The sequence below is a fragment of the Polypterus senegalus genome, chromosome 10 (assembly GCF_016835505.1).
Source record: "Polypterus senegalus isolate Bchr_013 chromosome 10, ASM1683550v1, whole genome shotgun sequence".
In the NCBI taxonomy this organism is placed as follows: domain Eukaryota; kingdom Metazoa; phylum Chordata; class Cladistia; order Polypteriformes; family Polypteridae; genus Polypterus; species Polypterus senegalus.
Window position 1 is genome coordinate 7,480,166 of NC_053163.1, and position 144,179 is coordinate 7,624,344.

Consider the following 144,179-nt stretch of genomic DNA (forward strand, 5'->3'; position numbering starts at 1 on the left):
GACTAACGTTTATAAAACATTTTTTTTTAATGCAACGCGATCTACCTGCATTACCTTTGCGATCTACCGGTCGATCGCGATCGACGCATTGGGCACCCCTGGTCTAGGGACTTTCCTAGCCATGGACCTCAAATTTTGATGTTTTGTTCCACTAGCCACATAGTTCTCACTTTTACCTTATGGCCCGGTGCTCCATCATACTGGAAAAGGCATTGTTGGTTACCAAACGGTTCTTGGATGGTTAGGAGAAGTTGCCCTCAGAGGAGGTTTTGGTTCCATTCTTTATTCAGGGCTGTGTTGTTAGGCAAAATTGTGAGTGAGCCAACTGCCTTGGCTGAGAAGCAACCCTACGTGAATGGTCTCAAGATGCTTTACTGCTGGCATGACACAGGACTGATGGTAGCGCTCACCTTTTCTTCTTTTTTTCCGGATGCCCCAAACAATTGGAAAGAGGATTCATCAGAGAAAATGATTTTCTCCCAGCAGGCCAATCCCTGTACCTTTGGCAGAATATCAGTCTGTCCCTGATGTTTTTCTTGGCTACTCTGCTGCCCTCTTGACACCAGGCCATCCTCTAAAAGTCTTTGCCTCACTCACACCTTCCTGCTGCCATTCATGAGCAAGCTCTGCCCTGGTGATGCCTGCAGCTGAATCCACTTTAGGAGACGGTCCTGGCGCTTGCTGGACATTCTTGGGTGCCCCGAAGCCTTCTTCATAGCAATTGAACCTCTCCATTCTTACTCAATCAGCATGACAGAGTGATCTTCATGCAGCCTTGTTCACATTGACACTGTCACCCGTGTGAACAAGAAGAAAACTGAAATGATGTCAGCAGGTTGTGGTATAACGGGTCCACAGCTCCTGTCAAAAAGGCCACTTTTAATAAATAATCGCCGTTCTCATGGCTTAGCGAGGGGGCGTGGTGGTTGTGTGGCCGAAGCAGTTCCAGAGGAGTTCGTGATGTGGGCGTTTCTCGCCTAAGTGCACAGGTGAGAAACGGTCCACATCCGTAATTGCATCCAGGAGCTGCTGATTGCTATGACTGCTGCGCCCTCTCTTGATAAATAGAAGCATGAGTCGGCTAAGAAGGGGAGAAGAAAGGAAAGAGGAACGAATGAAGGTTGCAGGAAGAAAGCAGGAAGCAGTGGAGAGAGAGAGAAAGCCGGTACAGGGAGTCTGGGTGTGGGGTCGACACTCAGGGAGTCGTCATAGTCCATCATAGTTTATTTTGAAGAGCGGGAGTGACCGGCAGGCAGATGACTCTCCACGTAAGGATGCGGAAGGCAGCGGGAGTCGGGACTTGGGGTGTGTATTCCCCAGCGTGGGCACCCTGGTCGCTGTGGAACCCCAAGTCGCTGTCTGGAGGAGCCTACCGCAGCCAGGGGTTGGTGAGGCGATCCGATCAGCTGAAGCAGGTAGAGAGAAGGTCAGCTGCATGTAAGGTGACTCCCCTGTTGAGAAGCCCAGACGGGAGAAGCAGGGGAGCCGCCAGGTAAAAAGAAGACACCGGGCTTTGTGTTTTGGTTTTAAAAGATTGCTTCATGCGTTATTTTAACCTTAAGATTTTTTCTAATGGATTTTAACACTCCACTTTTCACTTCTGTTTTTATGGATTATTTATTTAACTCTTTGAGAACTGAATATTTTTTACAAAAAACAGTTTCTGAAAAGCAATGGTTTTACACAGAAATCTACGTAAAATGTCTGTTGCTGCATGCTGTGGCTGCCAGTTTGCCAAGAATGTGCGGCAGGCTTGCTGCCAGGCTGTCTTCACGTGGCTGGGAAAGCAGCAGCGGTCACGGTCGCAGTGCATTACAATCTGATTTCTACCTCTTATCATTGTTAAGTGGCAGTCCTCCCTGGCGAACATGTTCAGTACAACGATTAGCTGGGGACCAATCAGCTGAAGCTGGAACCTCACATTGGTTTTCAATCATCTTTATCAAGATCGAAGTCCGACAAGTCATAGTCCAGTTCAGAGATAATAGGCAAAATGTCGTCCATGGAGTATTTTGCTTTACGCATTCGATTTGATCTCTCGCCAGACCTCAGTCCCATTTTTGCTGTTCTTTGCGCCTTGCTACTCATGTCAGTGCAGGAAATCTCGATCAAATCAATGAATCTAACATTCCTTCAGTCAACGAGAGTCCAACTAAGACATAACACTTGGTTTTGTCACCGTTTACAGTGGATTACCTTTGTCAACTCCTCCTTTTGACAAAAGTCGACATCAGCCCTGAGAGTTAATGACCTTTTTTCACTGCACTATTTATTTGAACATTGCTTTGATTGTTGTTTTTAATAAAAGCACTTGGCACTTTTGTACACCATCCCCTTGCTCCATTGTTGTGCCCAACTAAGAGCTCATCGGTGACCTTACCGATGGTGTTGGGTTCAAGGGCTCCCGGACGGACGATGGGAGCACGAAACAAACCTCCATCGTCACACAGGTCCTTTTGTGGCAGGGCTGACATGCAGTGGAAATGGTGTTTTTGGAATTAAGTTCATTTTCATGGCAAAGAGGGACTTTGCAATTAATTGTAATTCATCTGATCCCTCTTCAGAACATTCTAGAGTTGATACAAATTGCCATCATAAAAAGAGAGATAGCAAACTTTTCTTTGTGTCATTCTCAAAACTTTTGGCCAAGACTGTACAGCATGCGGGTACAATCAAGAGTTTGTCCAAACATTTGGATGGGCAGGATGTGTGGCGTATGTGACTCTCTCTGTCCTCCTGTAATTATGGGGCATGCAGAGAATGGTGCAATAAATGACCAGCAACCAGTGAGGGACTTCTTTTAACAAAGCAGGTCAGAAGAGAATGGCCAGACCCATCCAAACTAACAGATAGGCCACACATCCTCAAATCACAGGTGTTTGCAGCAGTTGGTGTACAGAAGGACATTTTTGAATGCACAATGTGTCACATCTGGAAGCAGAAGGGCTACAGCACCGCCACACCACACCGGGGTCCACTCCTGTCAAGGAGAAGACAGCGACCACCTTATTACCAGAATTGGACGCCTGACGTTTGGAATGAAGTCACTTAGCTTTATGGACTTTGATTTCTGCAGTGACGTTCTGAGTGTAGGGTTAGGATTTGGCTGAAATAACACAAATCATTGAATCCAAGTCAAAGGTCCAAGCTAGTGCTGCTGGCGGTGCAATGCGGAAATGTCATTTCTTGGCACACATTCGGCTTCTTAATACCAACATGAGGTCATCTGAATTCCTTAGCACGAATATCCCATTATGGCCACAGTCTAGCTGTTCCAAATTTCACAAAGCATGCATCGTCTCAACCTCATTTCATTAGCACGACAGTGGCGTCACATCAACACAGCCCCTCCAGATCTCAGTCCAGCCTTTGGGATGAGGCGGAAAGGGAATGTGAGTATGATAAATCTTCACGAACTGTGTGATTTACTTTACATTAATTTTATTGTCATTCTTCACTCATTGAGTAGACCTGGAAAGTATCCAAACCCCCTTCAGTTTTTCTGCACTTTATTGTGTTGTTCATAGTACTAGGGTGTTGTACCGTGTTAGCCATTATGAATGCAGAGAAAAGCCAAGCAAAATGACACCTTTTATTGGCTAACTAAAAAGATTACAATATGCAAGCTTTCGAGGCAATATTGTAATCTTTTTAGTTAGCCAATAAAAAGGTGTTGTTCATTTAACACTTAATGAATAAATTTGCCCATCAGACTACATTCAGTAACCCATCCATCCATCCATTATCCACCCCGCTATATCCTAACTACAGGGTCACAGGGGTCTGCCAGAGCCAATCCCAGCCAACACAGGGCACAAGGCAGAAAACAAACCCCAGGCAGGGCACCAGCCTATAGACATATATAGGTAGACGCCAGATTCACTGTGTTGCCCTTTTCAACACGATATACGTCAGCGTGTCCGTCATATTGCGAGTGGCAAATGTGCCATTTAAACGAATACAGGTAGACGTGGAAACCGGGTTTTCTGATGAAAAAACAATAACGTTTAAAACAGCATCGTTTACATACAACAGATTTTGGCGAATCATTTAAATGCAATTATTTATATCCATTTATACACTAATAATGGCAATTATTAAATAATAATAATTATTATTATTATTATTTTTAAATAATTCCTCCCATATTAATAACCTTTCTTGGACTGCCTTCTTCCGTCTCCGAGTCATTTCTAGACTTCGTCCTGTTCTTACGCAACACAGTACTGAAGTATCGGTTAATGCCCTAGTCACCTCACTTATAGATTACTGTAATGCTATATTCTCTTTTGACATCCCACAAAAACGTATCCATCGCTTACAACTTCTTCAAAATTCTGCTGCCAGGATAATAACCTGCTGTTCTAAATCCACTGAACACGTCACACTGATTCTCTCTCAACTTCGCTGGCTCCCTGTTCACTACTGAATACGACACACAATCCCGCTCTGAACATTTCAAGCTCTCCACAACCTCACTGATCTCCTCCAGACTGGCACTCCTCTCGCTCACTCAGATCCTCCTCTGCATGTCGACTTTCTGTACCACACGTCAGACTCAGTGCTCTGGAGCTCGAGCGTCTCTCCTGGTGCTCCTCAACTCTGGGATTCTCTTCCCTCTCATATTCATCAGCTCGGTTCAATAACACATTTTAAAGCTGTATGTTTGTTTGCTAATTATTGCTGTTTGATTTATCATTCTCTTGCTTTAATTTTACTAATGTTGTTTAATTTTATTGTAAGGTGACCTTGAGTGCTAAGAAAGGTGCCTATTAAATAAAATGTATTATTATTATTATTATTATTATTATTATTATTATTGAGACGAAAACTTGACCAATGTCTGAAAGTCAAAATAGTAAGACTGCAACTGGCAGTCTGGTCTTTCCAGTGAAATGATCCACTCAATGACAGAAATAAACAATTTTATTGTATACAAATTGGCGTAATAATTTGTGAAAACATTTCACTCAATCTCTCTCTCTCACACACGCACAATGTGGTTACTTAAATATATACAGGATAGGATCTAAAATCCTAGAAACAGAACTGTCTTCCATAGCTTTTTCCGTGTGTTGCCACTCTGTAATTTGAGAGCATTCAGTCTGTTCATATGGTGCAGCCTTAGTTTGTGGAAGACAGGCACAACTAAAGACATGAGCATGGAATGATGGTTGTCAATTTCAAACTGTGTTTCCTCGATGTGCTCCTTGAGAAAAACCGGAACCAATCTCAGCTCTCAAGCTGATTGATCAAAGATACACTGACTGCTTGCCCTAATGTCCACTGTCGGATAACACGCTCAGCTACTTTGATCACCTTGACTGGACCCTCAGAAGGAATCATCAAACCTCCTTTGTTTTTTTTAATGTGAGCGAGTGGTAGCTTTGATCATATGATGTCGGCACAGCATCTGTTACCAAACTAGCACGGCACACATCACAGGACAGCTTTCTCAAAATCCCATCTAAGCACTACCTGACCTCCCACTGCTTCCTGAGGTGGCTTTCTTTGGGAAACCTTCAAAGTTTGAGAAATGTTAACAGCTAAGAACAATCTACATAGCAGGTGACTAAATACGTTTAACCAAAACGTTGTTTGGAGGATCACTTGAGCTCATGAATGTATAGCTTTGCTAGCTTAGCCTGCCTTAGCTAAAGTTAAGATTATAAAATGGGATTTTCTAATAGCCAAATATAACCAAAACAATTATTCAGCCTTACCTATGATATGTAATGCCCTGGGATTTGGTTTGGATCGTATAGCGTTTTATACAATTCCAAGCCGCACATGCGTGAGGCATCTTTATCCATTATTTCATTCCACAGCAGTGCCACTCGCAATATGGCGGTGACGCACACCTACGATGCTACTGGTCATGCAGCACAGCATCTAGTAATTTGATGTTTATGCGCCAGCCCACCATAACATTTAGTAACCCATAATGTCAAAATAAAAGCATGTCTTCAGGAAGGTTTTCAAATTTATTAAAAGTCAAAGAACTGAAATCTCTCCTTCCTAGAAGTATTCAGACCCTTTGCTGTGGGCTTCTAAATTGTAGTCAGGGGCCTCCTGTTTCCTTTAATTCTCATTTAGATGTGTTGAGAACTTGATTGGAGTCCACCTGGTGGCAAACTGACCAGAAATTGTTTAGAATGGTGCGCGTGTAACTGTTGTATAGACGTTCCCACAAGTCTCACTATGTGTTAGTGGAAAAATAAAGCCATGAAGTCTGTGGTACTCTCTGTAGACCTCTGTCATCAAATTGTGGCGAGGCTCAGTTGAGGACAAGGGGATAAAACCTTTTGTGAAACTTTGAATGTTCTCAGGAGCTCAGAGTCCACTGTAATTGTGAAATGGAAGACGTTTGGAACCACCAGGATCCTTCCTAGAGTTGGCCTGGCATGAAGGTCTTTGAGGATGGAGGTCACTCTAACAGAGCTTCAGAAGTCCTCAGCTGGGATGAAAGGACCTGTCAGAAGGACAACCATCTCAGCTTCACTCTGTCAATCAGGCACTTAGAGAAGAGTGGCTAGACAAAAGCAGCTCTTGAGTAAAAGGCTTTTGATTGGTCGCATGAGGAAAACAATTCTTTGGTCTGATGAGAGACAAAAATTGAACTCTGTGGTGTGACCTCCAAGAACTACAGTATGTCTGGCAAAGTCCAGGCACTGCTCATCACCTACCTAATACCATCTCCTTGGTAAAGCATGGCAGTGGAGGCATCATGGGTAAGGGGGTGTTTCTCACCAGAAGGGGCATAGAGATTGGTCACAACTAAGTTAAGGATGAGTGAAGCCCACTACAGAAAGGTCCTCCGGAGTGCACATGACCTCAGACTGGGGTGACGTTTCACTTTTCAGCATGATAGTGGTACAAGGCATATGACCAGGACAACATAAGAGTGGCTTTGGTACAAGTCTCTGACTGTCCTTTAGTGGTTTAGCCAAACCCCATAGAACATCAGTGGAGAGACCTGAAGACAGCAGAAGCTTACAGACACTTTCCATCAAGTCTAACACAGCTAGAGTGGGATAAACAGCCCCAAACCATATGTGCGTAGCTTGTGAAGACTTACCAAGAAAGCTGGAATTGCTTGCCAAAGGGGATTCTACAAAGGGTCTGAATACCCCTATGAATGAGAGATTTTGGTTTTCAATTTTTAAAACACAGGTTTTCACTTTGTCATTATGGGTCTTTGAGTGTACATCTAGGGGATAAAATGGTAAATTGTCCATTTAAAAATACATTTACTGCACGATAACGTGTGCAGAATGTGAAGGTGTCTGCTCACTTTCCGAACCTCCTTTAGGTTATTTGATCTTTTCAGTTGTGCAGGAGAATAAGAAAGTTGTGTTCCTCCAAGGTTATAATGCACAATACACTTAAGGAATGACGGGTCAGGGGTCAGCAGAAGACAACCACACACACATAGCACAAAATTATGGAGACCGTCAGCACAGCACTAGTGGTCAGACCATGTATCATCTAGAATTCAGTAGTCAAGCAGAATGAGGGAAGATGTCAACCCTCAACGTGTAGCACCTTCTGGAAGTTAAGAGTGGCCATGAAAGTGTGAATGTGCTGGATGGTGGGTAGTGAATTGCTGATGATGAGCCGGGCTGTCTTCATCACATACTGCAGGGCTCCTCGGTCAAAAGGCAGTGCAGCTCCGATAGCAGATGGCATTAGCCTGACAGAATGGTCTTCATAGCACACAAATACAGCAGGGAAAATTCCACTTTATTACACATAATTTATGGACTTATTTGTTTTGATTTCTTTGTATGTGTGGGTTACTTGGATTGTTACCGACGTCTGCTGAAAATTTCATGTCAATAGCCCCATTAGAAATATATTTACTGAGAAAAATGTTGAAACGTTCAATACTTACCCTGCTGTAGAAGAGAATGGTGGGCAGAAGTCCAGATGTTCTGGTCTCCTTCAAAAATGAGATTGCTAATCTGTTTCATTGCCATTTACAGGATGCCATTTCATTGAACCAGAATTCCTATGAAGAGTTCTACGAATCTTGTTGAGCTGTCGCTTTAAAGAATTTTGGATTTTCTAAAGACAAAGTGGGGTCGGGCCTGAGCCTAAAGTGACCACTGAATGCACATACATATATACATATACACAATATACTTACTGCAGGTTGTGACGGGCTGACTCTGGACTGAAACAAACACCAAATATTTATTAACTCTAAGTGTGAAGGTTAAATGGAAAGAACATAAAGGAAGAGGAAACAATAAAAAGGCAAACAATTGCCTTTCTACCTCTCTAAGTCTTACTCAGATTAGACTATCAAGCCCATCTACACAACTTCCTTCCCACCTCCTGACCTTCTTAGTTCTTATAAAACTGAAATGGCCACTTCCTCTTCCTCTTCCTCCGTGTCAGGCGATCTCTTGCAACTGATCTACTCTCGACTTCAAACACTTTTGATTTACACGGCTCTTTGCAGCCTGCCAACAGATATCCTTACAGAAACTACAACTCCCAGGATTCTTTTAGTGCAAAAAACTTAAGAGCTTATGCTGTATTGGAGTTTTCGGAACTGGGACTTTAACTGGGTAGGTAAGTAAGTATGTCCGGTATCTGCTCATTCCATCACATACTACATACACTCACATGCTACCTTACTACTTCTTGGTTTGTATTAAACATTTTGAACATAAGAACATGGAAAATATCACAAATGAGAGGAGACCATTCAGTCCGTCAAGTCCATTTGTTTAGCTAATAGATAAGCTGTCCCAATATCTCATCCACATTCTTTGTAAAGCTTGTCAGGGTTTCTGCTTCAATTCCAAGTCTCAGTAGTTTGTTTCAGAGTGTTGTGGAAAAAGCTTTCCTCTCTTGTAAAAGGAGTCATTCATGGAGGCCAAATGAGAATGCAGAACATTTTTTTTTATTTGCACATGGATATGCACAACTGTACTGGTACATGAAGTGAGCGGTCAATAATACAATTCATTTGCTTTTATGTTTCTATACTGCCATTACCTCATCTAATACACCATGACATCTGACTCTTAATATTCATAGCTTTATAATTTCATCCAGTCATCTAGGTCCACCAGTATTTTTTGACTGCTTTCGACTGTCCCATTTACCTGAATGCAGCCTTGTAAATAGGGGTGATCTGCGGATTCTGTTATTAATCTTGGCACCCCTTTATAGGAATGATTGTTTGGACTTTCCCATTACTTTATCCTCACTTTCTAGAGGGGTGTTTGCTACTCATTTACCTCAATCTAACCTTGGAAAATCAGGCTGGGGGTTTCTCTGAGATGAGGCAGACTTCATCACATGCTCAAGGTTTAAGCCATGTTTAGTTAACCCTTCAGGTACCTTCAGTCGTTTTCCTTATGTTTTAACCTCCTTAACATTACATTTTTTCTCGATTAAACGTGTAAAAATTTTGCATTTTTTGTCTTGAATAATGACATATTTATTAAATCTCATCTTTCTGCTGTGAAACATGCAAACTACTAAAAAGGACAAAGTCAGAAGTATAGGAAGTATAATAATGATACAAATAATAATAAAAGTGAATACAGTAATCCCTTGCCCTATCGCGCTTCAACTTTCGCGGCTTCACTCTATCGCGGATTTTAAATGTAAGCATATCTAAATATATATCACAGATTTTTCGCTGGTTCACGGATTTCTGCGGACAATGGGTCTTTTAATTTATGGTACATGCTTCCTCAGTTTGTTTGCCCAGTTCATTTCATACAAGGGACGCTATTGGCGGATCGCTTAGAAGCTACCCAATCGGAGCATGTATTACATATTAACTAAAACTCCTCAATGATATACGATATGCTTCCCGCGCGGTGCTTGATTGTTTGCTTTTCTCTCTCTCTCACCTTCTCTGACATTCTCTGCCTGACGGAGGGGGTGTGAGTAGAGAGGCTGTTTGCTTAGAGGATACAGACGCTTCGCTACAAAATGCCGCTTTATCGCGGTGCTTCGGCATACTTAAAAGCACGTATTGATTTTTTGATTGTTTGCTTTTCTCTCTCTCTCTCTGAAATTCTCTGCTCCTGACAGCGCTCCTTTGAAGAGAAGATATGTTTGCATTCTTTTAATTGTGAGAAAGAACTGTCATCTCTGTCTTGTCATGGAGCACAGTTTAAACTTTTGACTAAAGGGTGTTATTTCATGTCTAGAGGGCTCTAATAATGTTAACAGTGTGGGAGAGTTTATAAGGGCTTAAAATATATAAAAATGCCCATTTCAGTTTTACTGCCTGAAGACAGATTCAGTTCGTCATCACTGCTCGTATCACTGTCAAGAGCGTGCAAAACCTGGGATGCTGAAAAACGTTTCTTACGAGACGCCACTATGAGGGTAGGAGAAGATGTGTCTGCACCGTCAACACTCAGGCCTGTCGCTTTTATGTAAGCCACTCCTATATCATTTCCCAAGCAACACTTGGCACTAACGCTTTTTGCACTGGTTTTATAGCCTGAGTGATTCTTTGGTCTAACGCTAAGGAGGTCAATAATTCATTGCTTGAACTTCATTTGCAAGGGACCTTCAAAAAGTTTCTGCACTTTTATGATTTTCATTGGAAACCGTGAAGATGGATGGAGTAGTCTGAGTGTCACGTGACTAAATGGAAAAGTGATGCCATTTGTTTTTGAAATTCTTAATAAATAGAGTTAAAAAAGTGTGGGAACTTTTTGAATGTCTCTCATAAGTATATAGTGTAATAATTTGTAAATGATTATTTATATTAACTAAAGGGTGGCACAGTGATGCAGTGGTAGCGCTGCTGCCTTGCAGTTAGGAGACCCGGGTTCGCTTCCCAGGTCCTCCCTGCGTGGAGTTTGCATGTGCCCCCCATGCACCTCCCCTTGGTTTCCATTGATGCCCTTATCTACAAGATTCACCCTTAGGCTGAAAGACTTCTGCTGGATCTACTTTATCAGTATGCCTTTGAGGATTTGAAATATCTGGATTATGTCCACACACAGTCTTATATTCTCGAGACTAAACAAGTTTAACTTGTCTGTCACGGTAGGCCATGTCCTTAAGTCCTGGGATGCACTTGGTTGCTGTCCTCTGCACAGCTTCAAGTGATGTTATGTCTTTTTTTTTGGTGTGGTGACCAGAACTGCACACGGGATTCCAGATGTGGCCTCGCTAGTTTGTTACATAGTTTGAGCATAATGTCCCATGTCTTAAATTCAAGTTTTTATGATATTACCTAACATTTAATTTGCTTCTGTATATTGCTTAATTGATAAAAATACCCTAAATCTTTTTCAGAGGTTGCTTCCTGTAGCTCAGTGTGTCCCATCTTGTATTTTGAATTAATGTTCCTTTTGCCCACTTTTGCCCACTTTTGCACTTTTTTACATTAAACTCCAGGTGTTAGCCCAGTTATGAAGGTTGTTCAGGTCTTCTTGAATTATATTTGCTGTCTCCTCAGTGTCTGCAAACCCTCCAGTTTTAATGTCATCTGCGAATTTTAAAAGTTTACTAACTACTGTATACCAGAATCAATGTCATTAACATAAATCATAAAAGATAGCTGAGGATCCAAGGACAGACTCCTGATGGACTCCACTGATGACCCTCTCCATGTGGAACATTCTCCTCTTATCTGTACTCTTTGTACAGATACCAAGTAGAGATCCAGTTCTGTACGTTACCTCTGATGCCTTAAGCTTTACATTGTGCATCATGTCTCAGTGTACAAATTCTTATCACCCGAGCTCCAGACAAGACAGGCATGCATTGAAGTGAACGTCAACATGGAAAAATGAAGATGGCTGCTGCCGGCAACGAGTGCGGCTCACAATAATCACTCAGCAGTCAGAGTAATCACACCACAACTCTATATTTTGTAAGAAGTGATAGTTTTTAACAAAATAATACCACTTCTAATTTGAGTACTGGCTGATTGTTTTGGAATTAGCTGATTCCTCTGCAATTTGTGACTCTGGAATTAGCATGCATTATACATACTATTGGCCTTACTAGTTCTACAGTAATAAGGGAGCTGGCAAATTAGCCCAACACAAGAACAAAAAGCTTCATTTTATCAAAAGATATGGGCAACCCAGCATCAGGGGATTTCAAGCTGGGCTCATCCGTTTGTACCTGTCTGACCCAGAGACTCTTGGTAGCTTCTCGCATTTCACCGGCCAGCATGAGTTGTGACACAGATCTCCACTCGAAACATTGCCAAGTTTGTTTAGCTCATTCCTTGCAATGGATGACTCACAGTCTCTGACAAAGTTCATCTGACTCACAGGCTTTACTGTCAGAGGGGGTTGAGGGGGGTCTGGCATGGCGCCCGGAGAGGAAGCAGACAAAGCAGATTTGCAGAAAGGCTCCAGTCGGCATTGTGAGTGCAAGGCGCAGCCCTGACCTGCGCTTCCATGTTTGTCATTGGGCGGCAGCTGCTACTGTGAAAGAAAGAAAGAAAGAAAGACAGAAAGAAAGACAGAAAGAAAGAAAGAAAGAAAGAAAGAAAGAAAGAAAGAATTTGAAAGTCACTATATAGTAGATAAATAGATATGAAAGACTGTATATGTGGACAGACAGTCAGAAAGAAAGAAAGAAAGAAAGAAAGAATATGAAAGGCACTATATAGCAGATAAATAGATATGAAAGACACTATATGTGGACAAACAGAAAGAAAGAAAGAAAGAAAGAAAGAAAGAAAGAAAGAAAGAAAGAAAGAAAGAGAATTTGAAAGGCACTCTATAGTAGATTAATAGATATGAAAGACACTACAGTATATGTGGACAGAAAGAAAGAAAGAAAAAATATGAAAGGCACTATATAGCAGATACATAGATATGAAAGACACTATATGTGGGTAAACAGAAAGAAAGAAAGAAAGAAAGAAAGAAAGAAAGAAAGAAAGAAAGAAAGAAAGAAAGAAAGAAAGAAAGAAAGAATTTGAAAGGCACTCTATAGTAGATAAATAGATATGAAAGACACTATATGTGGACAGATTGCTAGAAAGAAAGAAAGAAATAATATGAAAGGCACTATATAGTAGATAAATAAATATGAAAGACACTATATGTGGACAGATTGAAAGAAAGAAAGAAAGAACGAAAGAATAGGAAAGGCACTATATAGTAGATACTGTAAATAGATATGAAAAGCACTATATGTGGACAGATTGATAATGCCATCTTCAGCAACAAGGACATTGGATGAAAACATACAAAGCTGTCCTCAGTGGTCCATATTTGACCTTTTTCTTTCAGTGCAGCAATATAAAGCAATAATACTTGTTTTATTTGTGAAGACCCTTGTGGTGTTGCAACACAATCCACAGCTACACACAAGAAAATAATAATAATATGTTAAATAGACAGGGTCGGATATGCAGGTGACAAGAAGCATTGCATCAGTAATCCGCTTTACTGAATTTGGATGATCTCAAAGTGATTACCAGAGATGAGCATCAGCCTAAACAAGCCCTGATAACCATCAAAGCATTAAGTGATGACGTCAGGATGGAGTCTGACTTGAAGGCTTCAAAGGTGGAAAACCTGTCAAAAACAGAAACATTCAGCGAAGCCACAGAAAAGGCTTTCAGTGCCTGGACCAGCAAGATACTTATAATTACATGGGTGTACAAGAAAAAATGGTATTTAGTACACTAAGATGAAGGTGAATGTGGCAAATGACTACTCCCGATGACTGCACCTGGTCCTAAAGTCTGAGCTCAACTCGAAGTATAAGATCTCATTCATCAACAGCCTGGTGATTGCAGTCCCAAAATATGTGTCTTTGGGATCATTGACTGGAAGAGATCTGAGATTTGGAGGAAGATCAGTAAGTCCCGGACCATCAGTTGTATCATGGATTTGACAGACCATTTGTAGATAAAAGTGTAAGCATGGCATTGCTGAACAGTCCCTGGGCCCAAAGCAGAAAATTAAATCCTAATCGTTGCAGCTTAGGACCAGGCACTCAACATCAGGAGGTAGCACCAGCAGAACATCTCAAAGCAGCACGTTGATAGAAGAATGTGCAGCAAGGCTAACAAGATGTTCAATCACCTCATCAAAAGGGCATACAATGATATAAGATATACATATAATGATTCCAGCCCCCATCTATATGTTTGAGATTATTACCTGAAAGATGTCTGAGTTTGAGAGGGTGGCCATGAAGACCAGAAAGCTCCTGGACATGCATAGACTTCACCATCCAAAAGCAGAACGTCGAATGCCTCGATATGAAGAAGCTTGATGGTGTCAAACGACTCCTTGAAGTTATGCCTAATTACAACAGTGTTATCGTCGGCTTGTGATACCACATTGACTTTGGTAGAGATAAGTTCATCAAACTCGTGCAGATCCACAAGGGTGGCAAAGCAGAATACCCCCTCATTGCAATGACAATGGAAATCAATAATAAGTACTGGTCAGCGCAGCATGTTGAGTAATCTGTGATGTGATTCTGTGACTCAAGGCCAAGTTTGAAGCCAGTTCCATCCCTGTTTTGAGACACCATTTGAGGACAAAAGTGCAAGTGTGGCATGGTTTAGCAGCCCCAGGCTCAAGGCAAAGACTGATTGTTGCAGCTCAGGACCAGACAGTCAACTGCAGGTACCACCAGCGAAACATCTTGAAACAGCGGGTCTACAACAGAATCTGCAGCAAGGCCAACGAGATGACCAGCCATATCATCACCGGGTGTACAATGCTGTCTTCTATAGAACACAAAAACTGTCACAACAACGTTGTCAGCTATCTGCATTGGTGGACAAATTCCTGAAAAATTGTACCAGTATAGGCTGTTGTCAGCATCAGAGACATCACCATCATGTGGGACCTGGCAGTTCAATGAGATTGTCCTATTTCAGCTAATGATCCTGATATGGTGGTCCATCACAAGAAGCAGAAGCAATGCTTGTTGATTAAGTTAGTGGTGACAGATGACAACAACATCATTCTCAAGAATCAGCAGGGTGTGGGGCACCAAGACTAGAGTGGCGGTCTAGGATGTAGCTACCATCAACAAAGGATTCAACAAGACTCTGCTGGAGTTGCCAGAACACCACACAGCCCAAGAAGTGCACCAATGAGAACTGCTCACATTCTCTGTAAAGGGCTGTAATGGATCACTGGTCAGGATGTGTACCCCTCAGCAGTCCCCCACAAATTATTGTAATAAACAAACCATAGTAACAAAGTGAACAAAACAACAGCAAAATGTCAGAAGACAATGCTCAGCACCTGCTACTGCAACTGGAAATGATGTCTGAAGCCTCCTTTGATGTCACACATTTCACGTTACTCTATTTTTGTTCGTGATTCTTATTTGACACCTTCCCCACCAACGTTTGAACAGAATGAGTCATGTCTTAAAATACATACAGTTTGTTTCCACATGACATTGCAAACAGTCAGCAAAAGAGGTGCACAGGACAACCCCTGAACTCTCAAGCAGGTTCAAGCTTTCATAGCTTTGCTCTCCTCTGGATTTCATTGTGAACGCCTCCTTAACATTTATGGTGTAGTTCAAGAGAGTGGGCCTGGACCTCTGAATCTTGCATCACCTCTTCATACAGAATCACCACCTTCACATCTAAGGGGTGTGATAAAACCCGGGGTGTCAGTGAGCCCCAAACCCTGAACACACCTGCACAGTCCCGGGTTCAAATAATGGAAGGTTTTATTATAACTGCCTCCAAAAGTAACAAAAGCACACATCCAAACACAGGTTTCCTTCTCCACAATACTTTCCTTCTCCTTACTGCATTACCCTCCTCCACTTAAGTGTTGCCCCACTGCCTCCCAGCTCCGACTCGCCTGGATAAGGGAGTGTGGTCCCTTTTGTTACAGACCCAGAGTACTTCTGGTGCCAGCACAATTGCCCAATGAAAGAACTTCCCGGTCCATTACAATAGGGAGCTTGTCTCCTTGCAGTGCCCTCTCTTGGCACCCAGTGAACCCAGCAGGGCTGCTCTGCTGGACTACATCTCCCGGCATGCCCTGCTGGTTTCCTATTGTGCACCAGCATCTGGTTCTGCTGCCATCTAGCGTGCTAAGGGAGTAAAAAACGTCTTTTCCAGTGGGCTCTCCGTCCATCCCTTTTGATTCTTCCTTCCGGGTGTGATCTCTTCCTCCTCCCTGGTCGAGATGCCTATATGCCAATTGGGAGCCTACTGTCTGGATAAGGAACCATCCCTCTTCTGGCCAGTATGCCTGTCCAGCCCATATGGAATTTACAGGGGTTATAAAATAATCTCGGCTCATGTCCAGGGTTGGTAATATTAGATGATGAGGTAATCTGCTCAAGTATAAGCCCAGAGTATGACGGCCACATCCATAATTGTCAAAGGCTGTCCCTGTGACTCGGAGAACTTTTAGAATGGATTGGAGGTTTTCAAGATGGTTGAGCTTTAATTCCCCACAGCTCTGGAGTTTTGAGCTGTGGATAAGGTGTCATCATGTGAAAACGTAAGTACGCCCTGTGTAGCCGCTGGTGAGTAAGTCAGGATCAAGCATAGGTCCAACGCGTGCCGATAGATATCTCTCAGTCCAAAAATTTGTTTTAAAAGATTTAGTGAAAAATCAAAGCAATCAGTCCACACAAGAATAAAGAAAAAAGGATGGAGAATAAAAGTAAAAAAATTAGGGAAAAATACTCTTCTCTAAACTTAACTTTTCTTGTCAAATTTCAGTTGTTTCTTTACTTAAAGATGCTTTACTTCACCTTCAGTACGCTCTAAACGTACGGTGCTGTATATTCAATAGAGCACGTTAACTTTCATGCTATAGGACACGTTAAGGCCCGTTTTAAAACCGTGTGCCCTCCATGGTTTACACATGGCAAGGCATGTCACTAACTAAGACTAATCTGTAGTCAGGGGGATAAGAAACAGTTAGAAAATACCAATTCAAATGAGCTTGTGGGAGTTATAAGAACCTCCCATAGACTATGCACTTTTATATAGGCAAACATTTAATAAAACTTAAATAACTAGCAAATGACTCTTCTTCTTCTTCTTTCAGCTGCACCCATTAGGGGTCGCCACAGTGGATCATCTTCTTCCATATCTTTCTTTCCTCTATCTTGTTCTGTCACACCTGTCACCTGCATGTCCTCTCTCACCACATCCATAAACCTTCTCTTAGGCCTTCCTCTTTTCCTCTTTCTTGGCAGCTCTATCCTTACCATCCTTCTCCCAATATACCAAGCATCTCTCATCTGCACATGTCCAAACCAACACAATCTCGCCTCTCTGACTTTGTCTCCCAACCGTCCAAATTGAGCTGACCCTCTAATGTCCTCATTTCTAATCCTGTCCATCCTCGTCACACGCAATGCAAATCTTACCATCTTTAACTCTGCTACCTCCAGCTCTGTCTCCTGTGCCACCGTCTCCAGCCCATAAAACATAGCTGGTCTCACTACCGTCCTGTAGACCTTCCCTGTCACTCTTGCTGATACCCGTCTGTCAGAAATCACTCCTGACACTCTTCTCCACACACTCCACCCTGCCTGCACTCTCTTCTTCACTTTTCTTCCACAATCCTCATTCCTCTGTACTGTTGATCCCAAGTATTTAAACTCATCCACCTTTGCCTCCTCCACTCCCTACATCCTCACCACTCCTCTGACCGCCCTCTCATTCCCACACATGTATTTTGTCGAGGTGGTCCTCCTGACCTTCATTCCTCTCCTCTCTAGAGCAGATCTCCACCTCTCCAAGGTCTCCTCCACCTGCTCCCTACTCTCACTACAGATCACAATGTCATCAGCAAACATCATAGTCCACGGGGACTCCTGTCTAATCTCGTCTGTCAACCTGTCCATCGCCATTGCAAATAAGAAGCCAAATTTCCACCAGCACCCTGATGGCTAACAGTACTGGTAGCGGTCAATGTTTACCTTGGGTTCTCGTATGGAAATTCGTAATGTTGTCCGCTTATTGATTTGGCAAAATTTGACACCAGATTCTGTTCCTATCGTAACCCTCCCCATTTATTCAGGCTTGGGACCGGCATGAAGAAACATACTGGTTTGTGCAACCCCTGCGGCTGGGTTAGCAAATGGCTCTTACACCCTGTCAAATGTTTTTTGTGGATATTTCAAGATCTGATATTCATTTAAGCAGAATATACAGATAAAGGTAAAATAATAAACTGCTCAAAAACAATTTAAGGAACACTTTGAAAATACATCAGATCTCAATGGGGACAAGAATCCTGCTGGATATCAACACTGCTATGGACTGGGCAATGTGTTAGGAACAAAAGAATGGCAGCCACATCATTTGATATAAATGAAAATGATCAACCAACAGAGGGCTGAATTTAAAGACACCACAAAAATTTAAGTGAAGAAATGACATGGCAGACAGGCTGATCCATTTTGCCGAAATTTCATCACAGCAACTCCAAATCATACTCAGTAGTTTGTATGACCAATAACGTGCTTGTATGCATGCCTGACAACGTCCTAATGAGACAACAGATGGTTTCCTGGGGGATCTCCTCCCAGATCTGGACTAGGGCATCACTGAGCTCCTGGACAGTCTAAAGGTATAACCTGGTGGGGTCGGACGGACCGAAATGTAACGTCACACCCAGAGGTGTTCTATTGGATTTAGGTCAGGTGAGTGTGGGGGCCAGTACCAATTCCTTCATCCTTTCACCACATGAGGCCAGCAGGGCATTGTCGTGCACCAGGAGGAACCCAGGACTCACTGCCACCAGCAAAGGGTCTGACAATGGGTCCAAGGATTTCATCCCGATACCTAATGGAAGCCAAGGTACTGTTGTCTAGCCTGTAGAGGTCTCTGTGTACCTCCATGGATATGCCTCCCCAAAGCATCATCTGACCCACCACCAATCCGCCCATGTTGAACGATGTTACAGGTAGCATAACATTCTCCACGGCTTCTCCAGACACCTTAACATCTGTTACACATGCTCAGGGTGAACCTGCTCTCATCGGTGAAAAGCACAGGGCGCCAGTGGTGGACCTGCCAATTCGGGTATTCTATGGCAAATGCCAATCGAGCTCCATAGGGCCCACTAGAGGATGTCGGACCCTCAAAACACCCTCATGAAGTCTGCTTCTGATTGGTTGGTCAGTGACATTCACACCAGTGGCTACAATGGGTCTTTGGAGCAGGGTGGTACAGTGGGTGGCAGCCACTACGTTGTGTGCTGAACCGTAGTGTTCACTGTGTGTAGTCGGCACCTTCTCCCTGTATCTGTGTGCTTTTCTTCTCAAATTACTGGAAGTACTTTATTTGTGAAGATACACTGGCATTCAATAGTAGCGCGGGAGGAGTAGGGGAAGGATAGAATAACATTGAGGGGTGGAGAATCCTGTAAAACATCGACCGGGGGTGAAACGGAGAACGGTCACCCAAGAAATTTCAAGTATCATGATACAATAACATTGAATCAAAGAGTGGGTGGGGAATCCCATGAAGCTTTGAACACCATGGGTATAGGTCACCGTAACAGGTACAACAGGTATTGGTACTCTACGAAAACATTACAAGAGGTAAATTCTGGCCAACATCAAGCTCTGGATTAAGGGCATTTGCTAAATGGGAAAAAACAGCAGTGGTGGTATTCCTTGTTGTGCGTGATGAATAATAGAGGCCTGGGGGGGTCCACTGGATGTCTGAAGGCGCATGGAGGTTGTGAGGTTTTGAAAGCGCATTGATGTCCAGTAACCACAGTGGGGAGGTTTCCCTTGGCAGTGTGAATGCTGGGTGAAGTGTCATTGTGCACCAGTACACACATGCATTAATTACCGGTACTCATAAGGCAAGAATGGGGATGAGTCGTTTCAGAGTACCAGTGTGTCCCTGGCCACTTTAACGGTGATCCAAAACAGCCCTTTCTGTGTGTGTTAGAGGGTCCTGTCAGAGAACTGTTGATGTCTTGTATTCAGTTCAGCTGAGGTGAGCTCCAGCTCCCTTCTAATGGTGGATCTGATGACATTATATTATGTAGTATACAGTATGTATCAACTTGACATGGACACTATAAGGGCATTAAAGGAGACCTTATGTGTTTATTTCCTCCAACAGGATGGTGATGCAGACCTCCATTGTATACGTATCAAGGCAAACAACCCAACTAACCACCAAAAAAGGAATAAAAAGACAGCAGGAGGTTTTGTCATAACCAGATGTGCTTAAGGTGTTTATTCAGCTTAAGTAACACCCCATGGATGTTTACACATTCATATCCAATAACTATATACAGAAATCTCACAACAATAAATTAGTTTATACAATTCTCAGTTAAAGTAGTCACCCGCCCTGCGGATTCCCAGTTGGCCTCCTCTCCCTGGCTCTGCCTGACTCCGTCTAAAGCCTGGAACTACGGTGGTGTCCGCCAGCCCGATTGTTATCTCACGAGGTCTTTCCTCAAGTGAGTGTTGCAATGACCATCTGCTAAATATTCTAATAAGCGCTCTTTGCTCTCTGCAAGGTCACGTAGTTTCCTTAAATAAATCCAGAAGAATAAACAGATCGAGGGGAATTGCATGTTGGGTGAAGTGAAATTACAGGCTTTAAAATGAATAACATTGGATGAGTGAAGGGCAGAGAACGGTGAGCAGATAAGAAAAAGTCTGTACCAAGGAGCGTGCCTGTTTTGAGAAGAAGCACACCAGTTCACGTAGACAGAGAAATGAAGTTAAGTTGGACATCAGATGGTAAGAAAGGAAGAAAATGGAGCTAAAGATGAACCGCAGTCGCGTCATTTCATATAATGATAATAGAGTACGAGGTTACCCTATTACCGTTAAAGTACCCGGTCCCATTAAGGGTTGATAAGGTACGTTTAGGTTGGGTCTCCTACGGGTACATTGATTTTTCTCCCACTTTAACATAAGCACTTGCGTTTGCTTAATTTGGCAGCACTAAAGTGGCATCATGTAAGTGTGATGGAAACTGTGTGCCAGACTGCATCTGCGATGATCCAGTGTCCCGTCCAGTGATACCAGAGTAGTCTCTAGTCCCCCTTGACCATTAATCTGATTCAGAGAGTCTTAAAATGTAAAGCTACTTGAAATATTGTAACGTAATGTGTGTGACAAGAACATTACTACTCAAGATTACTGCTAAAAATGTTCTGCAAATGGCTTGTTTAATAGATTCACCCTCTTCATGCCAGCCCACTGGTGTTGCCCTACAAAGGACCTTTGGCTTTTTCAATGATGCCTCCAGCTGTGCCACCCAGGTCTTGTGTGGCACCTCACACCTCATCCCCTAGGCTACACACACATCCTAGCCAACTTCCCCTCATTCCCCTCCGCTCACCGGAGGTAACCTGACTATCCCACAAGGCCACTCTCACAGTCTGGTAGGCCACAGCAGGAGGGAGACATGGAATTAAGTGCCCTCTTATGGTTCTGTATCTCCATCCCCTCCTTCCACTCTCACAGGAGTGGCTCTGGGCATCGGCGCCCCTTCTGATAGTCCATGGCTTCCTGGGGCGCATGTCTCCCTCTCTGGTTCTGACACAGGGACTCTATAATACCAAAGTCATTCACTGCCATTCTCTTTCACTTTGAGAAAGTAGGTACACCTTTATCTAAAACTGGTATGCAGCAGATCTCGCCGAAAGATGTTTATTCACCAGTCAAATCTGTAGCGCACCAGGTACTATATAATATTAATTACTATTTCATAATAATGAGGCACATATTCCATTTCTAGTCCATTTTCCAGAGTTGTATTTTCAATTAAAGCTTCTGAGAGTGTTGCCCAAAGCACCGTGGATGAAGGCACTGTTTGTCCCTGTCACAAAATCATGCGTACGTATGCACAAGCACACGCGATCATATGCACATACGCACCCAGCCACAAAAATAAGGTGCCCAATTAAATGCACGCTTATTCAAACACACACATGATCGGGATTTAATTAGTGAAAGATTTAAATAATAATTTCAACACGCTATTTTATTGCGGTGCATGCGCATCAGAGGATCACCTTGTTGGCTCATCAGAGGTATGTGATACCACTCCGGGACAAGAGGGGGCGCTGTTGTTAATAATATGATCTCTTTTATCATTCAGAGCACTGAGGAGACTCTAACAAGTGCAGTTGACCCCGGCCCTCTTGGTCACAGTCCTATAAAACCCTGGTGACCTCAGATGGAGGTGTCTATTTTTGGACCAAGACAGAGCTCCCCAAAGACAGACCCTGTCTATCGACTGGTTGGAGAGGTTGACCTGTTTGTTTATGCAATTTGTGCACCGTCGTTTACCTGTGTTGTTGGTTATTTATCTCACCAAATTAAACGGGGCCACTTGGCAGGCATCCCAGCAGTTCTCTGGACGTCCCCAGTGTCTTACGTCATCCATAATGTTTATGGTATAACAACGAGATGTCTCATAATTATGTCACACTATTTTGAACGACAGGTGGTGCAGCACCAACTCCTCTCACCAACCTCCTACTCTTGAGTTCAAATCTCAAAGTCCTTCGTTGGGTGTGTGGAGTTTTCATGGTGGGATTTCCCCTCACATATGTCCAGGTTTGACTGGTGAATCTAAACTGGTCCAGTGTTTGGGTCCTGAAGAGACTGGCAGCCCCTCCAGGTTCGGTTTCTGCCTGGCACCATCCCTGCACAAACCTGAATTGGTTTTAGCGGATTTCAGAATGCTGTTATTTTAAAATTAAAAGGAAAAATCTTCCATCCATCCATTATCCAACCCACTATATCCAAACTACAGGGTCACAGGGGTTTGCCAATCCCAGCCAACACAGGGTGCAAGGTAGGAAACAAACCCCGGGCAGGGTGCCAGCCCACCACAGAAGGAAAAATCTTTTTATTAGAATTTCCATTTAGATGACATAAATGTTCTTTTGTATGTCATTCCATTTATACTTTGTAAAACATCATACCCACACATTAGTGTTGTTACTAAACTGCAGAATTTCTTATAATCTCCCCTCTGTCAAAAATGTCCAAGCTTTTCCTAGACTTCCTTCTCCTTTTACACTTCCTTCAGGTAATCATTAACAACCTCAATGGCCGCGCTTTTCTAGTCCCACAGTGACAGGAAGGACGCTGAGACTCCAAACTCTTCATTTCACAAATTATACCCTTCAGAATTGGCCACTTTTTGTAATTCCCATCTGGGCTACCAGGATGAGTGCACTTTGGCACCCTTGTTAATTTTTGTGTCACGTAGTTTTAAATAAAACACAATGAAAAGCCAGCATGACACCCCGACCTTTAATTTAAGAAGACTTAAAAACAAACAATAAAATAAAATCCTAAAATAAATTAATATAGATTATCTCAGCTATAATAATGCTTTGAGCAAACAAGTACTCAATGCGCTCATCCCAGCTTCTGTTTTACAGTAGTGTTCCCTCAAGGAACGAGCAGTTCTTCTACGTGACATAAGTGTGTCACCGACTATTGGATGACTCAGTCAGATCGTCGGTCCCATCGCCCGCCTCCGGCACTGAAACCCATTTTCGAGCTGTTGCCTTTTGTAGGCGGAGAAGCCCAATCTGGGCAGGATGAAAGTAGACCAGACATCTTCTCGTGGAGAGCAAAACCGAAGTGTCAGCAGTAATGTGTTAGATGAGCGCGCCTCCTCATCCAGCAGTGTGGAGTGCGTCGTGGCTTCTGCCACTACTAGCCTGGGCGGGCAGCTTCAACACTGCCATAATATTCATAAATGTCATAATCATCTTGATCAATTGATCCTGAGCTGAAAGGTCCAAGTCCTCCTAAGGGACTTCACCTGAGAAGGCAAAGCAGGCAGCAGAACCCAGGACCTCGTCTGAGGGGATCTGAAGAGTTGACTTTAAAGGACAAGTTAAGGGTATTCTGGTGAGAAAAGGGATTAATTAGCTTACAAGGAAGACTACGACATGTTGTATGGTCTTGAAGGTCCAAACGGAGAGGTGAAAAAACTTAAACAAGGGACTAACTGAGCTCCATACACTCCACCAGGGAGGAGGGTCCCAATTACGTGCATGTCACATTTAAAAAATATATAGAGTGACAAAATAGAATTGGGGTGCCAACATCTTCTCCCAAATTGCCTGCATTTCAGATCAATGATGCCTAGATTTACCTGATCTGAATGACGAGCCTCAATCTAGTCAGGTCATTGCAGGATGGAAGACATCAGACAAAAAGAAGTCCAAAATAATTCCACAATCAGATTGATCTGAGCCGACTGGTTGTAAATCCACTGATGGAAAGAAAGCTGTATTCATGGCCCTGATGTTCTGGAACTCTCTGTCACATCCGTCACGATTCCAAGTTGGACTTGGCAAGCATTGTCCTTTTTCGAAACTGAATTATCCCACTGGATTCAACTTCCAATGAGCTCATTCGGAAAAAAAAAAAAATTGTACTTCAGATTGGATTCAGATGGGTTGTGTTTCAGGAAGGTCAAATTGTCTTTTTAAAAGTTGAAAACTTCTACTACTACATTGTCCTGGATACATAACAGGTCAATCTGGATACCTGAGGACCTTTTGTGCCACGTCAGATGGATGAATCTAGAACTGTCTCATTTCCATTTGGATGATTGTTCTCCCCGTTGGGTGATTTGGAACATTCCATTGCTGGCCGAATGGGATTGCAGGAAATGTCTGCTGTAATGTACTGTAATGTGTACCTTGTCAAGGTGAGCACCATAAAAAGATTGTCTGACCATCTTCACGCTGGATTATCTCCATTCAGTGACAGTCGAAGCCCATTTGGAGCCCTAGCTGGGATGGACAGATGTTCCTCTCGGTGTCCAGAATGTATACCACTTAACTTTCAAAAATGGGGACCCTTCACTGATGACAGCACCTTAGGAGGCCACCTATGTCGCCAAATGGCTCTGTCTCCATCATGATTTTGTTGTTTCATGTCGTATATGTTGGCTTTCAAGATGATTTTACACTTTCAGCCTTTGTTCCTCCAAAGCTGTTCAGATCACAGGGGGATAGTTTAAGCATGTCCCAAATTATTCCGAAGTTCCAAGGGTGCGGATCCAAAAAGGCCCCAATACAATCAAAGGCAAGTAAAAGCAGTTGATTTTATAAGGCAGGATGATAACAGGAGGTAGTCCATAAAGAAACAAAAAAACCAAAGAAAAAAAAAAAAGTATTTTCCGCTGGATGTGGAGCACCCATAGAAATTCTCCTTTGGCCCATTTCAAGATGATCTGGTTTAGGGGTTGGCCTGAGAAGAACTTTACGGGACATTTGCTTTTCACGACTCCCCTCACCTCAGCAACTTAAAACAGCTGCTGCAAGTGACTCCTCGGCAAAACACTCAGTTCTGAACAACTTGTGGGAGGGCTGCTCCAGATTTGAGTCTCTTTAAATAGCTCAGTTTGACGCTTCTTACTCCATATTCAGCAATATCTGCACCTTTTTAGTTCACATTCATGTGGTCCACCACTTGAAGGTAAGCGGATGCTGTTAGGGAGAAAGGAAAGCGAAAGTAAAGCCTGCTGTCAAAGTGGGAGAAACATTTAAAGGTAACGGCGGCTTAAATGTTAACCAGGTTACCCAAGGTATGAACAAATTCAGTCAGCCATGGAAAGAATGAGCGGACACCATTTCTAAGTATAGAAATGAAGCACAATGGGCAGCAGAGGTGTGACTCAGCTTCCATGGGTATTGATGAGCCAAACAGGCGAGTTTCATTTCCCATACTGTCTCATGAAACTGGCACCAACATTTGCTTTCAAGGTGTTTTCACAACTGAAAAATGCGAAAGTCACTTAAAAGACTTTTGGGAAGTTTGTTGAAGTGAACATAAAGGAATGTTGCTCCCTAAAGACTTGCTCACACCTTCATGTTTAATTAACTGTGTTCCTTTCTGCAGTGACGTAATGCAGGTAAAAATGCTGGCACACCAGAAAAATCAGTTCTATTTATTTATTTAGATAGATAGATAGATAGATAGATAGATAGATAGATAGATAGATAGATAGATAGATAGATAGATAGATAGATAGATAGATAGATAGATAGATAGATAGATAGATAGATAGATAGATAGAATTTGGTATAGTAGGCAGGATTAGATAGATAGATAGATAGATAGATAGATAGATAGATAGATAGATAGATAGATAGATAGATGTGAAAGGTGTTATATATTTGATAGATAGTACTTCAGATCTTTTCCAGTCTGCAAACTGTTCTTTACAATACTAGCGCAAAAAAACGTGAAAATATGTGATGGTCAGTTCTGCCCAGTAGCCAGACTCAGCTTAGAACTTCAGTTGCGACGTTGCAGCTCATTAACTTTGGTCAAGGCTCGTGAGGGGGTGGGGCAGCATCATGCCTAGGGTATCAAGGAGCTGCAATTATACTAGCAGATGACGTTTCCAGTGCCATAACGCCATGGGAAAATGGGCTTTTGTCAGAAGGCGGAAGTAAGAAAAGTCAATAAATAACGCCGAAGATGCAGAATGATTCAATCACAAATGATAGCAATCATTTTGTACAAGTTCAGTGCTAACTAGGATCTGTCATGCGGGCCGCACAGATTTCTGTTGCAGGCCGCTGTCTTTGTTGCCTGTTTTAGTGTGTCTTTGTTGTTGAACATTTGCTGTATGTACACTACTCCTCCTCTGCAATGAAGCAAATGAGAGGCAAAAACAGAATTGATTGTCCCACTTTTTGGCAGATTACATGAGGCGTCACATGGCTAGATTGTCATACCATCCATACACCGTATTGCAGCATACAGTGGCATGAAACAAGCAATGGAGAAAAGAACACAGCTAAACACAAAAGAGCAGATGAGGGTTTAGGTAGAAATATTCTTTGCTTTCCACTCAAAAAAACAAATAAAAAATATATATATATATATTTTTGCATATCACAACCAAAATTTACTGTCAATTTTTTCCAAAACTGTATGCATATTGAAACTTGACTGTGTTGCTCATGACTAAGTGACTCAAGTCACTGAGGTTAAGGGTTGTCACGGGTGGCTGGGTCCAGGCAACTGCCTTGTTGGCTTTGGGTAACTGAGCTTGGAAGCTCAAACCTATAGGGGCCCGTGGTCACCACCAGGGGGCTCCCCAATGCCTGGAGAGCCCTGGTCCTCAGCACTTCCGCCACACCCGGACGTGCTGGTGGGAAGAAGACCAGGGACAGTGCTTCCGGGTGCACAGCTGGTACTTCTACCACACTGGGGAGTGCCAGTGGAAGATTATAGGGAGGCACCTGGAGCACGTCCGGGTGATTATAAAAGAGGTCGCCTCCCTCCATTCGATGGCTTGGAGGTCTTGGAGGAGAAAAGGAGGTGGCCTGAAGAGTGTGGCATTTGGATAGGCCTGGACTTTGGGGGAGTTTAGGGGGTTGTGCGAGCACTTTATTGTATATATTTGTAAAATAAACATGTTGTGGGTGAACCAACAATGTCCGTCTGCCTGTGGCCAGGCCATACTCCACAGGGTGTAGGAGCTCAAGGTCTGATAGGAGAAGACTGCCCGCCATAGGTTAAGGGCTACATGATCTTAAAGTCTGCCAGCATGAAGCATTCAAAGGTCCCTTGAGCCTACAATCGATGAGGCACTACGGGGTTAAACACATTTCCGAAGTCAAAGCTCTCAAAGTATCAGACGTCATGAGATTAAAGACAGCTGTTTAGGAAAGTCTGATAAACTCAGACACCCAGAGGCAAAAGGGTTACAAAGAGTCTAAAAATCTGAGAGGATCGGGACACCAAGAGGTTAAGGGCACACAGGTGCCTTCAATATGATGGGGCCAAACCCACGAGTGAAGCATACCGGCTAAACATCAAAAGGGCTTAAATGAGTCAGAATGAAACGCCTCCGATGGACAATCTGAAGAAGGTGACGACACCCGGAAGGAATGCCAGGGCTGGAGTGTGCTCGCACTCTTTGAATCTGCCACACAAGTAGAAATCAGCCGGGTGGAGTGATGGTGGTGGGGGGGTTCGGGCTTAGGAAATGCATCATTTGACACTTAAAAGAGTTCGAAGTGGCACTTTGAAGGGTTTATAACCAGGGGGAGACAGCATTCTCTACAAATACCCTCTTAATTTGCTGTTTCCGCATTGTCAGACCCTTCAGCTTGGCAAGGCTATTTGAGTTAATGCTTGCACAATAGGAACAAGAAAGGAAAGCCATAAAGGCCTATTTTTTTTTTTCCACAGAGCTTTCCAATTCAAAATGCCTCCAGATTTCCCAGCCCTCACTCATTGGATTTGGACGCTCATCCAGCGTGCAAAATGCTGTCTCCCTCTCTCTGTTTCTTTCATATTATTTGAGGGGGTGAAGAAAGAGCAAAAAAGGGTCAAGATGTTTGGACTGATAGGAATACTTTACCTCTCGGTGAACATCTAAGCTCCTTGATAGAGCGGACCTGCTGTTTCTTCAATTGGCTCTGTAGGGAAATAAAAAAAAAAGTGTCACACAGAGGGGATTGAACTTCATCTTATCGACTGAGATTCACTTGCTCATTTTCTGAATCCCACTTAATTTGACACAGAGCCACCATGTTGGGTAGTTGTCTTTATAACAGTGGGTGTAAGGCAGTAGTTGACACATTCAAATCCTTAATTTACTGTTAAACATTGTCTAACATTCATGCCTCATGGTGTAGAAGGAAACCCACAGGAATCTCACCCAAACAAACAAACTCCACATAGGTTTCTTGTTCAAATCCCTTAACTGCTAGATGGGATCCTACTCCATTGGGCCCTTGAGCAAAGGTCCTTAACCTGAAAATTACTCCAGGGGCACTGTAACATGGCTGACCCTGCACTCTGACCTCCAAAGATAATCCGTGAAATCAATTTTCCCTTGGGGATTAACAAAGTATATCATATTAAAAGATATATATATATATATATATATATATATATATATATATATATATATATATATATATATATATATATATATATATATATATATATATATATATATATATATATATATATATATATACACTGACAGAACTAGGATTGAAAACCAGAAGTCTGAAAATATGATGCAAGAGTGATTTCTACAATACCAATGCTTTGCCGCTTACCTGACAAGCCATCCCATGTCAGTAGCATCAGCATCAGCATCATTATCATTTGTATAATGGGCATATACCAAGCTTACCGAATTTGCCAGGTTGCCCCTCAGATCTTTTTCCTGCCACCCTCTGGAAACCTGGATATCCTTTGGGGTAAAACATATCCATCCATCCCATCCATTTTCCAAAACCACTTTTAAGCAAAATTGGCCAAAGCGTTATCCTCAGTGAATTTGCTGTGTTCGTCAGTGACCTTGTTTGCCAAATTCTTTCCGTGAAAATTCACAGTGCAACTGGCTTAGTTGAGCTTGTTTGTCCCAGCACCCCATGATGCTTTGTGACATCGCAATGTTGGAGAAGGATGTCGTCATCCGATTTGTGTCTCACATGTGCAGAACATTCTCCAACAGTACTCCATCTCCCACTTTACGACACTGCCCGATCTAGTTTGTGCATGCGTGAAAAATTTATGCTGTATAAATGTATGCACAATTTACTTCAGCTGGCTTTGCGCCTCACATGTGTTTAAAAAATAAAACTTGCTGCATTTTGGGGTACATTAGTTGGTCATAATGGGGGATATTATGTTGTTCTGCTTAGATTTGTTGTATGTTCTGTTTTCACTATAGGATTAAGCATGTTATGTTCCTTGCTATGTAGTGCAGATTGGGTATTGACAGGGAAAGATCGCCGAGTATGAAATGCTGATCCCTTTCATCACAGGTTTTGTGGGTGTTAGTTAGTCATATGGGCGGCACGATGGCGCAGTGGGTAGCACTGCTGCCTCACAGTTAGGTGACCCGGGTTCGCTTCCTGGGTCTTCCCTGCGTGGAGTTTGCATGTTCCTCCCACAGTCCAAAGACATGCAGATTAGGTGCATTGGCGATTCTAAATTATCTCTAGTTTGTGCTTGGTGTGTGTGTGTGCACGCCCTGCGGTGGGCTGGTGCCCTGCCCGGGGTTTGTTTCCTGCCTTGTGCCCTGCGTTGGCTGGGATTGGCTCCAGCAGACCCCCATGACCCTTTATTTAGGATATAAAGGGTTGGATAATGGATGGAGGGATAGTTAGTTGTACTGATAGGAGCCTGGTAAATTATGGACTCATTAATTTTATCTCAGTTTTCGATGGCCTGGAATTATATTAATATTATTGGATTTCACTGACAAGCATTCATTCTTAATCATGCTTAGACAGACTGATCTGTTAAGATTTTGACGTCAAGGAATATTTCCCAAAAAGACTGATTCTGTTCTAGGAAACAAAATAATTGTCTTGGATTTTAATGCAAGCAGCCATTCTCATACAGACTGATCCTGTAAGATTGAGGTGGTAGAAAATTACAATTTGAGGGACCAAATCTTCTACTTTTCAGTGACTAGCAATCAGAATGACCAAGTTGGAATTCATTATCTAGGAATGAGAGTAATCTTCTTGGAATTCAATATAAAGGAGTCATTCTAAAACAGACTGATCCTGCTAGATTACTGTGGCAGACACAGATATTTAAAAATCCTGTTAAGTTTCATGGAGAAAGAAAAAGATGAATTCTCTTAGAATACTGTGGCAAGGAATTAATCTTAGAGAGAGCTGCATTGTTAGATTTTGGTGTCAAACAATACTGTTAAATATAGACTGACACTCTCATGTAGGGCTGATCCTGTTAAATTTCAGTAGCAATTAATAACTTTTAGTGAGACTGTGAACATCAGCTTACATGACCAGCCCCACAAATTGCATGAGAAGGAAATGTGTCTCTTGGTAGGAAATTCTCTTGAGTAACATTTATAGATACTGTACTTACAATACCATATCCCAGATATAGATGAATACATGGATGCTACCAAACCTCTGACGGTCAGAATTGTTATTTTTTATTGAAGATCCTGCAAATTTCGATGGGCAAATAATCTAACATGTGTCTTTGTGCCTGGTCCTGTTACTTCTCAAAATACAGAAAATCGCTATATGAAGACAGGTCCATACAAAGTTCAAAGACAGAGAATCAATTAACTAATCCAGTTAAAACACCAATGTAAAGAATTGCTGCAATGAAAGCAGGTCTTGCTAGGAATCTGACCCGGAGAATGGAGACTGATCCTGACAGATGTCACCACCAGGCAGAGCACTGCTTTAATGAGACAATGTTAGCCACATTTCAGTGGTCCAGATTTAGTCTCGTGGAGCCTGTCTGACCTTTGAGAAGTTAAAGGATAAGTTCTGCATTTTTCAAGTTGGTTATTTCTTTGCCAATATGGCATATTTGCTGAAATTATTTCCTAAAGGTTTTTCTATAAATGTTAGAAAATACATAGTCAGTCTTAGTGTTTTATAACAGAACCTTAGGGGGCATGGGAGGCTCAGAAAAGAAAAGCTAAAAAATTCACCAAATTACGTCCATTTTTCAAGCCAAGACAGTAGTTGAGCATTGATCCGCACCTTGTGATTACACACAAATCGTAACATACTCATACATGTCATTTTTGAACAACAATAAATTATGGGACGTAACCATTTTAAAAGAGTGCGTGATACATTAGTGCTTATCCTGTTCCGAAATGACATTTCACCTTCCAGGGCGTGGCAACCTCTCCAAAGACTAAATCACACTAAACTGTTTGTGTCACGACCTTGGTGTCGTGTTGATTCATTTCTGTATTCATGTCAGAGCACCTCTCAGGAAAACAGACCCCCTCTATCACACAAGCGAATAGAAAACGTATCCTTACCTCAAAAAAAAAAATGTCAAGAATATACGATTAAACTATTATTTCCAGATCCCTTTTGTTGTCTCAAACATGCATCTAAAACACAGAAGGCATGTTTCTTATATCAAAACATTTACCACTTCTTCGGTAAGGTTTATCAAATTTTATTTTCCGGTGGCACACTGTGCCACAGAGGTTTTGTTATCGAATGACAGGGCTGGCTATGTATTTTAAAAAATGTATAGAAAACGCTAAAATTTAGAACACAATTTTGTGTTGCAAATGCATATACACCATGATTATGAGGAAATAACCTCAACTTGAAAAATTTCAAACTTATTCTTTAAATACTCAGTGAAAAGATGGAGAAAATATCAAAAAATTTCAAACTTATCCTTTAAATATTCAGTTAAAAGATGGAGAAAGTATCAAAAAATATCAAACTTATTATTTAATTACTCAGTTAAAAGACGGAGAAAATATCGAAAAATATCAAACTTATCCTTTAAATACTTAGTTAAAAGACAGAGAAATCTCACAAAAATAATCTTAATGGATAAGTTTGGTATTTTTCAAGTCAAACTTGTCACACACATGATATAAATGAATTTGCCAAACTGAAATTATGTTCCAAAGTTCATTATTTTCTATAAATTTTTTAAAATTGGCCCACACTGGTACTTTCCAATGGAGGCAGTAGGGCACCACCAGAAAAATGAAAGCCTAAAACCAACTGAATGCGTCCTCTTTGAGCTTCGATAAAAAAGAACATGCTTCGGACACACATTTGTGACAACAAAAGGGATTCGATAATAAATATTTTATCATGTATTCCTGGTATTCATTTTTCTTGAGATAAAGATACACTTTCTATTCGCATGTGTGAGGTTTAACATAAATATGGAAATAAATCAAATCAAAACCAACCACATGATCGAAGTTTACTGCGATTTGGTCTTTCGAGAGGAATCCATGCCCCCAAGAGGTGAAAGGTTATTGTGGAACACTACAAATGCTGAAGTAGCCAGCTTTAGCTTTATCATAATATTAGTGTTTTTTATTCAAAAATGACATACATAAGCTCTTTTACAATGTGTGTGTGTAATTGCAAAATGTGGATCAATACTCAACAATTGTCTTAGCTTGGAAAACGGACGTATTCGGTAAATTTTAAGACTTTGTTTTTTTGGCTGTACCTGTGTCCCATTAATTCCGAATGTAAGATGTTTACAGAAAATGATAGACTTTCTAACAAAATTTTGTGCTGCAAATGCACACGTACCAAGTTTGTGAAGAAATAACTTTGACTTGAAAAACACTGAACTCATCTTTCAAATAATCTCATGGTAAAAGAGTCCTTACCCTTTAATCGGATCATATTAGACCTTTATAACTGATGCTAACTTCACTAACATCCAGGTGATATTCAGTTGAAAAAAATTATTGTTGTGTGGCGCTCCTCACCAAGTACCGGATTGGAGTGCTTACACAACTTTCCACCTATCATGTGATGACAAATAATTCAACCCTAAATTCTTCACACTGGGGCAGCATTGTGGGTGGCTCGACTGCTTCACGGGCCCAATGTCTGTTCCGCCATTGTCCGCATGGAGTTTCTACATTCTACACGTGTGGAGTCTGTGGATTTTCTTCTCACATCCACAAAGACATGCAGGTTAGGCTAACCGGTGACTGTAAAGAGGCCTGGGTGCATGAGTGGCCTCTGTGATGGTCTGTTGGCCCACCCTGGGTCATTATTCCCCTCCCTTTTGCCCAGGTGTGCTGGAGTAAGCTCCTGTCCCCTGTGACCCTAAATTTGAGATGAGATCATTTACCTCCATGAATACTCAAGCTTAAAATGCAGCAAAGTGAAATAATATCAACAAATCATGGCAATGTATGCCCTTATGCAATGCTGGGTTTGCTCCTACAAATTCATCTGCAGGCCTTAATTTCAATTAGACCCAGTTAGCACATCTCAGAGTTATTCTCAGTACTTACCACTCAGCGTGGTGCTGCTACTCCTACTCCGAAAATAGTGCAGCCATACACCAAAGGAGATGAGGACGACGAGGAAAGTGAGGCAGAAGCTGCAGATAGCCACAGTCATCCAGACGTTAGGACTGAGGTCCTCTTGTCTGCCTGTGGATTGAAGTCACACAGAAGCTGGTGTGAAAATCTGGACTGGACATTTGATTACATCTCTTAAACTGTAACTGTGAAGGTATGAACATTAGAACATAAGAACAAAAGAAATTTGACAACCAAGAGGAAACCATATAGTCCATCAAGCTCGTTTGTTTAGCCAATAGCTAAGCTGTCACAATATCTCCTCCAGGTCCTCCTAAAAAGTTGTCAAGGTTTTCTGCTTCAACTCCATGACTTGGTAGGTTGTCCCAGATTCCCACAACTCTTTGAGTAAGGAAGTACTTCCTAGCTTCAGTCTTGAATAGACTTTCCCTCAAATTCCACTGGTGTCCCTGAACTTGTGATTCCCCCTGTAGTCAAAAGAATTAGTTTTATGGCTTCCTTTCAAAAATCTGAAGACCTGGATCAGATCCCCATTCGGTCTTCTCTGCTCGAGACTAAACAGGTTTAATTCTCTGAGCCTGTCATGTCCTCGAGTCCTGAGGTGCACCTGGTTCTTCTCCTCTGCACAGCTTCGAGTGCTGCTATGTCCTTTTTTGTGGTGTGGTGACCAGAATGGCACACAATCCTTCTGATGTGATCTCAGTAGTAGTCACAATGGCCCATTACATATATTCTACAATGCTGCCACATTATTTGAGATTTAAATAGAAAGTGGTTTTTAATGTGTCACTCATGGGAGACAACTGAAGGCTCTGGTGAATGTAATGTCCTGTCGAACCCGGGGTTGTCGCTGTTGCCTAATGCCTTCTCTCTTCCTCCTCCTCCCTCTGCACAATGGAAGATTAATTGCCATTCCACCACTGAGGTCACTTCCGTCGTCCGCCCTCCTGGCCCCTCCCCTTCCTGCCTGGAATCCATAGAACCCAAAACACAGCCATTTCTGTATCAATTCTACAATATATTGGACTCGAATCTTGAAAATATGTTGCTAATATATTTCTTAAATATATATGGTTTAGTTTCTTTTTGTCTTACATTATAAAGGGTCACAGTTGTGTCCCAAACATTTTTTCTGTATTAGTCTCCTCTCTTACGAATGGTACAATAGAAAAATTAAGAATTTACCAGCATATTTAATGCCTTGTGCTTACTTATGAGATTACAATAGAAAAAGGAATGTGTGAACAAAAACAATTTAAATAAGGAAGCCTGAGGTGAACAGTGCCAAAATCGGAAAGAAGGAGGGTGGGGTGCAGAGAAAGGCTTCCTGTGTGGATCTGAAACACCAGCACGACCCTGTAGTGCTGACAGATGGCCGACACGCCGCACTTTCTCAATGCACAAAGGCGTTTCTACATGAGCGGCGCTATTTACAGGGTCTGATTAAAGATCAGCCGCAACTAATGCCCATCTTAGAGGAATGGCGTGTGTGTGTGTGCGTGCGTGCATGCAACTCCAGCTCCGAGCGTTCCTCATGCTCCCAGCCGCTTTGGCAGGCAACCTTCACTGGAGCTTGGCGAGAGCTAAAAAGGATTGGGAGGTCTGATCGGGGTCGGCATGCAAATCGGTGGCAAAAGATTGAGGAAATGACTCGACTCCAATATTTTTTTTTCCTCTTTTCTTCTCTGCCATTTGTTCTATCAGCCCAAGTATCAAAACGTCACCCAGTTAAAAAAAGATTAGTCCCCTTTCTCAGGGTCGGTGAGTGTTACTCACCAGCCTGTCTGTTCACTTTGCAATTGTGTCCATGGTGTAAGCAGATAGCATCTCGTCTGCTAAGGCAGTGGAGCTCAGACTTAAGAATAGGGCTGTCCACCATAACACATGATTCCAAAAAATTAAATGGTATTGCTGTTACCTTCAGTAAGACCTCCGTGGTCTCTTCAAACTTTTATGAAATTCTGCAGAGAATTACTATATATACAGTAGCACTAGGGGTACCCCCCCTGCTCACTTCGCTTGCCAACCCCCTCAGGCTGCACTACGTGCCAGTCACTTCGCGTCTCTGCCACTCGTGTTGTGAAGAGGGGGGCTGAACGAACCCCAAGGTGATGTGGTCGCTCCTCTGAAACCCCCTCTTAAACGGTGATACAATGAGAAACAAATGCAGTTTTTTTACCCCCTCTTTGCTCGATCAGCTGCTGGCTTGCTGCTGTCACCGCCATGCCACATGATCCACATCTCGCATGGCACTTCAAATGTTTAAAAGCCTGTACAGCAGCTGTCCTACTCTTTGTCTTTTATTTCCCGCCCCGGGCCTGGTTAAATCACTTGGCATAAAGTCTCGACTCCCGGGCCATGAGTTCTTGAAATTTTTTTAGTTTATAATTTAAAAACGGAATAAGAATCTGAAAATCTAACAACATCACATTAAAGCTCAATAAATTCTGAAAAGAATAATACCAAACATATATATGTAGATTTTAAAATAAGCCCGATTTAAAGCATGACAAAGAACGTCACATAAAAAGTCACATAAAATCGTTGCACTTTTAGGCTTAGGATTTTATATATAGAGAGTAGATCTATATAGCGCATATATATACAGTATATATATATATATATATATATATATATATATATATATAGTGATAGACGGCCTGGGACCTTGCCTATTAGAATGTCCTTTTGAGGAGAGGACTGGGGGAGTAGACATATCACCAGCAGTACCTTCCCGGGACCCGAGAGGGCAGACCCCCTCGTTAACATCGGGGCCATGGGACTGGTGTGTAGAATCTCAACACTACTGGGGCCCGTGGTGACCATCCCCCCTGGTCCCCTGGAAAGTTCCGGAACTGTGGTCTGCATCGCTTCCACCACACCTATAAGTGCTGCCAGAAGAGGAGACAGATTTCCATGCAGCACTTCCACCACACCCGGAAGTGCTGTCGGAACTTGATCGAGGAGCACCTGGATCACTTGTGGGTGCGGTATAAAAGAAGCCGCCTCACTCCACTCGGGGAAAAGAAGTTGGGTAGGAGAGAACGGACATTCTGCATCCGTGCCTGTCTGTGTCCCGGCTAAAGTTCACAATATATACATATTATATAATTCTTTACATTTATATAACACTTTTCTCACTACTCAAAGTGCTCTCCACACAGGGAGGACCTGGGGAGAGAATTCATGATCTCCTTACTGCAAGGCAGCAGTGTCAGTGTCCAGGAGAAAGGACGGGTATCCTGGTGAGGATGGAAGAAGATTTTTTTTCCCTGGCCTGGGTAACCATAATGGAAGGACGGCCTGACTGTGGGGACTACCTGGCTGGGACGCCTTATATTTCCCATCCCGGCTGGGATACACGGGAAGAAAAAGTGAACTGGTGAGAGCTGCAAGCCAGGAGCAAATTGACCAAATTGATAGGTAGCAGTGTTCCTCAATAATTGTCCCAGTTTGGACTTTTGTAGGGCCGCATGGGAATTAAGTCCAGAATCGCAGCCCTGCCGTGGTCTTTTAGTGACTAAAGTGGGTGCTGCTGGGGTTTTCATATGACTTGGAATAAATTTAACAACATTCCTAAAATCCCATTTTCTCTTTGTCACTCTGGGATGCTGAGTATTGTGTTCTGAGGGAAAAATGAATTGAAATGAATTTAGACAAGAGTGCAACCCAAAAAAAGTTGTTGTAAAAAGTGAAAGGGTCTGAACACTTTCTTAAGGCACTGTACGTAAGTTTTTAAATTCAAATCTTTGACTCTAACAGTGACGCTATCTCGCTTTCTACGTGATTTTGTCTCCAGCGTCTTCTCGCTCCCCTGTCCTGAAAGGCTGCGGTTTTGCTTTTCCCCGGCTGCTCAAATTTCCCCCTGTTTGAAGTCGCTCGGCCGCCGTCTGATGAGTGGATCTCACGCCAGCTGCTTTCTACTTTGCGGTGTACGGCATGTGGCCCCCGATTGCTCTTTTACCGCTGCTGCCGCTTTTGAAGCCGTCTTTGCCTCCCCAGTACATTCCTCAGACAGGCAGACTAAAACCCAGCTGCTGAACTCTTGAGGTTTTATTTCCGGGGCTAAGAATGCACTCACATGTGTTTCAGGAGACAGAAGAATAAAGAAAGACGTGTTTGCTTTTGACTTACATCTGTTGCAGTTTGGGGTGTTGGGGTGTTTCTGGCATATGGTGCAGCTCTCGCAGTCACCCAGGTCCTCGCTGTAGAAGGAGTTTGGGTCACATTTGCCATCTGTAAGCACAAAGAAGATTATAGATCGTCACAAGTGCGGCCAAAGCTTCTATGGTTTCAGTGAAGTAAGTAATTAATGGGAACGTTCAACTCTTCTAAACACGGAGACCGAAGATGAGTGACTGGGCCACCCCAAAAATTTAATTAGAGAGTATGCAGTGATCTGAATACACTCAACACACAGAAGACACAGATAGAAAGCAAAGCTAATTACAGGAGAGTGGCAAAAGGCTCTGAACAAAAATGAGAAGAGTGTCGACCTTGTTGAGAGGCTTACTAACCTCGGCAGTGACATTCATGTCTCTGGTGACTCTTCCTATGAAGTCAGTAGACGGATTGGGAGAGCATTGGGGGGGTCATGAGGTCACTGGAAAGGGGTGTGTGGCGCTCCTGATATCTCTGAAAAAGGAAGTCTCACCGTTTTGTGAGTCATGGTCGCTATCCAGTGACCTGAGATGAAGACTGGACTCCTTAAGTACTGTGTCTCTTCGGAGAATCCTTGGATACCGCTGGTGTGACTTTGTGTTGCTCACGGAGTCCCAAGTGAGGCACATGACCTGCAGTGTGAGGGAGCGTCAGTTACGGCACTTCGGCCGTGTGACGCGATTCCCTAAGGGTGATCCATCTCGTAAGATCCTCATTGTTGAGGACCTGAGTGGCTGGACCAGGCCAAGGGGATGCTCACGTAACACATAGAGGGTCATTTCCTGGCAGTGGGACTGGACCGTGTGTCTGCCTGGGGGGGTTCCCAACCAAGATCTCGAGTTGTTTCGTCGTGTTGTGGGTGCGGCAACATGCTGTACCAGTGCATGTTCCCCAACTTGACCTGACCTGACCAGAAAAGGGCAGGAACCATTGTGGCCTGTAGAGAAATACCATGATTTCTTCATAGTGGAGGAATAATTGGAGGAAAAAGCAGTCCATGGGAAGAAAATGGATGAGGTGGGTCATCTAAGACAGCTCAGCCATCGCATGTCGTAAAGGAAGCAGCCACCAATCAGAACATAAGGATAGGTGGTCTAAAAATTCAGAGAATAGCCACCCATACTGGAGTTTACAGTTTAAATGTTCGTTTAATTTCATGACAGGGTCCTAAGGTGACCCTTTTCCCCTTTCTTCTCCTTATGAGGCAGACCTGAATAGAATGCCTCAAATTCCCTACTCTTACCACATGGTCAGGTACGACACTTCAGCATTTACCCTTTACTTTTACGTCTGTGACCCCAAGCAATTACACCGAGTAAATGAGCAGGAAGCAGAAAAGTTACACATTTATTCACATATCATATATAGTGGGCTTTAATCTTCAAATATTATAGCTAGTGCCATAAACAAATGCAACTAGAACGTGGCTTTACAAGCCACACAACCTGAGAGTGCCAGAGGTGTCGTTTCAGGCGGCACGTAAACTTATTGTTACGCTCAATGCTCCTCTTAGCCAGCTCATTGTCCGCATAGGGTCAAGCGCACAGGTGGATGTCAAGAGTGAGACTTGGCCTTCTCTTCCATGGCAGAGAGAGACTGCACTCCTTTGCAAGTCTCCTCTTATTGTCTTAGTCTCGCTTTCTTGATGTTCCTCCCAGATAAACAGGAAAAGAGCAATTCTCTATTTCATATCAATCCTATTCAACTAGAACTCTGTCAGAAACCTCACACTGCTCAGTGAGGTGCTGAGGCGTCGCCCGTTGCACTGCTACACTCAGATCCCAATCCAGTTGGCTCGTTGTGTGGTGGGTGTGGCAACACGCGTTCTCTTAGCCCTCCAATGACCAATGGGATGAGCCGACTCCCCCCTTCATACCAGTTCTTATTTCAGCACGACTCTGTCCTATTCCATTCCCAGTTAGATTGCCCTGTCATCTCCTCCCACCTGTATTCCCCCAGGCTATCTGACCAGTCAGTTTCTGAGATTTTATAATTTATTGTATTAACCTGCAGTAAATACAACAATGGGCTGTGAAGTATTCTTTTTTCACAAGTAAATATTTTTTATAAGAATAGCACTATGTCTTTATCATGACAGAATGGGACAATATAGATAAAGAGAATTAAATGAGAGGTGCCATGAGATGAGTGGGAGCCACAGGATGACTCCATTGTAATTGTGTTGTCAGTTGGCACAATCAACCATGTGCCAAAGCATATTCAAGAAACAATAATGATAATATATTTTATTCATATAGTGCCTTTCCCACGCAACCTTTATGGCATCTAAAATGAACGTGCTGTGATAAAAACACAGAGTGGACATCGTGAAAAAGGTTTGGGGCAGCCACCTGTATGATACCCCTGCCTGCAGAAAGCTTTTGAAAAGAACAGAGTTGTTCACAAGATTGAGTCCAAAACAGAACTGATTCCTTGGTGGTAAGATGGTGGCTTTAAAGGCCCATATATGAAGCGATATCATCAAAAGGGGCCATAAGTGACGTCGTCTGAACCGGAAACGTCATCAAAGGGGCTGGAACTGGAAATGTCAGGTCTTTGGAGGCGCCGGAACCTGGCAGGATTTCTCTGGAAGGGTCTGCAGGGAACCGAGAAAGACAGTCAGTGCAACCCGCTGCCCCCTGGTCGGATGTGGTATTACTGTTTGTTAAGCCCTTTAGCTGCCTCCTATCCACACATGTGTGACACTGTGTAATTCATTTACTGAGTACACATTGATGGACAAGGACACAATTGATGTGGGAAAGAACTCTCCGCCATACTGAAGTATCCAGCTTGAAAGGCAGGTATACATAAACAAGGCAGCATACAAAGCTCTTATCTGATTTTCTCTGCCTTATGTTTATAGCCTGACATACTTTAGGACAAAGACACTATAAAAGATTAAGTACAAATGATATGGTTACCCAAGAGGTTGATGCCCCCCATCATGAATGGCGTTACATGGAGTTTAGCTGACATTTTCACAGCTCATTTAGCAACACTGATGCGTTCTGCAAAAGGGTGAGTTGCTAAGCGGCTTTCCACCATCCTTGAACCTACAGGTGGAAAGTTGCTCTATAAACCACTTACAACTGAACACCAGAAAAACCAAGGAGCTGGTGGTGGATTTTAGGAGGCCCAGGGCCCTCATGGACCCCGTGATCATCAGAGGCGATAGTGTGCAGAGAGTACAGGCCTATAAATACCTGGGAGTGCAGCTGGATGACAAATTGGACTGGACTGCCAATACTGATGTTCTGTGCAAGAGAGGACAGAGCCGACTATACAGTACTTCCTTAGAAGGCTGGCGTCCCTCAACATCTGCAATAAGATGCTGCAGATGTTCTACCAGACGGTTGTGGCGAGCGCCCTCTTCTACTCGGTGGTGTGCTGGGGAGACAGCATAAAGAAGAGGGACGCCTCACACCTGGACAAACTGATGAGGAAGGCAGGCTCTATTGTAGGCACAGAGCTGGACAGTTTGACATCCGTTGCAGAGCGACGGGCGCTGAGCAGACTCCTGTCAATCATGGAGAATCCACGGCATCCACTGAACAGGATCATCTCCAGACAGAGGAGTAGCTTCAGAGACAGACTGCTGTCACCGTCCTACTCCACTGACAGACTGAGGAGACCCCACACTATGCAACTCTTCAATTCCACCCAGGAGGGTTAAACATTAACTTTATACAAAGTGATTGTCTGTTATACCTGCATTGTTATCACTCTTTAATTTAATATTGTTTTTTGTATCAGCATGCTGCTGCTGGAGTATGTGAAATTCCCCTTGGGATTAATAAAGTATCTATCTATCTATCTATCTATCTATCTATCTATCTATCTATCTATCTATCTATCTATCTATCTATCTATCTATAAAGGTGACATTTGCTGCTTTCATTTGCCATTTGCTTGCCGATATTCTCTATCTCAAGAACTACAGGAAAGTGTCACCACACAAGGGCATGACAATATGAATGTCAGTATATACAAATCTACTGTATATCAAATAAAATTGTCATTTGTCACTTGCTTTTTGACATTCCTTACCATAAGGACGACATGAATGACTCATTATCTCATGGCCTACAATGTGAAAGGTGCTAAAAAAACATGCAAAAGATAAAATCTGCAGTTTACCAAAAGAGTTAGCCCTCCTTCTTGGGTCAACACCATAAAGGTGCTTTATAAAATAAAAATAATTTTTGCACTTTCTGTTTGCCATGCATGCTACTATTCTTTGCCAGAGAAGACATGCGACTGAAAGGTGTTACATGAAATGAAGATGACATCCACATTTCTCATTTTCTGATGGCTCCTTAAAATTCTCTGTCATAGGACTTGCAGGAATCTTTCATCCATTGCATCCAACAGAGTCCATCTGCAGACCACCAGGGGCAGACCCCTCAGTGGCTGCTCCAGCCCAGGACCCTGTGATGTCATTCAGGGGCCTGAGGCTGGAGGTGAGGAGTGAAGTAGGTTTGGAAGGTCTGCCTTCTGTCTGATGTGGAAGTGCTGGAGCAGCCACAGAGAAGTCTATTGCTTTGGGGTCTGCAGCCAGACCCTTCTCATGTTATCAGAGCCTGCTCTCAGACATGTTGCACCTTGGAGACAGTTTAAAGGCTCTAGTGGTGTTGATTCCTCCCCAATCCACCAGGTGGCACTGCATTCTAATGCCTCTTCTCTTTCTCCCTCTGTACACCAGTTGATTGATAACCTCACCACCTTAATCTGCCACTTTCTGCCCGGTCTGCACTGAAAGTGTTACCATCTTGGATAGTCAAATGGGACTCGCATCCTTAGAGACATTGTTTTTTGCTAAAAAGTTTCAGTATATTTTGCCTTTTCAATACACGGGTTATGATGTTGCCCCAAATCTTTATCTTGTCCTCTTTTACAGAGCATATAAAAGGCACTATACAGTCAATACCCTGAGACCTACAGTGTGAAGGAACGTCTCATCTGAAAGATGGCACCATTTATTACAGCCCTCTGCACCAGGGTCCGCAGACAGACCACAGGATAAGCGCCCCCTGCTGGCTTCACCAACACCCCTTCCAGAAGCCACCAAAGCTTTTCCTAGATGGTCTCCCATCCAAGTGCTGGCTGGGCTCATACATGCTTAGCTTCTGGTCGATGACCTTTTCTGAAGTGCAGGTGGAATGGCTGAATCAGAGAAGACAAAGGAAGAAGACTCTCATCATATGGTGATGGTATGAAAGGCACTATTTGCAATACACTTAGCATTATGGTGAGTGGCTGGGGGTGCTACCCAGCTGGGATGCCCAGTAGGACTGGAGGAGGGCTTGCGCCTCCTCCAGACTATGAGGGGGCGACTGCCCTGGTGGCTTTGGGGACCATGGGAACAGAGCATAGAAACTTAACCCTATAGGGGGCACCCCAATGTCTGAGAAGCCTTGGCCCTCAGCACTTCTGCCACGCTCGGAAGTGCCGAGGGGAAGAAGACCAGGGACACCCGGAGTGCTTATGGGTGCGCAGCCAGTACTTCTGCCACACTGGAAAGTGCTGGCGGAAGCTAATCGGAAGGCACCTGGAGCACATCCGGGTGAGCTTTAAAGGGGCTGCCTCCATCCATTCAATGGCTGGAGTAGGGTGGAAGAAGACAGAGCTCAGAGGAGAGGAATGGAGGCTGGCCAGAAGAGAGAAGAGAGGCATTGTGTAAGGGCCTGGACTTGTGGGTGATTGGTGCTGTGGCACTGGTTTGTGTGTGTCACTAACTTGTAAATAATTGTAAATAAACGTGTTGTGGTGCAATCAACGATGTCTACCTGTCTGTGTCCGGCCTGTATCCCACACCATGTACATTTTTGCTACACCAACCACCCACTTAATAACGGAAACCCATAATAATAAGAAGCTAAATATGGAAGACTTTAAGCAAAAAACAATCCAACTTAATCTTTTCATTTGTTTCTTCATCGTCTTAGCCCTTCATATGCGAGCAGTCCATCAATGGCCCTCACATTTGATAAAATGGACTGAAATCAATTTAAAACTGCTAGGGCAGCATCTCCCTACATGTGAAGAACCAGGGTGCGTGGGATTCAGACATAACGTCAAGTCAAGTGCCACATCCACAATTAATCCGACTTTCACAAGGAGCGCAGAATTTTCCGGTGGAATACTCAGGATCCCGACACAAATGGCAAATGTGACTTCAGCCGAAACAAAATAGCCTCTCTGAGAAAAGACACAAAGCCTCAGTCAGCCATAGATGAGATCAGATACCAGAGCCTTGCTAGGCCCCTAACTAGGGGCATTAATACCACAGATTCCCTGGATGCCACCGGCCTCCGTGCAGGTCTGGGCGAAGCCCCTGTTGCCGCTGCTGTCCAGTGGGAGCCACATTCCTGTGAGCTGTCGCTCGATTCTCGTGAAGGACATGTCTGTAAGCCCTGAATGTTGCTGCTGGATTTACTGCACCAGACAGGGGAAATTGAAGAGTGGGCACCAAATTCCTTCAATGATTTTTTTTTTCGATGGCAGTGTGCCCGGTGTGAAACTATCCAGGCCTAAGAGATGGAGCAAAGGGTCAGTCTTTATTGATTTTTTTTTTTTTTACAGAACCATAACGTGTGTCCCAGAGGGGTCCAGGAGTGCAAAGCTTGTGGAGACTTACTCCAAGAATACTCAAAGCTGGAATTGCTGCCAAAGGGGCTTCTACAAAGTATCGACATAAGGGTATGAACACCTTTATGAATGACAGATTTCAGCTTTTCATTTTTAATAGATCTGAAAATCTGTGGTGGGCTGGCGCACTGCCTGGGGTTTGTTGCCTGCCTTGTGCCCCTGTGTTGGCTGGGATTGGCTCCAGCCGACCCCCGTGACCCTGTAGTTAGGATATAGTGGGTTGGATAATGGATTAATGGATGGATAGATCTGGAAATCTTTCTGAAAAGGTGCCTTCACTCTGTCATTATGGATTATTGAGTGTAGACCAATGGGCAAAAATGGCAAGTTTATCTGTTTTAATTTACAATACAATCTACAATAAAATAAAGCGTAGAGAGCGTAAAGGGGTCCGATTTTTGTTCTGAAATCACTGTGGATGGAAAAACCTGATTCTGAAGACCAAATGTCCGCACTTTGTCAGACACTCATTAAAAATACTGTGATTCAAAATGCAGAATAATCATTTAGCATGGCATCCCACTGCCCAGCCACTAACCCAGGAGGACATTAAGTCAAAATTAAAAACCATGACCTCCATGAGTGGCACACTCTCTTTGACATGGAACTCCTAATGGAAAGCATTTTGGATGTCTGCCACAAAGACATGCCACACTGGAAACACATCACTGAGCCCAATACCACAGACCATGCCCGCCTTGGCATGCCACACACCTCCTGTCTGGTCTTCACAGTGTAAGGAGGAGGATTTATGGATGTGTTCAGGCACTCAGTGACCGCAGATGAACACCAGCTTCTTATGCCCACAGACAGAGAGAAGGGCAGCTGGGGATTGTACGGTGAAAACAAGCAGCACCTGCCCCTTCGCGAGCAAACATCGAGAGAAACACACCTGCTGGCAGGGGCCACCCCACCGACTTGTTTGTAGAACGAAGGTGTCAGTTCAATGGCTCTGCCTTTTCTCTCTTTCACTGTATTTTTCTGTTTACTCAAGCTCTCCTTTATCTCTGTGCTTATTCTTTCCATTTTCGAGTGTGGTTAGTAAGCAAAGCCTTATGTGTGCCGGCAGAAGCTGCTGCAGGTTTAAGTTGTCCAGTTACTTCTCTTTAAAGTTGCCACGTTTTTTTGAGGAAAACCTGAGACTGGCCATAAAGCCCTCCTTGGCGAGTCTGTCTCTTTCTTCAAAGGACATTTTACGCATTTCATTGGTGGCAGGGGGTAGAAGTTGCCCCTTAAACCTATGAATAGAAATGGGAAGATGGGAGGCAGGTGTGCAGTTTAAATGCTCATTCACATCTGAGGGCTTTCCATTTTAGTTCACAAGAGCGTTTTCTAGAAGTGACTTATCCACCTTAATAAAAGGAGTCTGTGTCTTTTGTATCTGTGTGTCTATCAGGTTGCTACGTCTTTGTCATTCCAACAGATGGCACATCGTTAATGACTGAGATTGCTCTTTTAAGTTTAAAGCTTACAAAAAATCTTTTGGTCAGGATGACAGACGGTATTTGTTTAATTCAAATCAACATAGTGTTGTATCGAAGAATATTTGAGAAATACAGAAAAAAATATGCAAATAAATGTATTGTGAAACATGACAATAAATAAATAAATAAAAACACAATGATATGGTGAACATCCACCTTAATAAAAAGATAAGTGTCTGTGTGTTTATCTTTCTGGTTGTTATGCCTTTGTCATTCCAACAGATGGCGCATCACAAACATTAACACAACTTTTACAAATATATAACAGAGACATATGCATTGCGTTTGTCATTCCAACAGATGGCGCATCACAATCATTATCACTACTTTTATGAATTCCATACCAAATGGCATAAAACAGCAGCTTATGCATTAAATTTGTCATTCCAACATATGGAACATCTCAAACATTATCATTGCTTACAGATCCCATACCAAATGGCACATAACGGAGACATGTGTATTGCATTCATCATTCCAACACATGGTGCATTACCAGCATTATCACTGCTTTTATGAATTCCATACCAAATGGCAAATAATAGAGTCTTGTGCATTGCATTTATCATTCCAACAGATGGCACATCTCAAACATTATCACTGCTTTTACAGATCCCATACCAAATGGCACATAACGGAGACATGTGTATTGCATTTGTCATTCCAACACGTAACAAGTTACAAACATTAACGCTGCTTTTATAGATCCCATACTAAATGGCTTCTCCCCGTGTCTGTGTGGATTTCCTCCGGGTGCTCTGGTTTCCTCCCACAGTCCAAAGACATGCAGGTTAGGTGCATTGATGACTCTAAATTGTCCCTAGTGTGTGCTTGGTGTGTGTGTGTGTGCCCTGCGGTGGGCTGGCGCCATGCCCGGGGTTTGTTTCCTGCCTTGCGCCCTGTATTGGCTGGGATTGGCTCCAGCAGACCCCTGTGACCCTGCAGTTAGGATATAGCGAGTTGGATAATGGATGGATGGATAGTAAATGGCATATAATAGAGACATATGTATTGCATTTGTTATTCTAACAGAGGGCGCACTATCAGTATTATCACTGCTTTTACATACCAAATATATATATAGGACAGAGATATGCATTTATTATTACAAATATTTGTGATGTGTCATCTGTTGGAATTATCAATGCAATGCATTTTATTACTACATGCTTTACAAAATACATTCCAATAGATGGTGCATTGCAAATTTTATTTCATACAGTGACATTAACAACAAGGACCATCTTAATGCTCTTTATGGTGCAAACATAACCGCAGTACTTCTCTTAAAAACAAAGGTGGCCAGAAACGTTCTTCAGAGCGATGCCAGTTTTGGTCCCCAGACAACAATCCAAATGAAGGCTCTAGAAAGAACCTTTATTAACTTTTTTAGATCCAAAACGTGGTCCATAAATGGATGTTAACAGATTTGTGAAATCCCAGTGGGTTCCTGATTTTAAAAGGACGTTTTGCAGCATATACCATAATAACACGGGCTCATTTCAGGTGTGCTTACTCTGTCGTATCCTGCCAGGCAGCCCACCAGACATTAAAAAAATGCTGCTCTGTCCGCACATTAGGAACCTTTCTAAAGCCCAAGGACCCAATTTCATGTTGAAAGATCCCCAAAGGGAATGAAATGGATCTTTGTCAAGCAACGAGGAACCACACAGCCCAGTAAAGTGCCATTCCAGATCTGTTATTTTTAAGAGTGTGGCTTACCGCCTGCGCTCGGGTCGTTGCACTAACACACATAACACACAAATCTTACAGACCTAAAGAAGCCCACTTATTAAGTCCAACATTACTTAAAAGGTAGCAGAAGCAACCAAAAAAGGATAGAAATACAATTTATAAAATATTAGCAGATTTCTCATATCACAATTCCCTGTCTTCATCCATCTTTCTTTTTTCCCTTCTATCCTGTCTTTATTTTTCTATCCCCCATCATTGCCACCCTTTTAGTTTCTTTCTCTTTGATTCCCAATTCTCGTTAGTACACTCCTTCTCTCCCTCGGTCTCTTGTTTGTCCTTTGCTCTCCTCTCACTTCCCTTCCTCTTTCTTTTAATTCATTTTCTTGTTCCTTCCTTAATTGTTCTCTTTTATTTCTAGCTCTTTTCTTTTTTTTCTTCTTCCTTTAAGACAGAGCAGACCCAACACCCCCACCCCAGCCCTACCAGTCCTCCGTTTGAATCGACTCTGTCAGCTTTCTTTTGGGTCCTGAGGAGTTCAGCCAATCAGAGAGCTCTGCACAGGAAACCACCAAGTCACCCTGCTGTGAGAAGTGAAGCTCAGGCGGTCGACACGCAGAAAGCCACAAGATCGCACCGAGGGACTCACTTCCATGGCCTCGTGTGACCTCCAGACTCACTTTTAAGTGAGAGGCGACTCCACACCAAAGTACGCCAAAGTGCCCCTTCAGAGCAATACCATTGGGGGAGCCATTTTTGGGTCCACGCACAGTGCCGTCTTAACGTATGGGCACAATGGGCACTGGCTGGGGGTCCCAAGAGCATAGTGGCCCACAATGTTTCTGATGCCTATGTATGTTTCTGTTTAGCTATCAAAATAGGGGTCCCAGTGCACTACTTTGTCCAGGGGTCTATAATGCTGTTAAGATGGCCCAATACATGAACATTTCAGCTAAAAAGCTTTGTTCATGTACATTAGGTCGGTAACAGGGTCTTATAAATAACCACGAATAAGTGACGACAGATTTGTGAAATCCCAATGGCTTCCTGATTTTTTTTTTTTCTGTATGTGAGTGCAGGCACAGAGAACTGTGAACAATTCTCAGATAACACTAATTACTAAATACAGAAGTGGTACAAATATAACTGCAGATGGAAAGAAATTAAACATAAATGGAAACCAACAATACCCGATGTCATGCATGGGCATCCCAGGGAGAAACCTCAAGATTTGTAATACCCCGCCGGGGTGAGGGGAGGAGCTACCGCTAACAGGCTTGTCGTTTTTTTTGTCCTTAGCACTAAGAAGACCACGCCCCTTCCGGCAAAACCGCTACAATATCAGGTACACCCCCCTAACCCCCCCCACCCCAAAATTATTAGAGGGCAAAGCTCCCTGACTCTCATTCATGATTTATATTTATTACTGTGCTATGGAGCGTCTGCTCACTTTCTTTGCCAAGCGATTGAAAGGGGGCGCCCCAACAATTTGTACGAGCGGCGGGTGTTCCTGCCACCCATTCGTACTGTGCGTTAATTAATTGATGAACTATGGCCAGTTTTTTTAGCAGTGCTACTTAAAATTGCCTACAACTCCTAGCAGCCCCAACAGAATTACGTAATTGGGCAGATGCAGAGGGAGCAGGGGTTGCTGGGAAGCAGGTCAATTTAGCGGGATCTTTAAAAAGGAGCCAAAACGACGCAGAGAGGATCACGATCAATGGTTTGCATTTTGTCTCTATGCATAACTTCAACCACCGTAAATTACATTTTCTGTGTTTGTGTACTGTGTGTGTGTGCTGTCCTGTGCCTGCTTATCTTTGTGATTTCGTCTTGGTTGGATTCGTCTTTGAATCATTTGAAATCATGAGAACCTGGTAGGACAAAACTTCACATTTCCTTCAGAGTGCTGTTCACGAGAGGGTTTCATTCCACTCTCCCATTGGCACTTGCTTCTGTAGTAGTGGACCATGTTGGACATTATTAGTGTTAATCGTTTACTATGCAGTATATGTAAATAATCTTCGCCATCGGGGAACTGGGAGGCTATTGTGTACGTGTTTTGTTTAATATATATTTTTTTATCATTCATTCATCGTTTTGTTCATTGTTTGATTAATATTTACTCTGTCATTGATTGTGTCATTGAGCTGTTGCTTATCATTGTCTCTGGGTGTGTTCCTGGGGTCACCGCAATAAACTAGACAAATCATCATCTTCAGATTGTGTCAATCGTAGTGTCCCTGTGACAGCTACAAGCTGACAACGGAGGAGATTAAAATCATATAAGAGAAAGTCAAAAACAAAGTTGCAGCTCTGGAGATATCTAAGCCAACCAGGCTGCCTACTCGCTCCTGGGTTTTCTATAGTGGAGTCCATGCTGGCCACCCAATCAGACGAATCTTTACATCCCTCCTCCGTTATCTGAGATGACTTTTCCGTATGACCGGCGCAAGAGCAGTGGCACCAAGTGCCACATCCAGGTTTGAAAAGGACTCTCGCTGCATATACTGGCACGGATGAAACGCCGAATTATACCTCAGCGTCGAGCCAACACACCATGGCGATGTATGTCGGCTGTGCCGTCGAGAACAGCTTATAATTTGCGTGCCAGAACGCTGGTCGGCGGTGTTTGTGGCACGCAAGAACAGTGAATGACCCATCCATTACAATGCAGGCCTCTTTTCTTGCGCCACATTTTCTTTCGCGGGCGAATGTGTTTGCTCCACTTTTTCACATAATCGCTGACTTCCAAAGTGGGAGAGGAATGGAAAACGTGTTTGAGGGAATATGTAGTTCCCAAACTGGCCAATCAGAGTAGGAGGGTTGACATCGACACGACACGTAGTCACATTTTTGAGGAGGCGCGTGTCACGCTATGCTGTTGATACGTTGTAGGCGGAATATCGTGTAGGCTAGATGCAGAACTATAAATCGGCCCTAAGCTGATCCTGACCTGCTGTATCTTATTAAGTCCTCTACTAGATTTTGCAGATTTCTGTTTCGTCAATCAGCTTCAAAGCTCAACTAACCAATCCCCAGTAGTGTAGTCCAGGGTATACGAAGGTATACAGCGTATACCCACTTCTTATTAGGTCGTCACAGCATATGCCCACTTCTAAATCCCCCTGTTACGGGTATACGCTGCAGTGTAATACAGGGTATACGCGGGTATACGGCGCTTTTCAGTCCACACACTGTGCTGCAGGTACGTCAATTTTTCTCTGCCATTGTTGTCTGTTTTGGTTACATTTTGGGAGAACTAATGATTGGTTAGGGCAAACGGATTATGCCAATCAGAGACTGAACATGCCGTTCCTTTGCTAAACGGGAAAATATCCTTTGCCTCCACCTTCCTGTCGGTCCATTGTTACACACCAAAATATGTCCTCACGTGAAAAGTTAATATAACCAAGTTAATAGTGAAAATGAAGCAAACCATACAGACAAAAATGAGCTTTCAGAACAAACGACCTCATGAAGATACATTATTGCTACTGTCCAGCCGCACAGGCAGCCACAGCCTCTCAGTCCCCAACCCCAGTCGGTGTAGGCGCTAAATCTCCGATCAACGTTGCAAATTCAATGGAAGAACACATTAACCATGGTGAGTACTTTATAATAGCAAGATTTGTAAATTATGTCAATACAGCATTTCTACAGCATTAACTAGCAGTTTTTTATTTAGTTTTCTTTTTTTTTTTTTGTTGTTCCAATTTGCTAATGCAGCCTGTGGCTCGTGTTAAGTTAGCTTCCCTGACTTTCATTAGCATCAAAGCTGCTAGCTGTCCACAAATTCCGGTTGGTTGCATTTTAAAACACAGATATTTCAACCTGACTTTCACATCAGTGCATATTTTTGAGTATAGACAGATTAACAGGTGTTTAGAACGTTACGCTTACACCGTTTTTCTCGAGCACTAGCCGGTGTCCAAACGGCCCGGGCATTAAAACATTTCTAGCTTAGGTACGCTATTCTTCCTGGGAAATGCTGATTTTAAACTTGAAACTGTGTTAGTGTGTTGGTACCATTTTCACGCCAATAATTTTATGACTGTTTTTTTTTGTGTAGACACCAATAATGAATGGCCACAGCCTTGTTATTGCTCTCTGTTGTCATAGTTGATGAATATTCAGAATGGTCAAATCCAAGTATTTTATTTTGAAAATCAGCTGTTTAAATTTTATAAAAATAAATGTATCTCTGACCAATTGAAATTGGGCCTGATGCTGCAGCACAAAAAAGGCCTGTTTTTTCTCGGCACTGGTGCATCTGCATTCGACACTCGCCGCACACGCGCACTCAGACCGACCAAGGAGCCTTAATTGCTAGCGACGCAACCAGCCAGCATTTATTGAACATGAATAATAATAACGACGTAGTATCGTAACAACTCGAGATTAACATCAAACTATGTAACATCAACATTTAATAGCAATTGTCTGAAAAGTGCACTTAATGCAGCAAACATAACAATAAAATACACAAAATTTCGCAATTCCCTTACGAAACAGAGTAAGAAAAAATGAACTTGCAGAGACATTGGGTCAAAGTGACTCAGTTCAGGTTCTTGAGGAAAAAAATTTGTCCACGATTTAAATTTCATAACGGACCAGAATCCTGTTGAGGATTTTAAAAATTGTAAACATCCATGCCGGGCCCATCGGCCAGCTTTTAGTTTAACTTTTACAGATAACCATTTAAATAGCCATCGACTTTTACTGTACAACTAACTTTCAAGGTGAAAAAGTTACTACGTGGCACTTATCGAACAATAATAAAGTGGCAAGAATCCCCAAGATATTGCAAAAAACGCAGCTAAATTACTAAGTAAACTGTTTAACGTAAAATCGATAGCATTAACTTGAAATCTTTGGTTAACAATAAACACATCCATCCATCCATCCATCCTCTTCCACTTATCTGAGGTCGGGTCGCGGGGGTAGCAGCTTAAGCAGAGAGGCCCAGACTTCCCTCACCCCGGCCACTTCTTCCAGCTCTTCCGGGAGAATCCCAAGGCGTTCCCAGGCCAGCCGGGAGACATAGTCCCTCCAGCGTGTCCTGGGTCTTCCCCGGGGCCTCCTCCCGGTTGGACGTGCCCGGAACACCTCACCAGGGAGGCGTCCAGGATAAACACTAAACACAACAATGTTATAATTACATCACAGCGCAAAGAACACTAGAAACTATATAATAAGTAATGCTGTGTCTAGGCGTCTGAAAATCAGACTCCAAATTTCATTCTAAGAATTATTTTGAGGTTAATATAGCAAAGGAAATCTGTTCAGCTTCCGGAAAATTTCCGTCTGTTTTCATCTGGGCCTACTTCAGGAATGGGCCTAATGTTGCAGCATCAATAGCTCCCACCTTAATCCGGCTGTGTCTCTGACTGAAAAGGCGTTGGCTTCGTGTTAAATGTATCTACTATTAATGAAATGGGCCTCTGTGCCACCTTTAATTTTCGCACACTGCCACTGACAAATCATTTTAATTTTATATTTGTGTCACTCTCGGGCCTTCACTGTCTGTTGCAGATTAGATATTCTAAGACACTGTTTACAAAAGAATCTCCTTTCCCCACGGACTAAGAAAATGTATGCATTATGCAGTTGACTCACTCTGTAATCTATGAAGCAGACAGATCTGCTAAATCTGCATCTCTGGTTTGATGATCCTTGAAGTGAATGAAGTCAGGCAGCAGATGTAAATAGTACTCTCCCTTTCTAGTGGGCACTAAATATGTAAGACTGTCACTATTAATAACGGGGCACTTTTTTCTTTTGCTGTGTAGGCCACTAAAAAATTTGGGGGCTAAATTTACTGTATACCCACTTCTCCAGACACCACTACACCACTGCCAATCCCATACACAAAGACCCCTTGGTCATTAAGGGTTCCACCACGCAGGCCATGTGCATGCTAATGGTTCCCTTCTTGGTGCCCCAGCAGCACCTGCCACCAAGTCAGGCCGACTTTCATTTTTACGCCCATCTTGCTTTAATTCCTACGTGTTTTATTAGACGATTTTATTTTCTGTATTTCCTAAGTGAAAAGCCACATCCCCTCGACCAAATATCCCCATCCCCCCTACACCAACTAACATATGGCAATGCACAACTCTGCAATTTCCTTTCTTCTCAGAAATGGACCGTCGCCCACAAACCCCACCAATAATTTCAGTCAGAATCAAACCCCGCCGAGAAAAACCACAACACCAAAAAAAAAAACGTTTCGCTTTAATGTCGAGTTTGTTTCACGTCGGGTCGGGGCTATGCCCAGCTCCCACTTCTTTTGGTCATACAGTTTCCTCAGTAAAGGGCAAGTACGATTCGCGGAACCAGCTGGTGCCCCCAACTGTACAACCTGCGGAAGAGGTAGGAGGCAGCCAGTTTGCCCTGCCATCAAGACTTACAATTCCGTTTTTTTCTTGCTTCATTTCCTTTCTTTTTTTCTGTCTTGACTCTCTATCATTCAAACCTATTTTTCTCATTTTGTCCTGCACGCTAACAGTTTAACTGTTAATCACGCAGCAATGGGACGAACCTTTCCAGAAACTTCCAGGGAGTGTGTCTGTGAAACGTAAATTGGGCAATCAGGCAGGCCTGCTGAGTGCCCAGTTCCTCTAAAGACAGACGGAGGAACCTCAGCTGAAAAGCGAAGCAAAAAAATAAATAAATAAAACAAAAACCCAAAAGCTCAGATGACGTCTGAGAAGCGTAGATGAAAACCTTGAGGCCGCAGAGTGAGCTAGGAGTGACACGGGCCGCAGAAATCAGAAAATCACGCATGGGTGTGAGGGAGCCGAGTGAATCAGCGCGCTGCTTCCAAATGCTGCAGCAGCCTCCTCGACCTTTTCATGCCATTTGTCACTTCTGTTTTACATGGCGTTTGACATTTCTAGTGTGGCAGGAATTAGCAATGTGGCTTTTTTGGTTCTTCTGATCTTTACCTTTACACAGTTTCTGGAAAGGGCAAAATGAAAGCGTTTGAGCTTAGGAACATTTATTTCAGGTATCGACGTCGATGCCCCTCGTGGTCATCATGATAGTCAGCGTGCTGGTATAGGGAAGTGTGGATATGGGAAAATCGGGACCACCTGAACGTGTCCTGCAGCCCACAGTGCAACACTTTACTGGCCTGAGTTTGGCATTCAGGATTTCCGAATTATAATTTAATGGAACCCTTTCAGTCTGGCTTCAGGGCGCAGCACGGCTGTGAAACTGCTCTGCTACTGGTAACCAATGATTTGCTTATGGCAGCAGACTCTGGACAAACCAGAATATTAATTCTGTTAGATCTCAGGTCAGACATGACATTCTACTGTCCAGAATGGGGAACATGCTGGGTATCTCTGGCACTGCCAGCCAGTGGTTCAAGTCCCATCTGACTGATAGGCAGGATTTTGTTAGTCTTGGCAACAGCAGGTCCAGCTCAGCGCCAGTCACACAAGGAGCTCCTCAGGGCTCTGTCCTCAGCCCTCTTCTGTATTTATATGCTTCCCCTTGGCCTTATTATTCGTAGCTATGGACCGGGCTATCATTTTTATGCAGACGACACACAACTCTATTTCAATGTTAAAAGTGGAACTTCATCAGAGCTTTCTCAGCCCACATCCTGCCTCAGTGAAATTAAAACCTGGATGGAGCAGAACTTTTAGAAAATTCAATTGCAACAAAACTGAACTCCTGCAAATTGGGACTAAAATGCAACTTAAAAAAATGAGCTCCTTCCCAGCCCATCTTGGCGGTGATCTCATCAGACCTGCCTCTACTGTAAAGAATCTCAGTGTCATTTTTGATTCCTCCCTTTCTTTTTCCGCCCACATAAATCACATTAAGAAACTTTCTTACTTTCACCTCCGTAACGTATCCCGTGCTCGCTCCTTCATCTGCTTTTCTAATGCTGAGAAACTTGTCCATGTTTTTATGACATCCTGCATCGATTATTGTAACTTGCTACTGGCAGGTGCCCCTTCTAATCTTATATCACAGCTCCATCTTATTCAAAACTCGGCTGCAAGAGTCTTTACTCGAACCAGCAGCAGTGAGCACATCACACCCATCCTGCTCCATCTTCACTGGCTCCCTGTGTCTTACAGAATTGAATATAAAATCCTACTAATAACCTACAAAGCCTTAAACGACCTCACGCCAAACTACATCGTGACCACCTCCATCACTATGTGCCTGTCCGCCCACTAAGGTCCTCTAATTCTGGCCATCTTGTTGTGCCCCACACTGGGTGACAGCAGGGCCTTCAGCTGTATAGCGAGTGCCCAGACTCTGGAATGACCTCCCGAAATTAATCAGGTCAGCTGACTCCATGAACTCTTTTAAAAGACAACTCAAAACTCGTCTGTTCAGGAAGGCTTTTAGCTCTGCTGGACTTTACTACCCTTCTCTCAGTTGACCTCCATGTCAAGATGCTCACGTAAGCTGAGTGTGTGTTTGCTAGACCATCAGTTTTGTTGTCTGTTAGGCTTTCTCTGAATTCACTGTCTTAGTCTTCTTTATTTATTTGTTTGGTTTGTACAATGCTATATACTGTATACCCTGCCGTTCTTTCTTAAACTCTGTGAAGTGCCTTGAGCATAGGAAAGGCGCTATATAAATAAAATGTATCATTATTTATTATTATTAAGTGTTTCTCACGGTCTGCAAAGCTATGTTTTTTAATTCTCGATCTACAAGGCTTATGAATGTTTAATCGCCCCTGAGGAAAAACTGTAAGCATGTTCCCAACAATGTAAGAGATAAGCCAAAGAGACAATCAGTACTGTAGATGTGGACCTGATGATGAGGATCTGGAACCTGAGATGGACCCTTCGTGCAAACCACACAGCACAGCATTAATATTGTTATGGGAACATTTGTAACCTCTTCATCTCATTCATTCATCTCGGATGAAGATGTTAGCCAGGTGTAATAATTGTTCTGCAATAATAGATATATATGCATGCAGGTGGCTCAGCTCATTCCAGGACGAGAGGGGGCGCTATGACATCACAACATTCTATAAATTGCTCACGCATGCCTAAACCTTTCTGGAGAAGCCTTTGTAAAGAGTTGCGCTTTGGCAAACACGATCCTTAAGGGGCACTTTGGATGGCTACTAAAGTCCATCGGCCCTGATGTGTACACACTGGTGAGTCTCAGTGAGTTGGCTCATGGAGAAGGACGAAAGAGTGACATACAGGTTGCCTCGGACCCCAGATGAGCACAGAGCCGGATTAGGGTTAGGGTTATGAGTGGGCAGAGAATCGAAGCAGCTGGGAAACAGATGGACCCGCAGAACACCTGAACGGCATGACGGATGTAGAAGCTGAAGAAGCCAACGGCCCTCCTTAGGCCTACACACCAGCTAAATCCATTCGTATCTCATGCACCCAAGGGTTGTTACAATGATGGCAGGGGCTGGTAGAAAAACCGACTAATGACCCCAAGACGGAGAACTTGTTTAACACTGAAGCTTGTGGACTGCTGGAACACGCTCATGGTGGCTCACTTCAGGCAAAGCAGATCAAGTCACCCCACACCCCTTGAATGTCCACGTCCATGTCAAGGACGAGGGTTGTAAGAACATCTCGGGTGATCAAGACCCTGGCCTAAAAACAGCTCCACCAAAGCATTTTGGAGGCAGAAGCAGCACTTAGAGAGCTCTCCCATCAGCTAAAGCCCACTGGTTCTTGGATGTCACCCACAGTCTCCGGTCAGAGGAGAGGGTGGTGTATTAGTTGAGTACTTAGTTGGTCTCCCATCCAAGTGCAAGCCTGGTTAGCTTTAACCAGATGACCTGTGCTGAAAGGCAGGTGGTACAGCTGCTGGCAATCAGTTCCACACTGTCATTAAACCAAAATTCGAAACCCTAAATCGTTGCCAAAAATACACAGAGCAGAAGTCGTTTACCAGAAACTCTAACTAAATGAACACACACTAACCTTTTGTTATTTATCACACTAACCTTTTGTTATTTATCTGCAAACTCAGATGAATAGGAACTGTTTGTCATGACCTTAATACCCTCTGACCCTAGCAACAAAGTGACAACCGCTCCACAAATTGGTGATACCCTTAAAAAAGCAAATGGCATCACAGAAAGGATGGCAATATAATTACATTGGTAGTGATAAAATTCAGTGCAGTCGTAATTCCAACAGATGGTGTATCACAAACCTTAACTCTGCTTTTGCAAACAGTTGTTTAATCCATTCCTTGTCTTGTAGTTTCCAGTCTTACTCATCATGAAAGGCACGACATGAGAGGATTCCTGATTACTCAATGTGCCCTGAGGGCCAAAGATTTAAAACTTGAACCCATCTGGCTGCCTGCTCAAATCTGAATTTATTCACATGAGGAATGTTACAATTATGCAAACTGATTACTCAGAGATGATTTTCACCATGAAAGGCTCCTTTTAGAAATAACTACTGATCTGCTGATAAGGATGAGTCAAAACCAACATTTTTTACAGTAAGTTAAAATTTCTAGGAACGCGCTTGCTGTAGTATGTTATGCCTTGTTGGGTTAAGCAAGAAACATTCTGAAATCGATTTAATTCAGTGGAGAGGAGAGGATATCCCAGCATGCTTCAGGCAAAAAACTAGAACCAGCCCTGAATGGGCCGCCATTCCACCGCGGAGTCCACTCATGCGCGAACCCGCTGGCACCGTTCAGCAAAGCCCGTTATACTGATGTACTCGTATAATTCGAGTGTATATCTGCCATGTGAAAGGGACAACTGGGAAACCAGAGAATGCTGGGTAAATATCATAGCGTTGTGTACTCGTGCCACTCAATGATGAAGGGGTCTGGAATCTACCCTGGCAGCACTTGGCACACATGGAATTTAATTCCAATGAAACGAGGTGCTTTTGTATCGGTGTGTTTTCTGACTAAATGAAGTAATGCATGCAACAGCCATGAAGACGAGTAATTAGCACATCAGGTAAACTGATTTTCATGCATTCTTGCTCTGCTCAAGAGTGACACCATATCGTCTGTTTGTCAGATGTGTACTCAGTAACCACGAAAATATTAATAACGGTCTGTCTGGACTGTAAATGCAGCGTATACGGATCAAGCGTCTTAATAAAGAAAAGGCAAAGCCGATAAATGGGCAGCGGGTATAAGCGGGCAGAGAAAATGGATAATGAATGAAAGATAGAATGAACCAACAAAAGAATAAATGGGACAATGTAACGTTGTTGATGCATCTTTGACTGCACTCGTTTTGGCTTTGGCTTCCTTGAGTTTCCCGTATTATCGACTTTGACATTTGCTCTGATTTATTACGACGCCACTTCGCCAGATCAGTTCTACTCAGCACGTGCAGTCCACACAGCACAAGTATTAATATTGTTAAGGGAACATTTGTAGTCTCTTCATCTCATTCAGTCATCTTGGATGAAGATGTTAGCCAACTGTAATACTTGCTCTGCAGTAACAGATCCACAGGATATGCGCGTTTGTGGCTCAAGTCATGTATGCGATACCAGTCCGCGACGAGAGGGGGCGCTACGATGTCACACACGCTAAGAATTGTTCGGGAAGCATTGTCAAGTGTGCGATGAAGGCGACTTCACTCCGACCTCCTTCCTCCGAGATTCCATGTCTCTTCCCATCCTAGCATTCCCAGAATGTGACGTCTCAGTCTCGAACTAAACTTACTGCAGGACGGAATCCATAGTTCAGGCCTTAGCGAAGAGCCACCAGTTATTGCTTTGTCTTGAGCCATCAAGCGCCTATTTATTTTGTTAAGAAAATCTTTTTTTTTATTATTTATTATTAAATGAGCTGGCCAAACAAACAAAAAACTTTATAAGCTGAAGTGTCATTAAAGATTGGGGTTTGAAATATTAAAAAATTAGCATAAGTCACCCTAATTCATAAGAAATGTAATGATTTACTTAATGAGTCAGAAGCACATAATAAACAAGTTGTGTCAGATATTTGAAATATTAAAATGTGTGACTCAATTTAAATGTCTAAAGTCTAAATCTCCTCAAATCTTCTCAATGGTAATACCAATTTGTCATTTTTCACCCTTTGATAGAGGTCCACAGGGGCTAGACCCCTAAAGGATCAAAACTGAAAAAATAACCCCAAATCCGTAATAAATGACCCTGAAATAACCTAAAATGATACCCCACATGCGTATGTTTGACGGCTGTCATTTTTAACTTTCTGGGTGTATTTAATAGAAGCCCACGGGTAAAGAATTAATCATATTTATAATTAGCAAACTTGAAATACCATAAAATGACACTCCACGTACCTAAATTATCAATCCCCAGTTTTTCAAAGTTTTGTCAAAAGGGGTTACTTTGACCCCTCGTATCCCACTGGGGGAGTCGGTTGATGTGGCCTGCACAACTTCAAGTCCTTCTGGCCATTTTTGTTAAAGACTCCTATTGGTGGTATCAATGTCCTGCACAAATTACTTAAAATGGGTTTTATTTTGGGTCTAGATGGACAAAAATAGGGGGTACCCCCCAAAATTTGACATCTTGTATAACTACTCTTCAAGATGAGTGTATCATATGTTGTATGTAATAAAGTATCTATCTATCTATCTATCTATCTATCTATCTATCTATCTATCTATCTATCTATCTATCTATCTATCTATCTATCTATCTATCTATCTATCTATTATTAATCAGGCAGTTAATTAGACAGACCGGGCAGCAAGGGACCTTGTATTTTTGTTTTGCAGAAAGGCTCAGCGCTGTTAAGTCAGTTGTAGGAGTGACTTGATGTAACACCGGTCATTTCCAATAAGTTTAAAATAATAAATTCACAATTGAGAAAATATTCCAACTGGTTATTGGACTACTACATCATATGTGTTGGTTGTTTTGCTACCAGTGAGTTAGTAAACGTCAGACATGGAAACTGAAGTGGTTCAGAAGTGATTCTTATAGGAACACAACGGTTGTATAATTGCTACGCCAACCTCTTTATTATGTATGAAACAAATTGAAGGGTGGGCTGTTGAAAACTCAAAGATTACCACTCAGCTTTACATTTCATTACATCACGTTTCCATTTGATAGAGAAACCACAAGTAATACGATGTTCTCAAATTCTTCTAATCCAAACTAAGGTTACGTGGGGCTGTAGCCTGTCCCAGCAGCATCGGGTGTCAGGCAGGTAAGAGCGCAGAGCGTGCAGCGTGCCCACTCACGGGGACAATGTTGGACCGCAGATTAAACTAACCTGCACATCCTTCCCTCCTGAAGACATGTGGAAAATGTGCACACTTCCCACGGACAACTGGCAGGCCAGATTCTTTCCCAGCGTGTTGCACAATAAATAATGGTTCACAGCTTCTGCTTTTGGTTCATTAACTCCGCGTACATTCAGCAGTTCCGTATCTCTGAAACGTGGCCCCTTGTATACAAAGCACCTTGAGGGTCGAGTCATGTTTGTCGAGCGGAAGACGGTGCCCAGGTAATGAATCACCAGAAGACCCCTTCACAGTTTTTTTTTTTTAAACTCTTTCCAAACACGCTGCTCACTTTTTTTATTTTTCAGGTGGCTTGCTTGGGGGTGAAAGGGTCCTCCTAATCTGAAAACCATTTGGCATTCGCGTTGTACATGTTGCGCAAGAAGGCTTTAACATCTGGTTAGTAACCCGCGGCTTTTCTCAGAGCAGGCTGAACAAAAAAAAAAAAAGCTACACTCTCATCGTTTTTCTCTTTTTTTATGAATGGGAACATCTCGGCCGGACAGACCACACATTAAGTCACCGCCCACGGACACGTGACCGCATTGCGTTAGGAAATTCTTTGGCTTTTCAGGCGGTTTCGTTTTTCTTGGAAGCCAGCCCGGTGTCCAGAACCTCATTCTGCGACGCGAGCCGCCAGATAACGAGCGCACCTAGGCCGGCTTTGACGGGACACCGCTCGGGTGCGCGCGCGCGCGCACGCACACACGCACTTTGACACGACACGGGAGCCGGCGACCCGCTGTCTATCTTTCTGGCGTTTCTGAGAACCCACCTGTAAGTTTCCTTTCCTTTCCAAGTATGGTCCAATTCACACGTTACACAAGAAAATACTGTTTATGTAAGATCTTACCTAATATGCACCAGCGATGAAAGCAAATATCTACTCCACTCCTACGTTAAGGAGAGCTATCTGTGTCAAATAAAAATGCGTTCTTGGTGAAGTGCCTAAACTCGTTCACTTTTGGAATTGACTTGGACAGTTCAAAGCACACGAATGGCTCACACCGCCCACTCCCAGCCTCTTTTGTTTCTAGCCTCTGGCTTCAGTTTTAAATTCTCCATTTGAACTGCTGCTAAAACCTCATGCTGGCATCTAGACGACATCTCAAGACTCCAGACTTTATGAGACAAAATTCTGTCAGGCCTTCATGTCTTCCAGCCGACGTTACTGCAGTTAGATTTCCTATTTACCAGTCTGGATCGACACGCACATGATGCTTCTCCAGACTAGACTTGCACCCCGTGTCATGACCACATAATCGTTCAGCTGGCAGCCTTCCACTGGTTTCCTGTCTGGTGCTGAATAATTTTCTGGATCCGACGATTGACTTACAAAGCCTCAGCTTCTAATACCAGACAATCCTGTCTACATTTCTTATAAGCAGCGTGACAGCTTATCGCCCCGAGAGAATCTTTTATGTTGTTTCTAATTTACTGACCAACCTCCTTGACCCTCAGTGCCTTTACACACGCTTAAAAACTTGGCTATTCTTAGAATCCTGGTTTCTAAAATTCCATGTATACACTAATTCTAGCTTTTGGTACTGGATTAATAGTCTCTGAGAAATGTGGTTAACATGTAAACCCTTACATGTGGTCATGTAAACCCTTAACCGGGTTGCAATTAAGGATTTTGTTGTCCGTGCACTTTGCTCACCTGCTTAACATCACCCATGCATTCATCAGTCACAGGCAGAAGATACATTTCCATAGACAAATGCTTGGGCGATTGCACTATTGCGTCTCCTAGTTGAAATAATCTGTCTCAATATTTCAGAATTTATGTTGATGAACGCCTCAGCGGCACAATTTTGCGAGCAGTACTGTAAAGGCCGATTTATACTTCTGAATGGACACTGTATCATAGCCTGTGTCGTCTACGGTGTAACTAAGGCGCATCTTCTCAAAAATGTGGCAACGCATCGCATCGGCACAAACCCCACGCAGAGCCCTATGGCTCTGATTGGCCAGTTTGGTAACTACCGTACGTATATTCTGAAATGCAATTCTGTTAATCTTCTGGTCTGGAAGTCAACAAATGTATGAAAAAGAGAAACAATGTGAGGGAGAAATACGTTCTTCTATGGAAGAAAATGTGGCCTTGTAAAGGATCATTAACTTTTCTGGCGTGCTACAAACACGGCCAGCTAACGTAAACTGCTTTGGAAAGTGTTGTCTACACACACAGCTATGGCATATTCTCATGAATCAGCCTTTACACATAAAAAGTAATATGTATTAAGTAGTCCGATTGCTTTTTTAAGTAACGAGTAGTCTAAGGCAATACTAATCTTATTGAAATAAATTTATATGTGCTGTTATCATTGCAGCAGCACTGTGGAAATGAGGCCAAAAGCACCGTATCGGTATGCCACTCCTTTTGCACAGCCAATCAGAAGAGCCTGTTGCATGCAATCCGGTAACAGAATCCTATAAATGCCTACGCCTACGATTGTTATTTTTGTTCATTTCTGTTTATTTTGCTGTCTCTGGACAAAAAAGGGCCGACCCAGTAGGCACCCAAAATGTCCACGTTGCATTCTGAGCTGTCATTCCCACACCCGGCCGTACTTGCTATTTGCTATAGATGTGCTGAAACAGTGCGATCAGGTGATGCGGTGACCAGTGCAAATCAACAGGGGCTCAGGTCGAGGATCTGAAACACGGGGAATGGTCTCCTCTAGACTTTTTTGCATAAGGGCATGGATATTTGAGGAGTTAACCAAAAGACAATGATTATATTTTTTATATTATGCACATTAAAGAACCATCAACAACAAATCAAATCAAATTAATAATATATTGAAGAATTATTATAAAAGTAAAGTTGAATAAATTGGACTCTGCAGCTGCATGAATAAAAAAGTATCACGTCCGGGTAGCGGAAATAGCTCAAAAGTTGAGAGAAATGTACGTGTTGTACCTAATACTTGTATGCAAAATTTGGCTGACCTAAGTGAAAGCGTACTCAAGTTATTGTGTTTACACACACAGACACACACACACTCATACACACATGGACTCAGGGAGCTCTAAAACATTGAGAATCATCAAAATCTCGAAATCAAATTTTTTGAACGATTACAATACTTTCCCTACGAGAAAGTAACACAGACTCACGGAGGTCTAAAACATAGAGATTCATCAAAGCCTCCAAATCGAATTTTTGGGCAATTCCAATACTTTCTCTACACTTCGTATACGAGAAAGTTAAAAGGCATAGACATAATTTATTTCTCAAGTAGGACTAAATGTGTTTTTATAAATCACAAGAGAATTATTACGGGCTTCATGCTTGGTTTTTGGAGTCACGGTGATCTATGATGACGTTTAACTCTTTTTCGTGCAGTTTAGTGACGTCGAAGTGTTTTGCTAAAGGAGAACTCCAGATGGTTACTCTCGCCTTTTCTAAGAAACAATCTTTCTGCCTTAACCGGGTTGCTCACCTTATCCTTATAAACACACTCACTCCGATTTGTTCAGCTCAGTGGTTGCACACGTTCTGTAATTTCATCAAAGTTCTTTTGACCTCCTCCTCATATGATAAGGGACTCAATGAAATGTCAGATACAGAATGAAGCTTTTCTGTTGACATACATGACTGTCAGATCTGAGACGTTTATCAGATAAGGTGTCCCTATGAAGCTCTCCGTGAACATTTATTTAAGTTTTTATGGCTCTTGCTTTATTACCCCAGCGTGGAGGCCCCATCAGCAGGAATATTTAAAGCTGCACACCTGCCGCTTCTTGTTTCCTGTGTCTCTGACATGGACTCTAGTGTTATTGCTGGGCTCCAGTTGCTTTCATTTCTATTGAATCCTTTGCATCCGTGCTGTATTCTCATTTTTAGATACTGCTTCTGCACTCTTCAAAAAAAATAGTCCTATAATGACACTTGACTAGACTGTGGGTTTTGTTGGAACTTAACTTTTATGTACTTTGATAATCATGTAAGTATTATTTCAGAGCTGTTTGTTATAATAAACAGTATCCATCCATCCATGTTCTACCACTTTTCCATGTCTTGGTCGTGTGGGAAGCGATCTAAGAAAAAGATGCCCAGACATCTCTTTTTGATGCCCAGATGTCTTTAATTATAAACCTCACGACCATAGATGAGGACAGGAAAGTATATCGACCTGTAAATCGACAGCTTTGCTTTTTGCCTCAGCTCCCTCTTCACCATCACCAACCATTACAACGTCTGCAACATGGCGGACACCTCTCCAATCCACCTGTCAATCTCCCGCTCCCTTCTTCCATCACTCATGAACAAGACCCTGAGATACTTAAACAGCACCTCATCTCTGACCTGGAGAGGGCACACCACCCTCTTCTGCCTGAGGACCATGACCTCGGGCTTGGAGATGCTGATCCTCATCCCGACTGCTCCTCACTCGGCCACAAACCACCCCAGTGCATTTCTGAGGTCGCAGCCTGATGAAGCCAACAGAGCCACAACATCTGCAAAAATCAGAGTTGCAATCCTGAGGTCACCGAACTGGACGCTCTCCACTCCTTCACTGAGCCTAAAAATGTTGTCCTTTAAAAATTATGAAGAGAATCGGTGACAAAGAGGTAACCCTGGCAGAGCACTCATTGCACCAAGAGTTTATTACATTAAATTATTCACCCATAGTACATTGAGTTAAGGTGCTCTGATTTGGCTAATTAACGATTGCTGTTTTAATGAAAAATAAAGGAAACCTCTTTGTATTTGGGGTGAATGGTAAACTCCTGTAGGTGGAGATATAAAGATACTCAGGCCTGTAAGCAGCTCAGTTTGTGAATCTAGAGAGACAGAGAAATAAAAAGATACATAAGACGGAAGTGACAACATGTTTCACCATTATTGTGAGTAGAAAGGACAGCATGTGGGTCGGTACAGAAACATCTGGAAGTTTATTATTTATTTTATAAATGTCACTTGCACTAAACCAGAGGTTCCCAATGCGTCGATCGCGATCGACCAGCAGATCGCACAGGTAGTGCAGGTAGATCGCGTTGCATTCAAAAAAGATTTTTTTTAAACGTTAGTCTATCATATATCCTCTCTATGGCATTTGCCTCTTGATCGACATACAGGGCGGCCAGTCTGAGATCTCTTCTCTTCTAACACAATGGTCATCCCGCACTCACGATCAAACGTGTGAGCTACTACAAAACTCCGGCAATCTAAGTGATCTAGTTAGCCTTCCAATTTATATCGACTAAAGAAGGGATTTAAAAAACAAAAATGTTTGGTGAGGGTATGGGCTGGATGTGGAACTGGAAGAGGAGTTTTTTCTCACAATGTCACAATCGAAGTGCGTTTGTCTGATCTGTCAATCTATCATTGCTATTCCAAAGAAGGAAAATGTGGAAAGGCATTTTCGAACTGTTCGTAAAAACTACGAAACTGATGTCCTTCCAAAAAGCGATCTGAGAAAAAGAAAGAAGAGGGAACTAAAATTGCAGTTAATCGGACAACCGTCATTTTTCACTCGGCTGAATACAAAAGCTCCTTGACTGCATTATTCGGCTCTACTTATTTATGCGAGTCAGCCTTTTCCCACATGACGATTATTAAATCAAAATACTGTAGTGACCATAAATGTATTGAATTGTTATTGTGCCATAAAGGTTATTCAGTTATGCAAGGTACGACAACATACATTTTATGTATACAGTATACTCAGTATATCCATCCATTTTCTAACCCGCTGAATCCGAACACAGGGTCACGGGGGTCTGCTGGAGCCAATCCCAGCCAACACAGGGCACCAGGCAGGAATCAATCCTGGATAGGGTGCCAACCCACTGCAGGACACACACACAAACACCTAGCACACACTAGGGCCAATCTAGAATTGCCAATCCACCTAACCAGCATGTCTTTGGACTGTGGGAGGAAACCCACGCAGACACGGGGAGAACATGCAAACTCCATGCAGGGAGGACCCAGGAAGCGAACCCAGGTCCCCTAACTGCGAGGCAGCAGCACTACCACTGTACCACCGTGCCGCCCATACTCAGTATATATATATATAATTTTGAATGTAGGTAGATCATTTCAACCTGGCCAATTTAAAAGTAGCTCGCAAGCCGAAAAAGTGTGGGCACCCCTGCACTAAACCACCATTGCAGTTGTGTCATCCTTTACAGGGACTTTGGACCTAACACAACTTCACTTATGGTGGCAGCGGTGGGATTGACCAGCCATATAAGACTTACTGTATAAACAATGGAGAGAAGAACATGAACCTTGCTCACAGATATAGAAACAAGAAGTAGAGAAAGAAGAGGATGAGATATGGGACCCTGTCACCGAAGACGAGTTTGAAAGGTCAGCCCCCCCCACCCACTAGTTTTCCACAATCTCAGTCAATAGTATTTGCACCTTTGCCAGTGTAAGAAACAAGGATGGTGTTGGCATTAATGAGAGGCTTTCCTCAGAGCCTTATATTTACAAAGAACAATTTCATTCTGGGAAGAGGCCTTTGAAATGTGTGAACAAAACAGAAACCTTTAAAGTCTTGAATGCTGGATTAAGAAAACTTGAACTTTGCCCGTGTTATTGTTGGCAGTAGGAGTCCTTTTAAATTCAGAAACCCAGTGGGATTTCACAAATCTGTTATTGTCTGTTTGTGGCTATTTATGGGGTCTGTGGTGTTTCTAAATAAATCAGAAACTCTTTCTGGAACCTTCATATGGACGGTTCTCATGGCATCTGTGGCATCGCTCTGAAGAACTACTTTGGCCTCTTTATTGTTAGTAGTGTTATAGTGCCTGTGTTCTGACTTTTATTTGTATAACATTATTAATTTTCTTCTACTCACTGCTATTGTGATCACATACCATAACATACCATCTTCTAACTCCTCTTAATTCTGAGCAGGGTCACAGGGGGCTGCAGCCCATGTCTTGTGGTCACAGCTGGTCTGTCAAACACCTTTGGTGCATTCAGTTAATGGTGATATATTAATTTATGAACCAGCAATTGAGTGGACGCTGCTTCTGTTATTGTCGTGAGCACCTTCTGAGTGTGGTCTGTGTGTTCTCCCAGTCGTCTTCAGGGTTAGTGTACAAGAGGACAGATTGATATATCTACGTGTGTGTGTGTGTTTCAAGGTGTGCTCCAGTGGCCTGCTGCCTCCTTCTGTTTTTCCCTCTTGTTGTATTACTGGAAGTAGCAGGAAAAGCTCTGCCATCAGTAATACAGGACAACTTTCATCTGAAGCTCTTGCTGTGACTTCTGTAATTCTGCAGTTATGTAACACTAGAATTACAGTTTTTACTTCTTCATTCCCATGGACCAGCTGAGGCTACCCACTTCCAGTATTGTTGTGAACCTGAGTTTCCTTAACACAACAATTCCAAGAAAATGACTCACAATGTCCACTAGAGGGGGGAAAACTGTCACACCCTGGTTAGTAATGAAAATCGTTATAAATAAAGGATCTATTACTATGAAAATGATCAGTGACACAAAAATAACCTCTGAAGTGCACAAAAGCAAAAGGAGTTGACTTAAACAGCAAAACAGTCAATGTAGAAATCCCAGGAATGACCAAAAAACACAGCGCAAAGGTAAAAAAAATCCAGAAAAATCAATGATCAAAAAAGAAGCAATAAACACCATAGAAGTCACCAGTGCCAGCACATTCAATGAACCGCAGGGGACTGTGGAATTTATTCAGCCTTTTTGGAGTTAATTAATGGTGATAGGCAAGAGGCCCCACCCTTTTGGGGTAGCACACACACAAAACACAAGGTTCTTGCGAAAAGATACATAGATGCTGTCACGCACGAGCGAGAAGATAGCAGCTAAAAAACTGTGCGGAAACCACAAGGCAGGGGGTGACGACGGTGTACTAACCGATCTCTTTTATTTGAACAGGAAAGACGCGAAAACACCACCGTTACTTGAAGTCCCTGACGCTTCCGGGTTCCCTTATTTCCTCCAGTCCTCCTTGATGATGCCACGCATCCCAAGATCCCCAGCGCCTCCTTTCCCATTTTTTTCCCATTTCCGTTCCCACCTCATAAATGCTCAGTGTTGTCTCCCATTCAATGTCTGTGTTGCAGTTTTTGTGCACTGACCGTGATTTCAGTCCTTTTGATCTACAGTATACAGGGATGGATTCCCCAACCCTTAAATTAATATTGTATTCTTGTGCTTCTTTTACAACGCATATGAAATAAAGCTTTGATGGCAGTGGTCGGGTGTCCGAACATAACAAGTATAACTATGGCACAAAAAACTGTGTTTCCTCATTCGGTTTTGACAGGTGGAATTGCATGGCTACTTCTAGATCTCTTAGAGAAGATTGGGTCTAATTCTAATAAGACTGCACCGGGCCTGTTACACTTACTATACAATATAATACAATTTATTTTTTGTACAGTCCAAAATCACACAAGAAGTGCCACAATGGGCTTTGACAGGCCCTGCCTCTTGACAGCCCCCCATCCTTGACACTCTAAGAAGAAAAGGAAAAACTCCCAAAAAAAAACCCTTGTAGGGAAAAAATGGAAGAAACCTCCAGAAAGGTTAGGTTGGGTAGGTTGGGCATGCAGTGGATGTCAAAAAGAAGGGGGTCAATACAATATGATACATAGAACAGGACAAATCCTCAATAAAGCATAAAAATTTTAGAAGTACGGAGCAGAATTTAACAGTAGATGATATCCCGTAATATTATTTGGATTTGTTAGAGTCCTGCAGACCTCAGTCATCAAGCTGCCTCCCCCTATTGGCCGTTCCACAGCTGAGAAATCGCTGGGCCAGCCAATCCGGTGAAAGTACCCCTCTACCCCACGATTCCTGTGATCCTCCATCAGAGATGACTTTACCTTAGGCAGGCAGAACAACTTCAGTGTATGGATCTGGCGATCGATCGATCATCTAAATTTGTTTACATGGAGCTATAAATTCATCGGTGCCTCACAACAAGGAAGATGGACCTGCATGGAGTTGGCATGCTCTCCCCATGTGAGTTTGGGTTTCCTCCGAATGCTCCCGGTTTCCTCCCAAAGTCGAAAGACAAAGCCCGTGTTGACTATATTGTTGTTGACAAAATGTACTTCATATAGCGCATTGCACCAAGCTGATCGAAAGTCCATGTAGGTCAGCTGGATTGGTGATGCCAAATTGATGTGTGTGTGTGTGTCTGTGTATGTGTGTTCGGTCCACAATGGGCTGTGCCTATAGAAGCAGGCAGGCACGGGCACCCTTAGCCCCAGAGAAGGCACTCGGAGTCTCAGGAAAGGCAGCAGAATCAAGATTTACTGTACGGCGCACATACAGGCCCACCAGAGATGCAATGAGCGAGCAGCCATGGGCAGTTTTACATTTATGACAGATCTTATCTCGCAAGACATTATTCATCCTCATCTGACTCCTATCATTTTACTGCTCTAATCTTACCTCCAATTAATTCTGCCAACATTTCTTAGCTGAAGGGGCGTCAAACCCCTCTCTGTCCATCATATCTGTCTGACAAGGCCTATCCTTACTCCCTACTAGCTAATTTACAGCCCAGGAGTTCCCATCCCCTCTCTAAGCGAGGGGCTCCTCCTTCTCCAGCTCTCCTTCACATCTAACCTTTGCCTTAATGAACTATTGGTGGTTTGTAGCTCATACAGAATAATTAAAATATGTAGGTGTAAATCTTTTTTAATCCTAACTCTTACATCTTAACGCTTAGTAAAAACAGAGTGTCTACTTTTCTCATTTGCTTATAAGACTTTTCCAATATGTAGAGATTACCAATTTTAAGAATCCGTTTTTCTGTACGCCCTGTCCAAGTGTCGTTCCTGCCTGGTGCCCGATGCTTCATGGGATTGACGGCAATCCCCCATGATCCTGCTCGGTAGGGTATATAGTAGGTTGGAAAAAGATGGATGGATAGAAGAATTGAGGCATTCAAGGGCTGAGTGGAAATCAAACCCAAGCGCTTTAACTGCAGTAGCAGTGGAAAAATTCTGTAGACGTCCATGAGTTTGCAATTCATAAATTAGGCAAGTGTTCAGGAAGCGCTCACTGGCCTCGGTCCCTCAGCTTGAACACGTACTGCACATTACACACACACACACACACACACACACAACCTCAAAACTGATTAATCCAGTTCTGTGCCAATCACAGCAGCACTGGGCACACAGCAGGAAAAAAGCCTACAGATTTCATCTTATTTCTCCAAAATGTAATATTATTGATGAATATGTTGCTCTAATATTATTAATACTAAAAGTGATACAGTTTACTTCATGTGGTGCACTTCACAAGCAAGTCAAGCAGTGTTGTTAATTTATGCATTTCTGCTATTGGAGCACATGCAGGTTAAATGGCTTATCAGGGCTCCGTCTCCCCATGAACGGGTGCCACACAACTGTTTGCTCTTAGCTTCAGGGGACTTTCAAGTCCCAGCCTGCATGTTCTCCCATTGTCTTTGTAGGATTTTGCTCTTTTCCTCTGCTTTTTCCTCCCACATCCCAAAGCTGTGCTTCTTAAAGTGGCTGGTCAGGAATGAGTGAGCGAACCCTTTGTTGAACTGCCATTCCTTTCAGGCTCAGTGTCAACATGGGTGTACCCTGAGATGAACTGGCATCCTATATGGGGGAGTCTTTCTGTTGAGCACAGTGCTGAGTTGAGAGTGCATCATAATGAACTGGCATCCAATCGGGGTATTGAGCTCAGTACCTCATTTTGAATCCTGATATGGAGGTGAGTACTGACATTATATACCCCATAATGAACTGCCACCCCATACAGAGTGAGTTCTTGTATTGAGCTCAGTGCTGACATTAGTGTACCCCGTAATGGACTGGTGCCCCATCTGGGGTGGGTCCTGGTATTGAGGTCAGTGCTGACAACTGTGTACTTCGCAATGACGTGGTGTCCCATTTACAGTGGGTGCTGACTTGAGTGTACCCCTTAATGAACTGGTGTCCCATTCATTTTGAGTCCTGGTATGGAGCTCAGTACTGACGTTAGTATACCCCGTAATGAACTGCCATCCCATACAGGGTGAGTTCTTGTATTGAGATCAGGGCTGCCATGTACCCTGTAATGGACTGGAGCCCCATCTGGAGTGGTTCCTGGTGTTGAGCTCCATGACTGTACCCCGTAATGGACTGGTGCCTCAACTGGGGTTAGTCCTGGTATTGAGCTCCATGGCTGTACCCCATAATGGACTGGTGTCCCATCCATTGCCATGTGCTCAGTGCTGACATCTTTGTACCTCGTAATGAGCTGGCGTCCTGTCTACAGTGGGTCCTCGTACTGACGTCAATGCTGACTTGAGTGTACCCGAGAATGAACTGGTGACCCATTCATTTTGAGTCCCCATATGGAGCTTAGTACTGATGCTAGTGTACCCCGTAATGAACTGCCATCCCATGCAGGGTGGGTTCTTGTATTGAGATCAGGGCTGCCATGTACCCTGTAATGGACTGGAGCCCCATCTGGGGTGGGTCCTGGTATTGAGCTCCATGACTGTACCCCGTAATGGACTGGGGTCTCATCCATTGCCATGTGCTCCGTGCTGACTTTTTGGTTGTGCTGTGCAGGTTATGGACTGATGTGTCATAATAATTGTTTAACAGGGAAATGGAGCAATGAGCTCCAGGCAATTCCAGTTGATTTTCAGATTTTTCTCTGACATTTGTGAGTCATTGTTCCAAAGAATGTAATTTTCTTAAGTAGCTGAAGAAGTGAGAATCATGGAAGCTAATGAACACCAGAGCCAAGAGAAAGGCTGACACCTGATCCCCATATGTGTTCTGATCTTATTATCTTATTATTAGTGAGGAGCACAAAGGCAGCCATTCATTAAAGGGAATAATCCTGTGGGTAAAGGAGACCTCTTGGAATTTCCAGTCTGATTAGTTCAAAGGTAGACATTTAGGTGTTGGCTGCCAGTCAGACAATGAAATCCTGGTAGCTTCAGCTTAAGCCACGAGACGTTTTGTGACAGCAGCATCGGTGTTGTTCAGCACTCAGAGCCGAGTGGAAGCTATAAATGTAATGGCCGGCATGCAGCTGTCCACATCAGTGGTGCTCATTTGGCTTCATGTCAACTTGGCTTTTGTTAAGGTGTTGGATTAGCTATCGAGTAAAAGAGGATCCAGAAATATCATAGGAAACTGCAGAAAATCTGAATTTCTAGTTAAGAAGTGTAATGCTGTGTGTGGCTTGAGGACCCCTGCATAGGCAGGCAGTGTGACGTGGAGGTTATGACTTTGGACCCCAAAACCTGAGGTTCTGAGTTCAAATCCCACTACTGACACTAAGTAACTTTTACCTGCCTGCACCCCAACAAAAGGACCAAAAGTACCTCAAACGTCATAAGTTACCTTAGATAATGGTGTCAGCCTAATGGTATATCATTTAGATCTTAATTTAAATGATGCCCTTAAGAGTGTGAGCCATCATAAACGCACTATAAACAGGATTTTTAATACACAGTCAGTCAACACCAACGCATGGCGAACTATGGTACCGATTACCCCCACCAAATCTGAAACCTCTGACGGGGTCGTCTGAAGTAAATGGCAACTTTTGACACTGCAAACCTGCACTTAGGATGAGGAGTTCTGACCTCACGTGAAAATCTGAAAGGGTGGCATTGTCACCTCACGGCTCTGAGGACTCCCAGCCTGGTCACTTGTGCTTGGCAGATTCGGAACGTTCTCTTCGTGTCCATGTTGGTTTTCTACAGGTGTGCAGATATTTATAATAGTCTGCCTTATTTGAATTGTGCGAGTGATTGTGGTTCTGCACTCCTAAAAATGAAGGTTTCTTTCTGCCCTTTCTACTGGGTTGTGTGGTCCCATTTGCTTGACAAAAAGTCATTTCATTCCAAGAAGAGTCCTTTGCCTATGAAGTTCTCCCTTTGAGCTTTGAAAAAGATTCAGTTCACGTGTTTTTGATCTGATGGTCCTACTTGGTGGCCTAGTAGACATTAAAGCTTTCTGTTTTCTCCACATATTAGGAACTTTTTAAAAAGCCCAAGGAGCCAACTTCATATGCAATAAACAGGTGCTTGTTCAAAAAGCGGACGCCATCAGTATACACCAGGGTTCAACTTTAAGATTAGGCACCCTTACACTATTTTAAGATCATAGGAACCTAATCTAAATTTTAAAGCTAGATAGATAGATAGATAGATAGATAGATAGATAGATAGATAGATAGATAGATAGATAGATAGATAGATAGATAGATAGATAGATAGATACTTTATTAATCCCAAGGGGAAATTCACATACTCCAGCAGCAGCATACATAAAGAACAATATTAAACCCTGGTGTACTTGGCCTTACCCTTACGAACCTTAAGTTCAGGATTTGTAGTAGTGGCTTTTGGCGTCCGCTTTTTGAACCCCAAATAAACATTTACCAAACTTAAACAATTATTTGTCAAACAGTGAAAATGCTGCTACAGAACCACTATTTGTAAGATTGTAGATCTTTAAAATGTTCTGCTCTTTTCATTAGTTCTCCCTGCAGGGTAACCCTCACCCTAACCCTAATCCAAAAAATTCTCATGTTTCTGATACAAAGTCAAATGAAGGGATCGACATTTGGGTTTAAAAGTGTGGCACCCGCAAGTTTAATTGGTGTTAGTTTAAGCTGTCATACTTTATCCACGTGTAAATTTATGTAGGACAGCTCCGCTGAAATTCCACTGTGCTGAGTAATGCCAGAGGTTAAGCAACCCACATAGCTCTGCCACTGCGATGCCATCCCGAACACTTAAGCCATTCACAAAATTTCAACACCTTTAGATGGAGCCTGACACGCGAGAGCCAAATCTCAACCCTTCTGATCCAAGAGGAGCCCCCCAGTGTAAAGTCTGGTGCGATCTTTCGTGGTCTTGCATCAGCTATAAACCTGGTCGCGCGCGTCTATCTGCACATAGAGAATGTGTTCCAAAGCGGAGATCCCATTAACGCGATTTGTCTTTTATCCTCCATCCGATCCAAATATATTGAGAACAGACAATAGGACGGCGCACACGTTACAGGATTTTAACTTCATTACCAACGTGCTCTGAAAATTGCGGTGACCTAATTCAGCATTCGGCTCAAACTCAGAGCTGCGTGTTTATCTGGCTGGACCGCGCGTCTTCTCTGAGGCTACCGATTTAACTTCCAAATCCACGTGCACTCATCCCACCAGGAGACGGCATTTGTCGCATCTTTGGCTTTCCTTGCTTTCATTTTATTGATTTCATTTTTGCCGTTGAAATTAGTAGAAGAAGAAGTTTGGTCAGTATGGTCAGAGTGGTTACGCCAGCGAGTGCCCACATCTGAACCCGAATCGGCTTGATGGAATCGCGACCGAGGTGTGGAAATTAAGATTAGCGGAGAAGTTCTGAAGTGTCAGTACAGAGCAGAGCCGGAACGATTTGAGGAATATAATATAATATAATATAATATAATATAATATAATATAATATACAGGTAAAACAGCCGCGATTTCACTCGAAAGTTATCATCAACATTAAGTAGGGGGATACAAAAATCCACCCTGCCGCTTCATCCAGACTCCTTCAGATACCGAAAACGTGTGTTTTTACCTGTGCTTGTCTCGGCTACAGTCATCCCAGTTAAAACCACCGAAAGTAGCAGGCAGCACACAAATCTGAGGTCCATCCCTGCCTTTGGCTTTCCAGCTCAGCTCTCTCGCGGCTCTCGGCTCTCCTCACAAAGGCACCCTTGTTCCTCCGGCGGGCTGTTTTGAGTTATTAAGTGACTCAGTTTTGGAGTCCGTCTTGTTTTAAAAATGCTCCACCCACAGCGCCGCGTGAGTCATTTAGGAAGCGGCGGATCCTGTACTGTAAACGATCACATCTAAACACGCTCTCATATATGCTGGCCGCGTGCACTCGGGCGCGCTCTCGCCGTCACACAAACACGCTGAGCGGCAAGAGAACCACAGGCTCATTCGCAAGTAATTCATGGTTTCCGCCCGCTTCATTATGAGTGCACGTTGATTGCGATATTAATCTCGTTTCCTTTCTCTTGTGTTTCTAATGAATTATTATTCTATTTCTTCTACCTAGGTGATCAATTATTGTAAACGGGACATCCAGGAAAAAGTGTTAAACAACAACAAAAAGGAAACTGGAAGAAACAAGTTTATTAAATTGCCAGTAGATCGATGGAATGCGTCCGTTAAAAAGTAATAAAAATAGAAGAAGGCTGAAGCATGCAGCAGTCCGCCGTTCAGTCCAGAAATAAACCCTCGGTGTCTATAGGACCTGCAGCCAGGAAGTCAGAAACAGTCGGAGAGCCATTGTGCCCATAAGTAAGGCTCAAGATCTTCCCGATTTGCTTCAGGAGGCAGCACTGAAAGTTCAAATATGGGGTTCAACTTCGTCCGTAAGCCGAATCACGGATCTCGTCAGCGTTTCACCGGTCACGACTGAAGCTTTATCGCGTTCCTTCGGTGTTCGGATGGCCGGTTTCGTTGCTTATTTGTTCTAGTGCTACGTTAAAGAAGGGTCAAATACATAGAAAGGGCATCAAGCAGAAGCACAGGCAGCCTCTTTCTGAAAAAAAACAACGAGGAAGTAGGCAATAGAGAATCTGAAAGAAACAGCAGTCACACCTTCATACACTTTTATAGTTAAACATATTATTTCACAGAAGTTAAAACAGATGTACTGAAAGATTCCTGTAAGTGTCATTAATAATGGGTTAAACATTACATTCCTTCACCTATCCTTAATAAGCTTTAATTACACATAATTAGTTTCAACAGCTTCTTCTAGCCAGTTTTGATTGCAGTGACAGATTTTGATACCGTGAGTGCCACATAGGACAGCACAGGCATTCTGGTGACAGCATGACATTGGGACCAAATGGAAGGTGCCAGGGGTTGGAATTAAACCTGCAGGGGCTAATTGGGAATTAGAGTCCAGAAATGCTGTCCTGTCAGGGTCCCTGAGTGCCTCAAGGTGAAGTGCTGACGGATGAGAACTACCCTGGTTCTCAAACAACTCCCCACAAGTCATGCCGAGTCACCAGAAACCATTCTAGAACCAGAATAAAAGGAGTAGGGGGGTGGAGGGCAAAACTCAACTGGAGGTGGAAAGAGAGGACAATTGATTTGTTTGTATGATTGTTGGCTGTAATTAGTTGCACAAAGTTCTTGGTAGATTAAAAATTCATTATTTGAACACAAGACTGTGTTAGGAATTATTGGGTCTGGGGCTCAGTGGTGTCCCCTACTGGTCGCAACACTCACTGAAGAACTTCTGAGGAACACTTGTACACCTGCTTATCCATGCCATATCTATTCAACCAATCAGGTGGCAGCAGCACAAAGCATCAAATCATGCAGCCACAGGTTAAGGAGCTTCAGTCCATGTTCACAACTGACATCAGAATGGGGTCAAATGTGATCTCCGTGATGTGGACCTTGGCATGATTGTATGGTGCCTGACAGGCTGGTTTGAGTATTTCACACACAACAGTCTCTAGAGTTTACTCGGAATGGTGCAAAACCCAATAACATCCAGTGAGCAGCAGTACTGTGGATGGAAATGCTTTGTTGATGAGAGATGTCAGAGGAGAATTGCCAGACTGGCTACGGTAACTCTGATAACCACTTTGCACAACTGCTGTGAGCAGACAAGCATCTGAGAATGCACTCCACATTGAACCTTGAGGTGTATAACATCAGAAGGCCATGTCGGGTTACACTCAAAGCTGAGGCTGCGGTGGGCACAGACTCACCAAAACGGGACTGGAAAAACTTAGCCTGGTCTCATGAATATCGATTTAAGCTGAGGCACACAGATGGTCGGGGCAGAATTTGGTGGACACCAGCAACACAAATCCTTTGTAGGATTTGTGAGGAATCTCTGTTTCACCTTCCAGCTGGTAAGATAAAAATACGACAGGAGTCTATAATAAATAAGTCAGTTCCTCTGTTGTGAGTCAGACTTTGCAATAACCAATTTTTCAATGATTAACCCAAACAACAAACCAAATAATATTATTTACTTATAATGTAAGGAGAACAGACGATGGGTATATGCAAGTATATACTGCACACTGGTATATATGTATATAGATTTATAAATGAAGGACAATAACAAACAACATAAAACGTAAATGCCAATAGGGACTCTGCTCTGTTGTGCCCTTGAGCAAGGCCCTTAACCTATAATTGCTGAGCGCTTTGAGTAGTGAGAAAAGAGTTATATAAATGCAAAGAATTTAATTTATTTATTTAAAACATACATTTGCGCTAGCTTAGTTGATTTGTTTCTCTCTCACAGAAAAAGGCACATAACTTTTAAATTCTGATCTTTCAATTTAGTTGGGCAAGTTCTTTAGCTAGTTATTAAGTTTCTATTGCTTGCACTATGAAGGAATGTTTCCAACATCTCATGGAATCCATGCCATATGGAATTAAGGCTGTTTTGAAGGGAAAAGGAGGCCCTGCCTAGTACTGATGTAGTCTTCCTAATTATTTGCTCTGAGAATGTATAACAAAAGCAGCCCATATCACCTCATTGTTCCAGTCTGTTTGCTTCTCATTTTATATGAAAGGAGCTGTACAAGTAATTGATAGATAGATAGATAGATAGATAGATAGATAGATAGATAGATAGATAGATAGATAGATAGATAGATAGATAGATAGATAGATAGATAGATATTAATTTTAGTATAGTCGGCAAGATCATAAAATTACATAGATATTTATAACTGCTTCTGACAAGATTGGTATAGAGAGATTCAAAGTCATACATTTTTTGCATTCATTCATTCTGATTCATTTTAGGTGGTGCTTTTAATGTATTAACTGGACATCTGTTTTTATTCTTTCTTAGCTCTTCTCTAGACTTTTAATTTCTCAGAAATTAAACAACAATATCTGTATATATTGGCCACATTGGTGGCACAGTGGTTAGTGTTAGAGTCTCATGTGTCCAAGTTGATGTTCTCCCTGTGTCTGCATTGCTCTGACTATTCTCTAGGTCAACAGATAAATAGATGGTGAAAGACCAGGTTCTTTCCTTAATATACATTTTTAGTTAAGTTCAATGTTTTAGATATTGTAAGTTGTTGCTTAAGGGCGGCATCGTGGTGCAGTGGTAGTGCTGCCACCTCGCAGTTACTCCCTGTGTGGAGTTTGCATGTTCTCCCCGTGTCTGCGTGGGTTTCCTCCGGGTGCTCTGGTTTCCTCCCACAGTCCAAAGACATGCAGGTTAGGTGCACTGGCGATCCTAAATTGTCCCTAATGTGTGCTTGGTGTGTGGGTGTGCGTGTGTGTGCCCTGCGGTGGGCTGGCACCCTGCCTGGGGTTTGTTTCCTGCCTTGCACCCTGTGTTGGCTGGGATTGGCTCCAGGAGACCCTCATGACCCTGTAATTAGGATATAGCAGGTTGGATAATGGGTGGATGGATGGAAGTTGTTGCTTAATGCATTAAGTAAAGAACATTATTTTCATTTTCTTGTTCCATTTTGTAAAACTTAGCAGTGATATTTTTTATAGCATGCAGTTTGAAGTCATCAAACTTAACATTATTTTGACAGAAAAAATTATTCTAATAATAGATTGACTAATCAATCGATCCCTATGACAAGTCACTAACAGATTTCAGTCCCACTTTTCTATCAAATCTTGGTTAGATGGATATTCCATATATCTGTCTCTTAAACCCTTTGTATAGATAAGTAGTAAAAGAAGTATTGGATCGATTTTTTAAATTTCACTTTATAATTTTGCCAATCCATACTCTTTGGATATTGACATTTCAATTTCATACAGGCCCCCCACTTCATCTTCACCTTGTTCTTCTTTTAGACATTATGAGTTGTAATGGCTGACCCCTTACCCAGACAGGCCACTACACTACCAAGAATATTCCTTGGATCACCTGAGGCTTCCTGCTCTAATAACAAGCCGTACTCCTTACAAGTTGTCCTTTTTCTCCCCACGAATAAATAACCAGAAAACAATAGACAGGAATGTAAAATCAAACACGGATATATTGTAAATGATAGATATAAATATTCAATAACGTAGATATGTGCGCGCAAAACACCACTATCCCAAAAACACCAGTGACTAATTACTGTATAAAAACACGAATAGCCTAAACCCTAAACAATAAATTAAAACACATAACACAAATACAAACACAGATTAGGTAAACCCAATGACTGAAATGTGGTGAAAAATAAGTCCAAAATAAATTCTGGCAGTATTGATACTGGCCGTAACGTTATTGTGATCCTTCCCGAAAACAAAACAACCTCACCGTGAAAGTCCTGGCAATGGCTGGGATGAATCAGAGCCCCGGGGTTCCTCTGTGCTGACTGTCGTGATGATGAATCAGATGTTGAAAAAGCAAGCAGTGGGCTAAAGCAATGATTGGCAGTGATGAGTTGATAAATGAATGGTTAAATTGTCTTCTTTTCGCTCCTTGATTTCTCTCTCTCTCTCCCTCTCCTCTTCATTCCCCTTTGCTTTTTGCTCCTATTTTTTAAATACGCAATGTCCCGGATGTATCAGGTGAGTTTGACAGGCAATTTCCGTCTCGGGGCTGCGGTCTCTCTCCATCATCCTTTCCCCTTTTCATTTATGGGGACAACATTCACTGACGCACATATAACGGACAGTAAACGGGAAGATGAAACAAAATGCACTCAGCACAAACATAGCACATACTATTATAATGTAGCCCCACTACAGAGTTAAGGTTAACATTGAAGTGCTCACTTAAATACAATAGAGTTCTTTGATAATATAAAGAATAAAATGTTTTTCTTAGCACAACTGAAATACAGTTTAATTTGCTCAAACTGTATTAAGAGTCACACTTAATAATAATTTAAACCTTCTTCATTCTGTCATTTCTACAGTTTGGGCCTCCTGATGATTAATACGGAGTATCACTGACTTAGTGACGGACGTCCAGTGAATGACTGAATGATGCCAGCACTTGATTTTGGCAGAAGCCCATTTGGCAGAAGTCGTGTGTCTGTGGTCACAGTGACAAAACAAACTGGGAGAAACAAAGGAGGACGTCCATCAGGGCTAAATAGCTGACAGCAGATTGACTAAAGTGTTCTCTTTTGCCATTTTGAGTCACACTTTCTCTACAAGAGGCACTTGCAACAACCCAATATGAAATCTAACTTATCATATTTGTTCACACGGGTAACTGTAAAGCTTTATTAGCTAGACATTCAAATTTTTGTTTTTAAATAATTATAGCACCTTATTGTCACAAATTTAACAGTCACTTTAAAACCAATGTGGCCTGTGGAGGTTTCTTCTAAACAGCAGGAAAGTGTTCTGCCCTGATACTAACAGATTTAATTTTAAACTTTCTTTATTGTTAATTTTATGAAGGGCAGCAAACTTCAACATCTATACTATCTGCTATACGTCTAAAGTGGCACACCTGGATATAAATCCCTTGTCCAATCTGTGTGAGGGTGACATGTTGTCCCCATGCATGTGTAGTTTTTACCTCCAGGTATTCTGCTTTTATTCAGAACAGCATGATATGACAGTGGTGGCGCCCACCCAGTGCTTTGTACCCAATGCTGCCTGGCGGCGGGGGGAATCCTGCTCCCTGTGGCCCTAATATTTAATGAAGTGGTTTCAGATAATGGATGGACAGGTGGCACACTTTTTATTTATCATGGTGTCTATAAATTTTATTACTACTACTACTACTACTATTATTATTATTATTATTATTATTAATAACAATAATAATAATAATAATAATAATCAGAAGAAGAAGAAGAAAATGTAGTGAACTTGCATCTATTCTTAGTTTGATAAATACTACAATACTGCTACTACTACTACTACTACTGCTACTACTACTACTACTACTACTACTAATAATAATAATAATAATAATAATAATAATCAGAATAATGATGATAAAAATCTGCACCGAATTTATCTCTAATCATTCATGAAAGAGATGGCTGTAATAATATTAACATATATAACATATAATATTAACTTATATAACATATAATATTGTAACAATGCTGACAGGTTCCATCAGCCAAGGGTGAGTCACCCAAGTATGAGCTGGCATTACATAACCAGTGATAGGGGCGCCTATATACAAGCCTACAAAGTCACCTGCTTTTCCATCTAGTGCGATAGATGAAGTGAGTAGTCCTTTTAAGGTTAGTGAGCCACCTCAGAGAGCCATTGCGACGATCGGCACTGACACTACAATACTAATACTATTATGAATGCTAATATTTCTATTACTACTTCTGCCACTACTACTACTAATAATGATTTCAGTGTGTAGTTAGAACGCTCCTTTGGTGTCTACCTCTGAAAGTGTTCAAGGCAGCGCCCAATAGGAGGAGAACCATGGCCGGCCCAGAACACACTGGACTGATTGGCTTTCACCAGGTCATCCATCCATCCATCCATTCTCTAACCCGCTGAATCCAAATACATGGTCACGGGGGTCTGCCAGAGCCAATCCCAGGGCACAAGGCAGGAACCAATCCTGGGTAGGGTGCCAACCCACCACAGGACACACACAAACACACCCACACACCAAGCACACACTAGGGCCAATTTAGAATCATGGGAGGAAACCAGAGCGCCCGGAGGAAACCCACGCAGACATGGGGAGAACATGCAAACTCCACACAGGGAGGACCCGGGAAGCGAAACCGGGTCTCCTAACTGCGAGGCAGCAGCACTACCACTGCGCCACCGTGCCGCCCTCACCAGGTCATGTCTGAGAATTTCCCAGGAAGTCCTAGAAAAAGATACAGAGGGCAGTGTGGCCTGGAGAGCCCAGCACAGTGTTATGGAGCAGACAGAAAATGATGATAGCAACATCAAATGCTAAGAATCGATGGTGGACTAGTATCCAAATCAAGTTCAGTTCTTATCTTGTACTTTGCTGTCCAAATGTCATGTTCATTTGAAGGCCATACTAGCTGCTTGTGTAATATTTTTAGGTATGACCGGGAACATCCAGTGTTGCATCACCTTGTACAGTTTAGCTTGTTATGTACTGTAATTTAATCATTATCAACTGTGAATATCGTAATGGAGATAATTCTGTCGCACCATATGATTCAATTATATCATCTTAACCTTTTTGTTTTTTTTACGCAGTAGCTGACTGTAGTGCATTAGTGTGACATTTGTGTCCTTCTGTGACAGGAGCTAAACTTATTTAGTTGAAAAGAGAGTATGCAACATGTGAACTTAATTCAATTATCCATACTGAAGTTGTTTAATCCAGTTCAGGGCCGTGTCACTGTTTTGTCTTCGTAGGTGACCCTGCTCTCCTGTTTATACTCCTTATTACACAGACCTTAGCGAAACACCCCAAATGTCATACAAAAGCCATCGCATGTTACACCACCTTTCATATGTGTGACCCCCAGGAAATCAAAGTACCACAAAGGGCTGAAGAAAAAATTACACATGTACTCAATCACTGCTTAAAAGAAGATTTCCATTCATGACTAAATATATGCAAAATAAAAAAAATGTGTCGGTTAGCAATAACACCAATTCAGACCAAGTGAGCATATCATCTTGTGTCCATATGCTTACTTCAAGGTGGCTGTCTGCCTTATTAGTGTCTGGCCCACATTGGTCTTTGATCCAGCAAACCATCTGCATGGGGCCAGGAAGCATGGCCTGTCTAAATAGGGCCACAGAGAGAGATGGAAAATGGCAGAGATAGGTAGAGAGAGAGTGAGAGAGAGAGAGAGAGAGAGAGAGAAGAGAGAGAGAGAGAGAGAGAGAGAGAGAGAGAGAGAGAGAGAGAGAGAGAGAGAGAGAGAGACAGAGAGAAGAGAGAGAGAGAGAGAGAGAGAGAGAGAGAGAGAGAGAGAGAGAGAGAGAGAGAGAGAGAGAGAGAAAGACAGAGAGAGGGAAAGATTAGCTGGCCAGTCAGTTCCTGTTTTTTAGCTGGTAAGTACAACAAAGGTGTCTAAAATATTCACTTTTTCATAACTTTATATTTTAATCATAATATTCTTACACCTTCCTCTTAACAGACTATCTATCTATCTATCTATCTATCTATCTATCTATCTATCTATCTATCTATCTATCTATCTATCTATCTATCTATCTATCTATCTATCTATTATATAGTGCCTTTCTCATCTATCTATCTATCTATCTATTGTATTGCATCCTTCATCTATCTATCTATCTATCTATCTATCTATCTATCTATCTATCTATCTATCTATCTGCAGTGGACCTGCATGCTGCCCAGGGCTGGTTCCTTCCTGTCTTTTGCCTTGTGATGGTGGGATATAACCCTGAAGTGGAGTAACGATATTTTATAAATGTTATGCTGTGTTATAAATGTCACTGAGCTCCAGTAGTTCTGTTCTCAAATCAGCTTATTTAGATCAGTCGCCAATCTAACTTCTCATTCTGACTGTGGTGTTTGTTCTTTTCTTAATTATCTCTTAATGGTGTCCCTTGGCGCAGTGCTGTGTGGAAGTTTTACTTGGTGGCTTTCACAGGCAGGGTGTCCCCAGTGGCCAGCACACTGAACTGTAATTCTCAGAGTTTTCCTTTGACTCCTCTATTTCCATAGCTCACCTATACTCCTCCTTAGAAGTCGAGATAAGCTACATATTATATTCGTGAACATGTAATGGAATGGCTTTCAAGACAGAAGGGCACTGTGTTAAACAAAGGACTACAGTATTTTGATTAACACATTTTACGTGTTTCTTGTTCCGACTAAATAATCGACAGACAGTCATTTATTTGTTCCTCTGTTTTTTGGACATGATAAACCTGGGTTCCACAGTGTCCTTTAAGTTCCCATAAATTGTTCAAATGTGCCGAGCGAGTTATTTTGAACAGAAAAAGAGGGCTAAACATTTCAGTAGAAAGCGTATGCGTTTACTTTGTAACATGTAGCGCATTGCGTCACAGTAAAATCCCTCTGACCCCTGACTGCCCTCATGCAAACTGTGACAGCTGAACGCAGAGCTCTCCTCAGACGTCTCCTGAGCTGTGCAGTCATTTCTGCACTGCTGTGCTCTTGTGTGTCACATCCACCCGTTTCCATGGTTACTAGTCTGGTATCACATTGTAACCTTCTTTGTTTAGCGTTTTGTATGGTAAGGCAGGATGTCAGTGGCAAGACAAAAATGAAAATGAATGAATTGCCATCGTCAGGAGATGATCATCAGATTCCTTTAGTTGTAGTGAACCAGAGATGTTTGGTTTAACCCAGAAATATCTTAGAGAAATGAGTCCAATCTGCTGCTCTGAACAGACATGTAAGTAAGAATTTCATCATGTTGAGGAGGCTTCATGGTGAACGGGACTTAGCTTGTACCTTAAAAACATCCATTAGGTGTCCAGTCCTTTTAAAAGTGTTCTCAAGTCCTGTGATGACTAAATAGCTGATGATTTTGATGACATTTTGTATTCCTAAGAATTACTTGTGAATGATTTGAAATCATTTCAGTTTTTTTTTTACACAGTGCCCCCTGACTCACCAGTATGAGAAAACCCCCACATATGATGTGATTTGACTTGTCTTGCTGTCTTCTTGTTTTGCTGGATTTGGGGTAACTCCCCCCATGTTTGTCTTTCTAATTGTTAGCCCATTTTGACCAACTTTTGTGCAGGAAATTACACCCTTATGATAAAAAGTAAACCAATAGGTGTCTTCAGCAAGACTGATCAGTTTTCTCAAAACTTAAAAAAAAGGGGGATTGGTCGTTTTATACTATTTTGAGTTTGCTGATTATAAATATAACCAAACTGATGGTATTTGATTTTTACTAGTGGTCCCAGCCCCTTTTATAGCCACATATGATGTGATTCGACTTCTCTTGCTGTCTTGTTATGCAAGACATTGAGCTTTTTGGGATTCCCCCCATGTTTGTCTTTCTAAGTTTTAGCTTATATTGACCATATTTGCTGATTGTAAACATGACCAGATTGTTGGTATTTGATATTTACTGGTGGTCCAAGCCCCTCTTATAGCCACTCCAAGAAGGTGTAAAATGACGGATTTCAAATGTTAGCATGAGGGCTATCTTTTTAGACTATTTCAAGGTCAGTGATTATGAATTTGAGGTTATTTTTGAGTTTTTATCCTTTACTTGGGGTCTGTCCCTCTATGGACCTCTACCCGAGTGTGAAAAATGACAAATATCTATTAAAATCGAGAATATATTTTAAGCATATACAGTGGAGCCTTGGGTCACAACCATAATTCATTGCAAAACCCAAAGTAATTTCCCCCATAGGATTGTATGTAAATACAATTAATCTGTTCCAGACCGTATGAGCTGTATGTAAATATATTTTCTTTAAAGATTTTTAAGCACAAAAATAGTTAATTATACCATAGAATGCACAGTGTAATAGTAAATTAATGTAAAAACATTGAATAACACTGAGACAAACACCCAGGCTCCCTGCTCAGCTGCACACGAGCCTGCGCTCTCTCTCTCTCTCGCTCTCTCTCTCGCTCGCTCTCTCTCTCTCTCTCTCTCTCTCTCTCTCTCTCTCTCTCTTGCTCTCTCTCTCTCACTCTCTCGCTCTCTCTCTTGCTCGCTCTCTCTCTCTCGCTCTCTCTCGCTCTCTCTCACTCGCTCTCAGTCTCTCTCTCTCTCTTTCACTTGCTCTCTTTCTCACTCTCTCGCTCTCTCTCTCTCTCGCTCTCTCTCTCTTTCACTTGCTCTCTCTCGCTCTCTCTCTCTCTCTCTCACTCTCTCCCTCTCTCTTTCACTTGCTCTCTCTCACTCTCTCTCTCTCTCTCACTCTCTCCCTCTCACTTTCACTTGCTCTCTCTCTCTTGCTCTCACTCGCTCCTCTCTCTCTCTCTCTCTCTCCTGCTTCCTGCCTTCTCCTGCAACCTCCCGTTCTTTCCTGTTCTCTTCTTTTCTCCTTTTGCTGACTTGCGCTTCTATTTATGAAGAGGCGTGGTAGTCGTGGCAATCAGCAGCTCTTGGGAACAATTACGGATGCGGACCGCTTCTCACCTGTTCACTTAGGTGAGAAACACCCATATCACGAACTCCTCAGGAACTGCTTCGGCCACACACCACCACGCCGCCAAGCCGCGAGTGCGGGGATTATTTATTAAAACTGGCCTTTTTGACGGGAGCTGTGGACCCGCTATACCACAGGAGAAAGCTGGGTTGAGAGGAGGTTACAGTTTTGAGGGAGAGTCCCTCTGCGTGATGCACCGAGAACAATGTACAGTACAGGGAGAGACTGAACACGTGCGGAAATCATTGGCACGTACGAACTGGAAGGGAAACTGGCTTGTTCGTCACTTGACTGTGTGGTCATGAACAGATGCAAAAGTTTGGTAAACGTTTTGGTCGTACCCCGATTTGTACGTGTTCAGAGACGTTGGTGAACTGTAGGTTCCACTGTAAACTGAATATGTGATGTGACTCTTCTTGTTTATTATGTACTTCTACCTCATGAAGTAAATCATTTCATTCCTTATGAACACCCAAATTACAGCGGCTTACGCTATGTCAGACACTTTTCTTAAATATCTCACTGAGTTGGTCTGTGGTCCCGCTTGGTTCTAAAAATCCACAATTATTCCTAAACCAAAACAAGTCTTACACCAGTATATGCCACACCATAATTTGATCATGGAGGTCTAAAGAGGACTCCATGGCTTGGTTTTTGTTCTGCCATGCTGTGTGAATTGTGGGGCCTCCTATAGAGTAAGAAGAACAAGGGCTGGAGCACCGTGAGGGGTCCCATATATTTGATGGCAAAACATAAAAACGATTTCACAAGAACCTCTTTTCAGATGAGAGTCAACAATCAAGATGACTTAAGATGGCGGCGAAACCCCTTAAGAGGGAGCCAGAGTGACATCAGAGGTTCATGACCCAGAAGTGACGTCACCGGTGCTGCAGGTCATCAGATTTGTTAGAATGAAAGGAAGAGAAGAATTAGGCAATGGCACCAGCCCTCGACAGGTTGGAATGACTACTTGATGAGCCCTGAAGTTGTCTCCCAAGTGCACATGTGTGACAAAATTCAGTCTTTCCACCCCAGTCCCAAATGTATCACTTCCTAGTGAGCTGAATGACTTCCAGCCTGTTGCTCTGACGTCACATGTAATGAAGACCATGGAGCGGCTGCTGCTTCACCACCTGAGGCCACAGGTCCACCACACCCTCGGCCCTCTGCAGTTCGCATACCAGGAGAAAGTGGGAGCAGAGGATGCCATCATCTATATGCTACACCAATCCCTCTCCCACCTGGACAGAGGCAGTGGTGCTGTAACAATTATGTTTCTGGACTTCTCCAGCACCTTTAACACCATCCAGCCTCTGCTCCTTAGAGACAAACTGACAGAGATGGGAGTAGATTCACACCTGGTGGCATGGATCATGGACTATCTTACAGACAGACCTCAGTATGTGCATCTTGGGAACTGCAGGTCTGACATTGTGGTCAGCAGCACAGGAGCACCGCAGGGGACTGGACTTTCTCCAGTCCTGTTCAGCCAACATACATCAGACTTCCAATATGACTCGGAGTCCTGCCACGTGCAAATGTTCGCTGACGATACTGCTATCGTGGGCTGCATCAGGAGTGGGCAGGAGGAGGAGTATAGGAATCTAATCAAGTACTTTGTTAAATGGTGCGACTCAAACCACCTACACCTGAACACCAGCAAAACTAAGGAGCTGGTGGTGGATTTTAGGAGACCCAGAGACCCTCCTGGACCCCGTGATCATCAGAGGTGACTGTGCAGAGAGTGCAGACCTATAAATACCTGGGAGTGCAGCTGGATGATAAACTGGACTGGAGTGCCGATACTGATGCTCTGTGTAAGAGAGGACAGAGCCGACTATACTTCCTTTGAAGGCTGGCATCCTTCCACATCTGCAATAAGATGCTGCAGATGTTCATTCAGACGGCTCTATTGTAGGCACGGAGCTGGACAGTTTGACATCTGTGGCAGAGCGACGGGCGCTGAGCAGACTCCTGTCAATCATGGAGAATCCACTGCATCCACTGAACAGGATCATCTCCAGACAGAGGAGCAGCTTCAGCGACAGACTGCTGTGACCGTCCTGCTCCACTGACAGACTGAGGAGACCCCACACTATGAGACTCGGGGGGGTAAACGTTAACATTATACAAAGTTATTGTCTGTTATACCTGCATTGTTATCACTCTTTAATTTAATATTGTTCTTTATCAGTATGCTGCTGATGGAGTATGTGAAATTCCCCTTGGGATTAATAAAGTATCTATCTATCTATCTATCTATCTATCTATCTATCTATCTATCTATCTATCTATCTATCTATCTATCTATCTATCTATCTATCTATCTATCTATCTATCTATCTATCTATCTATCTATCTATCTATCTATCCAAACACATGAGATCCAGATAATTCAGTGTACCACAGGAGGACTCCAATGAAGTTCTCGACACATCCCATGGAGAATTAAAGAAAGGAGGATACACCAGAGCACTATTTGGAGGGCAATGCAAAGAGTCTGAATAATCACATATATGAGAGATTCCAATTTTTAATTTGAATGAATTTTCAAACTTTTCTGAAAACATGTTTTCACTTCGTCATTATGGGTTATTGATTATGGATCGATAGGTAAAAATGGCAAATTTAATATTTTAAGGTGAAATCTACAAGTCTGAAGACATTCAGAATCTGCTGTATATTTATCACCAGTTACCAATGAATGATTTTATCATTTTTCACCAATTGCATGATTTGAACCTATTCGGATAAACCAATGAACTGCCTCTGATTTGAACTGTATGATGTAACTGACCACTGCTTACAAACTGCTTATATTTTTGACCTTTACATTTATTCATTTTGCTGACACATTTGACTTAAAGGATGTATAACAACGTACACAAGACAAAGGTTAAGTCATTGATGTAAAGTCACACAGTAGTGTGACGTCTGACACCTCAGCCACTGCTATTTGGCCACACTGCCAATGATCAGCATTGCTGGTTAACATCAGAGTGTTCTTCTTCTGCTGGTGGTTAGCGAGTGCTGGGAATGTCAGTCTCTTGATGGGTGTCCAGTGTTTCTAAATACGTCGTAATAACTCAGACTCATTTATTGAGAAATAATAGATTGAGTTTCATGAAGAACTGACTAATTTTCTTTGGTGTTTCTTCCTTATCTTTTTTGAAACTTCAATTTCAACTTTCAGCTTGAGTACCAGTACTGCTGCTTCATTTCACTGCCAGTTTCCCTCAGTGATAATACAGCTTTTGAGTGTTTCTTTCTTTTTATAGTGCATGGACTAGTAACAGGAGCAGTCAGAATAAACTTTATAAGGAGGGCTGAGAGAGAAGACTTGATCAAAATTAAATTTTTCAATGCTAGGTCAAAACCTGAAAGGTCAAAGAAAACAAGATGGTTACCTGAAAACCGTAGTCAAAAATATGCAGAATTTGAACATGAGGTCATTAAAGAAAGTTGCACAGTGTCGCTATTATATAGATAGATATTAGTTTTAGAATAGTCAGCAAGAACATAAAACTACACAGATAGATAGATAGATAGATAGATAGATAGATAGATAGATAGATAGATAGATAGATAGATAGATAGATAGATAGAATTTGGTATAGTAGGCAGGATTAGATAGATAGATAGATAGATAGATAGATAGATAGATAGATAGATAGATAGATCTTTATAGTATATAACAGATAGGAAGTGTATGTGGTGACCTTTATACCATTGCACATGATGATGTTAGTAATTACGCACTCCTACCGGATTATTGGAAGGATTACCGTAGCAACAAAACACGCTAAGAGAATTCCAGTGCCGTAAAATAAAACAATACCGCCTAAAAGTAATGGTAAAAAATTTAGAAGCACGTTGCTAATAAAAAAAAATAACAAAATAAGAAAACTGAATTCCTTGGGTTCAGATACCCCCCACAAAAGATGCAACTTTGAATTTTTGTAAGATGTAAAACTTAATAAATTAATGAAGAAATAGTTCATAACATTAGGTAAGCCTACTGTCATTTTCATAGTGTGTATACTTGGATAAGCTATTTCTTAATAAAACTGATATTAGTTTGGGTCATGATTAATGTTTGTCTTTATTTATGTCATCACCACGCTGTTGGTGTTGCAGTTCTAGTTTTGCTCTCCAATGGCTATGGCCATCTCGCTGTTAGCCACAGTCTCAGTCTGTCACTTGTCGATTTTATGCTGACCTGCGTGTTCCATCATCACCCTGCCATTTTTTTTAAAGGGTCACTCACACCACCCTCCTGTTGTTAGATCCAAAGAAATAAATTAGTTTTCTTTGTTATTTTTAGGGTTCATTAAAAATAAAAATCCCGTCAAAAGCTGTAGGTGTCCTTCAAAGATTTGACGGTGCTGAATCCAAATCTGGCATCAGAGTAGCTCCATCACATCCAGTTTTTGAGAGATGAAGATTTCAAATGAAAGAAGAAAACACTATTTTTGAGAAAAATAACAATATATTAGTAAAATTATTTAGACAAACAAGTTAACTGTTTTAAATCTAATTATTACTACAAAAAGTAGTCACTTGCTGGTTTCGTTCTTCTTCTAATCCTGCTTCGCAGACCAACAGATGTCTGCTAACTCAGAGTCGCGCCACTTTCCGTTTCAGTGAAGTCCTGGTGGATCGTCTCCACTGGAGGCCAAACTTTATCTTAATCACCAGCTCTACAACCAAAATAAGGATGGTAGGCTTTTGTCACATTTGGTGTAAGTGACTTTCACTGCACAGCAGCAAAAATGATACGGTTTGTTCGTGTCAGCTGGCATCATCTTTAACTCTAACAAAAGCATGAATTAAAAATTAAATTCCAAATGCAATTTTATGAAACTTTATGCAAAACAAAAGTCAACCATTCCAGTCATCACTGCTTTAAACCTTCACCCAGCTGCTGACTGTTCATTGCTGTCGACCGGAGCCCAAAAACAAAATGTTCGGATGACCACCAGGCCACCCCCCTTGATGGCGCTACGACTTACAAATGGCACAATTCACCATTGGCTAAGGCAATGCTGATGCAAGAAGCTGTCAAGTTTTAGGGTCGGAGTGTGACAATGCCGGCCCCCTACAGACTCCCTACTCTCACATGGGAGTCTGCTGAACCAACACCGTCGATAGTTATGACTGACATGACCGACATGAGCTGAGCAATAAGGACAAATCTCGTTGGTGTAAAATACTCAGGTGATTTTATTAAAAAAAAAAAAATCCAAAACAAAAGTAAAACCAAAAGTGTCCATTTTGCAGTGTTCAAAAAAGAGACAAATCCATAAAATCTGTGAAACGTGGAGATAAAATCCATAATAAATAAATCTGTTAAAATAGAGGTTAAAATGCAGTCTCCTGCGGTGGGCTGGCACCCTGCCCGGGGTTTGTTCCCTGCCTTGTGCCCTGTGTTGGCTGGGATTGGCTCCAGCAGACCCCCGTGACCATGTAGTTAGGATATAGCGGGTTGGATAATGGATGGATGGATGGAAATGCAGTCTCTCCTCACCCAATCGCAGCCCACCACCTTCTGTCTCCCTGGCTCACCCATCACAGGCGTTGTCTCACTGCGCAGCCAGACCACCCGAGTTCGGCACACCTCCCATCTTCCTTCGCGCTCACGCAGTCACTCCTCGGATCCACTAGGAGGTGTTACATCCTGCTCGTTCCACTCTAAGCATTTAGCCAGTCGGGAGAACCAGCCCTTAGAGCGCCTCAGCATGCGCCCCCTTCCGGAACCCCAGCCTTTTCCAAACGGGTGCCCAGATCGTCTCCCATGACTGCCTTTTCCGTTCTTAAACCTCTTTCTGTTCTATCTTGTATATTTTTCTTTATTTTACATCTCTTCTCTCTCCCTCTGTGCCGGCCTGTATATACAGTATAAATATAGTTTACCGAGAGAAGCGCGATAGACATATGCGCCCCGACAAAACCGCGATGGACAAATGAGCGCCGACAAAAACGCTAACTGGTTTTCGATAAATGCGCACCAACAAAATCGGCATGACAAAATCGCGAGAGACGCCAAGAGAGTGGGACGCGTCCGTGCGCATTATGTACACATTATGTGCTAGGTAATAACTGTTATAACTGCTGATGGCATGCCGCAAACAATTAACTTGGTCGAGGGTTGGCATAACGCGTCGTATACAAAGCGGAATTACCACCAGTCAGGCAGCCAGCAAGTCTAAATACGCTCAACTATCAAGACGTCTTGCTGCAATTCTTCCTACATATGCAGGGCGTGATCTTAAGGACTATCTGCGTGCCGTGCTGATGGCATGCCGTGTCTCATAATATTGACTTCTAAAATAAACATTACTATATATGCTTTAAACTAGTAATTCATATTTAACGAAACTTTCGCGATTTTCTCGGTGCTCATATGTCTATTACGCAAATGTCAGGTCACATATATATACACCTATCTCCGTGGGCGCAGCTCCTTAATCACATGCTGCAGGAAGCCAATGAAGCAATTGAGAACGATGTCATCCAACTACCTCATTAACTCCCCACGTGCCCACAAAGAATGACACGGCTTTATGGATTTAAAACCTGGCCATATTTTGTTGTAGCCACGATACCACACGGAGCTTCACCTTGTGGGTTCCATCCATCGATCCATTATCCATTCCTTCTACGGGGTTCTGCTGGAGATAATCCCAGGGCGCAAGGCAGGAAAGAAACCCTGGACAGGGTGCCAACCCAACGCAGGGTGCGCACACACACACACTAGGGACAATTTAGAATTGCCAATGCACCTAACCTGCATGTCTTTGGACTGTGGGAGGAAACTGGAGCAGACACAAGGAGAACATGCAAACTCCACACAGGGAGGACCCGGGAAGCGAACCCGGGTCTCCTAACTGCAAGGCAGCAGTGCTACCCACTGCGCCACTGTGCAGCCTCTTGTGGGTTCCCCATCTCCTAAATAAGATGCCTCCTTCTACTTTAAAAGCTCAGGGACCAGAAAGGGCAGAGTCATCCGTCCTCATTGGAAATCTTCTCAGAGCTGTGTGTGAAAAAGGTGTACAAGGGGTTAACAATTTTGCCCTCCTGGTGTCCTGGGGTGGTAGTTCCTACCTTTGACTAGCCCAGGGAGATGGCTCTAACTGCAGCCTGCAATATCTGTGACCTAGGTCAGGTAGTACCCACCACATCAGTAGTCACAAAATGCCCTTAGAGTCAGATAACCCTCCCACAACCCTAATCCTAACCATAGTGTAACGGGGCCCTAATCTTAACCATTGTGTAATGCAATGGGTGTTTTGTGACTGACGTTGATGGCGCTTGTGATGTTAGAGCATTACGTGACTTACATCATAGGTACTGCGGTCTGCAATTACATTCTGTTGAGCTAAGGAGTGCAACCTCTGGCACGTATGCATGACACCATATAAACATCTTTAACCTTTCAAAGACAGAGCCTGTTGTTCCACTTTCTTGAATTACCATTTAATCATCAAAAGAAAATAGCATAAGCCCTCTCAATGACTGTTGCCACCAAGAACCCCCCACCCCACCCCCATTTATGTTAATGAAATGCTTGTAAGGGCTGGTAATGGCACTTGTTAATGTGAGCACCATTACACTGCAGCTCTCATATCACCGTAGCAAATCTCCAGAAGACGTCATCCCTCATACCTTTCATGCCTTTCTGACTCATCTAGACAATAAAAATATTGATGTCAGATTGCTATTCCTTCGCACAGCATAATCTCCTACGAACTGCTGATCCAGCTCTTGGCCCCGGTTCTAAAGACATCCCACTCTCTACTTAAAGTTAAGATGTTTGGACTGACAGGCCTCAACTGAGTAAAACTGGTGTTGCAGAGTCTCCTCCATGTGAAGCCTCAGCAAAGGAGGTCTCCATAATTATGGGGTCAACTTCTGCTTTTCTCAATTCTTGTTCACAAGTGACTGAGTGACTAAGCAGGGGTCCAGATGTGTTGCAGAATTCACCAGGTAAATCCTGGGCCTACAAGAAGAGGTCAGAGAGCTAGCAATGCGGTGAATGGTATTGACATTAACCCTTCTACTCATGACAGCACCATTGACTCGTCTAATTGAGCTCTGAAAACAGAGGTTGCCATTTCTGTACAACATTTATTAATGGATCCTCCACCAGGTCAGCGGCTTAACATGACGGACTGGTTGGCATGATCGATGATCCACCTGTGTGACGCCGTCAGGGTTCGTGTACTCCCATGATAATAAAGTCATGTGGTGGTGCGGGTCTTGCTCCAAGCTCCCTCTTCTTAGTTTGGGAGTCTCTTGCACCCAACACCATTGATAATGTAACCAGATCAACCAGGAGCAAGGAGAAGGTGTGAAGTGTACACAGTGCTTTTATTAAAAACAAAACCAAAACAGTGCACATAGTGCAGTGCTTCACAGTTCAATAAATAAATAATCTGCAAAAATGAGGTGATAAAAGTGGAGGTTAAAATCCATAATAAATAATTCCTTTAAAACGAAAATCAACAGGCTGGAAGCTGTCCTTTTGTAAAAGCCTGGTGCCTTCTTTCACCTGGCGGCTCCTCTGCTTCTCCCATATGGGCCTTGCAACAGATGCAGGTGCAACTGACCCTCCTCTTGATCTGGTAGCCTTCCATCCCCTGGTTACGTTCAGCTCCTGCCGGACCGAGACTTGGGTTCCCCAGCGAGCAGGGTGCTCACTCTGGGGCTCACTCTCTCAAGTCTCTTTAACTCCCACTGTCTATCACAACTGCGCAATAAACTTGATGCATTGGGATTAAAAGTCAAGGCGTAGGTAAAGATTTAGGGGTAACTATTGACTTGGACCTGAATTTTCAATCACATTTTAATCAGATTACTAGGACAGCATTTTTCCACTTAAGAAATATAACAAAAGTTAGACCTCTTATAACAATGCCAGATGCTGAGAAATGAATTCACGCTTTTGTTTTCAGTCAGCTAGAATCTTAACTAGGAAAAAAAAATCCGAGCACATCACCCCAGTCTGAGCGTCACTACACTGGTTACCTGTGTCATTTAGAATTGAATTTAAAATCCTGCTTATAGTTTACAAAGCCTTCAATAATCTTCCCCATTTTATATTGCAGAATGTCTGACACCTTACACTCCAAATTGTAACCTTAGATCTTCAAATGAGGGTCTGCTTAGAATTCTAAGAGCTAAACTTAAAAGAAGTGGTGAGGCGGGCGGCCATCTGCTGTTATGCACCTCAAATCTGGAATAGCCTGCCAATAGGAATTCACCAGGCTGATACAGTAGAGCACACTGCTGAAAACTCATTACTTTAACATGGCTTTCTCATAACTTAATTTTAGTACAATCCTGATGCTCTGTATATTCAATTAATTATCATTATCATTCATGGTTGCTCCAAAATCCGTACTAACCCCTAATTTCTCTTCTGTTCCTTTTCCAGTTTTCTGTGTTGGCGATCTACAACACCACCACCTGATTAAAGCACCGTGATGTCCCTACATTGATGGAGTGAAAGCCAGAAGTCCACATGACTGTCATCATCAGGTTCTTCCATGTGAACCATCAATACCATGAGGACTGATTGAGGTCATTTATGTGAGGTAGAATGCCTAGAGGGGGCTGGCTGGGTGGTCTCATGTCCTTGGAGCCCCTGCAGATTTTGTTTTTTTCTCCAGTAGTCTGGAGTTTTTTTTTTTTGTTTTGTTTTTTGTTTTGTTCTATGTTAATCAGTGTTCCCTAATTTTAATTCTTATTTATTTTGTCTTTTTTCTCTTTCTTCATCATGTAAAGCACTCTGAGCTACATTATTTGCATGAAAATGTGCTATTTAATCAAATGTTGTTATTTCACTGCCTTACGCAGTAAGCCAACCATCTTCTTAGTCACTCCAGCTCCTTGAGATCACTATCGTGGGGCGATCGCTTCCTACTGCCACCAACGAGTGTCGGACAAACACTCCTCCTATGGGCTCTCCTCCCAGCTGCCTGCATTCCAGCGAGCCTACTCACTCACTCACTCACTCACTCACTCACTCACACACTCACTCACTCACTCACTCTCTCACTCACACACTCACTCACTCACTCACTCTCTCACTCACTCACTCACTCACACACTCACTCACTCACTCACTCACTCACTCACTCACTCACTCACTCACTCACTCACTCACTCACTCACACACTCACTCACTCACTCACTCACTCACTCACTCACACACTCACTCACACACTCACTCACTCACTCAGTCACTCACTCTCTCACTCACTCTCTCACTCACTCTCTCACTCACTCACTCACTTACTCACTCACTCACTCACTCACACTCACTCACTCACTCACTCACTCACTCACTCACTCACTCACTCACTCACTCACTCACTCACTCACTCACTCACTCACTCACCTCACTCACACACTCACTCACTCACTCACTCACACTCACTCACTCACACTCACTCACTCACTCACTCACTCACTCACTCACTCACCTCACTCACTCACTCACTCTCACTCACTCACTCACTCACTCACTCACTCACTCACTCACTCACTCACTCACCACTCACTCACCTCACTCACTCACTCACTCACTCACTCACTCACTCACTCACTCACTCACTCACTCACTCACTCACTCACCACTCACTCACTCACTCACTCACTCACTCACTCACTCTCACTCACTCACTCACTCACTCACTCACTCTCCCACTCACTCACTCACTCACTCACTCACTCACTCACTCACTCACTCACTCACTCACTCACTCACTCACTCACTCACTCACTCACTCACTCACTCTCTCACTCACTCTCTCACTCACTCACTCACTCACTCACTCTCACTCTAACCTCTCTCTGTTCTTCAACCTCTCCTTTTCTTCTATGCCGGCCCGTACCTAGCGTCTCAATCATGCACCGCAGGTAGCCGATGAAGCAATTGGGAAAGATCGCACCTTCACGTACAGGTACAAGGGGTGCTGACAGGGCTCTAGCCAGGGGCCCAGCACGGGATGAGTAGATATTTTGCACAAACAAAACGTATGAACAGAAAGCAAGAATTGATCCTACAGCATTGAGTGTCAACTTCAGCATAAAATATTTTGAAAACTAAAAACAATATCAAAAAAAGTTTCAGATAAAAAAATTTCTACATACATTTTTCTACAACTTTCTCGCTTTGACATTTAACGAATCCAAATAAAACGTAGACCTCTCCACTGGCTGAAAATTTAGATATTAATTGCTAATTTGGTGTCATATAGTTTTATATATTCTTTATTTATAAATATTATAAACAATACATTTAAACAAATTATACATGGTTTTTTAAACACAATTAAATAAGAAATACACAAAAAAAACAAAACATCTATGTCACTTATTTCTGCAGATATAAAAAGTTGAAGTTAAAATTTCGAGAATTTTGAACGCAATTTACGACAAAAACTTCAAGGTATATTTGCCAATATCTGTCTCCCTATTAAATTGTTTTGTTCGGTCCCAGCTACTTTTTCTTCAGCAGAAAGATTGTTTAGCAGATTGGCTAATTCACTAAAAACGTGGCAAAGAAGTACAACTAGTCAAAAACGACTTCATCTAGCAATTCTGTGTATCGAAAATGATTTAGCTAAACATGTTGATTTTAGTGAGGTCATTGAAAATTCCGCATCAAAGAAAGCTAGAAAACAGATTTTGCAATAATTTTTGATACTATTGAAAGTTTTTCATTACGATCTTTACTTTATAAATATATTCAGTAAATGTGCATAATACTTCTTATGTTTTTGCATCATTAACCTGGCTTATTTTATTTTAAATCCTATTGGGTATCACGTTTTCCTTAACCCTAGGTGAAGGGCCCTCCAGAGGCCCGCATTAGAATGTGGGGGCCATGCTTCTCGCCCCAATTACCTCATCAACTCCCCACGGATGCGTGAGCGCGCCCACGGAGACTGACATGGCCAATGGATCATCTAAAACCAGGCCATTCTTTTGGAGCCGCGGACCGGCTATACCACAAGCCAGCGGTGAGGTCCTGACTAAGACTGACTCAACCACCCTAGCGCCAATCCCCCATCACACCAAAGGTCCGTCCAAAGTGGTACAACTTCCTGTGCAATCCCTACAGGAAGTGAAGCTTGATTGAGGGCCACCAATTTCAACAACTGCTTTGCACAGGCTCTTCCTACCCTTAATGACAAATGGATGGACAGCATCTTTGCTGGATCGATGGACAGACACAGTTAAATACAGCACTTATGGCCTCTATTGATAGGATTTCTTATGCAAAAACAGAGTGAGTTAGAAATGTTCAAGTGAACTCTTCTCACAAGACTTCTAAAGTGGATACACCAGCATTTCTACTCCACCGGGCTTCCAAGGAAATGCTAAATGTCTTCTCAGGTACTTAGGAGGTTCAAGAGGTGTGTAACTGAACGCTATCTTACGCAAAGGTTCCACAGCAATTAATCAGAGCTCTGGTGTTAGAGAAGGCAAATAAAACAGTCCAGGCTGTGCAATAAAGTCTTAGAGTTGTGTCACATGACACGACTTTTTCAGCGATTATTCATTCACGCACTTCATTTATTCTTAACGAGTCGGTGGCAGTGAAGCTCCCGTGAGGCCGCTAGCATTGCATGGTGACATTGCCAGTGACTCACTCCAAGCAGTCTGCGACTCGTTCCGATGAAATCATGATTTTTGTCTTTAGTCGTAAGGGTGGGCATGAATGCTGACAACCAATGAATGTTCATTTGGAAGTACTAGGCATATAATGAGTGTAGTGTAGTGAGGACTAAGGAATGAGTAAACTTTGGACCTCACAAACAGAAGAGAAACTCGTCTGTCTGATGTCTCATGTTTTATGTACTATGCAAACCCTTCATATAGCGTCTGCTCTTTTAGACAGCATGTTATTGGTTGTCACGAAAAGGGGCGTGCGTGACTGTGCTGGAAAATCATCATACAGTCGATAAATTTAGCACGCCCTGCAATTATCATTTCTGTAAACTGAGATGATCTGGCAACGAGATCAACAGCTGCAGTCCTAACGCCTGAGAAACCCCACGACTAGAAGTCACTAACTGTGACATCTGCTTTAGTCAAGCTCACTCTTTCCATGGTATACTGTGTACATGATAGACTGCGCAAAGGGAATCTTGGAATGTATTCTTTTTCCTCTTTGCTTTAGAGTATGAGTTTACAAATCAGCATCTCAAAGCTTAAAAGGCATTATTTGCATTGGCCTTCATTTTCTGTGCATCTGTATTAATTGTACACTACAAGACCAAAGGTTTGTTGCCGCCTGACCATCACACCTATGTACCTGTATATGAGCTAGTTAGATATCCAGTTAAAATGGAGTTGGATTCCCCTTTTACAGCTATGGTCTGAGAAGACTTTCCATAAGAGCAGCCAAAAGATCATCAGTGAGGCTGGAACAAGAAGGCCTGGATCACACTCAGTGTTTCAAGGTGTCGCAAATTTGTTCAGTAGGTTTGAGGTTAGGGCTCTGTGCTGGCCCCTCCACTTCCTCCCATGGACCACAAGGGCACAGTCATGCTGGATAGATCACAAAGGGCCTTCAAAGAACCGTTGGCACAAAGTTGGAGGTAGGCAGGTGTCTAAAATCACCTTCTCTACCGTAGCATTAAAAGTATCTAGTGATGTGCCAAGCCCATTGCTGAAGACATCAACGCTAATGTCTGAATGTCGCCAGTCCACTTCTTTTCCATTTGGTTGGGAGGGTGAGACCAGTTTTTCCTTTTTAAAACTCCAAACAGACACAGAAACAACGGGATAAACTGTGCGCAGGCAGTGATGATGGGGTCGGGATTCAAGTGCAGGTTTATAGCTTTCAGAGGCTAATCACAGTGCCACCCTGATACCTGACTATTATTATTATTATTATTATTATTATTATTATTATTATTATTATTATTATTATTATTATTATCCAACCTGCTATATCCTAACTACAGGGTCACAGGGGTCTGCTGGAGCCAATCCCAGCCAACACAGGGCGCAAGGCAGGAAACAAAGCCCGGGCAGGGCGCCAGCCCACCGCAGGGCAAACACACATACCGCTCAAGCACACACTAGGGACAATTTAGAATCGCCAATGCACCTAACTTGCATGTCTTTTGACTTTGGGAGTACACCGGAGTATCCAGAGGGTACCCATGCAGACACAAGGATAACATGCAAACTTCACGCAGGGAAGACCTGGGAAGTGAACCCGGGTCTCCTAACCTCGAGGCAGTTATTATTATTATTATTATTATTATTATTATTATTATTATTATTTTGAAAGTTGTCAGTTTCATCCAGAACAAACTGCCTGATCTTATTTTAACAGCACTGTCGCACATAGCCGGTACAAGTGATGCGCCAAGTCCTTTGCTGAGGAGCCACACGAATGCGCATACGTCGAATAATTTGAAAGTCACCCGTCCCCATATCGGTTTTTTTTCCACTGGGTTGGGTGGGCAAAGCCAGTTTTTCCCTTTTAAAACTCCAAACAAAATCGGAAAAAACGAGCAGCTTCCGCGCATATGATGATAGTGTCGGGATTTGAGTGCAGGTTCGTAGGTTTGAGATGCTGATTATTGCGCCACACTGTTGCCGTAAAATAATAATAATAATAATAATGATTATATAATAATAATAATAATAATAATAATAATAATAATAATAATAATAATAATTATTATTATTATTATTATTATTATTATTATTATTTTGAAAGTTGTCAGTGCCATCCAGAACAGGCTGCCTGATCTTATTTTAGCAGCATTGTCGCGCATAGCCGGTACAAGTGATGCGCCAAGTCCTTTGCTGAGGAGCCACACTCATGTGCATACGTCGAATAATCTGAAAGTCACCCGTCCCCATAACGTTTTTCTTTCCTCTGGGTTGGGTGGGCGAAGCCAATTTTTCCCTTTTAAAACTCCAAACAAAATCGGAAAAAACGAGCAGCTTCCGCGCATATGATGATCGTGTTGGGATTTGAGTGCAGGTTCGTAGGTTTAAGATGCTGACTACATGTATTGCGCCACACTGTTGCCGTATAATAATAATAATAATAATAATAATGATAATAATAATGATGATGATGATGATGATGTCCTGCGGTGGGCTGGCCCTGCCCGGAATTGGTTCCTGCCTTGCGCTCTGTGTTGGCTGGGATTGGCTCTAGCAGACCCCATTGACCCTGTGTTCGGATTCAACGGGTTGGAACATGGATGGATGGATGGATAATGATGATGATGATGATGATGATGATGATGATTATTATTATTATTATTATTATTATTATTATTATTATGTACAAGACATACTAGATCTCTAGATGATGCCATCACCATACCGTAATTCCTAACACCAAAGGAATCCTGAACGCCCCCGGGTTGTGCCGGTAAACGATCACACCTGCGCGCTCGGAGCGTGAGAACTTTCCCCTGACCCGAATTCTGTGGCGTACCACCCTAATTACTGTAGGGTAGGAGTAAAGCACAAACAGCCTAACGTCGCTCTCTTTTCATCACATCAGAGGGACGCCACACGCGATGACTTTACAGCTGCGTGCGTTTAGACCAAGACCCGCTTTGAAATCGGCCACACGTGGTTGATTTTTCTTTCTCTCACTATCATTTTGAATTTTACTTCTGATTTCATTATTCCGTCATTTAGCTCTGCTGCGTGTATAATTTAAAGAGCAATAAGTTAAAAGGTGGGCACTGTGAGTCTGCCCAGCGGGGTGGAAAAAAAAATCAATTAATAAATAAAAGCTGCCTAGCTAAAAGTCTGTCAGTGGCGGCTTTATTTTATTTGCCGGATGCAGTTCCCTGATAAGAAGCCTTTAATGAAATTCAAGGAAACAAAGTAAGGCCTTGTAGCAAAGGCGCTTTTCGTGCCAACGGGTCACGTGACTTCCGAAAGCAACGAACTCCGTGCAGCCCACCGGGCAGTGCCAAGTCCCTAATGATTAACCGGGGCGTCGTGGCGGGGGAGGCGAAAGTGAGGCTTAAATTTCAGTCCCCTGATGAATGCACTGAAACTATACGTTTGAATGTTATTTTACAGTAATATTTAATCAGTAAGGAAATAACGATTACTGCGATGTGTCACCCAAAAGCGTATTTTCTTAAAAAAGTGTTGTAATACAGAGAGGTTGCGCAGTTAAGATTCTGAATCGTTTATTCTTAAGGTTGTACGGTTCACATCCATTCACATAAAGAGACAAGCAACCCAGTCAAGAACTTAAAAAGTCTGACAGATGGTCTTTAGATAATTCAAATTTCTTAGGTGATACTTTTTATCCATATGCGACTCATAGCATTTGTGATACACCTTTGCGTAGAAAACGAGTGGCACTCACTCCGATCATGAAGAGGTGTTCTGTGAAGCTGGTGCTGGGATGCATTATACAGAATATTCCAGACTGTCTGAGCCCCCTCCAATTTGCATATTTTCACAACCAATTCACAGAAGCGCCTCAAACCACCCTGTCCCATCCAGATAATAATTTACTGCTCTATCAGAGCCTTCTTTATAGTCTACAGCTCAACATTTAACACTGGTCTACCATCAAAACTGATCTCCAGACTCCTCAAATTTGAGACTTAATTCCACACACGGTGACCAGATTTTGTCTTTTTTTAATTTGCAGATCTCTGGACCCTCCATGCTGATCTTCAACACAGGCATTCCACAGAGTAGTGTGCTGAGCCTCCTTCTGTTCTCGTTGTTCATCAGTGACTATGCAGCCAGACACAGAGCCAACTCCATCTTTAAATGGGACCACCGTCATAGGCCTGATCACCAACAAATGACAAAACATCTAAAAAAAGAAGTTTACCCGGACAATAATCCCATCTTTAATGTCAGCAAAACCAAGGAGCTGGTTGCGAACTTCAGGAGGCATGAGGGTGGGCATTAGGTCCATCTATATGAGAGGGGTGCAGAGGGTGAACTGCGTTAAAGTTGTTGAAGAGACTATGACAAATGAAATGAAGTGGGCACAACTCTCCCCCTTTGCTTCTTCTAATGTAGGAGGACAGATCAGGTGTCTGTTCTTACGAGTTTCTACAGGTCCACAGTAGGGTCCATCACCATGGAATACATAACATTCTGGTAGGCACCTGCTCAACTCAAGAACAGAATGCATTGCAGGGGGTGGTGAAGGTGGCACAGAACCTAACTGGCACCCAGCTGTCCTTAGAACACATGCTGATAGCTCGTTGCTGCACCCACCACACGACAAACCACCTGGATTGGGACCCGAGTGCACCCCACTGCCACAGTGGCAAGTTTTTGATGGTGGCTGGCCTGAGTTTGCCCGCTCCGGCCCTCAACCATTTCCATTTTTATCCCTGTAAGTGGTTGTGTAGGTAGGGGCACCAGAGCACTGCTTTACCCGGGGTCCTATAAATGCTTTTAAGACAGCTCAGACTTCATGACCCCCCCACCCATGCTCTCCTCATCCGTTTACTAGCTTCATTGGAAGAGTCGCCAGAGACATGAAAGTTGCTGCCGAGGTAAGTAAACCTCTCAATGGGGTCTCTGGTGTGATAAGGGGATGCACTTGAACAAAATGTCAGGTGTCATTGAAACTGGGCTGAATGATTCCCAGATAGCAAACAATTCTTATGTCAAATACGGTTTACTTTACACACCTAAGGTTCAGTTATGACAATGGAGAATGTATTATTGCCCAGATGTAATAAGCCACAATAAGTGCTTTTCACATTATGTGGATTGTGAGCCAAATCAGTCGCATGTCATGTATGTCTAACCTGAGAATTATGGGCCGATTATGATCCACCTGTGACCAGTGTGGCCTGCAGGCGGCTCTCCAACTCTGGTGGAACGTTAACGTGTTCTGGAAGCAACAAAGTAAGGCTCCTCAATCCCTACAGCAGCCCCTGGCAGCACCCACGGAACCCACCATGGCTGTGCCAAACTCCAACTCTCATGGAGTCCAAGACATCGATGCAACCCGGGGGTGGCTGCCATCTAGCGCTCCAGGGGAGACAATACACTGTATATGTTGTCTCTCCAGGTCCTTCCATTAAACAGTCACCCAACCTGGTAAGGTTTATGCCAATTACATACTGGGCCGAATGTGGCCCATTTGCATTCAAGAACAACCATCCATCCATCAATCCATTCAATCCGCTATATCCTAACTACAGGGTCACGGGGGTCTGCTGGAGCCAATCCCAGCCAACACAGGGTGCAAGGCAGGAAACAAACCCCGGCCAGGATGCCAGCCCACCACAGGGCACGCACACACACACACACCAAGCACACACTGGGGACAATTTAGAATCACCAATACACTTACGCATGTCTTTGAACTGTGGGAGGAAACCCATGCAGACTCTAGGAGAACATGCAAACTCCACACAGGGAAGACCCGGGAAGCGAACCCAGGTCTCCTAACTGTGCCACCGTGCCACCCAGGTTAAAATCCAATAGAAAAAAAAAATCCCTTTAAAAATATCCATCCATCCATTATCCATCCATCCATCCATCCATTGTCTAACCCGCTGAATCCGAATACAGGACATGGGGGTCTGCTGGAGCCAATCCTAGCCAACACAGGGCACAAGTCAGGAACCAATCCTGGGCAGGGTGCCAACCCACTGCAGGACACACACAAACACAACCACACACCAAGGCCAATTTAGAATCGCCAATCCACCTAACCTGTATGTCTTTGGATTGTGGGAGGAAACCCACGCAGACACGGGGAGAACATGCAAACTCCACGCAGGGAGGACCCGGGAAGCGAACCCAGGTCTCCTAACTGTGCCACCGAGGTTAAAATCCAATAGAAAAAAACAATCCCTTTAAAAATACCCATCCATCCATTATCCAAACCCCTATATCCTAACTACAGGGTCATGGAGCTGATCCCAGCCAACACAGGGTGCAAGGCAGGAAACAAACCCCGGGCAGGGTGCCAGCCTACCGCAGGGCAACCAAGAACATATTATAACATTTCCTATATAGGGGAAGTGGACATCTTCTGATTTCAAAGGGCAGTATTGATCACCTGCCACATGACATGGCTGATTGCCGTTTTTCTTGTCATCAGAATTTCCTGTTTGTGCTTCTGCAGAAGAGCTTGGAAATCACACGTAGAGAAACCCCTGTAAACTAGGTTGGTATCCGGGACCTTCCTACTACAGGATGAGCACCAGTGATATTTTGCCAAGGCGTAGGATGTGAATGTTAAGATGAATAAAATTGTTTAACTGTTGCTTATTCTAGTCTTTGCTCTTCTTTTTCGAAAATGTAGTCTTTTCAAGAAGTTTTGTTTTGGCTGTTCTCCGGCCCAAATCATGCCTCAAGTGAGGTGGTATGAAGGTTGAGCGCTCTGGTCCAGATCTTACCTCATTTATGGTCTCAATTATGGTTGATCTATAGCTGCACTCTGGCCCAGTTGTGCTTCACACATCTCAGTTGTGGCCCAGTTCTGGTCCATAGCATACCTGAGATCCGGTTGAAGAAAGGTTCTGGATGCCAGATATATAGATGAGTTCATCGCTGTATGTGGGCCAAATGAAAAGTGGCGGACGTGGGCCAGCACCGGGCCGTTACTCATTTGTGACAATGGGATACATCCATTTTTTTTACTTTCAATAAATTTCCAAAAAACCCTGTTTCAGCTCGGTCTTTCTGGACTATTGAGTGTTGTTTGATGTGTCGGAAAAGAATGAACTGAAATGATTTTAGTGTAAGGCTGTAACAAAACAAAATGTAAGGGACCTCATCCATCCTGCCGAGCGGCTTTTGTCCCTCCTCCTTCTGGACCATTGGTACTCGTGCCAGTAGATTCAGTGGCCCGTTTCTATCCAAAGGTCATAAGGCTACTAAACAGCCAATCGTAATGAAGATCTTAGTGTGTGAGTGTCAGTCAGTCAGTAATCATCCAACCCACTATATCCTAACTACAGGGTCACGGGGGTCTGCTGGAGCAGGCAGGAACAAGTCCCGGGCAGGGCGTCAGCCCACAGCAGGGCACTCACACCCACCAAGCACACACACTAAGGACAATTTAGGATCACCAATGAACCTGACCTGCATGTCTTTGGACTGTGGGAGGAAACCCACGCAGGGAGGACCCGGGAAGCGAACCCAGGTTTACCACTGCGCCACCGTGCCGCCCCAGTGTGTGAGTGTGTTCCTGCATAAATATATAAAGCATAGACTTCTTTACATAGAATATGTTGCACTTTTTGCGTATCCTGCAGTTTGTGTCTGTGTGCGTTTTTGTGGGGGTGCAGGTAAGGATTCCATTGTTCTGACTATGCATAACAATAGACTTGAACTCGACTTTGTTTTGCGTCCCTTCTGCCACAACTGAGCACCGATTCTTCTGTGGGCAGAAGAGACAGAATTCAAGTACACTCTCAGATGTTTGCTGCCTGCTAAGCAGGAGGGTCCATCCCTGAGCTGGAAGTCTCATTTAAATCCTACGGAATTTCAAACATTTCACTACGCTCCGGACACACGGGTCCGCCGGGCTTTCCCAGTACCCCTTGTTTTGATCAGCCTTGTTTCTGTTTAATTGTAAGTCTGCGGACACTCCATCTTGTACTTCCCCAGACCGTCTTCTTACTCAAGCAGCAGCTTCTTCCTTCCTCTGAAAAGCTACTCGCGACAGTAAGCGTGACGTCACTCCAATAATCAGTAAATGGCAAACCGTCTGACTCCTCCCAGGGCAGCTGACACCAAACTTTTAACCCCTTGGTGTAGACAGGCCGACGTAAAAAGATCAATTTCTGCATCAGTCTGTGGGAAAAACCCAGGTCTGTCGGTGAAGTGTAAAAAAAGTAATCCTTCATACCGGAAAAATTGGCACCTTCAACAACGAAGAAGGTTGTTTACACTGTGGGAAGAAGATCATAAATAAGATAAGACTGAAAAGAAACTGGTGGGTGCGAAAACGTGTTTCAGTTGCATTGTAAATCTTTGTAACTGTGGGCCCAACATTTATGTCATTTCAGTAACCTGAATGTTGAGAAACAAAACAACGTGTCAGAGGATTATTGAGAAACAGCGATTTAAAAAAAAAGAGCAGAGGAGATGGTCGGGCGAAAACGAAATATAGTTGAGTGAAGCAAGGGGTCAAAACTGGCAGGAAACTGAACAAATACTGCTGGACGTTAATCAGAAGTGTGGAACAAAAAGAAGTCGAAACCAGAAAAGGCTGACTTAGCACTGGGAGTGACTGGAATTAAACACAAACTATAAAAACTCAGAATTAGCATAAGCCGCTTTACTTCAGGGTGTTCATTAAAAACGTGATGATTTACTTCATGAGATAGACGTTGACACACATGTGTGCTTAGGAGGTGGTCATTAAGCCCTTGAGGTGACTGAAATATCGCGAGACAAGGGGTTGATCTGTGATACTAACGCCTCTCTGTCTCTTTTGTCAGACAAAAAAGAATAAAAGTAACATACCTTCCATACTTCGGGTTGCAAAGATGGCCGCCGATCTTCACTCTACCTCCGGCTCCCTGTGATGACGTCATCTCCGGCTCCATCTTAATGACATCTCTTCAAACACGTCATGTCCGGTCACCAGAGGATGACGTCACTTCCACTACATCACCTCCGGTTTCTTTTGATGACGTCGCATCCGTCAGCCAGTCACGACATCATCTCCTGCCACATCATTTCCGTCCGCCATTTTGTCAAGTCAAGTCAAGTTCAAGTCAAGTTGGGGAGTATGCACTGGTACAGTGTGTTGCCACACCCACTACATGATGAAATAACCCAGGATCCCAGTTGACAACCCCCCAGGCAGACACACGGTCCAGTCCCACCCTCCAGAAATGACCCTCTATCTGCCACAGCCAGGTGTTACGTGGGTGACCCCTTGGCCTGGTCCAGCTACTCGGGTCCCCAACAATGAGGATCTTATGAGCTGGATCACCCTCGGGGAAAAGGGCCACATGGCCGTAGTGTCGTAACTGACGTTCCCTTACAATGCAGGTCATGTGCCTCATTCAGGACTCCATGAGCAACAAAAAGTCAAACCAGCAGGACCCAAAGATTTTCCGGAGAGGCGCACATGAAGGAGTCCAGTCTTCGTTTCAGGTCACTGGATAGTGTCCATGTCTTGCAACCATATAGTAAGGCAGGAAGCACCAGGACTCTAAAGACTTGGACCTTCGTCCTTTTGCATAAATATCGGGAGCGCCACACGCCCCTTTCCAGCGACCTTATGACCCCCCCCATGCTCTCCTAATCTGTTGACTGCCTTTAGAGGAAGAGTCACTAGAGACATGAATGTCACTGCTGAGGTAAGTAAACCTCTCAATGACGAGGTCGACACTCTCTCCACAAATAGACACACTGCTGATGGCCATGCCCAAGAGGCCATTAAAGGCCTGGCTGTTGGTTTTAATTAGGACCCTCGCAAGCCCAGACACTCAGACTCCTCGCTCAGACCCCCGATCAGATCTTCCATTGACTCCGTGAAGATCACAGCATCGTCAACAAGTCAAGATCTGTCAAGTCAAGAACCTTCCTTCACCAACAGATGCCCCACAGCCGCTGGACCTCACGACTCTGCCCACCACCCAGTCTATACAAGCATTGAACAGAGTAAGAGAAGAACACACCGCTGACGAACCCCAGGAACAACTGGGAAAAACACAGAGGTCCTGCCTCCTCCACTCTGAACAGCACTCACAGTACCAGTGTACAGGCCGGCCATGATATCCAGCAACCTTGAGGGGATCCCGCGAACACTCAAGATGTCCCACAGGACAGTTTGATCAACTGAGTCGAACGCTTTATGAAAATCGACAAAGGCTGCAAAGAAACTGTGATATTCACGTTTGCACTCCATGAGAACTCTCCATTTTGTACAGTATAAAACGTACAGTATAAAAACGCTATCATTGTCATCTGCTGTAAATTTGATCGCCCAAATTTTGTCTTTTTGCTTTCTTTTTTTGTCCATTGTACATTATAGAGGGATGGTCCCCAACTCTTTTTCCTTTGTGGAAGCGTTATTTTTCTTATTACATCATACATAATAAAGAAAAATAAGTGCATTAGATATTTGAAATATTAAAATGGATTCTTCAATTTAAATGTTTAAAGTCCAAATATTTTTGACTGTAACAGAAATTTGTCATTTTTGCCCTCTCTGATGGAGGTCCATAGTGGGCCAGATCCCTAATGAAGGATCAAAAATCAAAAATAATCTCCACTTCATGATCAGTGACCTTGAAATAGTCCAAAACGATACCCCACATGCTTATGTTTGGAATCTGTCATTTTTAACCTTTTGTTGGTTTGGTAGGATCCCCCCGGTAAAGAAAAAAAATCCAAAATATTATCATAGTCTTGATCACAAAACTTGAAATAGCCTAAAATGACATTCCACATGTTTTCCTATATTACTGATTGGGGTGGACAGACCATCAGGGAATTCTGGCCAAGCACTCAGGGGTCGTGACAGCAAGGGGCCTTTTCTACAATATTCCTCCTACTTGATGAAGCAATGGAGTATCCCTACACCAAAATGATCAGGGGGGAGGCTAGGTTGTGAAACAATTGAGTACCCTCAAGTCGAAATGACCAAGGAGGGCTCAGGAGGCGATGAAGCAATTGAGTCTTGTGCTGATCGAAAAATATGGCGGCGCATTAAAGTACCAGGTGTCCGTGTGCTGCATTGCCGAATGGATGATCGGCTCTCAGTTAAAGAGCTAAGTCGCCCAGGGGCTTGTGGGGGTCTTAATCTAGCCTCGATACCATTCCCCATTTTTTTTCAATGTTCTTTGTAACTTTGAGCACCTCATATTTCATTAGGGGGTGAACCCCTGAGGTCGGTTGGTGTGGCCTTCTGATCATTTTGGCTGAAGACATCCATTGCTTTACTTTTTATCAATAGGATTTAATTTCCTACATAAAATATGACCCAAAATTGTGTAAGATTTATTTATTTTTTTGTGCCTAGAGGTCCAAGAATTTTGGAGGAACCTCAGAAAGCTCAATTACTTGCATAACTGGGCATCAAATGGAGTTGAACGGTATATCATATGTGAGGTTGTCTCAAAATGGTGAGTTATGAGAAATCAGACAAAACTGAAGTGATTTCAACCTGTTCAGAAGTAAATCTTATGAACACAATGCTGAAGAACTTTGGCAGTAATTTCATGCACCGAGGGACATTATTCTGACTTGCAAAAAACAACAAGAAAATCATGAAAAGGTCCTGGAGAAATGTGTTAGTCAAAGAAATAAGCTCAGGTCAAACTATGAGTCAACCTGGACTTTCGTCAAAGCCAGAAAGGGAAACCAAAATTACTCAGGTGCAGGTTTTCTGTTTCTAATTATTCTTTCGTTTTTCATTCTTCAAATCCCATCAGTCCTTTAGGCAAAAGGGGTCCCAATATCCTCTGCACTCCCTTCCCACCCTCTTTCTAAAGTTTCCTGCTTATTTTCTTCAAATGTAATGTCAGTATCATCCAAAAATGCAAATCATCTGCTAGACCTCTACTCTTAGTTTCAGTTTGGCAGGGTGACCTCCTTTCTTCTCCCCCATCTCGTGGGAAGTTATCCTTAACAATAAATATATCGTCATTCTCCAAAAAAAAATAAATGATCGGCATACATAATTTCAGTTTTGTACGTCACTTGCACCTCAACCCTCGTAAACTGCTGATCATATCTGCTGCTTCTGTCCTTATGATGTCCTGGGTGCCTGCAACCATTGGTACATTGAAAGACATGACTGAGGATGGAGGGACAGGTCTATGTGCAGGCATCAGAGGTAACCTACAAAACTGGATCTCTAGTTGGTTAACTGACAGGAGACAAAGGGTGCAGATACTGTAAGAGGAGAATTCTTCACATGGAGCGAGGTCATCATTGGAGTCCCTCGGGGTCTGTCCTTGGAACCTCAGTTACTTTTTCTGATTAACATTAATGACATTGACTCTTATTTATTTAGGAAATTTGTCAAATTCAAGGATGACACTAAAATTGGAGGGGTGGCAGACACTGAGGAGGCAGAAAAAAGAATTTAAGAAGACCTGGCCAACCTTCATAACTGGGTGAACACCTGGAGTTTAATATAGAAAATTGCAAAGTGCTACACGCAGGCAAAAGGATCATCAGTTATAAATACAAGGTGGGAGACACTAAGCTACAGGAAGTGACTCATAGGGTTTAGGGGTTTATGTTGACGCAACATTTTCATCAACTAAGCAATGTGTCGGGAGTGGCTGAGAAGTATGCAAGAGTGGTACAGGATATGTACGTGGGAAGTGTGACTGTGGTGAGGTCTGTGGTAGGAGTGACGGATGCATTCAAGATGGAGGCGGGATTACGTCAAGGGCCGGCTCTGAGCCCTTTCTTATTTGCAATGGTGATGGACAGCTGGACAGACAAGATTAAACAGGAGTCCCCGAGGACTATGATGTTTGCTGATGACATTGTGATCTGTAGCGAGAGTAGGGAGCAGGTTGAGGAGACCCTGTGGAGGTGGAGATATGAGAGGAGAGGAGAGGAATGAAAGGCAAGTAGGAGCACCAAGACCGAATACATGTGTGTGAATGAGAGGGAGGTCAGTGGAATGGTGAGGATGCAGGGAGTAGAGTTGGCGAAGGTGGAGGAGTTTAAATACCTGGGATCAACAGTACAGAGTAACGGGGATTGTGGAAGAGAAGTGCAGACAGGGTGGAATGGGTAGAGAAGAGTGTTTAGGAATGATTTGTTACAGACGTGTATCAGCAAAAGTGAAAGGGAAGGTCTACAGGATGGAGACCAGCTGTGTTATATGGGTTGGAAACAGTGGCACAGGAGACAGACGAGGACGGACAGGATTAGAAATGAGGACATTAGAGGGTCAGCTCAGGTTGGACGGTTGGAAGGCAAAGTCAGAGAGGCGAGATTGCGTTGGTTTGGACAGGTGCAGAGGAGAGATGCTGAGTATAATGAGTGAAGGGTACTAAGGATAGAGCTGCCAGAGAAGAGGAAAAGAGGAAGGACTAAGAGGAGGTTTATGGATGTGGTGAGAGAGGACATGCAGGTGATGGGTGTGACTAACCGCTACTCTCTCTTCTGATTCATTTTCCGGTTTCTTTGCGGCCTGCGTCACCACCATCTACTCAAAGCATCATGATGCTCCAACATTGATGGACTAAAAGCCAGAAGCCTGCATGACTATCATCATCAGAACCCTAAATACAAAGAGGACTGTTTCATTTATGTGAGGTAGAATGCCCAGAGGGGACTGGGTGGTCTTATGGTCTGGAATCCCTGCAGATTTTTTTTTTTTTTCTCCAGCTGTCTGGAGTTTTTTTTTTCTGTCCTTCTTGGCCCTCGGACCTTACTCTTATTCTATGTTAATTGATGTTGACTTATTTTATTTACTTACTGTGTCTTTTATTTTTTTATTCTTCATTATGTAAAGCACTTTGAGCTACTGTTTGTATGAAAATGTGCTATATAAATAAATGTTGTTGTTGTTGTTGTGACAGAACAAGATGCAGAGGACAGAAAGATATGGAACAAGATGATCTGCTGTGATGACTCCTAACTGTAGCAGCTGAAAGAAGAAGAAGATTTCACTCAAACGATGCTATGCTCAAACTGTATAATGCACATCTGGATTCGTGTGTGCAGTTCTGGTCACCACACTACAAGAAAGACATACCAGCACTTGATGCCCTGCAGAGGAGAGCAACGATACAATAAATATACAGGACAAATCAGACACTAAATGCTGTTATATGTAGAATGTAAACACTGTAGACACTGTATTTGTAGATATACGGTTCCATGTAAAAATTTGGACACCCATGGGCAAATTACATATTTTGTTGATATTTGAAATGAAAAAGAGTAAATACAACTTCAGCAGCAAGCAAACCACAACAATGGCAAGTTTTTGAAAAAATTACGAATAGGACCCAAATTATCCTTGTAAATGTGCCCATATCGCAGGAGTAGGGTGTAGTTCTCAAATATGCCACTAGGTGTCGTGGGTCTACAGTCTGGTTAATGGGTCCACTAAGAGGCCTTGTGCTGAGTTGATCGAGTGCGTTTTTCTGTTTACTCTACAATCACGCAGGTGACTTATAATAATAATAATAATAATAATAATAATAATAATAATAATAATAATTCTTTAAATTTATATAGCACTTTTCTCACTACTTTCAACGCTTTATACAATTCAACCACCACAAATTTGTAGCATCCACCTGGATGATGTGATGGCATTCATTTTTGCACCAGTACGCTCAACACATTAGCTGTTAGGTGGTAAAGGAGTGAGAGGTAGTTAGACATTTAGAGACAGGGGATGATTAAGGAACCAGAATGACTAGGCTAGGACATTGGGGTACGTCCTACTCTTCACAAAGGGTGTCCAGGGTTGCTTGATGACCACAGAGAGTCAGGACCTTGATTTTAAATCTGTATCATTACAAGCATAGTGTCCCCATCACCCCACAGGGGCTTTAGGATCCACATTCAGACCACAGAGTAAGCATCACCTGCTGGCCACGCCAACACACTTAGATATTTATTTTTCTCCAAGCCACCAGAGCAGATCTTCAAAGAAAAAATAACGATTGCGTTTTTCAACTATGACAGAGTTTGCTCCCTGTTGACAGAGTTAATCAGTGACATTGCACTGGCATGCTGGAACATCTAAGGAAAGGATTGAAATTAAATTGTCCAAGTAAAGTGTCCCACCCAAAATTGCATTTTGCAGTAGGGTTGCTGTCACTCAGTGTGGTAACCAAGAGGTCCCCTACATGGCCCTTGGTGAATTGATGTCAGACAGTTGACTATACTGTACTTTAAGCAATGCCCATTTCCCCCTTGGAGATTTCGGCCTGAAACCCTTTACAAAAAATTTAAGGACAGTCATTAGGGTGTCTGCCCCTGAACCCCCAATACACCGCTTATGACATCACTGAGTCAAAGAATTAATTGACCAAAAAGTAATGTGCCTGTTGCTTTCCACCATGCATGGCCCCTGAATTCACCAGACTTTGCTCCTTATGACTTCTTTTTTGTTCCCAAATTTAAAACTGAGACTGAAGGGATGAAGGTCTGATACCTTTGGAAGGAATGCAGGAAAAAAAAAATGCAAGAGGCTCCAGACGCGCTAACAGAAGATGAGCACAGAAATAATTTCCAGGAACGGGAGAAGTGGGGGGGTGGTCAAGTGAATTGCGTCTCGTGGAGAGTATTCAAAAGGGTTATTCGAAAGGGAATTGCTACAAAATGTATGATAAAGTTTCAGTAATTTAAAAAATATGTTTTATTTGAGGAAAAGAAAAATAGTTAAAAATAAAAGAGTACGTATAAACATCTGGGCACCCGTTCAGTTGTGTGGTTTCAGGACTCGTTAGGTCATTAGTCTGGTCCCGCTGCTCTAAAATTGTCATTACGAGCTGTCAGTGTCAAATGCTCTGACTCTTCAAACATTGTGCAACACTCAACAACCATGCGCTCTTCTAAGCCACCGTCTATGGTTCTGCAGATTAACCTAACTGATGCCTACAAAGCTGTAGAAGGCTATAAAAAGACATCAAAGTTCTTCCAGCTAGCAATTTTCACAATCCAAAATGTTGTTTAGAAATGAGGAGATGTGAAGGTCAAGACAAGACAAGATCTGGAGGACCAAGAAAACTTACAGAGAGAACTGCAAAAGCAAAAGCCCCTTTGAATACAATGGATGGGTTAAGAAAGGAGTGGTGGTCAGCTGATCAGCAGGGTAGAGTTACTTACATGGACATGGTCCTAATGGAAGGGTTAGGGTTAGGGTTAGGCAAAGCCATTAGGTCTGCATAAAACATTTGGGAACCAAGCGCTGTGGAGAGATGAAGTCTTGAGGCAGTTGTGGAGTGTTGAAGGAAGTGATTGAGGTGCTGTGTTGGGAGAATAGGACAGACATTAAATCTTTTAGGGTGGATGTTAACTTTTATCGACATATGGGGTTGAGGGCTGATGTCGACTAAAGTCAACTTCCAGGTGCAGAGGGTGAAAAAAGGAGTAAATATAGATAAAACTCACCATTACGTTATATGTAGGATCTCGTTGCTAGGAGGACTTTCAGACTCATTGACTTGAAGTCCCTCCATGTGTGTTGGTACCGTAAGGAACCTCTAGAATGGCATCAACATCAGGCAAATGAGCAAAGCAAAATACTCCATGCGTATTATTGATTTATTCATTTTGTGTATCATTGCTGAATCAGACTCTGACTTATCGAACTGCAATTTTGATGCAAGTGACCTGGAGATCGAAAACAAAAGTTAGGCACCTGCATCAGCTGATCGATCCCCACAGCAACGTTCGGCTGGGAGGACTACACAGACACTTATCGAACTCTGATTTCGATGAAAGGAATCTGGGAATCAAAGACGAAAGACGGGTACTTGTATCAGCTGATTGTAGTGCCTAACATGCTTGTGTAGCCGATGTGTTTACGGCAGCGTTCACTTGGGAGGACTACACAGACATTGATCCATGGGAGGCCATTTGGCAGCTGGACTTCATCAAATGACTCCATGTGTTAGTGGACACTATGGATTACTGGACACTCGACTATTTCAAGCTGTTTTTTTCTGAACCAGAAAGTGATAAAACAAACAGGAACGTAATAAGTATATGAATTTACAGTCATATGAAAAAGTTTGGGAACCTCTCTCAATTCTTTGGATTTTTGTTTATCATTGGCTGAGCTTTCAAAGTAGCAACTTCCTTTTAATATACGACATGCCTTATGGACACAGTAGTATTTCAGCAGTGATATAAGTTTATAGGGCTAACAGAAAATATGCAATATGCATCATCACCCCAACAGAGATATGACACCAATACTTAGTTGAGCCTCCTTTTTGCTCCTTTGAGCCTCTAGACGCTGCCCTCCTATAGCCTGTGATGAGTGTCTGAATTCTCGATGGAGGTATTTTTGGCCATTCTTTCATACAAAATCTCTCCAGTTCAGTTAAATGTGATGGCTGCCGAGCATGGACAGTCTGCTTCAAATCATCCCATAGATTTTTGATCATATTCAATTCAGGGGACTGTTCCAGAACATTGTACTTCTCCCTCTGTATGAAAGCCTTTGTAGATTTCGAACTGTGTTTTGGGTCATTGTCTTGTTGAAATATCCAACACCTGTGCAACTTTAACTTTGTGACTGATGCTTAAACAATATCCTGAAGAATTTGTTGATATTGGGTTGAATTCATCTGACCCTTGACTTTAACAAGGGCCCCAGTCACTGAACTGGCCACACAGCCCCACAGCATGATGGAACCTCCACCAAATATGACAGTAGGTAGCTGGTGTTTTTCTTGGAATGCAGTGTTCTTCTTATGCCATTCAAAAGGCTTTTTGTTATGACCAAATAACTCAATTTTTGTCTCATCAGTCCAAAGCACTTTGTTCCAAAATGAATCTGGCTTGTCTAAATGAGCCTTTGAATACAACAAGCGACTCTGTTTGTGGTGTGAGTGCAGAAAGGGCTTCTTTCTTATCATCCTGCCATACAGATGTTCTGAATTGTAGAACGATGTACAGATACACCATCTGCAGTGAGATGTTCTTGCAGGTCTTTGGAGGTGATCTGTGTGTTGTCTGTAGCCATTCTCACAATCCTGCTCATGTTCCACTCTTGTATTTTTCTTGGCCTGCCACACCTGAGTTGGTTTAACAGCAACTGTGCCTGTGGCCTTCCATTTCCTGATTCCATTCCTTACAGTTAAAACTGACAGTTTAAACCTCTGAGATCGCTTTTTGTAGCCTTCCCCTAAACCAGGAGACTCAACAATCTTTGTTTTCAGATCTTTTCAGTGTTGCTTTGAGGATCCCATGCTGTCTGTCACTCTTCAGAGGAGAGTCAAAGGGAAGGAAGCACAACTTGCAATTGACCCCCTTAAATACCTTTGACCACTCATGATTGGACACACCGGTCTATGAAGTTCAAGGCTTGACGAGCTCATCCAGCCAAGTAATCAGCATTGAACAGGTACAGGCATTCAAATCAGCAAAATGACAAGGGGACCCACATTTTTGCACAGCCAGTTTTTCACATTTGATTTCATTTCATACAACTAAATAATGTGTCACTAAAAATCTTTGTTTGAAAAACACTGCAGTACTCCGATGTTCCTAGGAAATGAAAGACATACCACTGGTATCTGTTGTGTTGAAAGGAGAGTCAATTATTATGCAGGCTAAGAGGGGTTCCCAAACTTTTTCATATGACTGTACATACTGTAGGGGCCCAAGGAACATAAACCAGTAATAAGTATTTCATGTTGCTTTACGTGTGAAGCCATTGCTTTGTGTGCTCTTCAAAAAACTGAGTTTTTTGGAAAAAATATTCTGCCCTAACCCTAACCCTGGCACAAAAAAAGAAGCCATAAGAAAGGTAAGGAGTTTGAAGAAGAGGAATGTTTTGGCACACGTCGCTGATGCGTTACTTGTGCCGCAGGCTAAGTTGTGGTCAATTGTACCAAAGGTAATGGAGAAGTCATGGCTCACTAAAGGTTTGTCTCAAGCACCGAGAAGTTCTGTCCCAAACCTTTGTGCATTGTGTACAGAGCCTTTAGTACAGAACCATCCATTCTTTCTTTTCATCAACCCCCCCCCTATTTAATTGCAGACTATTTATGGTGGTCCGGTTCTACGTGTGCACAGCACAATGTTTCCTTATGAGACCCTGGCAGCCTGCAGCACCGGAGTCTGCCATGCACAGTGGTGAGTTTGTTTCTGCCAAGCTTGTCTCCTTGTCATCCATGTTTGATATAAATATAGAAAGGGGAGCACACGTGGGATGGGAAGATGGAAACATTTTCTCACACAAAGAGCCAAAGAGTTTTCCAGGAGGGAACACCCTGCCTCTTGTTTTTTCAGCTCCAAGTCTGCGTGTCTAACTCTGCAGTTACACAAATGACCTTCTGTTCAGAGTAAAAGGCATCCAACCTCAAGAAATGGAAGGCTGTAGATCCATGAATGGCAGGGCTACAGATCTGGAAATACCTTCACACACTGGCTCCAGCACTGCTGCCGCTACAACACAGAAGCTCACGGGAGGTCAGGAGTCAGGGAGCACACTTATGAAGGGAAAAGTCATAGTCGAGGCTCTTCTCTTCATTTTGCTTCCCAGTCAACACTCAAACTCAAAACCGTCCATCCATGCCCACGATAAGACTAAAGGTTTTGTGGACACCTGACCATCGGACTTACCTGTATGCGGACTTTATTGTGGAGATGCTACTCTTCACACACTTTCCACTCTTCTGGGAAAGATCTCCACAGAAATCTTACAATAGCAAGAAATCTTCACAACGTCCTAAAGCAGGAGTGTTTGTCTTGGTGGAGTTCTCCGTGACTCGACTTTCCCGTTTTGTATTCTTTATTGTGTAGTCTTTGTCAGAATACCTCAAATCCCGTAGACTTACCACTTTCTAGAAGATGTACTTTATAACTTCTCCCCACCTTTCCTTCTACATCTATAACCTCAGGCAATTACATAGACTAAAAGACAAGCAGGACTTAAGTTACAACTTTAAATAATGTATTATTGGTGATATTCATTAAATAATAATAAGCAAAGCATAAGTGACTATTGGCAATCATACTACCTGATAAATACCGATGTGTAGCTTCAGATGGCACACAGACTTGTCTCTAATTAGGACATCGGTTCTCAAACTGTGGGACGCGCCCCACTGGGGAGGCCATCGAATAAATGAGCAAGACATCAAAATGTATTTTTTGTATTTTTATTTCAAATTTAAATTTGCAAGCATATAATCACAACGAATGTATTATAACTAAAATTTCGCGTATTTTCAATTCAGAAAGTTCGAGACGTATCGGTGTCTGTCGCGAACATGTGGGTAACAGTAGATCAGGTGATAATGGGGCACGACTGCACCACATTGGCAGCGTAGCCAACATTGCCAAATTGAGTTAAATAATTTACTGCGTATTGGGTTATTATTTTCATGATACAACTAACAGCGGTATAATATTTGTCGGACGAAAATACGTTCCTCTCGTGCAGATTGACTTCATCGGTGTCCTCGTTTACGGGATTTTTAAAAAATAAAACACATTTAATCGTTTCTTTATATATAAAAAAAAAATAATTAAATAAAAATAAATAATTTCTTCTTTGTTTTTGGGATTAGAATTACTACCAAAAACCACACAAGGCATTTTAACAGTTAGTAAAGCACTTAAAAAAAAAAAAATTGCAAATATTTCATCGAAGTTAGCCGAACACATGCAAATCTTATTGAAGTAAAAATGATAGGATGCCACGACACCGCACGAGTATCATACCTTTGTTAGTTGTATGATGGGTTATTCTCATCTATTTTATATTATGCAGGGGGCACAGAATTATTCCAGGTAGAAAATTGGGGTGCGAAATACGAAAGTTTGAGTTAAGGTTTCATTTTCAGTCAGCTTTCTTCAGAACAGACCGCATGGCTGCCCAGTTACGTATCTCAATGTGGTCTTCTTTTCACTCCATGGTGTGTGAGATGCTCCTTCATCATCATAGTGTGAGGGAGAGAGAGACAGGGAGGGGTAAAGCAACCAAATGTATACATCCTTTGTCTAAATCCCTACACCGATATGGCGTAGTGCTACAGAATGACCAATCCCAAACAGCTATACTCCAGACCAGAGGGGGCACACAATACCTATGCCACCAAAACTATTTGTTGAGCTGATGCTTGCCAGCTAGGTAGTCTGGCTTTCCTGTTGGGGGGTTGATTGAGAGAGTCCTGCAGCAGAGAATCACTTGCCAGACTGGTTTTAGGCGTCTCCACCGACCCCATCACAAAATTACAAAGAGACTCAATCCTTAAAGTGTGTGTGTGTGTGGGGGGGTTAGTTAAACATCAAACCATTGTTGTTCTTATCAACACTATAACACTAATATTACATTTGCTTTGTTTAAGTTACAAATAAAGACAGACAAAATATTTATCAACTTACAGACAAATTTTACACCACAACTGGTATCCAAATCCATGCGTTTTTTTTTCATTCTAACCATCTTCTTAATTGGCGACTCATATTTGCTGCTAATTAACCCTTAACTACTTGCACAATTTCTCATCTCATAAGTACTCACATGCTGTACTTTATACACCAGTGTTAAAATGGATATTTATATTCACGCTCTCCGGTTGTAATCTAAAATATTGCAGTAATTTTAAATTGTACATGTTTTTAATGTAATTTCATACCATATTACAGAATAGTATGACACAGTCTAGGACAGTGGTACCCAAACTCGATCCTGGGGACCCCCTGTGGCTGTTCCAACCAGAGTCACAATCGGTGATGATAATCGATAACATCTGATCTCATTTAATTAGCTGGCCATTTTTACTCTTCTCTCATTCTGCATTCAACAAAACACAACTGTGTGATTTTTACTTCTATAAGACATTACAAATATTTCTATTTTTCTTTTCTAAAGCTATAAATGCCTAACTCTCTTTTGTTGTTTTCCTATTATTTTCCCTCTTGTCCTGTGTAGTTTGCTCCCTTCATTTAACCCTAATAGTGACAATTAACAAGCACAGCAGACACCCGGGATGTTGAAACGTGCAACGACTTCAGTGTGACTCAATAATTAGAACACCTGGAAAAGCAGAATGAAAATTAGGTTGAAAATACTGTTAACGACTTAAACAATAAAACAAAACTACATATTCCCCATATAACTGCTTATCACATTTTAATAAAAATCTACAAAAATGAGTTTGTCATTTCTACATTGAGTCCAAGGCACAGAAACTGGGAAATAACAACTCGCTGATTTAGGCTAAGAGTCCAATGAAAAACGGAAGTTGGTTGGAATAAAAACCTGCAGCCACAGGGGGTCCCCAGGACCGAGTTTGGAAACCACTGGTCTAGGACTATCTGATAATAAACCTGATCCACTTCTCCAGCCCTCATTCATCTCCGGTCACACTTTCATCCACTGTAGGATTTGCACTCGGGTCACATGTCACTTCAGTTGTTCTTTGCAGACAAAGTCATTGCAAGAAGAACATCTCATCGTTGTCATACATTCGTAGGCACCACATGGAACTTGCGACTGTGCACCCACTCCTAAAACTGGCGGGTAAAACGTTGGAGGGAAACCATTGCAACACGGTACTTGTAGTGAAACAAGCTGAGGAGAGATGGTGGATGCTGCCGGCGGGTTCAAGTCAAAGGACATTGGACGAAAATAACTGAGACTGGTGTACAAAATCCGCCAGCGAGAATAGTTAAGTTTTAATTAACTTGGCTCAGACCCCTTTAGTTGTTTCTTTTTCCTTAATTGGCAGCCATAGAATAACGAGGCATGAGGCTACCTGAGCCCATCACACAGATATCTGAAAATGAAGAAAGAGGAAGGTCTCAGTAAGGTTGATCTGCTCAGGTCAATTAAACATTTTCACGGCATTCTTAGAAAAAAGAAAATCAACAGTTTTGGAAAGGAGAGCAGCAACTAGCCATGGAATTAAATAACAGGTTTAATTAACAACAAAAGATGACATCTCATTAAGACAGCTGGTTGGAGTTTGAAGCCCCAGTTTAGCTGTTCATCTGTTGTCTCGTCTCACATCTCATTTCTGTTTGGCTTCCATTTAATGAAGAAACGAATAAATTCAGAGGACTGAATCCTTAAAAACAGGGTTATTAAAATGAATGGAAAAAGAGTTAATTAGCAGCGAAAACTGATTAGGAAAAGGGTTAGAATGAAAATCTGCAGCCACTGTGGCCCCCCAGGACAGGGGCTGAACACCCTGGTCTTAAAGGATACATTCCAGTCATGTCTATACATCCATCCATCCATTTTCTAACCCGCTGAATCCGAATACAGGGGTCTGCTGGAGCCAATCCGAGCCAACAAGGCAGGAACCAATCCTGGGCAGGGTGCCAACCCACCGCAGGACACTCACAAACACACCAAGCTCACACTAGGGCCAATTTAGAATCACCAATCCACGTAACCTGCATGTCTTTGGACTGTGGGAGGAAACCATAGCACCCGGAGGAAACCCATGCAGACACGGGGAGAACATGCAAACTCCACGCAAGGAGGACCCGGGTCTCCTAACTGCGAGGCAGCAGCGCTACCACTGCGCCACCGTGCCGCCCCATGTCTATACAATACAGTGCAATTATATTTATGATTCAGTGATCTAATTTTAACAGGAAGTTGGTGATCTTTAAGTTGTTTAAAGTAATGTAACATAACGTAACCCTAAACTTAACCTCCTAGTAAAATAATGTAACCTAACCTAACCTACCCTAAATGAATCTAATGTAATGTAACATACCCTTACCCAACATAAAATAATGCACGGTGCCATCTTTCCTTGTTACCTTTGGCTCCAAAGACTAAACAACACTATTTGATTATTGAATTTAATAGGATCCTCAACAAGCATGAAGACATGGTTAATGGCATTTTGCCTAATTGTTGGCTTGGATGTGGTGAGGGACCCAACGGATCCTACTTGTCTGTCACATATTGACATTGATCGTTGGCATGATTCGTGGTATAATAGGTTATCTTTTTAGAGGATCTCTGATGCTAAAACCTAGGTGGGTGCCTAATCTTAAAATTTATAAGGGGTGCCTAATCTTACGTTTGTGCATCTTTTATATAACCCCAATGTTTAAATCAAGATAGGCTGCCTAATCTTAAATAATATAAGGGCGCCTTATCTTAGCTTTATCTTCCTCCTTTCTAATAACCCTAAATTTAATATAGCATCCCAAAACCTTAATTTTTAAACCTATAGAACACTAATGCACTGAAAGTATTAGTTGTTTTATAACCCTAATTGAAAAAAAATCCTTTTGGTACCTATAACTTTGACATACCTTGTTTTAGGGAAATTTGGATATTGCCTTTTTAGATCATGGGGATGGGTTCTTAGATAGATTTATGATAGGACTGTCTTAATATGCACTTTAAAATGTTGAATGAGGCAAATGGACAGTATAGCAAAAATAACACTTAGAGACTTGTTTATGGATCTTATGGCAATTGTATTATAGGGCTAGTTGATGTGTTATATAAGTGTGTAATTGGCCTAGTGTAAATGTTATACAGGATAGTAAAGTATATACTACAGACACAGTGAGTTGTACCCAAACACACTTGTCCTGCTTGGACGAGTCATCTCTGTAACCCTAACCTAACCTCCTAGTAACATAATGTAACCTAACCTAACCTACCCTAAATTAACCTAATGTAATGTAACATAAACTTACCCAACATAAAACAATGCAAAAGTAACAAAACAGAACACCCCACCATGTTGTCAAGGGTATTTGTTAGTTTTTATACAGCTGCTTAAACACATGTTCTGTAATTAGACTACCTTTTCTCGAGACCCTAAATACCAATCTAAAAACTCTAACTCTATTCTACAATATGCTTCTCCCACAGGCTAACTGGAGGTATGTAATAACCCTCCGAGATGAGAGGGGGCGCTGCTGCCAGTACTGACATCTCTTTTCTTTCCCCACAGCACTGAGAATCACTTAACTCCTCCCCTTCTGGTCCAGCCCACCATCACATGTCAAGTGTCTTGGAAGGAGGTGCCATTTATGCAGATGGTTCGAAAGATCCAGTGACGGGTCATACAGGGGCTCAGTGTATGTTCATATGTTGCAAATTAACATTCAAAACTTGTTAGTGTTCACTTCAGACATGGTGGCAGTAATGACTGAGTTGGGGTGGATAGAAGAGGTCCGCCCAGATCGTGTACTGATTTGTTGTGATTCATTATCTACACTATCAAGTGTTAAATCAGAAAAATTCAAATGTAGGCCAAATATATCAATAGAGATACAGCCACATTTGTGAAAACTGAAGAGTCTGGGCCTAGCAGTTTATGTCTTAGGGGTTCCCACTCATCGTAGATTTTCGGGGAAATGAGGTAGTGGATAACTTGGCTAAGCAGTCAATCAGCATTAAGAATATAAATATAACAGTGCGACTGCTATAAGGGGGAAGCCAAAGTCAGTAAAAGCATCCAATAAATCAATTTGGCAAAAGAGCTGGGATAAAGATAAGAAAGAAAGGAAGCTTTTATATGAAATTCAGAAGGTGTTGGGAAAGAGCAAAGTAGGAGGCTGCAATTGGAGGGAGGACGTCATAATCACACGATAGCATCTTGGGCATACAGGCTTACATTAAACAAAGGTGACATAGGGGTGTGCAGAAAATGTATCTATCCTGAAACAGTAGAGCCTCTGTTGCTGGTGTGCACTGCATATAAGGAGCAAAGAATCCATCTTTATAAAAACAAAACAAATCTGTGGGACAGGAAGTTATTACAATAGAAAGTTTATTAGGATAGTGTTGAGAATATAATGTGTCACAAAACTTGTTTGATTTTTTAAAATAGTGTTGGACTTTTTGATAGTTTCATTTTCCCTTCAGGGTATGGATATGCTTCATGAGTCTCTATACCACACGGGACTGCACTGTTTACATTGGTGTGCCAACCGCCATAAAAACCCAGAAGAAGAAGAAGAAATTGGAGGTTTCATTTACTAGTTAGAGCAGCCTGGCAAAGGGATCTCAATTGCCACCTCCGAACAATAAATGGCATGACCCAATTGGTGCCCCAAAATTCCATTACCCCACCTGGCAGGCCGCACCGGGTATTGCCTTTAAAGTAAAGTGCCATTACAGAACTGTTCTAAGAGAACACTCTTACAAATCCTGGTTCCTTAATGGCACTTCACTGGCGTGTGTGTGTGTGTGTGTGTCCTCGTAGATTCATTGCTTGACAAAGAGCCTTTTTTCATTCTGCGTTGATTCTTTTCATATATGAATTTGATGCTTTGGGATTTAAAAGGTTCTTAATATGTGGACAAACCAGAAATATTTAATGTCTAGTTGGCTACCCAGCATGCAGGATTCTGAAAGATCAAGAAAACTTGAAGTGAGCCTGTGTGAATTGTATGCAGTTAGCGTCATTTTAAAAATTAAGAACTCACTAGTAGTTTACAAACTTTGCTATCATTTGTTTGTCATTTTTGGTGGAATCTATCATGGATCTAAACTGATGATGGTCCTTTCAGAAACCAAAAACGGTGCTCCAGTGTCAGCACTCTTTAACACCTGGGTTTTCTGGTTTTCCTTCACATCCTTAAAGATGCACAAGTTGGTTACATGGGCAACTCCAAATTGATGCTAGAGTAAGTGGACCCTACGATAGGTTGACATCTTGTTCATTCACATTACTTTAACACGGCTTTCTCATAGCTTCATCTCAGTTAAATCCTGTTGCTCTGAATATTTAATTACTTATTACTATTCATGGTGGCTCCAAAATCCGTACTAACCCCTACTTTCTCTTCTGTTCTTTTTCCACGTTTCTGGGGTGGCTACCTGCACCACCACCACCTGATCAAAGCACCGTGATGCCCCTACATTGATGGATTAAAGGCCAGAAGTCCACGTGACTGTCATCATCAAGTCCTTCCATGAGAACCCTGAATACCATGAGGACTGATTGCAGGAAAGTAGGAGCACCAAGACCGAATACATGTGTGTGAATGAGAGGGAGGTCGGTGGAATGGTAAAGATACAGGGAGTAGAGTTGGCGAAGGTGGATGAGTTTAATTACCTGGGATCAACAGTACAGAGTAACGGGGATTGTGGAAGAGAAGTGCAGGCAGGGTGGAATGGGTAGAGAAGAGTGTTTAGGAGTGATTTGTGACAGACGGGTATCAGCAAAAGTGAAAGGGAAGGTCTACAGGATGGAGACCAGCTGTGTTATATGGGCTGGAGACGGTGGCACAGGAGACAGACGAGGATGGACAGGATTAGAAATGAGGACATTAGAGGGTCAGCTCAGGTTGGACGGTTGGGAGGCAAAGTCAGAGAGGTGAGATTGCGTTGGTTTGGACAGGTGCAGAGGAGAGATGCTGAGTATAATGAGTGAAGGGTACTAAGGATAGAGCTGCCAGAGAAGAGGAAAAGAGGAAGGCCTAAGAGGAGGTTTATGGATGTGGTGAGAGAGAACATGCAGGTGATGGGTGTGACTAACCGCTACTCTCTCTTCTGATTCTTTTTCCGTTTCTTTTGTGGTGCCGGCCTGCGGCACCACCATCTACTCAAAGCACCGTGATGTCCCTACATTGATGGATTAAAGGCCAGAAGTCCACGTGACTGTCATCCTCAAGTCCTTCCATGAGAACCCTGAATACCATGAGGACTGATTGAGGTCATTTATGTTAGGTAGAATGCCTAGAGGGGGCTGCCTGGCTGGTCTCATGGCCTGGAACCCCTGCAGAGTTTATTTTTTTTAGAGTTTTTTTTTTTTTTGTTTCTTCTGTCCTCCCAGGCCATCAGACCTTACTTTTATTCTATGTTAATTAATGTTCTCTTATTTTAATTCTTATTTTGTCTTTTTTTTTCTCTTTCTTCATCATGTAAAGCACTTTGAGCTAATTTTTTTGTATGAAAATGTGCTATAGAAATAAATGTTGTTGTTGTTGTGCCTTGTGCCCATTGCCTCCTGGATGAGTCGTAACCACTCTGCCTCACCTCAGCAAAGATTTTATTTTTATTTTTTTTTCCTGCTTTTTCCACCTTATAGCTCAAGTTTCTCCATACTGGAGTGACATTATCCTTCAGAATGTCCCTGAATTCTCTGTCCAGTCTGGCAGTCCATCCGGTCACAATGTCACGGCTCATTGTTGAACTCCATGTCTTTTCTTTTCTGTTTTTTCAGGAATTCATAGCCCAACTGTGTAGTTTAGCGCAATTAAGTTCAGTCTGCAAGGCTGCAATTCTTGTTTTGAACCCCGGGATGCTTCCTGAGATTGACTTTGATCTCCGAAAGACCACCGTCAGCACATGCGATGGTTTCCAGATGCGTTGAAAGGCTTTAAGCGGTTTTGTCAATTAAAAAAAAATAGCCGACGTTTGCCAGAACGAAAATATGCAGCCAGGGTCTCCAATCCATCCCGCCCTGCAGTGACTGGCGGGTGACACGCACGAATGGCGCACTTGGCGCGGCTGCACTCCGAGTGTCGTCTTTCCACATTAAGAGACACTTTGAACTCCGCGGAGGCGCTTTAGACCTTCCGTTGTGACCTCGTCAACAGACCTCATTCTTTGTTTGATCCACGTAAAAAGACCAATTAGTGTTTTATTTCTAAGTAAATCCTCGCAAGTAATACTATATATACCCAACACACCACCGTTTTGTTACAAATGAAAGGGAAACATAAATGCACGGATGAATGAATGAATGAACCGTCTGTCTTTCAGATATTCACGCTGTAATGGGGTTCTGTTTAAAAATGAGTGGAGTCGTGTTCGTTATTATAATTTTCAAGTTGCTATGTTTTTCTTTATGTGTTTACCTTGTGTTTTGATGTTGAAATAATGAAATAAAGTTGTAGCCACAGGCTACTAGAAAATGAATCGCATGTGAACTCTTCCCTCGCCGGGTATTCCTTTCCGCGTATTCTAAGCATCCATCTGTTATTTATAGAAACCGCTTCACGGTGTCACTGGCTGGTATCGGCAAGAACTGAACCTGCACCCGGTTGGCCAGTCGGCCGAAGGACAAATCCCGCATAGTGGCGCACCTGAGCGATTGATAATCAGAGCTCAGAAAGCCTCACAGCGCCCCCTCGTGTCCAGAGCTGGTAGCGCAATTTGACCTCTCGCAGGCAGCACCAGATATGTCTCTCTCTTTATTTGCTCATTTATTTATTTGGCTTTCTTAGGGCAAATACTGTGGTTTTGGTGAGAAGCTTCCCTTCAAACCAGTGAAATCAAAACACTGGTTGGTTCAAATAGCTTGTTGGGTTACTGTGTGACCACAAGCACATTACTCAATCAATGTCTTCTCATTTTCTAACTCACTTAATCCAGACCAGGGCTGCTGGTATGGGGTGCCGGAGCCTATCTAAGCAAGCAGAGGGGACAATGAAGGAACAAACACTGGACAGGGCGCCACTCCATCGCTGCCTGACCACACACACCCACACGCCAAACACACACTCGGGGTTTTTAACATAACAGTCCGATGTCAATCAAAAGCTCCAAAAACACGTTTCTTCGATTTACTACATGAAGTCTCTTCAGCTTTTCATGGTTAAATTGACAGAGAGACAACAGCGTGGACTGTTTCATATGGCACAATTTTGTTTGAAACTCGCTTACGTCGCGTCGGTAACTGACTTAGTTTGATTCATCTTTATTTCATTTCTGTCATTTGGTTTTGCTTGAAGGGCGGCATGGTGGCACAGTGGGTAGCGCTGCTGCCTTGCAGTTAGGAGACCCGGGTTCGCTTCCCGAGTCCTCTCTGCGTGGAGTTTGCATGTTGTCTGCGTGTGTTTCCTCCCACAGTCCAACGACATGCAGGTTAGATGCATTGGCGATCCTAAATTGTATTTGGTGTGTGTGCCCTGTGGTGGGCTGGTGCCCTGCTTGGGGTTTGTTTCCTGCCTTGTGCCCTGAGATTGGCTCCAGCAGACCCTGTAGTTAGGGTATTGCAGGTTGGATAATGGATGGATTTTGTTTGAAAGTTGGATCTTTTTGTGAGCAACTGTAAAATTCGGGAGCATTGTCCCTAAAGTGTGTGAGTGATTGCTCAGGTGCCCATTTACAGGGGATATCAGTAGGGTCCTATGCAACCCCATATTGCCCTATCATGTTCTTTATTATATAGACTTTATCAAAATGCCTCAAACGCCATACATTTACCAGCCTGTGATCAGGTACTGTACTTCAGCACCACTTATCTATAATCTCAGGTAATTAGAGTGAAAGAGCAGACAGGAGAAAGAGCTACACATTTCATTAATTAGGTCTGCAATGGGCTGGCAACCTGCCCGGGGTTTGTTTCCTGCCCTGCGCCCTGTGTTGGCTGGGATTGGCTCCAGCAGACCCCCGTGACCCCGTAGTTAGGATATAGCAGGTTGAATAATGGACGGATGGATGGATGAATATTATAGGTAATGAGGTTGGGAGCATGCACTAATCACAGCCACCACACAATGAACCACCTGGATTGGAATCTGCATGCAGCGGGTGAGACACCTCAGAACCACACTAGAACAGGGTGGAAGTTTTTTTGTATGGTGGTTGGAGTGCCTGTCCTGCCACCAAACCCCAAGTTTGCCCCGTAAGATGGAGGACCTGCTTGCAGGGCTGGATGCAGATTAATGTCAAACCCGGACGGAGTGGTGGCAATCTGCACTGGCAATCGGAAGGTTGCCATTTTGAATCCCGCAAATGCCAAAAGTGACTCTACTTCGTTGGGCCCTTGAGCAAGGGCCTTAACCTGCAGTTACTCCATCCTGGGTGTGACGTTAGTCTGCATCCAGTTTTGCATGTTGGCCTTCCAACCTGCAGGGAAAAATCTGGGGTTTGATGGCAAAATTGACACTCCAGCCACCATAAAAACCCTCCCAGTGTGCCATTCCATCTGAACCTGCATGGCTGCACTCTGGTCCTAATCTGGGGTCCTGAGTTGGTTTCTCATGTAGCGGGTGTGGCAATGCGGCGTATCAGTCGTGTTCCTAACCTCCAGGACGGAGCAACTGCAGGTGACAGAGTAGAGTCCACATTATAAGCAAAATTAGATGAGTGTCACAAAAGTACCATGCCAACCTAAGTAGCAGTGCATTTTGTGTCTATAGGTGGCTTTCAGTCTTATGTTCTGTCCAGCTCAGTCTTTGCTAGCGCATGGCCTTTGAGTATTGAAACAACAACATTTATTTCTATAGCACATTTTTATACAAATAATGTAGCTCAAAGTGCTTTACATGATGAAGAAAGAGAAAAAAAAGACCAAATAAGAATTAAAATAGGACAACACTAATTAACATAGAATAAAAGTAAGGTCTGATGGCCAGGGAGGACAGAAAAAAAAAAAAAAAAACTCCAGACGGCTGGAGAAAAAAATAAAATCTGCAGGGGTTCCCAGGGCATGAGACCACCCAGCCAGCCCCCTCTAGGCATTCTCCCTCACATAAATGATCAGTCCTCATTGTATTCTGGGTTCTCATGGAAGGACTTGATGATGACGGTCATGTGGACTTCTAGCCTTTAACCCTAATCCAACCGACTGGGGTCCGATTGGACCCCGAGCATGATTGTGCTAGCGCTATAAAAACACGGAGCGTTATTGAGAGCCGCCATTTTAGGAATTTGTTGCTTCGCCAACGGTAAGTCGAAATCAAATATTCTTTTAATATTGTGAATATTACTGGGTCGCCCGCAATTATTTTGTTCCTGGGGTCCGAACGGACCCCAAAATATTTGGCATTTTCTGGGATTAGTCACTGATTGTATAACTGCTAGTTTTTCTGCATTTTAGGTGTAACAATGTCAAACCGTGGGAGATATGCTAAATACAGTGCTGCAGATGTCCTGAAGGCAATTTTCAATGACGACAATGACTCAGATTTGGAAGATTCGGACAACTCTAGTCTTGAAAATGACCACATCTCTGAACAGTCCGATCATAGTGACACAGAATCTTGTCAACCAACTACCGAGGTTCTAACCAGTGATATCCCTATATCAGGAGAAAGTCCTTTACAGGCGAGTGGAACTTGTGGTGCACGGTGGCCGTGGCCGGGACATGGACGGGAACGCGGCAAGGGACGCGGCATCAGACGTGGAATGGATCAAGGCGAGCCAGGCCCTGCACCAGATGTGCTAATTGGAAGAAATGGTACAGTCTGGCGGAAAGATGCACCAAATATAGGGAGACGCAGGTTTCAGGACATAATCAGACAGCAGCCTGGAATAACTAGTGCTGTCACCTGTTCTTCACTTGAAGAAGCTTTTATGTCTGTCATTACACCTGAAATGTTCGATCTTATAGTTCTGGAAACAAATCGGGAAGCTAGACGTAAGATCGCAGACTGGAACCACACCAATCCTGATCAGGCAAAAGAGTGGAGAAAGATTGACAGACTGGAGATGAAAGCGTTCGTGGGTCTTTGTCTGCAAGCAGGAGTGCATAAATCTCGCCATGAGCCCGTTGCATCTCTCTGGTCAGAAAAGGAAGGAAGAGCTGTCTTCACTGCAACGATGTCTAGAAACAGATTCACCGACATCCTGAAATATATTCGATTTGATGACAGAGCATCTCGTGCAGACAGAGTAGCCACAGACAAATTGGCACCATTTCGTGATTTCTGGTTGTTGTTTCAGGCACAGCTGCCGAAATTCTACATCCCTGGAACAGACCTATGTGTGGATGAACAATTAGTTGGTTTCCGGGGCAGATGTTCATTTCGTCAGTACATTCCTTCTAAACCAGCCAAATATGGGACGCCAACCAGATCAACAACGCGATGTAGGACAGGGTGCTCGTGTTGTGAAAGAGTTAGTTGCACCATGAATCGTTGGCCTGTTGTACTCTTTGGCAATTGTGTTGATGTTGGTGCTGTTGCTGCGTTCATCATTTTCATGGCAAAATTTTCAGATTGGAAATTATCTGAAGACAAGCGAAGAATATTTCTTTTAGAACTCGGACAGCAACTCGTTATGCCTCTAATCGAGCGTAGATCAAGTACGCTAACGTTTCAGGCCCCAATCCGGATAGCCATGAAGATGATGGGAGTCGAACCTCATGCTCGAGAATTGAACAAAAGGGACATTGTTGAAGGGAAAAGAAAGAGGTGTGCTTTTTGTCCAAGAGATGTTGACAAGAAAGTTCGTCAGGCATGTGGAAGTTGTAGAAGACCTGTATGTCTCAGCTATAGTAGACAAGAGATCTTTTGTGATGAATGCACAAAAAACTAAATGAGTGGATTTCTTCCAGTGTCGGAATTTTGAAACTCATTGCAAACATTGTCTGCCATTAGCTTTTTACGTACACAGTATCTCTAGCTCATATGTAACACGAACACTGGACATAATGTCGTTGCAAAGGTACATTTGTTGGATTTCTTTATAATTCTTGAGTAAAAATGCTTAAAAAATATTCTGTTAAGTTCAGTTTTGTTTTCTAAACAATAAACAGTATGTCTCACGCATTAACATCCGTTCAGTGAAGATAACTTTCATCAACAATCACAGAAACCTCACGGGGTCCGTTCGGACCCCAGTTGGTAAGATTTGTATGTAAAATATGTTGGTAGGATGAAGGTCCTTCAATGTAGGAACATCATGGTGCTTTGATTAGGTGGTGGTGGCACAGATGGTGAATGTCACCACCACAGAAAACCGGAAAAAGAACAAAAGAGAGAGTAGGGGTTAGCATGGATTTTGGAGCCAGTAATGATAATTAATTGAATATGCAGAGCATCAGGATTAAATTAAAGTGAAGTTAAAGTGATGTGTTTTTAGCAGTTTTTTAAAGTGCTCCACCGTATCAGCCTGGCAAATTCCTATTGGCAGGCTATTCCAGATTTGAGGTTCATAACAGCAGAAGGCCACCCGCCTCGACACTTCTTTTAAGTTTCGCTCTTGGAATTCTAAGCAGACACTCATTTGAAGATCTAAGGTTACGATTTGGAATATAAAATGTCAGGCATTCCGATATATAAGATGGAGCGAGATTATTTAAGGCTTTGTAAACAATAAGCAGAATTTTAAACTCTTTTGAATGATACAGGTAACCAATGTAGTGACGCTCAGACTGGGGTGATGTGCTTCGATTTTCTTTTCCTAGTTAAGATTCTAGCAGCTCCATTCTGCACTCGTTGTAACTGATTGATGTCTTTTTTGGTGGTCCTGAGAGGAGTGCATTACAGTAATCTAGTCGACTGAAAACAAAAACGTGAACTAATTTCTCAGCATCTTTCAATGTTATAAGAGGTCTAACTTTTGCTATATTTCTTAAGTGAAAAAATGCTGTCCTAGTGATCTGATTTATATGCGATTTAATATTCAGGTTACAGTCAACAGTTACCCCTAAATTCTTTACCTCTGTCTTTACTTTTAATCCTAATGTATCCAGTTTATTTCTAATAACCTCATCATATCCATTATTGTCAATCACAAAAATTTCAGTTTTCTCTTTATTTATTTATAAATACAGTTGTGTGTCATCAGTATAGCTATGGTAGCTCATGTTATACCCCGAGATAATCTGACCAAATGGAAGCATGTAAATTGAAAAGAGCAGCGGACCAAGGATAAAGCCTTGTGGACCACCATATAGAATATCAGGGGTCTTTGAAATATAATTACCACAACTAACAAAGAATTTTCAACCTGCCAGGTAGGATTCAAACCAATTTAAGACAATGCCAGAAAGGCCCACCCACTGACTAAGAATCTAAGGAACAGGCCAATATGGCCATCACAATATGAGAAAGGAGGTCTTCTCTTCATAGCCAGAGGGTGAGAGAGAGAGAGACAGAGAAAGGAAAAGTGACCAACTTATATCATTCCTGTCCTAGATCCTGGACTAATGGGTGCAGGCAACTCCTTTGGTTCATCTAATCCTTTTCTGGCACGTACCGGACCAATGAGAGGTTGTGTAATAGAATGGCCAGTCGTAAACTACTACATTTCAGACCAGACCAGCTTCATACCAGCCAGGAGATGGCTTATAGAATATCCTTCACAGAGTTATAACAAACAATTGAGCCATAAGCAGGCCCAGATGGTGCACGTAATCAATGAAACTCTGGGGGTAGAAAACTAACTTGTCCAGCTTCCTGACTCTTTAACAGTACAACTAAAGACATACACAATATTTATTAAATTAGATGCTACATATCACTCAATTTACACTCCACTCCAGCAGGTATGAGTAGAGGAGAGGAAGGAGAGAACAAAGCCATGGCAGATGAAAAGAGAAAAGGTGAGGGTGGGTGAGAAAAAGCTGCCATTAGAGAAGATGATGGAAGAGAGTTAGATGGTTTCTAAGACCTGCAACAATATGTGATCCCATGCTGAGCTTCTTCTGTTTTTCTTTGAAAAGTGTCTTTGGAGTCCCATGAAAGAACACAAAAAGAGGGATTAGTATGGTTATGACCTGCAATAGGCTTTATAAGGTCTTTCATTTTAACAGATCAGACGTGTCCCCTGAAGGAGTCTGCTAGCCATCTTCCAGTTTCTCCTCTTGTAGATGGCAGGACACTTCCTACAGGAAATGCAATAAATAAGATTACTAGACTGGCAAGAAGCCCCCTGTTTAGTTGTGAATTTCCCAGAGAGACTGGGACCAGATCCAAGGGAGCTGCTGGTGACATATTTGTAAGTGACCCAGCGGCTCTTGTTACAGTTCAAAGTGCCGGATGAGAAATGTGTCTCTCTCGTCCTCTTTGAATTGAGCTGTGGATGAGATGTTCGTGTAGGTTAGGTGGTCAACATGTGGAGATCAAGGGAGAGCTTTGAAAAAGGGTTCCTGTGGAAGGATCAGTCTGCAAAATGGAGAAATTCTATTTGATAACGAGGGAGAGATAGAGTGTTACGGTGGATTTGAAGGACCAGCTACATGTGGGTTTCCTTATCGGGGTTCCTCTTACAGTGAACGTGACAAGCTTGGCCTGATTGAGGGTCTTATTAACAATATGAAAAGGGTGTCCTCTATCAATTAAGACTCTCCTCATTTTGAATGTTTCATTACAACGTCATCACTGCAGAGATGGTGGAGTCTAAAGAATTGTGAAAGAGTTTCAGATATTTTAGAATGCAAGAAGCCATAGAGAAGGTATCTGTGCGAGCCAGTTAGTTAATTAGGATAATTAAACAAAGACTGCTTCTGTATTTTCTACACCAAATAGACATGTACACAGCTGGATTAAGAGCAACTGATGCCCTAAGCACAATCCAACATTGGTGCCCCCTCAGCCCTTGCACTGCTTAACTGACAAAATATTAAAACTCAGTAAGTTCTGAAGGTGTAATAAAAGACTAAAAATTCATTTTTCTTCCAGACCAGATCCCTCAACTAAAATGCATGGTCAAAAGTATGTGGACGCTCCTCCAAATGATTGACTTCATGTGTTTCATTGTTAACAGATAATAAAACAAATAACCAAGCACATAGCCATGCATTTCCACTGGGAAACACTGGGACGTACTGAGGAGTTCAGTGACTTTAGATGTGGCACTGTCATTGGATGTCACCTTTGCCTCACCCCAGTTCTAAAAAATTCTGCTCTGCTAGATCTGCCCCAGCCAACTGCAAGTGCTGTTATTGTGAAATGGAAACATCCGGGAGTTTGCGCCATTTACCACCCAGGGCAGTAAACTGGAATAAGCAGGTTTGACAGTGTAAGTACAAATTCGTGAGAAGGAGATTTTTAAAGACTGGCATCAAATAGTACAATGATGCCCTCTGCAGGCCAAAATTATTATTGCAAAAATGCTGCTTTATTCGGCTATTTCCAGAGTAGTGTATACGTGAATATTTAACAAAAAATGCTTCTCAAGTTTCATAGATAGATAGATAGATAGATAGATAGATGTTAAAGGAACTATATAAAAGATAGATAGATAGATAGATAGATAGATAGATAGATAGATAGATGTGAAAGGCATTATATAATATTGTCATTGTCATTATGGGTTATTGAGTGTGGATCCATGGGCAAAAATTGCAAATTTAACATTTTAAAGTGAAATCAGAGAAAAGACATTCGGACACAAAGTCTCCTCTCCACAGTAGTACCTGATACTCTAGACCACTGTTAAGCTGTTCTTGAAGATTTTGTGCTATGAGGCACCTGTGATCATGCAAGAAGTTGACCCTCAGAAACTTGTCTTCTGATTGGCTAGTGACTTTGGGTCTACCAGATCTCTTCCAGTTTCCAGTTGCCTTTGGATTGTGTGGGACACCGCTAAACTCATTGTCAGTTTGTTTTTTTCTCTAATTTCTTTAAATGAAAGGCCTACACGTGAGGGTAACACTGCTCTGTCTCATTTTGTTTGTGAATTGCCATTTCCTTGCCATTACCACTAAAATATTGTCCAAGTAGGACTTCAGAGGGTCTAATAATACAGTCTGTTCCAACTCTCCCTATGATAGACAGAAGGTTTTCAAGTCATCAACAGAAGTTGGGACACCTGAGCAAATTGTTTGCTTCCACTTGCAAGGTTTCATTTACTTGAATTACTGCAGAACATCTGTAGGTTGTAATCTATTAGTTACTCCCTGATGAAGGTTCATTTGCAATAATCTGCTATTTCCCTTTTTATTCAATTTTTTCTAACCTAAACTTTAAATTTGATCCTCTGCCAATTTACTGCGTACCTTTTCACCATTTTTGGTCATTAATTGAATTTCAACTGTTTAAATTTGAAGAAAAACTTGAAAAACTGAGGTGATCAAGTTCACAGTAGTTCACATTTTATCCATGATGCTGATAAGACAATCCAATGTAAAATGCAGTATCTGTTTCCCATTCCTCATTGATACCCCAACACTTTCAACGCTCCTCCCATTCAGATCCAATGATCTTTGTTCTGCCACATCCACTGCCTGCACATTCACATAGCCAGCTCCATGCCATTCAGCTCACTTAGGTTCAGAGGCAACAGTGTCTGTTCTCAATTTTATCCATCTCTGTGTTCCATTCTAAGCCAGTATCCTTTCTGAGACTTGCCAGTAGTCACAGGTCAATAGATTTAAGCACATGAGTGGGTTCCCTAAGTGCTGTTTTATAAGTGCTTGATTATCATAAGGGCAGCAGTAGCTCAGTCGGTAGAGCGGGTTGTCCAGCAATCGGAGGGTCGCAGGTTCGATCCTGGCTCCCGGCATGAGAATGCAGCTGTTGTGTCCTTGGGCAAGACACTTAACCTACCTTGCCTGCTGGTGGTGGTCCGAAGGATTGGTGGCGCCAGTGTTCGGCAGCCTCACTTCTGTGAGTGTGCCCCAGGGCAGCTGTGGCTACATAGTAGCTTATCATCACCAGCGTATGAATGTATGGGTGAATGACTGTTGTGTTGTAAAGCGCCTAGGGGGGTTCTTGAACTCTAGTTAGGCGCTATATCAAATACAGGCCATTTACCATCTCTCTCTATCCATTTCAAACAGACACACACAGTCTGCGTGGGCTCCTTTAATGGCAGGTGTTCCTCACCTTCTGACAATCCTTGGATATCTTCGTAGAATGCAGCCATGCCAAAATTTTCGTGGTAAATGTGTCACTGGGAATTGACCAGTCTGGAGTGACCAAGGGAAACGTCACGTACACAGGTGGAAAAATTTGCAAAGTACGCACAGCCAGTGAGCAGGCTGAGATTTCACTCTAGAGATGTCAGGATGCTGAAATTTGATCACCTGGCTTTGTGAAGAAGGACACAGTCTTGCTGGGTTAGAAATGGGCCTTCCCCAAACTGTCACCATAAAATTGGAAGCACACAGTTGTCTAAAATATCTCAGTGTGCTGTAGCAATAACCATACCCTTCACTGGAACCAAGGGGCCAAGCCTAAACTGTGCCATTATCCCACCTCCACCAAACTTTCCAGTAGGCACTCTGCAGACCAGAAGGTGCATTCTCCTGGTGTTTTGTCTTGGTAGAGTAATATATCGCTCTACTTTCCCCTTTTGTATTATTAATATGTAGCCTTTGTCAGAATGCCTAATCTCACAGACTTTCCACTGTTTCTAAGGTATTATAGTATATAACTTCTCCCCACCTTCCCTTCTATATCTATAACTTCAGACAATTAGGTGTAGTAAAAGACAAGCAAGAGTTAAGTTACACATAAAATAATGTATTATTGATAATATTCATAAGTAATAACAATATGCAAAGTACATTTGAATATTGGCAACCATACAACCTGAGTAAATGGTGATGTGTAGTTTCAGGTGGCACACAGACTTTTTAGTTATTTAAAATGTCTCTAGTTAAGGCATCATTGGTGCGCTGCTTTCTTCAGAACAGGCCGCAAGCCTGTTCAATATGGCTGCCGAGCTGTGCTCTTCATTGTGTTGTCTTCTTCATCAGATATTAGTAAGAGAAAGAGATAATGTGAGGTTAAGCAAGTAAATTTGTAGATGTTCTGTCCGACCCCTAGAGCCAATAGGGCATCAAAGTACTTAAAGGCCTCTGAGACAAACCAGTTCCAAACAGCCATACCTCAGACCAATGGGGAAATAGAACATCTTAATACCTGCCATCACCCAAAACCATTTGTTGAGCTAAAGTTTGCCAGTTAGGCAACCTGGCTTCCTTGCAGGGGGTTGAAAGAATCTAGCAGAGAAACACCCATATCAAACACCCCCTTCTCCCAACTCTGGCGTAAAATTCAAAGAGACTCAGTCATAAAAGGGGGGCAAACACGAATGCCTCTCACCAAAGTAACACTAAATTACATTGCTTCGCCTAAATTACAAATCCATCGATCCATTATCCAACCCGCTATATCTTAACCACAGGGTCACGGGGGTCTGCTGGAGCTAATCCCGGCCAACACAGAGAACAAGGCAGGAAACAAACCCCGGACAGGGTGCCAGCCCACCGCAATAAATTACAAATAAAGACATACAAAATATTTATCAAGTTATATGCAAAATATCATACCACAGCACCTGGTATCCACCAAATCAGACTTCCAGATAGTGAAGCGTGGTTCATCACTCCAGACAACACGTTTACAAAATTTTCTTGTCCAATGACTGTGTGCTTTATACCACTCCAGCCAAAGCCTGGTATGGTTGGTGGCTTTAAGTTTGTGTGTAGCTGCTTGGCCATGAAACCCCAGATCATGAAGCACAGTTCTTGTACTAATGTTGCCACAGAGAAGAGGCGTTTTTTTGCACTCAGTGGCCCTGCAATGTGAATTTGAGTGGTCAACCACTTCATGGCTGAGCTGTTGTTGTTCCTCCACTCTTCCACTTCACAATAACAGCATTACAGTTGACCAGGGTGGGTCTAGCAAAGCAGAAGTTTCACATACTGCTATATGGTAAAGGTGCCATCCCATGCCAGTGTCACATTTAAGGTCACTGAGCTCTTCCTATTCTACTGCCAGTGTTTGCCAGTGAAGATTGCATGTCTATGCTCTTGATTTTATGCGACTGTTAACAATGAAACACCTGAACCCAACAATCTGGAGAGGTGTCCTCATACTTTTGACCATATAGTGTAGCTGAGGGATCTAGTTTGGAAGAAAATGTTTTAGTCTGTTATTACAGCATTAGCATGTACTGAGTTTTAATGTTATATCAGTTAGGAATTTGCAAGGGTCAAAGGGGGCACCATTGTTGAACTGTGCTTAGGGAATCAGGTGCCCTTAATCCAGCCCTATGTTTTTATAGAGTTGGCATAATAACCTCAGAAACACAAATGGGGAGGTCACCTGACGCATCTCAATGTTGTCTCGTAAACAAATAGAACCAAAATGTAGCAATATTAAACTTGTCCAAAATAAACGAAAATACAAATGAAACTTCAAATGTGGGATACAGAATGGCAAAAAAGAAAGTCATAAAAAATGAAAGCCCACATACAAAATGTGTCTTTATATCAGTTACGATTGAATCAGTGTTTGTTTGCTCTCTGAATTTTGACCTTTCACTATGAATTCTTTTACTACAAGTTTGGTTTCTGTTTCGGTTCAGGCTTTAGTAATCAGGATTGATTTTTCATTAACAAACGTACTCGGTTTTCGACAAAATCCCATCTCCTGGTCATTTTTCTAACAACTGTCTTCTTTAAAACAACAGAATCAGATCAAAGTCAATGAGGAAACCAACACTGAGAGTGGATTCAGAGAAGCAGAAGCTGACGTCCCCTGAGATAATCGCTGACAATGCTCTTGTCCTATTTGCAGAACTTCTGAGGTTAAACACAGGAAGTTTTTACTCACTCATTGTTTCACTTCATTGAAGTAGTGAATCAATCACATAATAGGAGAAGTATTGTTAGGTGTTTTTTGACATTTCCAGTCGAGTGAGAACAACACAGAAAGGAAAACAAGGTTGCATTTCAAACCACAATCTCATTTTAGTAATGTATAGGTAGAAAACAAAAAGCTTGAGTTAGGAAGTGTTATGATATTTAAGTCTTCACCAAGGCAAAAAGGATGCAAGGCCTTCAAAATGCTCCAATTAAGTCAAGCCAGCCCAGCAGAAGTCCACTTAAACACAGCCAGGTCCCAGTGTCTCCCAGCTGGATTCAGCAACAGCAGGCCCAAAAATAGGGAGCTGAAAAAACAACTAGAATGATGTGGAAATATAAAAAAAAGACCCAACAAATCTAATAATAAAGAATTTGTTGGGGTGACCATAAACCCTCAACTTTAAAAAAAAGGTAAACAGAAAATGTTCATAAATCAAGGGTTTTGTTTAACAAAAGTGGGAAACTGCAGAGCAAAAAGAGGCACAAAGAGTTGCCCTAAAAGGGCAAACCTAAGCAAAGAAGTCCCAGAACGATATCCAATAAACAGAATCCACAGGACAGAGTCAAAATAATCAGAAAACCAGAAAACCCAACAACAATAAAGAACAATACTCACAAGCTTCACAAATTAATGAATGATCTCCTGCCCTGAGCCTTCTCAACTTACTTATATTGCCAGAGAGAGGGCTCATGAGAAGTGATGTCAGGGTGGACCCACCTTCTTGGCTCCCTCCCACAAAGAACAAAAAACAGCAGAACATTTAAAGAGACAGGACATAATTATAGATTTGCATAAAGAAAAAAAATACCCCAAATTACCAAAAACAACTCTCTCTCTCTCTGTCTGTCTGTCTCTCTTTTTATATATATATATATATATATATATATATATATATATATATATATATATATATATATATATAGTCACACATGTGCATCGGAGGACCTCCTCGCATACTCAATCGAGTTATGCAGTGGAGAGGGAGTGCTGCAGTCGCTAACGTTGTCATCTCCTGGTGAAGACATTTTACCCCGCTCCTTCTGGTTGAGTCAACATAAAACCCAAGGTGTCTATAAAGGGGGTGTCATTTACTACTCAGAGCAACTCCACTAGCAGCAACTGCAACCCCGTGATTCTCAGATTGTTGAATTTCCGAATTCAGGACTTACACCCAAGAGCTTTATCTTCTCTTTCTTTGTTTTCATTTGTGCAAGGACAGTAAAGGGATGACTTTTTGCTGTCTGGAGATCTGTCTTTCCTTCACTTGGCCACTATATATATATATATATATATATATATATATATATATATATATATATATATATATCTATCTATATATATACAGTGGTGTGAAAAACTATTTGCCCCCTTCCTGATTTCTTATTCTTTTGCATGTTTGTCACACAAAATGTTTCTGATCATCAAACATATTTAACCATTAGTCAAATATAACACAAGTAAACACAAAATGAAGTTTTTAAATGATGGTTTTTATTATTTAGGGAGAAAAAATCCAAACATACATGGCCCTGTGTGAAAAAGTAATTGCCCCTTGTTAAAAATAACCTAACTGTGGTGTATCACACCTGAGTTCAATTTCCGTAGCCACCCCAGGCCTGATTACTGCCACACCTGTTTCAATCAAGAAATCCCTTAAATAGGAGCTGCCTGACACAGAGAAGTAGACCAAAAGCACCTCAAAAGCTAGACATCATGCCAAGATCCAAAGAAATTCAGGAACAAATGAGAACAGAAGTAATTGAGATCTATCAGTCTGGTAAAGGTTATAAAGCCATTTCTAAAGCTTTGGGACTCCAGCGAACCACAGTGAGAGCCATTATCCACAAATGGCAAAAACATGGAACAGTGGTGAACCTTCCCAGGAGTGGCTGGCCGACCAAAATTACCCCAAGAGCGCAGAGACGACTCATCCGAGAGGTCACAAAAGACCCCAGGACAACGTCTAAAGAACTGCAGGCCTCACTTGCCTCAATTAAGGTCAGTGTTCACGACTCCACCATAAGAAAGAGACTGGGCAAAACGGCCTGCATGGCAGATTTCCAAGACGCAAACCACAGTTAAGCAAAAAAAACATTAGGGCTCGTCTCAATTTTGCTAAGAAACATCTCAATGATTGCCAAGACTTTTGGGAATACCTTGTGGACTGATGAAACAAAAGTTGAACTTTTTGGAAGGCAAATGTCCCGTTACATCTGGTGTAAAAGGAACACAGCATTTCAGAAAAAGAACATCATACCAACAGTAAAATATGGTGGTGGTAGTGTGATGGTCTGGGGTTGTTCTGCTGCTTCATGACCTGGAAGGCTTGTTGTGATAGATGGAACCATGAATTCTACTGTCTACCAAAAAATCCTGAAGGAGAATGTCCGGCCATCTGTTCGTCAACTCAAGCTGAAGCGATCTTGGGTGCTGCAACAGGACAATGACCCAAAACACACCAGCAAATCCACCTCTGAATGGCTGAAGAAAAACAAAATGAAGACTTTGGAGTGGTCTAGTCAAAGTCCTGACCTGAATCCAATTGAGATGCTATGGCATGACCTTAAAAAGGCGGTTCATGCTAGAAAACCCTCAAATAAAGCTGAATTACAACAATTCTGCAAAGATGAGTGGGCCAAAATTCCTCCAGAGCTGAAAAGACTCATTGCAAGTTATCGCAAACGCTTGATTGCAGTTATTGCTGCTAAGGGTGGCCCAACCAGTTATTAGGTTCAGGGGCAATTACTTTTCACACAGGGCCATGTAGGTTTGGATTTTTTCTCCCTAAATAATAAAACCATCATTTAAAAACTGCATTTTGTGTTTACTTGTGTTATATTTGACTAATGGTTAAATGTGTTTGATGTTCAGAAACATTTTGTGTGACAAACATGCAAAAGAATAAGAAATCAGGAAGGGGCAAATAGTTTTCACACCACTGTATATATATATATATATATATATATATATATATATATATATATATATATATATATATATATATATATAGTGACAATTTAAGGGTTTTGCTCGCACCCTTGTACCCTCAGACCATACGTCAGACACCAGGTAAAAGTCCAAATAATTATTATTTATTATAATAATAAGTGCACAAAGCACATTCCTCTCCACAATTCCCAATAACAATAAATAAGTGTTTAACAATAAGAAGTGTTCCTAATCCCCAGTCCATTTGGCTCTCAATCACTTCCGGGTCAGGTAAAAGTTCTTTTCTTCACCCCAGAACCACGTCATTCCTCTTGTCCACATGTGCTTCGGCGGCGTAGGAAAAATATCCATTACTCCTCCCTGCAGTGTCCCCTAGTGGCCCCCATGGCATCCAGC

The 144,179-nt window shown here is 42.6% G+C and overlaps 1 protein-coding gene across 1 annotated transcript; it reads right to left on the reverse strand.

The window, feature by feature from the left end:
* Positions 1–23,204: 23,204 nt before the first annotated feature.
* On the reverse strand, positions 23,205–75,809 carry LOC120536651. The gene is made up of 5 exons (XM_039765079.1): positions 75,541–75,809; positions 37,889–37,990; positions 33,725–33,865; positions 28,319–28,376; positions 23,205–25,424 (listed from the first exon to the last, which is right to left on the reverse strand). The coding sequence occupies exons 1-4, from the start codon at positions 75,614–75,616 to the stop codon at positions 28,333–28,335; spliced, it is 363 nt and encodes a 120-aa protein (XP_039621013.1). The 5' UTR covers positions 75,617–75,809; the 3' UTR covers positions 23,205–25,424; positions 28,319–28,332.
* Positions 75,810–144,179: the final 68,370 nt, after the last annotated feature.

Excerpts from the sequence above, each read along its gene's own strand:
- LOC120536651 (XM_039765079.1), bottom strand. The coding sequence starts at position 75,616 with ATGGACCTCAGATTTGTGTGCTGCCTGCTACTTTCGGTGGTTTTAACT. Across the intron at positions 37,991-75,540 it reads TGTAGCCGAGACAAGCACAG|ATGGCAAATGTGACCCAAAC; the intron begins GTAAAAACACAC and ends TTGTGCTTACAG. Across the intron at positions 28,377-33,724 it reads TAGCAGCACCACGCTGAGTG|AGCCAATTGAAGAAACAGCA; the intron begins GTAAGTACTGAG and ends ATTTCCCTACAG.